Source organism: Bos grunniens, chromosome 3, assembly GCF_055505025.1.
Source record: "Bos grunniens cultivar Pamir isolate PY7600 chromosome 3, Bosgru_T2T1.0, whole genome shotgun sequence".
Taxonomy (NCBI): Eukaryota; Metazoa; Chordata; class Mammalia; order Artiodactyla; family Bovidae; genus Bos; species Bos grunniens.
In genome coordinates, this window is record NC_141167.1 from 38,619,419 (window position 1) to 38,763,597 (window position 144,179).

The following is a 144,179-nucleotide window of genomic DNA, read 5'->3' on the forward strand; positions in this document are numbered from 1 at the left end:
GCTACATTTACTTAGGATGACAGATGTAAATGTAGATAACTGTAGCAAAAATAATGTGGTAAGTTAATTAACCTATGTAAAGGATGCTCTAAGACCATAATGAAGAGGCACTTAGCTCAACCGGATGGAGGAAGAATGGGATAGTGTCTTAGCTTGTTTTCTTAGTCATGGGACCAAGCACATTAAAATATAACTACTTGCTTACCTTTCTAGAGTGCAAAGTCCCTGAAGTCAGGGGCTATGTCTGCTTTCCTTACTCCTTTATTCCTCATATTGTGCACTATGTATTTGTTTAATGAATGAATGCAATTCATTACTGTTGAGAAAAAATTTTGAGACACAGAGTGATGAAAGATGAGGCTGGGAGAAGTGCCAAGGCCATTCCTAGAGGCCTTGATACATTACCCTGTGCTGCTGTGCTTAGTTGCTCAGTTGTGTCTGACTTTTTGAGACCCCATGGACTGTAGACAGCCAGGCTCCTCTGTCCATGGGGATTCTCCAGGCAAGAATACTGGAGTAGGTTGCTACATCCTCCTGTTGATACACTATCAGTTCAGTTCAGTTCAATCAGTCAGTCATCTCCGACTCTTTGTGACCCCATGGACTGCAGCTCGCCAGGTTTCCTTGTCCATCACCAATTCCTGGAGGTTGCTCAAACTCATGTCCATTGAGTTGGTGATGCCATCCAACCATCTCACCCTCTGTCGTCCCCCTTCTCCTCCTGCCTTCATCTTTCCAGCATCAGGAACTTTTCCAGAGAGTCACTTCTTTGCATCAGATGGCCAAACTATTGGAGCTTCAGCTTCAGCATCAGTCCTTCCAATGATGTTTGACTCCTCAGTCATGTTCGATTTTTTGCAACCCCAGGGACTATACCCCACAGTAGTCTGCCTGTCGCCTCTGTCCATGAAATTGTCCAGGCAAGTATACTGGAGTGGGTAAACATTCCTTTCTCCAGGGGATCTTCTCGACTCATGGATTGAACCTGGGTCTACTGCATTGCAGAAAGATTCTTTACCATCTGAGCCACCAAGACTTAACTTGTTAATTTCTTCAAACAGAACACATTTCTCCTCTATCACCAAATCTGTTCCATTATCTACAGTCTTCTGTTGTTGTGGTTTGAGTTATGGTTCATATATTATTAAATTCATGCTTTTGAAGTATACAATTCAGTATTTTTTAAGTATATTCACAAAATTGTGTAACTGTCATCACTAATTTTAGAATATTTCATCACTGCTCCTCCCAAAGGAAATCCCATATCAGTAGGCATTTACCATCTTATTCTTCCCTCCTGGCAACCACTGCTTCAGTTCAGCCTATATGGATTTGCCTATTTTGGACACTTCATAGAAATGAAACTATACAATACATAGCCTTTTGTGTCTGGCTTCTTTAATATAGTATAATGTTTTTAAAGTTATTGTTTATTATAGTATAATATTTTCAAAGTTCATCTGTGTTGAAGTTTATATCAGTACTTCCTTCTCTTTTTTATGACTAAATACCATTCCATTGTAAGGATAGGTCACATTTCTTTATGTATTCAGCAATTGACAGACATTTGAACTGTTTCCACCCTTTGGCTGGTATGAATAATGCTGGTACAAATATTTGCATATAAGTTTTTGTGTTATATGATATATGTTCTCTTTCTCGAGTGTGTATGTACCTGGGAATGTTATTGCTGGGTTATGGGGTAATTCTACTTTCAACTTTTAGAGGAACTTATTTTCCAAAGCAGCTGCCCCATTTTATATCCCCACCAGTGATACATAAGAGTTCTGATTTTCCAAATGCTTGTCAACAGTTGCTATTATTTCATTCTTTTTCACAGCTGAGTATATACACCACATCTTCTTTATTCATTCTTCTGTCAGGGGACACTTAGGTTGCTTTCATGTCTTGGCTATTGTAAATACTGCTGCAGTGAATGTTGTCATCTGTGTATCTTTTTAAATTTTAGTTTTGATCCAGAATGGGATTGCTGGATCATAATGTAACTCGATTTTTACTTTTTTTTTAAAGAACCTGCAAACTGTCCGTCCGAGTGGCTGTACCAATTTACATTCCCACTAACAGTGTATGAGGGTTCCCTTTTCTATCCATCCTCTTCAGCATTTATTACTTGTAGATTTTTTTGATGATAGCCATTCTGACTGGTGTGAGGTGATACCTCATTGTAGTTTTGATTTTTATTTCTCTAATAATTAGCAATGTTGAGTGTCTTTTCCTATGCCTACTGGCCATCTGTATGCCTTGTTTGGAAAAATGTCTGTTTGGACATTTTGCCCATTTTTTTGATTGGGTTTTTTTGTTTGTTTCTTTTAGAATATTGAGCTGTAGGAGCTATTTGTAAACACTTTTTGTGGTTAGGGTTTGCATTTCTTTGATGCTAGTGATGTTGAACATTTCTTTGGAGAAATGTCAGTTCAAATTCTTTGCCCATTTTAGAGTTGGTTTGTCTCTTTATTTTTTAGTTCTTTATATACTCTGGAGATAAGTCTTTTATCAGCAACATAATATGCTTATTTTGTCACTTTCTTAATGAAAATAAAAAACTTTTGAAGCAAAATACATTTAATTTTGATAAAGTTAAATTTAAAATCTTTTTCTTTAATCATTTACGCTTCTGTTATTGTATCTGAGAAACTTTTGCCTAACTTACAATCATGAAGATTTACTCTTGGGCTTTCTTCTGACAAATGCATTGTTTTAGCTCTTACATTTAAGTCTATGATCTATTTTGAGTGGGTATTTGTGTAAGACATGAGGTACAGGTCTAAACTGATAGCTTTGCGTTTGGTCCCAGAACCACTGAAAGGGAATCCATGGTGGCTCAGGGGTAAAGAATCCACCAACAAAGTTGGAGGACTCACATTTCCCAATTTCAAAAGTTACTGAAAAGCTACAGCAGTCAAAGGCAGTGGTACTGGCATAAGGATATATGTATAGAATTGCAAGTCCAGAAATACACCCATATATTTATGGGCAATTGATACTTGACAAGGATGCCACCACAATTTACTGGGGAAATAATAATCCTTTTTTTAAAATGGTGATAGAAAAACTACATGCACACGCAGAAAAATGAAGTCATATCGTATACCAAAAAGAACTCCAAATGGATCAATCAAAGACCTAAGTGTAAGGGCTAACACTACAATGTTCTATCTTCCTATCTTGCCAAAAAATACTTTTATAGCAACAAATTAAAAAATTGTTTAAATTTTTGGTTTTATCTGACTGAACGTCATCAAAATAGGAAAGATGATTGAATTTAATTATTACTGTACATGTTTGTATATTTTCTCAATGGATTGGCAATGTCTGGATTAGTAAGAAAAAAAGATATGTATAACCCACAAATTATTGTTCAGTCACTAAGTTGTGTCTGACTCTTTGCGACCCCATGGACTGCAGCACACCAGGCTTCCCAGTCCTTCACTATCTCCCAGAGTTTGCTCAAACTCATGTCGATTGTGTCAGTGATGCCATTCAATCATCTCATCCTCTGTCACCCCTTCTCCTCCTGCATAAATTATTGCATGATATATTAGCTTGCTAGGACTGCCATAACAAAGTACAACAAAAATTGTGAATTAAACATTAGAAATTTATTGCCCCACAGTTCTTGAGGTCCATGATCAATGTGTTTGCAGGGCTACGCTCTTGATGATGGTTCTAGGAAAGGATCTGTTCCAGGTCTTTCTCCCAGCTTCCAGTAGTTCCTTGGCTTGTGACAATATAACTCAGTCTTCAAATGGTGTTCTCCCTGTGTTAGTGTCTCTGTCCAAATTTCCCCCTTTTAAAAGATCATCAGTCTTATTGGATTAGTGATCCACCCTACTTCAGTGTGACTTCAGCTTAATTAATTACATCTGCAAGGACTCTATTTTCAAGTAAGATCATATGATGAAGCAATGGGGGTCAGGACTTCAACAAATGACTTTCAGGAGGGACACAGTTCCATCAATAAGAGATTTTTTTTCATAAGTTAATATTCTTGCCTTCATTTCAGCAAAATAATTAGTAATACTCACCATCACCAATCATAAAAGAAAAAAAAAAAAAGACAAGGAACAGCAGGGTAAATAGTTTAAGATTGACTACTTTGAATAATTCCAGTGGGCTCTGGACTATAGACTTGGTCTCTAGTTGCCTGATACCCAGCCCTGGGATGATTTAGAGCAGGGGAGATACTAGTTTAGTGTGAGAGTTAGATAAAGAGATGGTTGAGGGTATAGACTCAGGATTGATTGGTTTGCACATTAAAGGCATGCTCAGTAGACAAATAGGTATTATCTGTAGGAATTAGCTAGCCTTTGGAGGAGTATTCTCTCCCTGGGTCTGTGAGGTCCCCAAGTGCCAGAGCATCAAAAATATAGAAAATAGGGCCTGGGCTCTGCACTCAAGCAAGGAGATTGTGGCATCAGCTGGTTCTAGGCGATTTGAGCTCCAGTCAGGATGATCAAGGTTGTTGGCAGTGACTGGGGAAGAAAGTCTGCATTAAATGCAATACTGATGACACCATTGGGGACCTTAAGAAGCTGATCACAGCTCAAACTGGCACCTGTTGGAAAAATATGGTATTGAAAAAATGGTACATGATTTTTAGAGACCATGTATCTCTGGGGGACTATGAAACCCATTATAGGATGAACCTGGAGCTTTATTACCAATAGAGGAGAATTCCTCTTCCCTGCCCTTCCCTCTTTTCCCACATTCCTCCCACTCCAACTAATATGAATGCTTGTTTTTGGAAACTCATGTTGATAAAAACTTAGAGAGTGAAAAAAAAAAAGAATACAGAAAAAAAAACAAAACATAGCTAATACAAGATTTGACCTGTAATGATTGGATGCCAAAGAGGCAAACACAGAATCTAATAAAATATAGTTAGAACAACTTCATCCCTACTGGGAAGCTATAATCAAAAAATGAAAAATATTAAGTGTTGTAATATGTGTTGGAAAAGATGCAGAGAAGTGGGAACCTTCACACATTGCTGATGGAATATAAAATAGTACAGTTGCTGTAAAAGAGTTCTGCAATTTATCAAAAAGTAAAACAGAGTTATCATATGATCTAGTAATTCCACTACCACATATACATTCAACATAATCAAAAATAGGGATGTAAACAGATACTTGTGTGCTAGTGTTCATTGCAGCATTAGTCATATATCCAAAGAGTGTATATAACCCAAGTGTCCATCAACAGATGAATGGGTTAAACAAGTGGCATATTCGTACAATAGAATATTATTCAGCCATAAAAGGGATATAGTACTTATAAATGCTACATCATAAATGAACCTTTAAAACTATAGGCTAAGAGAAAAAAGCCAGACAAAAAGACCATATGTTTATGATTCCATTTATATGAATTAACCAGAATTAGCAAATCCATAGAAAGAGAAAATATATTACTAGTTTCCAGGAACTAGTGGAAGGAGTAAAAGAGAATGACTGTTTAATCAATATGAGGTTTCTTTTAAAGGTGATAAAAGCATTTTAGGACAAGATAGTAGTGACAGTTGCCCAACATTGTGAATTTACTAAACGGCACTGAATTGTATAATTTGAAATGGTTGAAATGATGAATTTCATGTTATCTGTATTTTACAACAACAAACATCACACACACACAAAAAGCCCATCTTCTGTTAGGTACTTCAGGTTTGAATGTGACAGTGAGGACTTTCAGTTCAGTTCAGTCGCTCAGTCGTGTCCAACTCTTTGCGACCCCATGAATCACAGCACGCCAGACCTCCCTGTCCATAACCAACTCCCGGAGTTCACTTCGACTCACGGCCATCGAGTCAGTGATGCCATCCAGCCCTCTCATCCTCTGTCGTCCCCTTCTCCTCCTGCCCCCAATCCCTCCCAGTATCAGTCTTTTCCAATGAGTCAACCCTTCGCAGGAGGTGGCCAAAGTACTGGAGTTTCAGCTTTAGCATCATTCCTTCCAAAGAAATCCCAGGGCTCATCTCTTTCAGAATGGACTGGTTGGATCTCCTTGCAGTCCAAGGGACTCTCAAGAGTCTTCTCCAACACCACAGGTCAAAAGCATCAATTCTTCAGTGCTCAGCTTTCTTCACAGTCCAACATTTACATGCATATACAACCACTGGAAAAACCATAGCCTTGACTAGACCTTTGTTGGCAAAGTAATGTCTCTGCTTTTCAATATGCTATCTAGGTTGGTCATAACTTTCCTTCCAAGGAGTAAGCAGCTTTTAATTTCATGGCTGCAGTCACCATCTGCAGTGATTTTGGAGCCCCCCAAAAATAAAGTCTGACACTGTTTCCCCATCTATTTCCCATGAAGTGATGGGACCGGATGCCATGATCTTCGTTTTCTGAATGTTGAGCTTTAAGCCAACTTTTTCACTCTCCACTTCCACTTTCATCAAGAGGCTCTTTAGTTCCTCTTCACTTTCTGCCATAAGGGTAGTGTCATCTGCATATCTGAGGTTATTGATATTTCTCCCAGCAATCTTGATTCCAGCTTGTGCTTCTTCCAGCCCAGTGTTTCTCATGATGTACCTGCATATAAGTTAAATAAACAGGGTGACAATATACAGCCTTGACGTACTCCTTTTCCTATTTGGAACCAGTCTGTTGTTCCATGTCCAGTTCTAACTGTTACTTCCTGACCTGCATATAGGTTTCTCAAGAGGCAGGTCAGGTTGTCTGGTATTCCCATTTCTTTCAGAATCTCCCACAGTTTATTGTGATCCACACAGTCAAAGGCTTTGGCACAGTCAATAAAGCAGAAATAGATATTTTTCTGGAACTCTCTTGCTTTTTCGATGATCCAGCGGATGTTGGCAATTTGATCTCTGGTTCTTCTGCCTTTTCTAAAACCAGCTTGAACACCTGGAAGTTCACGATTCATGTATTGCTGAAGTCTGGCTTGGAGAATTTTGAGCATTACTTTACTGGCGTGTGAGAGGAGTGCAATTGTGTGGTAGTTTGAGCATTCTTTGTCATTGCCTTTCTTTGGGATTGGAATGAAAACGGACCTTTTCCAGTCCTGTGGCCACTGCTGAGTTTTCCAAATTTGCTAGCATATTGAGTGCAGCACTTTCACAGCATCATCTTTCAGGATTTGAAATAGCTCAACTGGAATTCCATCAATCCACTAGCTTTGTTTATGGTGATGCTTCTTAAGGCCCACTTGACTTCACATTCCAGGATGGCTGCCTCTAGGTGAGTGATCACACCATTGTGATTATAAAACTAGAGTAGACTCATTAAAAAACAGACTTTTGACATTCATCAGTAAAATTTGTGTACTTATTGAGTAAATAATAACCTTTAACTATCTACTGAGACTTAATAAACAAAATCCTTCCCAGCTTCTGTGTTTCTATAGACAAGTCAAAAAGAATTAATACAAAGAAGAATTCTCTTTTGGCTGTCTTTTTACTTTAAAATGTATAAATAGAAAGTTTTTCTAATTTTATTTCAAAGCTACAGTTTAGTGATATTAACATTTAATATTAATATTAACTTAATATTAATCTTAAATTAGTAGTCTTTTCTGAACATTCTTCCAATTCGAAGTTTGAGTCCTGGCTTTGGTTCAAGTGACAAACTGTCAGTATTGGACTCCTTCCTCTTCCTCTAACCTAACTGAATTCCTTGGTCTCCAAACACCCAAAATAGTTAATTTTCTATGAAAAGAAAGAGAGAGAGATTATTTTTATGATTTTATTTATCTATTTACTTACTTGGCTGTGCTTGGTCTTACATCAAGCAAGATCTTTGTTCTTTTTTTTTTTTTTTAAGATCTTTGTTCTTTAATTGTAGCATGTGGGATCTAGTTCCTTGACCAGAGATCAAACCCAGACCCCCTGCATTGGGAGCATGGAGTCTTAGCCACTGAACCATCGGGAAAGCCCCACTTCATTTATTTTTATTGTAGTAAAATACACATAAAATATACAATTTTAACCATTTTAAGTTACAGATCAGTAACACCAAGTACATTCATATTGCTGGGCAACCATCACCATGTCTCTAACACCATTCATTCAGAGTCAAAGTTCTGGTCCACAAACACTTCCCTGTAGGAGGTTCAGTACTTGAGAAAGAATTTGTAATAAACCAAACCTCCTAGGATGGGTAGCTCCAGAAAAAAAAAAAAAAAGAATCTTACAGAATCCATTCTATCTTGCAAAACTGAAACTATATCCTTTAAATAATGACTGTTCCTTTCTCTCTCCCAGTCACTGGCAATCAGCATTCTACTTTCTATCACTGTGAACGTGACTACTCTAGATAAGTCAGGTAAGTGAAATTCTACAGTACAGTTGACCCCTAAACAACATGGGTTTAAACTGAATGGGTCCACTTATTCTCAGATTTTTTTTTAAATAGTAAATACTACAGTGATATATACTCCAAGGTTGGTTGAATCTGTGGATGCAGAACTGTGGTTATATAGGGCTGGCTACAAGTTACATGTGCAAATTTTCAACTGCATGGGGATGGGTGCCCTAACTCCCTCATTGTTCAAAGGTCAATTGTATTTGTTTTGTTGTGATTGGCTGATTGGCTTATTTGACTCAGTACAAGGTCCTCAAGTTTCATCCATATTGTAGCATGTATCAGAATTTCCCACTTTTTAAAAAAGTAATAATGGTACATTATGTCTGTACACCACATTTTGCTTACCCATTCACCTGTTGATGGACCCTCGGCCTGCATCCACATTTTACCTGTTGTGAATAACGCTACCCTGACGAGAGTACACAAGAGGCACTGCTTTTTGTTAGAGAGAAAAGAGAAAAACTTTTTCCAGAAGTTTTCTTCCCTTCCGGCCTGGCAGATTTTCCCTCACATATTATTGCCTGAAATTCTCTCACATGTTCATGCTTAAACCAAGAGAAATAGGCCACAGTGTTTGCTTTAGAGTCTATATGTTAAGCAATTCACATTTTATGACTTGTAGGGCTTGGGTGGGGGTTATTTGTCTCCTGAAGCTCTTGGCTGTGAGGACTCTGAGTTCCACTATAAAAGAGAATGTGAGTGTAAGTCGGTGAATTACACTCTTGGCTGCCAAGACTAGTGAAGGCTACATAAACAAATTCGGGTGAATGGCAGATTCATATAGGATTTCTATTTTTAAACCTTGAGGCTGGTGAATACTACCTCAGGTTCCTGGCTGGTCATCATTTTTTCTTTAAAAAATTTTTTATTATTTATTTTTTATTTTTGGCTGTGCTCACTCTTCATTGCTGTACACGGGCTTTCTCTAGTCAGGAGGTACTCTTTGTTGCAGTACGTGGACTATGCCTTGCAGCGGCTTTTCTTGTTGCAGAGCAGGGCCTCTAGGTATGCAGGCTCAGTATTTTCAGTTTGAAGGCTCAGTAGTTGTGGTGCACAGGTTTAGCTGCCTAGCAGCACATGGGATACTCCCAGATCACAGACTGAACCCATGTTGGCAGGGGATTCTCAATCACTGGGTCACTAGGGAAGCCTGACCATCATTTTGTGTTTATTCTCACTTGTGCTTCCTTTCTTATTACCCAGTCTCCCACTACTTTGCTCCATTTGATCTTTCCATTCTTCCTCTGATGCTCTAATTTCCTATTCCCCAATTCTTCTCACTGAATTCTTTAAAAAAATTTTTTTTATTTATCTGGCTGACCTGGATTTTTGTTTCTGCGCACGAGCTTTCTCTCTAGTTGCGGCAAGTGGGGGCTACTCTCTAGTTTCGGTGTGCGGGCTTCTCACCATGGTGACTTCTCCTGCTGTAGAGCACAGGCTCTAGGCGCTGGGCTTCAGTAGATGTAGCTCACAGGCTCAGCTGCCCCTCGGCATGTGGAATCTTCCCAGATCGGGGATTGAATTCACGTCCCCTGTATTGGCAGGTAGACTCCCAATCACTGGACCACTGGGAAAGTCCAACCCATGGAATTCTTCCTTCACTTTCTGGTCTTAATAAATACTGACTCTTCTCTGAAGCTTCTGTCTCCCTGCAATTTTTTTGAATTTATGCTTTTTTTGTCTTTCTGATCTCATTTACTTATAAACACCAAGTCCAGGTATTTGACTCTCTCCTTATTTTTCAATGCTACATCTAAACCAGGAACCCTCTATTTTTATGTAAAACTCCTGTTCCTTTCAAAATTTCATGATATTTACTTATACTGTTCCCCACGTCCCTCATTTCAGTCACCTTTTGGCTTCCTGGTTACTAGCTCAGATCCCCACCCACCTGGTTCATAATCTGATCTATGCCCATGATTTCAACTCTCACCTAAAGCTAATGAGTCCCAAAGCTATGAAAGAAAGTGAAAGTGAAGTCACTCAGTCGTGTCCGACTCTTTGCAACCCGTGGACTGTAGCCCACCAAGCTCCTCCGTCCATGGGATTCTCCAGGCAAGAAGACTGGAGTGGGTTGCCATTTCCTTCTCCAGGGGATCTTCCCGACCCAGGGATCGAACCCAGGTCTCCCACATTGCAGGCAGATGCTTTAACCTCTGTGCCACCAGGGAAGTTCCTGTAGATATATAGCTATATCCCAAAGCTATATAGTCAGCTCAAATCTTTCTCTTAAGCTCAGTAGCTAATTGCCTCCTGGGCACCGCCCTCTGATGGTGCTTAAACATTCTTACTTAACAGGTAGAAAATTGAAAAAACAGAAACCTGGGAGTCTCCCTTGCTTTCTCCCCACCTTATCCCACCCTCCTCTGGGTTCCACTGTCCTAATATATCTGAGCAGTTTTGTTTTTTTTTTTAAATCTTCTCTTATTACTATGAAGGCAATGGCACCCCACTCCAGTACTCTTGCTTGGAAAATCCTATGGACGGAAGAGCCTGGTAGGCTACAATCCATGGGGTCGCTAAGAGTCGGACACGACTGAGCGACTTCACTTTCACTTTTCACTTTTCACTTTCATGCATTGGAGAAGGAAATGGCAGCCCACTCCAGTGTTCTTGCCTGGAGAATCCCAGGGACGGGGGAGCCTGGTGGGCTGCCGTCTATGGGGTCGCACAGAGTCGGACACGACTGAAGTGACTTAGCATAGCATAGCATCAGATCTCCCATTTTCTTAAAATCTGATTTATGAAAACAGTCTCCTAACTGTTCTTTCCATTCCAACCCATTCTCTATAATCCTGCAACCAGCAGTCAAAAATGCAATCTGTCATTCCCTAAATGGTTTCCTTTATAACCAGTTTAAAGTTCAAGATTGTTACCATAGTATACAAGTGCATGTGTGTGTGCTAAGTTGCTTCAGTTGTGCCTGACTCTTTCTGACCCTATGGTCAGAGTGGGTTGCCATGCCTGTTCCAGGGGAATCTTCCCAACCCAGGGATCAAACCTACATCTCCTGCATGGCAGGAGGATTCTTTACTGCTGAGCCACCAACGAAGCACAGAATATACAAGTCACACTTCCTAAAATTATGTGATTCAAAAAAAGACTTGAGTGCCTAGGCAGACTGCTTTGCCCCAGCAGTACTTATGTATTTGTTGAATGAAAATGAACATCTGGTCTAATTTTGACTCCTATGCAGTTTGCAATTGACTGAATGGGAGTCAGTTTAGAGGAGAGAATATTGCTGAGTGCTGCAGCTGTAAGAATCTCTTTTAAAAACCTAAAGTCTGTTACATAAATTATGTACTCTTTAGACTCTTTCCCACGTTCATTTATACAATTGATCATTGAAACTGCTTTAGAAATATGTGTATCAAATATTTAGCATATTTCAAAGCTTCCTTAATAACATCCCTAATAAGTGGATCTAATTATGTGTTTATTTACTACAAACACCTATGAATAGCAGATAACCTAATTATAGTTTATTATTACCTCTGAAGCATTCCAATGAAAATGTTTTCTCTCACAGAGTTCACATTGCTTTGGTGCATGAGTATAGAAAGCAGCAGATTGTTTTCCATGATAGTAGGTTTTAAATATTTACCTGCCTGTGCTGCATAATTTAGCACTAGGGAGTTGGATAGATGTCATGCCAAGGTTACAGAATATATTTCCCCTCTGTGACTTCTATGTGAAGTTGTAAAAGTGGAAAGTATTCTACTGTTTTACTAACCAATTAAAATTTGTTTTGTACAAGTAAATCCACAGAATACCAATGTTTGTGGTATACACAGTTTTATTTTGTATAATTACCATGTAGTTTAATGAAAGAATCAAAGCATTGTTTCTCACATCCTGTTATTGTATATTAAAAATAAAATTTATTTGCTCTTGTAATCTAAGACTTTATGAAAGTAACAAAAAATCATCCAGAAAGCTTGTTAAATGTATATTATCTGTCCTAAAAAATCAAAACAAAGTTCTGTATTTTAAAATGTGGATCCACCAGCTGTCTAATCAGACAAGAAAACAGTTCTTTTGTTCGCTCACTCTAATAAATGTTACATCTTACTATATTCTTTGTGTGATTGGTTATTTGGTTGCCCTACTGCATAACAGAAAATAAATAGTTGTGCAGTTACCTGTTTTTGTGAGAATAATAATAAAAATAATTCAAACCATTAAACACATAAAAAAATGAAAACGTTTCAAATCTAATTTTGAACTTTTCAACTCTGCATTCTGAAAGATTTTCTTTCCCATGTGGTTTCATAGTCCGCTAGTACAGACTGTTAATTTTTCACTTCTAGCTCTTACTGTAATTCCCTACGCAATTCAGAAGCATGTCTCGTAGCCCTTGTTCCAGCAAAATCTTACAGCATTACACTTCGCAATAATTTAGTATTTCTCTCAACACACCTTATGAAAGAGGATAAAAATTTCCATTTCATAAAAAGCCTTCGCAGACTGTTCTGTTTCAATTCTGGAAAATAAATATGGAAAATGAAAGCACACATTCCTTGATATTTTATAAGCATTTACCTATAGTCCCTTCAGAATACTTTCACAAAAAGAAAAGAAATACTTGTATTTTTTACCAAAGTGGAGCTCGGTAGAAAGGTCTACATTAATCTAAAGGATTTAGTCAGTCTTCAGAAACCGCTTTTGGGGTCTGCGGGTGTTTCGGGGAGAGTGAGAAATAAACGGCACAGTGCATCCTGGATCTTGTAGTTCCCGCGTTCGAGGAGAGGGCGTGGTGTTCACGGCACGCTGGGAGTTGAAGTCTGTTCAACAGGAACTCAAGGCAGGAATGATGTTTTGTCTGTCAGAGACACCGCTTATAGGTGGATACTTTCCCTTGGTTCTGTGCTTGCTATATTGGTGGCTTGGAGCGAAAAAAGGATGGATGAAGTAAATAGATCAGGGGCCTGTCGGTATGGCTATTGCACATTTTAGTTCAGTTCAGTTGCTCAGTCGTGTCCGACTCTTTGCGACCCCTTAGACTGCAGCACGCCAGGCCTCCCTGTCCATCACCAACTCCCTGAGTTTACTCAAACTCATGTCCATTGAGTCGGTGATGCCATCCCACCATCTCATCCTCTGTCGTCCCCTTCTTCTCCCGCCTTCAATCTTTCCCAGCATCAGGGTCTTGCCATTGGTCTGGCTATTGCTGCCGCCAATCAATAGGCTTTAATGCCCCGGAAGTGGCTGACCTACTAGGTTTGAAGGGGGTGGGGTGGGGCGTTTCTCTGACTACGGTGGCCGGGGAGCTCGAGGTGCCTGTGGCTGCGGCGCTGAGGTCGGAGAGTCGGCTTGTATGCGCGCTGCTTTTGGGGCGGCTGCTGCTGGAGCTGGAACATTTCCTGGTTGGTGGCTCCTGCACATCGTTTACACTTCTCCAGTTCTCTTTTTGGTGAGGGAGCGACTTGAGGTTCTTCTGACTCTGCTAGCCTCAGGAGAAGGTTGGGACTTAAGAGTCTCTGGTCCTCTCGAAAGATCGGGTTCCTTGAGGAAGAGGCAGGGGTTGTCTTGCCCTCACTGGAAACCCTGTGGCCAACCTTTTCGGCTCTCTGAGGGTTTTGGCGTCACCCTCATCTCTCCTTTCTGGTACCATTTTTCTGACTCTTTGCCCTTCCTGGGCTCCAGCGCTAACCCTAAGCCTTCCTGTGGGCAGCTGTTTCCCCTCCTCTAGAGGGTTTTCTTAGGTGTTTCAGGCACGATCTCTTTTCTCCTCAATTCTTGCATCTATTTAGCTCCTTCCCTATTTCTCTCTGATAAAAAAAAAAAAAAAAAAGAAGAAGAAGAAAAAAAAAAACCCAAATCAGATCCTCAAGATCTTAATCTTCTCATTCCTCACTCCTTTATCCCTTTTTAGGCCTTTGTTACTGCTTCAGACACTTAATACATTTGCCTGAATATCTTAATGCTTTTCCATCCAGACCTTAACAGTTTACTCACTCTATTTGGTTCCTACTCATCCTCAACCCTTCCACCTCCATCCACATCTCAGGGCTTTTTTAGGTTGGAGGTTCAAATACATCGTTATGATGACTGGTGAATACGAGAGACTGTCAACTATCAGCTAAACGTGACTCTATGGACTTTATACTTAAGATCTCTTTGGCTTACGTTTTCGGTTTGTTTTGATTATTTTCCCACAAGGGTTACTGCTACCCCATGGTTAGAGGAGAATACCTCCTTCCTAGAGCTCCTTGTATCTGAAATACTTAGATGGGATCTTTTTCTCTTTTCCTGCTCAAGACATATGTCCCCAGTGGAATTTTTGCGATGATTTTATGTCAATTAATAGCAGATAGACACAATTAATAGTAGATAGACACAATAGCTCTTTCCTCCTTTGTTGTTTATGATTGGTGATTAGATTGTGAGTCATTGAAAGTACCCAGAGGGATTGGAAAAGCTTTGAAAGGAAAAGTTTGTGTATATACCAATTTACAAAGTAATAAAGTGTCTTCCGTGAACAAGGGAGAGTTTCTAATTAGTTCAGTAATCTAATGCTGTGTTGAATTAATAATCTCACTGTAAAATTCTGGAAACTGTTTAAAGTTAAAAAGTAGCCAATATAAGAAATATTATAGGTTTGTAAAAAGAGTTTAAAACCCATTTTAACTGATCCTCTTTTTTTCCCTGTAAAATTGAATGCAAATATATTGAAGAGTTTATTTGTTGTGATTGTTTATCACATATTTCTATATATTTTGATAGAGCTGGTAAAACTGCTTTATATAATTTATTACTCACTAGTGTTTTGTAGACAGAAACTTTTGTACTTCTTGGCTTTCTGGGGACCATGTAACTTCAGTAACTGCAGCTTTCTTTTATTCTCAGTATTTTACTACTCTAATAATAAAGTTATTGTTCTTCTTTAGGAATCAAATATAATCTCTATGTGTCAGTAAAGTATAAATATTAATACTTGTACACTGTCTACTTGGTGGGGTTATTCCTAATTAATCAGAAATGGTTTCAACCATGCTTAAGATTGAGGGTGAATGTACATATAATATTTCAGAATTAATTCACTCATGAATTCTTTATTGAATAAATGATGAGGTTAGACATTGCTCAAACTTAATATTTTTCCTGAGATTTTATTCATTTAATAGGCATTTATTGAATGCTTCTTACTGTTTAACTGTTGTCACACTATCATCAAAACATTTACTGAGAGCATCTTCTTGTCCTCAGCTCTGTACTAGATGCTTTAAAGCATTATTGTATTGAATCATTATAACAACTCAGTGTGCTATTGAGTATTATTTACATTTAGCAGATGAAGAAACTGAAGTTCAAGGAGTTCAAGTCATTTAGTCCAGTTCCTTTTGACTCTTCCCTCTTATTACAGTTGCAAAGATTTGTTCTATACCCTGGAGTATGTTATTGTTGTTCAGTCGCCAAGTCAACTCTGCGACCACATGGCCTGCAACATGCCAGGCTTCCCCGTCCTTCACTGTCTCCTGGAGTTCACTCAAACTCATGTCCATCGAGTCGGTGATGCCATCCAACCATCTCATCCTCTGGTGTCCTCTTCTCCTTCTGTCTTCAATCTTTCCCAGCCTCAGGGTCTTTTCCAATGAGTCAGTTTTTTGCTTCAGGTGGCCAAAGTAATGGAGCTTTGGCTGTACTTTGCATTTAAGTTAAATAAGCAGGCTGACAGAATACAGCCTTGACATACTCCTTTCCCAATTTTGTTTCATGTCTGATTCTAACTGTTGCTTCTTGACTGCATACTAGAGAGCATTAATTCAGTAGATACTAAGCAGCTATTATGTACCAGATACCCTTCTAGGTGCTGGGAATATAACTGAACAAAAGAGACAAAAATCCCTTCTCTTAGGGAGCTTACACTCTATCAAAATGTATGACGTGTAAACCTTGCCTTCAGGAAACAGAAAATACAACCAATATGGGGGGCTTCCCTTGTGGCTCAAATGGTAAAGAAAATGCAACCAATATGCATTAGATTTCATCTGTTTTAAAATATTAAGGTTGAAAGATTAACTAGGGCATATTTCATGAAGATGAAATATGATTTAGAGCTAAAGTATTGAGTAGGAATTTGGTAGATAGAAATTGGGAGGAAAGTAGTTCCAGTTTGAGGCATAAAATGAGCAAAATTCTAAATTATAGGAAAGAGATTAGTGGAAAGTATAGATAGCTAGACTGGTATCTTCAGTTCTTTGCATATAGGTGCACAGCGTTGACTGAATTTGAAGCAAATATTTAAATGAATGAAGCTAGGGCAAGAACTCAGCAGGCAACGTGGAATTAGATAGGTGTCATGTCATCATTCTGGGATTTAAGGAAAGGAATTGATTTGATAGCTGTTGGTGAAAGAACCAGTAGGCCCTGTTAATTATTGAATACTGGCAGTAGCACAGTAGCCAATGGAAAAGGGAGGTTAGCCTACCAGGTTTGGACTGAGTGAGCCAGATTTACCTGTTTCATCAAATCATGAGGTTTTTTTCCCCCTTGTTTGTTTTATTCCAAGATGTGCCATTATTTTATGAACTGCTATGAAAGAAAAAAATTGCCAACTAAGCATACAGAGATTGTTGACTATAAGATGTATTCCGTTTCGGAGTTAAAGATGTAAAAATAAAAAAAATGAAATCACAATGTGTGATCTAGAAATGATGAAATAAGGTACTCCTTATAATTTTTCATGAACCTTATAACTACTTAATTTTTTTGACTATTTATAAATAAGTTTGTAATCTTTGACGTGCATTCAATCATTTAGCATTTATATATTTATTTACTAGGCAGTTTTCTAGGCCACGGTGATATGGTGATGAGTAAATAGCGTCTCTACCACACAAAATGTATGAGGGAAGGCAGACACAAATATTCCATCAAAAAAGGTAAAGGTGCAATTGTTTGTTAAGTTTTATGAAAAAAGCCTAGATGTTATACAGAAGAAAAACTGTTTTCAGAGAAGATAGTGTAGATGACAAGAGGCCATATAAAGACGATAATACCTTAGACAAAGTGATGGTGAAGGTAAATAAAACTGGAGGGATTTTAGAGATGTTTAGGTGTGGAATTTGGTGATTAATTGGGTATGAGAAATGAGGGAGAGAAAGGTGCCATTGGCCACCACTAGATTTTTTGGCTTGTGTAACTAGATGGATTGTGGTACAATTCATGAAACAGAAAACAGTGTAAGATGACTGGGTTTGGGGGGGACATGCTTTGTTTTCACTGTGGCATCGGTGTTAAAGGTTAATGTCTTAATTATTCTTTTTTTCCTTTAATGTCATTGTTTAAGTATATTTGAGGAATAGTGTACCTGAAATAAGTTTTTTCAGTATTATTTTTCTTGAGTGGGCAGGGAGGAAGTTCTAGATGAAGGCCTTTGGAAAAATATTGGAATTTGTTTTGAATTTTTATGTAACATATTCAACCATATATATGAATAGATAACTGAGTAATAAAGCTATATATCATCTTTATTTTCACTTGGGATTTGGCAATAAATTGAGCATCTGGTTAAATTCTAACTTCAGTTGGTGTATATATAAACATAATTGTGTTTTAGGGAATGCTTTTGGTTTTTTCTGAAATGACTCCTTTAGGTAATTTTTGGTAGATAGTCGATCAATACAGTTGGTTATTTAAAAGTTATATCTCATAGTAAAAAGCTGTAGAGAGTACAGAGCAAAAAGCTTGGGCTTGGAGTCAGGTTGCCTGGTTTCAAGGTGTGTTTTGCTATTTTGTAGCAGTATAATCTTGCAGCATTTAGCCTTTGTTAGTTTTTAAATCTATAAAATGAGTATAACAGTAATACCTGGCTTAAAGAGTTGTTGTGAAGATTAAATGAGGTGGGATGTGTGCATAGGTTAACAAAATTCCCAGTACAGAGTTTGTTTTATTATTGTTATGATTATCATTATAGTGATGTTGTGTCTGAGATCATCTGGATTTCTGTACAACATTTTAATTTTAGAGTTCCTTTTAACTTATAGATCTCAATTGGGTAAAAAATTTTGTTTGGTAGTCATATTTGGATTTGGGGAAAATATAAGAAAACTTTTGTTTATTTACAATTACTCATCCTAAATGAGTTAGCACATGTCATCTTTCCCAGAATTCTCACCAGAATCTGCCTGCCAATGCAGGGGACTCAGATTTGATCCCTGAGTTGGGAAGATCCCCTGGAGAAGGAAGTGGCAACCCACTCCAGTATTCTTGCCTGAAGAATCCCATGGACAGAGGAGCCTGGTGGGCTATGGTCCATGGGGTTGCAAAAGAGTTGAACATGACTTAGTGACTAAATAACAACAGCAACAGCTACAATTGGAAATTAATGATGGATTGGCTTGTAATTACTTATTATTTGTTAAAATTATTACTTTTATTTTTAGTCCAACCTTTCTGGACTTTTATTGGCTTTTAGGTCTTATGGATAGGGTGAAGAAGTAGTTAAATGCTATAAAATCTGATCAGCTGCTCAACGTCAGTTTAATTTCCATCCTTCTTTTTTCTCCCAACTTACTTTCTTTTGAAAGTTATAAACCTATAAAAAAAGTCGAAAGAGTAATACAATACCTATATATCCTTCACCTAGATTCACTTGTTGTTAGCATTATGGCTCGTTTGCTTTTTCTCTAGCATGTGTGCACGCACACACACACATACATGCACTTAGTCACTTTAGTCGTATCCAACTCTTTGTCACCCCATGGGCTATAGTCCACCAGGCTTCTCTGTCCATGGGTTTCTCCAGGTAAGAATACTGGAGCGGGTTGCCATTTCTTCCTCCAGGGGATCTTCTCAACCCAGGGATGGAACTCACATCTTTTACGTCTGCCAGCGTTGGCAGGTGAATTCTTTATCACTAGTGCCGCCTGGAAGCACACACATAAATGCACACTTTTCTTTTCTTGTTAAACCATTTGGAAGTAAAGTAGAAACATCATGACACTGTCTTCCTAAATATTTTGTCATGCATCTCCTAAGATCTAGGACATCCTCTTAACATAACTATAATGCTATTAGCATACCCAAATAATTTAATTTTTATTTGATAATATTACGTAATGTACAGGCCATATGAAAAAAATTCAAATTTACCCAAATGTTCCAGTAATTTCCCTTATAACTTTTCAGGAAAAAAATACTAAATTTAAGAGGAGATTATAAATTATACCTAGTTGTCACATCTCTCTGTTTTCTTTTATCTAGAACAATCCTCATCTTTTTCCTCCTGTCTTCCTTCCTTTTTCTTTTTTTGGTCTTTCAAGACTTTGACAGTTTTGAAAAGTCCAGGCCAGTTGTATGTAGAATGTCTCACAAGATGAATTGGATTGTTTCCTCACAGTTTCAGGCTATGTGTTTTTTCCCCCTAAGATTGTTATTATATGATAGTTATTGTAAACTTTTCGTTTGATTACATCAAGAGTAATATAATGATAATTTGTAAGTTATTGATGATGTTAAGGTTGACCACTTAGGTTAGACAGATTCCTACATTCTAAAGATAATCCTTTCTGTTTTGTATTTAATAATTAATCTCTGGACGTGTTACTTTATCATTGGATATTCTGTTTTCTATTAATTTTTTTCTATAACAGTGGTTTTAGTAACCATAGATGATCCTTTTCTGAATCAACCATGGCACTGGTGGTTTGCAAATAATGGTTTTCCAGTTCTCTCATTCTATCTACATATGTTGGTTGACTATCTCTCGAAAGAAGATATATTCCTTCTCCTTTTCTTTTTAGTTTCACTGTGTACCCAACAATTCCTTTTTAAAAACTTTATCCAGTGTGATGCTCTGTTACCAGTATTCTTTTAAACAATAATGACATTACTTAGTTTATTTATGGCTGTGTTGGGTCTTCACTGCTGCGCAGGCTTTTCTGGAGCTTGCCAAGTGGGCTTCTCATTGCAGTGGCTTCTCTTGTTGTGGAACATGGCCCTAGGGTACACAGGTTTCAGTAGTTGTAGCACGTGGGCTCAGTAATTGCAGCCCCTGGGCTCTAGAGTACAGGCTCAGTAGTTGTGGTGCACAGGCCTAGTTACTCGCAGCATGTTGAATCTTCCTGGATCAGGGACTGAACCCATGTCTCCTGCATTGGCAGGTGGTTTCTTACCACTGAGCCACCACGGAAGCCCGTGTTAGCATTATTCTCTTTTGATGATTGAGTTATCTCAAATTTGATTAGTCCCTTCAAAGTAGTTCCTATGACCTTTGTATATGTCCATATTGGTATTTGGGCACCTTCTTCCTTTTTTGTACAATAAATGTTGCAGGCTTACCTTATCTATTCTCTGCTTGAGGCTTGGAATCAACACTTTGACCACCCTTTTTTACCGCCAGCACCCTTGTTCATTTTAGTGGAAAATGGTACTTAGAAACCAAAATTGGGCATTGAAAAAACTCATTACTACTGGAGTATCGTTGCTTTTGGGCCCTTTAAATGGACACACACACACACACACATTTTAAAAGAAATCATGATTTTATAGGATACCTTCAAGTTCAAAACCACAGAGTTCAACTTTACCTTCCCTCAGTTTATATTTGTGTCTCCCTTTTCCTACAGGGAGAATTCTGATTCTCAGCCATATTAATATATTTACTCATTTATATTTACTCTGTCTTACACACAAATATGCCTGGAGGAGGGCATGGCAACCCTCTCCAGTATTCTTGCCCTGGAGAATTCCATTGACAGAGGACTCAGGCAGGCTACAGTCCATGGGGTCGCAAAGTCAGACATGACTGAGAGACTAAGCACGCACGAGTACACACACACACACACCACACACACACACACACACACACACGCTAGTTTTGGAATTACTATACTGATACTCCCTCCTACAACAGATTTACCAAGTAAAGATTTCTTTGCCAGTTTATGTCCTTGGAATATATCCCTCTAAAGATGTATAGTCAAAGTAGATGTTCAGAGTTATTTGAATTATTTTTTCTGTGATTATATTATCAATTTAAAATATAGTTAAGTTCCTACTAAACTACTTTTTAATAGATTTCCTGTAAAATTGGTTATCTGTAAAACTACTAAAGTAGACATAATAATTTAAAATGATATCATAATATATAGTAATAGGAAACTCTAGAATAGAGAATATGCAGTTTTTATCTTTATAAGGCTTTAAACTCATACTTTATTTTCAAACTGGTGTTATTTTTTTATTATTTAAAATTAAAAGTGTTGAGAAAAATGACATCAAACAATCCCAGTTGTAAGCCAGAACAATTGTGTTTGTGAACATTTTAAACAATGCTCTTCTTTTGACTGATAATACAATTCAAGCATTAATCTTTAACAATAGATATAATTGTTCAGGGTGCTTTAACTCACTCCTAAAAACTATGGCTAGTGTTTTCCTGTATTTACACCCAGAATAGAAAGATATTATATAAGTCCTTGTTCTTCATATTTAAAGAATGCCTTTTCATGTGTGAATATTCTCACTGGAAAGGGAAAAAATATTTCTCTTAATAATTGAGCATTTTATATTTCTAATGTGAGACATAATAGCCATATTCAGTCTTGCATTCTGATTAGTTATAAACATCTTGCTGATTAAAATGCCGGGTTAATGGGGACAGGAACTGGGTTTTGTGCTTATTGTATTTCCTATACACTAGAAGTGAGCACTGCAATACTGGATGAATGAATAAATATGATGCTTTGTGTTTATGTGATATGTAATTTCTAGTTTGAATAATATGGTTGCACCTTTTCCTTGACAAAAGTATCTAATGGAATGGGACTTAGAGGAGATCTTATCCAAATTTGTTTGTTACAAATCTCAAAATCACTGTGTCTCACACTGAATCCCCCATCTTTCTTTAGCTTTTTATCCCCGAGTTCCCCTTTTCTGTTAATAGTATCATTATCCTCTTAGACATCAGACCTGAAATCTTAGTCACTTTAGTCTCTCTCCTGTATGTGGGCATATAAATATTCATATACGATGTTGCTCATTCTGCCATCTCAGTTTCTTGCTTGTATCTCCTTATTCCTTATCCCCTTACCAGCACCCTGATTGAGGCACTCGTTACCACTCATATAACAATCCTCTGACTAACCGAAGGAATTAAGAATATTGAAAGTGAAAAGAGATGATGGGGTGGGGTGAGGAACAAGAAGTATGTCTTTTTTTTCTCTAAGATTTATTTTTGGCTGCACTGGGTGTTCGTTGCTGCTCAAGGGCTTTCTCTAGCTGTGGAGAGCTGGGGCTGCTCTCTAGCTGTGTTTCACCGGCCTCTCATTTGGTGGCTTGTCTCGTTGCGCAGCAGAGGATCCAGGTGCCCAGGTTTCAGTAGTTGTGGCATGCGGGCTCTAGAACGCATGCTCAGCAGTTGTGGTGCAGGGCTTAGTTGCCTCCCAGCATGTGGGATCTCCCCAGAGCAGGGCTCAAACCCATGTCCTCTGCATTGGCAGGCTGATTCTTAACCACTCGACCATGAGGGGAGCCCAGGAAGTTTGTCTTAAACTTTCTGATGGGCTGTCAAATGGAAGAGGGATTGATTTCAGAAAACACAACTAGGAACTGTTCATGGAAATTATCAGGACAGAGACTTTTGGTTTTATATGTCATTCAAACAAGTGTAGGTGTTTAGAATTGTTAGTGGAAATTATCAGGACAGAGACTTTTGGTTTTATATGTTATTCAAACAAGTGTAGGTGTTTAGAATTGTTGTTGTTGTTCAGTCACTAAGTTGTCTCGACTCCTTGTGACTCCATGAACTCCAGCACGCCAGGCTTCCCTGTCCTTCATTATCTTCTGGAGTTGACTAAACTCATGTCCATTGAGTCAGTAATGCCATCCAACCATGTCATCCTCTGTTGTCCCTTCTCCTCCTGTTCTCAATCATTCCCAGCATCAGGATTTTTTCCAGTGAATTGGCTCTTGGCTTCAGGTGGCCAAAGTATTGGAGCATCAGCTTGAGTATCAGCCATTCCAGTGAATGTTCAGGATTGATTTCCTTTAGGATTGATTTGTTTAATCTCCTTGCTGTCCAAGGAACTCATTATGTTAGTAGAGAATAGAGAATAGTTTAAAATATTATCAAACTTTTAAACTTATAGCTGTATATTCAGCTCAGTACAAAGCTCATTATATACTGAGTCCCCTGTCTTAGGAGTGTTCACTCAGAGACTGGTTGAATGCACTTGGCAAGGTTGTTCTAAAGGAAATTGTGCTGCTGTATGAGTGGATGAACCTGATTAGTGATTAATAAGTCCAAACCAGAGAGCAGATCAGATTCCTGGGAGAAGAGTGATTATTTTTTTTAACTTACACATTTTCTTTCACTGCTGCTGCTGCTGCTGCTAAGTCGTTTCAGTCATGTCCGACTCTGTGCGACCCCAGAGACGGCAGCCCACCAGGCTCCCCCGTCCCTGGGATTCTCCAGGCAAGAACACTGGAGTGGCTTGCCATTTCCTTCTCCAATGCATGAAAGTGAAAAGTGAAAGTGAAGTCGCTCTTTTGTGTCCGACTCTTAGCGACCCCATGGACTGCAGCCTACCAGGCTCCTCCGTCCATGGGATTTTCCAGGCAAGAGTACTGGATTGGGGGGTGCCATTGCCTTCTCCGACTGCTCCCACCCAAAAAGTGGAAGATAGAATTAGGAGAAGCTACTGGTAGATTGGAGTAGCTTTCTCAACTCACATCCATTGAGTCGGTGATGCCATCCAACCATTTCATCCTCTGTCATCCTCTTCTCCTCCTGCCTTCAATCCTCCCCAGCATCAGGTTCTTTTCTAAGGAGTTGGCTCTCCTGTATTCCAGGAAGATTTTTTACTGACTGAGCTGTGAGGGAAGCCCCTGTGCTTCACTGTCTCCCAAGAGTTTGCTTAAATTCATGGCCATCAAGTCAGTGATGCTACCTAACCATCTGATCCTCTGCCACCCCCTTCTCCTTTTGCCTTCAGTCTTTTCTAGCATCAGGGTCTTTTCCAATAAGTTGGTGCTTTGCATCAGGTGGTCAAAGTATTGGAGTTTCAGCTTCAGCATCAGTCCTTCCAATGAATATTCAGGATTAATTTCCTTTAGGATTGGTTTGATCTCCTTGCAGTTCAAGGGACTCTCAAGAGTCTTCTCTAACACCACAGTTAGAAAGCATCAATTCTTCAGCCCTCAACCTTCTTTATTGTCCAGCTCTCACATCCATACGTGATTACCAGGGAAACCGTAGCTTTGACTAGACGGACTTTTGTTGGCAAAGTAATGTCTGTGCTTTTGAATATGCTGTCTAGGTTTGTCATGGCATTTCTTCCAATGAGCAAGCGTCTTTTAATTTCATGGTTGCAGTCATCATCTGTAGTGATTTTGGAGCCCAAGAAAATAAAGTCTGTCACTGTTTCCACTTTATCCCTATCTATTTGCCATGAAGTGATGGGATGGGATGCCATGATCTTATTTTTTTGAATGTTGGGTTTTAAGTCAGCTTTTTCATTCTCTTTCACTTTCATCAAGAGGCTCTTTAGTTCCTCCTCACTTTCTGTCATAAAGGTGGTGTCATCTGCATATCTGAGGTTATTGATATTTCTCTTGGCAGTCTTGATTCCAGCTTGTGCTTCCATCCAGCCTGGCATTTCACATAATGTACTCTGCATGTAATTTAAGTAAGCAGCATGACAATATACAGCATTGACGTGCTCCTTTCCTAATTTTGAACCAGTCTGTTCCACGTCTGGTTCCAACTGTTGCCTCTTGAGTTGCATACAGGTTTCTTAGGAGGTAAGATGGTCTGGTATTCACATCTCTTGAAGAGTTTTCCACAGTTTGTTGTGATCTACACAGTCTTTAGTGAAGTCAATGATGTAGAAGTAGGTGTTTTTCTGGAATTCTCTTGCTTTTTCTCTCACCCACTGGATGTTGGCAATTTGATCTCTGGCTCCTCTGCCTTTTCTAAATCCAGCTTATACATCTGGAAGTTCTCGGTTCATATATTGTTGAAGCTTAGCTTGGAGGATTTTGAGCATTACTTGGTGACTCATGTGAAATGAGTGCAATTGTGCACTAGTTTGAACATTCTTTGGCATTGCCCTTCTTTGGGATGGGCTTCCCTTGTGGCTCAGCTGGTAAATAATTGCCTGTAATATAGGAGACCTGGGTTTGATCCCTGGGTTGGGAAGATCCCCAACTTGGGGAGAAGTTGGGGATCCCCAACCTTGGGAGAAGGTAAAGGCTACTCACTCCAGTATTCTGGTTTTGAAAATTGTATAGTCCATGGGGTCACAAAGAGTTGGACACAACTGAGTGACTTGCACTTTTACTTTCTTTGGGATTGGAATGGAAATGGACCTTTTGCTGTCCTGTGGCCACTGCTGAGTTTTCCAAATTTGCTAGTGTATTGAGTGTAGCACTTTCACAGCATCATCTTTTAGGATCTGAAATAGCTCAACTGGAATTCCATCACCTCCCCTAGCTTTTGTTCGTAGTGATGCTTCCTAAGGCCCACTTGACTTTGCATTCTAGGATGTCTTGCTCTAGGTGAGTGATCACACCATCCTGGTTATCTGGGTCATGAAGATCTTTTTTGTACAGTTCTTCTGTGTATTCTTGCCACTTCTTCTTAATATCTTCTGCTTCTGTTAGGTCCCTACCATTTCTGTCCTTTATTGTACCCATCTTTGCATGAAATATTCCCTTGGTATCTCTAGTTTCCTTAAAGAGATCTCTAGTCTTTCCCATTCTATTGTTTTCCTCTATTTCTCTGCATTGATCACTTAGGAAGGCTTTCTTATCTCTCCTTGCTATTCTTTGTAACTCTGCATTCAGATGTATATAACTTTCCTTTTTTTCCCTTGCCTTTTGCTTCTCTTCTTTTCTCAGCTATTTGTGAGGCCTCCTCAGACAACCATTTTGCCTTTTTGCATTTCTTTTTCTTGAGGATAGTTTTGATCACCACCTCCTGTACAATATTACGAACCTCCATCCATAGTTCTTCAGGCACTCTATCAGATCTAATCCCTTAAATCTATTTGTCACTTCCACTGTTTAATTGTAGGAGATTTGAGTCTCACCTGAATGGCCTAGTGGTTTTCCCTACTTTCTAGAATTTAAGTCTGAATTTTGCAATACAACTCATATGTGAGGGTAAATGTCTATTTAGTACCAAGTTTTTTTTTTCATTTCAAATTTAAGAGAACACATAAATAGTACATTTTATTTATATCATCATTACACAGTAGCTGTGCATTGATTTAGTGTCTTTAAATGGAGGATGCAATCCTGAAGAATTCTAAGAATGTTTGCAAGATGTATACTTGAGGGAAAACTACCAAATCAGCTTCTGGATATGCATGCGTGCTCAGTCACTAAGTCTCTTTGCAGGCCCATGGACTGTTGCCCATCAGGCTCCTCTGTCCATGGAATTTTCCAAGCAAGAATACTGGAGTGGGTTGCCACTTCCTCCTCCAGAGGATCTCCCCAACCCAGGGATCAAACCCACGTCTAATGTGTCTCCTAGGTTGGCAGGCGGATTGTTTACCACTGAGCCACCCGGGAAGCCGCTGAATATACATATCCTGCCCTTACTATGTTTCTTGTTCCTTTTCTCAATCTTTTTATCTCGTATTGCCATTTACATTGCTTAACCCTTAGCTCCGAAAGAGGACAATCCAAGTAAATATTGCTTGTACTCTCCCTTTCTTCATATTTGCTACTTAAAACCTTTCTAGGTTTAAAAGCTGAACATTTTTAGGCTGGTTTTAGTTCCGTGCATGAAGATAGAAGACTGGCAAGTATAGGAAAAGAGGGAGTAGAAGTGAGTGTAACAGTTGATGTTTCTGTAAACAAAGAACTGAGATGGAGATAAGAAATAACAACAGAGATGCAGGCCAACATATTGAGAGACATTCAAGGTCAAACAAGGGATTGATATTTGTTACTAAAAAAGGAAGCAGGTAGAAAAGGTTGTTGCTGCTGCTGCTGCTGCTGCTGCTGCTAAGTTGCTTCGGTCGTGTCCGACTCTGTGCGGCCCCATAGACAGAAGCCCACCAGGCTCCTCTGTCCCTGGGATTCTCCAGGCAAGAACACTGGAGTGGGTTGCCATTTCCTTCTCCAATGCATGAAAGTGAAAAGTGAAAGTGAAGTCGCTCAGTTGTGTCCGACTCTTCGAGACTCCATGGACTGCAGCCCACCAGGCTGTGCCGTCCCTGGGATTCTCCAGGCAAGAACACTGGAGTGGGTTGCCATTTCCTTCTCCAATGCATGAAAGTGAAAGCGAAAGGGAAGTCGCTCAGTCGTGTCTGATTCTTAGCGACCCCATGGATTGCGGACCACCAGGCTCCTCTGTCCATGGGACTCTCCAGGCAAGAGTACTGGAGTGGGGTGCCATTGCCTTCTCCTTGACTTACATACATGATGAAAAAATGACTATCAGTAAGTGAAGTGAACATCCATCATCTTGTATATACAAAACTAAAGAAATAGAACATTTTTTTTTTCTTGTGGTGGGAATTCTTATGATTTACTCTCTTAACAGCTGTCATATATAACACACAGCAGGGTTAATTATATTTATCATGTTGTTAATTCCATTCCTAGTACTTATTTATCTTATAACTGGAAGTTTGTACCTTTTAACGGCCTTCATCCAATTCCTTCCTTCCAGTTGAGACTTCTTCTAACGCACAGGGTGCAGGTTCAATCCCCAGTTGGGGAGGCAAGTTCCCATAGGTCTCGTATCTGCCCCCCTCCAAAAAAAAAAAATCCAAAACATAAAACAGAAGCAGTATTAACAACACAATTCAGTAAGGACTTAAAAATGGTCCACATCAAAAAAATCTTAAAGAAATATATATATTTCGGTAGACTGAATGGCTGTGAGCATTAATTTATTCTTTTTCCCCTTTCCAGGTCTCATCCCACTTTGTTTAAGGAAAAACAAAAATTATCAATTAACAAGGAATATCCTCCAAGTCATTTTATTTAGCCAAAGCTGCTCTAGGAAACTAGATTGAGGAAGTTAAGTTTTGCAAATGACTAAACAGCTGAATCTGATGTCTTTAGGAACCACAAGAATAATGCTGTTTATCTTAAAAAGGAAAAAGCACTTCATCTTAGTATTTTTATCTTTCTTATAGGCTGTTTAGCAATTTTGCAACAGAGTGTCTTCTCTGTAGATTTCTTAATTGAGCAGTTTCAGTTTTGTTAAGAGTTGAACATAGCCTGGACACATTTATAATTTGTGTATAGCCTGAACACATTTATAATTTGTGTATTAAGTTTTTCATTTGAGCAACTTATTTTTCAATAAATAATCTTGTTATTTTAAAAGAAGCTCAATGTAAATAATAAGAGAAGTACAAAAAAGGAAGAAATAACATTGCATAATATCAACATTTTTAAAATTAGTCTCACTGTTAATCATATCTTGTTATATAGAGCTTGTCCTAATGTTTAAAAAATGACCTCACATCTCTTAGAGTTTCCACTTTTAACATTATGGACTTCTAGACTTTTTTTTTTTTTTTTTTTTCGGAGAAGGCAATGGCAACCCACTCCAGTGCTCTTGCCTGGAAACTCCCATGGATGGAGGAGCCTGGTAGGCTGCAGTCCATGGGGTCGTGAAGAGTCAGACACGACTGAGCGACTTCACTTTCACTTTTCACTTTCATGCATTGGAGAAGGAAATGGCAACCCACTCCAGCGTTCTTGCCTGGAGAATCCCAGGGACGGAGGAGCCTGGTGGGCTACCGTCTGTGGGGTCACACAGAGTCGGACACGACTGAAGTGACTTAGCAGCAGCAGCAGACATTTTTTTATGCGTGTGTATTTGTGTGTGTGTAAATGTATGTACATACATAATACATGTGTAGGTAGATGTCTAAATTGTATTTATCCGGTTCTTTTTTTTCTTTCACTGCATGTCCTGGTGATATTTTAAAAAATTAATTAATAAACAATTTTTAGAGCAATTTTAGGTTTACAGCAAAACTGAACAGAAAGTATACAGAGTTTCTATATACCTCCTCCCCACAACACACGTGACTTCCCCACTTACAAAATCCTGCACCAAAGTGGTACATTTGGAACAATTGAAGAATCTTTGACATGTAATTATCACCTAGAGACCATAGTTTACATTAGGATTCACTTTTGGTGTTGTATATTCTGTGTTTGAAGAAGTGTATAATGATGTGTATAGACAATTACAGTATCATATAAAATAGTTTTTCTGCCCTAAAAATCCTCTATGTTCTGCCTACTCATTCTCTCCCTCTAACCCCCCAGCCCCTGGCAACCACTTCTTACTGTTTCCACAATTTTGCCTTTTCCAGAACACTATCTGGTTGGAATCATGTGGTATTTAGCTTTTTCAGATTGTCTTCTTTTACTTTACATTTAGTTTTCCTTGATATCATTTAATGGCTTGATAGCTCATTTCTTTGTAGTTCTGAATAATACTCCATTGTTTGTACTCTGGTTTATTTATCCATTCACTTACTGAAGGATATCTTGGTTGTCTCCAAGTTTTGGCAGTTATAAATAAAGCTGCTATAATATCTGTGGGCAAGATTTTGTGTGAGAATAAGTTTTCGTTTCATTTGGGTGTATACCAAGGAGCACAATTACTGGATCTTATGAGTATGTTTGGTTTTGTAAAAAAAAAAAAAAAAACAACTACCAAACCATCTTCCAAATTAGCTGCATTCCCACCAGCAGTAAATGAGAGTACCTGTCCTTACCAGCATTTAGTGTTGTCAGTGTTTTGGATTTTGGTAATTCAAATCACTGCAGATGGTGACTGCAGCCATGAAATTAAAAGACACCTACTCCTTGGAAGGAAAGTTATGACCAACCTAGATAGCATATTGAAAAGCAGAGACATTACTTTGCCAACAAAGGTCTGTCTAGTCAAGGCTATGGTTTTTCCTGTGGTCATGTATGGATGTGAGAGTTGGACTGTGAAGAAAGCTGAGCGCCGAAGAATTGATGCTTTTGAACTGTGGTGTTGGAGAAGACCCTTGAGAGTCCCTTGGACTGCAAGGAGATCCAACCAGTCCATTCTGAAGGAGATCAACCCTGGGATTTCTTTGGAAGAAATGATGCTAAAGCTGAAACTCCAGTACTTTGGCCACCTCATGCAAAGAGTTGACTCATTGGAAAAGACTCTGATGCTGGGAGGGATTGGGGGCAGGAGGAGAAGGGGACGACAGAGGATGAGATGGCTGGATGGCATCACTGACTCAATGAACATGAGTCTGAGTGAACTCTGGGAGTTGGTGATGGACAGGGAGGCCTGGCGTGCCGCGATTCATGGGGTCACAAAGAGTTGGACACGACTGAGCGACTGAACTGAACTGAACTGAATAACATACAAAATTATATTTGTCATGTTGTGCATTACATTTCTAGTACTTTTAAATGGAAGTTTATATCTTTTGACTGTCTTCATCTAATTTCTTCTCTCCTCACCCCTTGCCTCTGGTAAGCACAAATCTGATCTCTTTTCTTCGAGTTTGTTTTTGACATGTAATTGACTGACAACTTTTGTTCCTGTTTTACAACACAGTATAAGCAATATCATGTGATATTTGTCTTTGTCTGGTTTACTTCACTTCATATGATATTCTCTAGGTCCATCTATTTTGCTGCAGATGGTATTATTTCATTTTTTTTTTTTTTTTTACAGCTGAGTAATATTCTATTGTATATGTACCACATCTTTATCATTTATCTGTCAGTGGACATTTAGGTTGCTTCCATGTCTTCAGTTCAGTTCAGTTCAGTGTCTTGGCTATTGTAAATAGTGTTGCAATGAACATTGAACATCAGGTTGCATTTTGAATTGTGGTTTTGTCTGGTATATGTCCATGAGTGAGATTGCAGGATCATATGGTAGTTTTATCTTCAGTAAGTAGTGTTGAGAAAACTGGACAGCTGTTTGTAAAAGAATGAAATTAGAACATTCTCTTAACACCACACACAAAAATAAATTAAAAAATGGATTAAAGACCTAAGTGTGAGACTGGACACTATAAAACTCCTAGAGGAAAACAGAACACTCTTTGAAATTAATCACAGCACTGTCTTTTTGGATATGTCTTCTAGAGTGATGGAGGTGAAAAAAAAATAAATGGAATCTAATTAAACTTAAGAGCTTTTGCACAGTGATGGAAACCATAAACAAAACAAAAAGACAATGCACAGAGTGAGAGAAAATATTTCCAAATGACGTGACTGACAAAGGATTAACCTCTAAAATATGCAAAGCAGCTCATACAATTCAATATCAAAAACCCAAATACCACCACCAAAAAATGGGCAGAAGATCTAAATAGGCATTTCTCCAAAGAAGACATACAGATGGCCGATAGGCACATGAAAAGTGCTCAACATCGCTAATTATTAGAGAAATGCAATCAAAACTACAGTCAAGTATCACCCCACACTGGTCAGAATGGCCGTCATCCAAAAGTTTAAAAATAGTAAATTCTGGAGAGGGTGTAGACAGAAGGGAACTTGCCTACATTGTTGGTGGGAGTGTAAATTGGTATAGCCACTATGGAGAACAGTATAGTGGTTCCTTACATTCTCTTAAACATTTTTGATTTAGAAGATTCATGGTTAGTGGCTTTTTAAAGCTAAACTTTTAAAATTCTAAACATTACATATATTCTCTATAAGATTTGGAAAATCTGGGCAATAGTGATATAAAAATAATCAGTCACAGTTTGTTAGGGAAACTGTTGTCAGCATTTTAGTATATATTTTTTTAAACTTCCTCGCTTCCCCCTCAGATCCCAACCAGTAAGTATTATATGATACATAAAGTTTTAGGTTTTGTGTATTGTTTCTCCATTTTCACAGACTCTTCAGGGGCATTTAAAATGGATATATAGCCCATCATATAGATTCACTGTGTATAATTCACACATTTTATAAACTTTACTCCTACTTTTCCAAATTTTGTTAAATACACTTTTGGGAGGAAATTTTTTTCCTTTATTCTCGTTGTCAATTAAAGAATTCTAAATATAACAGGTAAAATACTGCTACTTTTCATTATCAGTTTGTGATTCCCTTAAACATTTTGAGGCCCAATTGTGTGTCAGGCACAATTTAAGGACACTTAAAAAGTTTACTGGCCAGTGTAAGAGTATAAGAAACAAATGATTATAACATGTGTGATGAGTACTGTGATAGAGGAAGACTTAGGACCCTAAGGAACTAAAAGAGGGACTTCTGTATTGGTTTGAGGTTGGGAGAAGGGTAGAAAATTTACTGATCTTACCAGAGGAGGAGAAACTTTTTTTTCTTTTTTTAAAAAAATTAATGTATTTATTTTAATTGAGGATAATTACTTTACTCTATTGTAATGATTTTTTGCCATACATAAGCATGAATTGGCCATAGGTGTACATGTATCCCCCTATCCTGAACCCTTGCTCCCAGCGCCCTCGCTGCACCATGCCTCTAGGTTGTCCTAGAGCACTGGCTTCGGGTGCCCTGCTTCATGCATCAAACTCACACTGGTCATCTGTTTTATATATGGTAATGTATATGTTTCAGTACTATTCTCTCAAATCTTCCCACCCTTTCCTTCTCCCACTGAGTCCAAAAGTGGTCTTTACGTCTGTGTCTCCTTTGCTGCCCTGCATGTAGGATTGTTGGTACCATCTTTCTAAATTCCATACATATGTGTTAATATACAGTATTTGTCTTTCTCTTTCTGACTTACTTCACTCTTATGGACCCTGGGTTCATCCACCTCATTAGAACTGACTCAAATGCATTCTTTTTTTTTATAGCTGAGTAATATTTTATTGTGTAGATGTACCAAAACTTCCTTATCCATTCATCTGCTGATGGACTTCCAGGTTGTTTCCATCTCCTAGCTATTGTAAATAGTGCTGCAGTGAACATTGGGGTACATGTGTCTCTTTCAATTCTGGTTTCCTTGGGGAATATGCCCAGCAGTGGGATTGCTGGGTTGTATGGCAATTTTATTCCCAGTTTTTTAAGGAATCTGAGGAGGAGAAACTTAAACGTACTCATGATATAAGGCTGTCAAAAAGTGAGGGTAAGCCGAAAGGCATTCTAGATGGAGGGAGTGGCACACGCAAAGGCAAGGAGGTATTAGCATGTCAAGTTTAGGAAGCTTTAATATTAATATTAAAAATGGCTTCTGTCTATGGTGCATGTGAGGGAGTGGCAAGAGAGAAAGCAGAGTAAGTGGGCAGATGTAATTTCATGAAGGGCTTTGAATATCATCCTTAAGGCTGGGGTGTCATCATGAGTGAGGCAGAATCGTTGACAAACATGTTTATAGCTCTGACTCTTCTATTTGTACATCAGCAATTCTCAACAGCTCTAGCCCAAACCTCACCTTTGCGTTCAGATCTATATATCCAACTGCCTTGATGGCCTCTTTAGAATGTCTAGAAAGTAAACTCCATGAAAGCAAGAATTTTACTCCTTTTGTCCTAAGCTGTATCTGCATTTCTTAGAACAGTGCCTGGCAATAAGTTACCCCGAGTGATTCAATTCAAAAGGGAACGATTCCTTACTATATCTCAGAGGCGTCTCGAGCTCCACATAAATCCAGGTCATGATCTTATCCCTCTAATCTGCCCTTCTCCTGATGTTGCTTGTTTAAGGGATTGGCACCATCTATTTAATTTCACAAGGTAGAAACCTGAGTGTATCTTTGACATATTTCTCTTTTTCACCTTTCACATTCATTTTATCACCAAGACCAAATGCATTTTTGACACATTTCTTCATGTGCCCATTTGTCTCCATCTCCACTGCTCTAGTCCAGGCTACCATCTTTCTCCTCACCCAATACAATAATAGTAAACTCTCACCCTTTACTTTTGTCCCTTTTCAATCTGTTTTCTCTGTGTTGGAGTACTAAAAAAAAAAAAATCTCACAAACCCACAGAATCGGATTCTGATATTCCTGTTTGCATCCTTTGCTCTTTGCATAAAGAACAAAATTCTTAACACAGGATGCAGGGCCCTGTGTGCTCTGGCCCATGTCTAACCCAATAGCCACACACATGTCACTTTTTTGGACTCTGCTCCTTAGTCACATTGACTTTTTAAATTCTTCTAGTGGACCATGCTTTCTTCTGCCACAATTATAATGTTTAATTAGTTACTTCTAATATATATTATAAAATGGAATATCTATTGTTAAAGAAGCAAATGTACCAATCCCGTTGAGTTGATATTTATAATTCTGCAAGGATAATGTTCTGTGTGGCATTCCTTTTCTTTTATAATTTTTTTTTTTGGTTGTACTGGATCTTCATTGCTGCATGCAGATTTTCTCTAGTTGTGGAGAGTGGGGGCTACTCTTTTTTGCAGTATGTGGACTTCTCACTGTGGTGATTTCTCTCGTTGTGGAGCATGGGCTCTAGGGTCTGCAGGCTTTAGTAACTGTGGCATGTGAACTCAGTGAATGCAGCTCCTGAGCTCCAGAGCACAGTAGTGCTTTAGCACAGTATGCCAAGTAGTTGTGGCATACGGGCTTGGTTGCTCCTTGGTATGTGGGATCTTCCCGGACCAGGGATCAAACCTGTGTCTTCTGCTTTCGCAGGCAGATTCTTTACCACTGAGTACTAGGGAAGCCCCTGCATTCTTTTCTTGAAAAGAAAACTGTCTGTGAGTTATTACAAATAAACTGGAGTATTTTCAGTAATAATTTGTTCCTCTTTCAGATTACATATAACATATCTCAATTTTACATCAAGTCATTTAAAAAACAAATTCCTATAAGCTACGTTTATTCTTGTTTTAGAGTAAGAAAGCATTGTCTGTTGTAAATTTAAGCCTTTCTATTTTTTTAAAAAAATGTGGCTGTAAGAAGGATATATAGGAAATATAGGAAATGCCTTAATTAAAAAAAAAATGATTAGGCTTTATGTGAAAGCAGTGACTTAATACCAGAGAAGGCAATAGCAAGCCACTCCAGTATTCTTGCCTGGAAAATCCCATGGAAGGAGGAGCCTGAGAGGCTGCAGTCCATGGGGTTGCTAAGCGTTGGACATGACTGAGCGACTTCACTTTCACCTTTCACTTTCATGCATTGGAGAAGGAAATGGCAACCCACTCTAGTGTTCTTGCCTGGAGAATCCCAGGGACGGGGAGCCTGGTGGGCTGCCATCTATGGGGTCGCACAGAGTTGGACACGACTGAAGTGACTTAGCAGCAGCAGCAGTGACTTAATACAAGTGGAAGTCTCCATTATGAATATAGTTATCATTTCTTATGATTTCAGATCACTGTGTCTAATTACAAAAGAAACAAATCTTGGATAGTCTCACCAAAACTGAGTTGTATTACTGTTACTGTTTTTAATTGTGTGTATCTGTGGGGAGTTATTGTTTGGATTCGTGTGATAACTTTTTAAAACATTCATTTATTATTATTTATTTTGGCTGTGCCTGGTCTTAGTTGTGGCATGCAGATCATAGATCTTCATTGTGGCATGCAAACTGTTGTTTGTGGCATGTGGAATCTAGTTCCCTGACCAGGGATTGCACCTGGGCCCCATGCATTGGGAGCACAGAGTCTTAGTCACTGGACCCCCAGGGAAGTCTCTTGTGTGATAATTTTTATTGTTGTATATTTAGTATTAAATATATTTTGTAATTTAAATATTTATAGAGTGTATTATATTTTATTCTGTAAAATGAAAAATTTGTTTGCTCATTTCCAGTTCAAATTGTATTTAATCGCTTAAGTAACTTTAGCAGGTATTATACCATAGAATATATACTCGTTACTTATTTTTCTTTAACTTTTTCTTTACGTCAGAGCAAAAGACTAAACTTACAGAAGAATGCAATCAAGTGATGGCTTTTTCTTTAGAATCTGAATATGGAGGCCACAGGAACAGATGATGTCGATAAGCTGAAAACTAAATTTATATCTGCTTGGAACAACATGAAATATAGTAAGTATCATGATTTGAAAATTATATAATCCAAAGAAATATTTGAAGATATGTATTATCTCCCTTATTCAGTCAGTAACAATTGCTGAGGTTTTCCTTGAATGAAATATTTCTGTAAGGAATAAAATATAATATATTCTCTATATATATCAGTTACAAACTATATAAGAATACTTCCTAAAGAAAGAGCCAAATATCCTCATAAATATTGCTTAGAAACTCAGGCATATCATGTGGCCCTTTAAAAAGGAAAATGCCAAAGCAGATATAATTTATTCAGGTAATGGATACTACCTCAGTTTTTCAGACTCAGTTTCAGGCAGCCTCATGTCTGAACCAGGAACCAAGCAAAATAGATGTTGAACACACAAAGCAGACCATTTAAAGTTCATACTCTGATACATAACTTTCTTCTAGGAGCACACTCAGACACTTAATTATAACTTAGTTATTCTTGGTTTGCATACAAATCTGGTAAGGATCATATGGTTGTTTTGAAGCATACTTCAGACTGGAAACAAACTGTCGATGAAGAATCTTTCAAAGGTGGAGAAATACTCAGAGAATTATTGTCAACAGGAAGAAGTTCATATCCATAAAATAGGAATGGAAAAATTTAATAAAACCCATAGGCAGTGCAAACTCAAGTAAAACACAGTTGGCTGTTGGCTCCTGATTCACTGGAAATCATGGCCAGCTAGCTATTTAGACAGTTAAAACTTGGTAATAACTTAACATTAATAGCTTAACATTGCATTTTGAAGATTATAGGCATTAATTTTTTGAAAATTTGAGATAAATCATTTGCTACTAAAATTCACCCTTTCAAAGTGTATAATTCAGTGGCCTTTTAGTATATTCACAGAAATGTACAACCATCCTGACTAACTCCAGAACATTTTTATCACACCTCAAAGTTGCCCTGTACCCATTAGCAGTATAAGAATACTCCCTATTCTTCCCCGTCTCTCTCCAATGCCTGACAGCCACCATGCTACTTTATGCCTCTATCAGTTCAGTTCAGTTCAGTCGCTCAGTCGTGTCCAACTCTTTGCGACCCCATGAATCGCAGCATACCAGGCCTCCCTATCCATCACCATCTCCCGTCCATCACCATCTCCCAGAGTTCACTCAAACTCAGGTCCATCGAGTCGGTGATGCCATCCGGCCATATCGTCCTCTGTCATCCCCTTTTCCTCCTGCCCCCAATTCCTCCCAGCATCAGAGTTTTTTTTCCAGTGAGTCAACTCTTTGTATGAGGTGGCCAAAGTACTGGAGTTTCTATAGATTTGCCTATTCTGGACTTTTCATATAAATGCTATCATGTAACTTGTGGTCTTTTGTTTTTGACTCCTTTCACTTAGCACAGTGTTTTCAAAGTTCATCCATGTTGTTGCATGTATGTATCAATACCTCATTCTCTTATATGGTTGAGTACTATTTCACTGTATGGATATATGCCATTTTCTTTACTCATTAGTTGATGGACATTTGGGTTATTTCTACTTCTTGGCTATATGAATAGTACTGCTGTGAATATTGTGCACAAGTTTTTGTGTAAACTTAGTTTCAGTTCTCTTGGGTATATACCTAGGAGTAAAATTACTGGATCATATATTAACTCTAAGTTTAACTTTTTAAGGAACTACCAAACTGTTTGGACCAGTATACATTCCTACAGCAATGTTGGAAGGTTTAAATTTCTCCATATCCTCAGCAGTACTTGTTAATGTCCATCTTTTTAATTAGATCCCCTTTAGCGAGTGTGAAATATCTCACTGTAAGTTTGATTTGCATTTCCCTGATGACTGTATGAAGGTAAGTGTCTTGTCATGTGTTCATTAGCCATTTGTATGTATTCTTTGAAGATATGTCCATTTAATTTTTTACACATCTTAAGATTGGGTTGTCTTTTTATTATTGGATTCTAAGTGTTCTTTATATATTCTAGATGAAAATCCCTCAGCAAAAATATGATTTGCAGATATTTTTTCTCATTCTTCAGTTGTCTTTTCACTTTCTTAATAATGTCCTCTGAAGCATAAAACTTTGATTTTGATGAGGTCCACTTTGCCTATTTTTTTCTTTGTTGCTTATGCTTTTGAAGCTGTATTTAAGAAATGTTGATTAAATCAAGATCATGAAGATTTACACCTATTTTTAAAGATATTTTTTCTTTTTAGCTTTTCTATTTAGGTCCTTGATCCATTTTGAGTTAATTTTTGTGTGTGATGTGAGGTAGAAGTTCCACTTCATTCTTTGTATGTGGCTTTCTAGTTGTCACAGCACCATTTGTTTAAAAGAATATTCTTTTCCCATTGAATGGTCTTGCCACCCTTATCTAGAATCAGTTGACCATAGATGTAAAGAGTTTATTTCTGGACACTCAATTCTATTCCATTAATCTGTATGTTTGTTCTTATGCCAATACAACATTCTCTTGATTAGTTTAGCTGTTTGTGAAATCTGAAACTGGAATGTATGGTTCCTTCAATTTTGTTCTTCTTTTCCAAGGTTGTTTTAACTGTTTTGGATCTCATGCATTTTCCCTATGAATTTTTGATCATCTTATCAATTCTGCAAGAAATTCAGCTAGGATTTTTATATAGATTTTAGTGAATCTGTAGATCAGAGTATTGACATATTAACAGAATATTTCCATATTAAGTTTTCCAATTCATAGACATGGGATGTCTTTACACTTATTTAGATTTTTAATTTCTTGCCATGACATTTTGTAGTGTTCTGTAAGTCTTACACTTCTTTTGTTAAAGTTATTCCTATTTTATTCTTTTCAATGCTATTTTATTTTTAATTTTTTTCCAATTTTTGGCCACACCTTGCAGCATGTGGGATCTTAGTTCCCTGAACAGGGATTGAATCCTCGCCCCTTGCTTTGGAAAGCAGAGTCATAACCACTGGACCACTGGAGAAGTCCTTCAATGCTATTTTAAAGTGAATTGTCTTCTTAATTTCTTTTCATATTCTTTGTTAGTATGCTGCTGCTGCTGCTAAGTTGCTTCTGTCGTGTCCGACTCTGTGCGACCCCATAGATGGCAGCCCACCAGGCCCTGCCGTCCCTGGGATTCTCCAGGCAAGAACACTGGAGTGGGTTGCCATTTCCTCCTCCAGTGCATGAAAGTGAAAAGTGAAAGTGAAGTCGCTCAGTTGTGTCCGACTCTTAGCGACCCCATGGACTGCAGCCTACCAGGCTCCTCCGTCCATGGGATTTTCCAGGCAAGAGTACTGGAGTGGGGTGCCATTGTTAGTATAGAGAAATACAATTTATTTTTTTGTGATTTGATCGAGTGTCTTGTAAACTTGATCTCCTTTATTAGTTCTAATAGGTTTTTGTGGATTCTAGAGGATTTTCTGTGTAAGCTCATGTCATCTGAAAATAGAGACTTACATTCTTTTCAGTCATTTAATCTGATGGATAGGTTATGTGATGAAGATTTCATTTATAAGGTCTGGAAATTATCATACTGGTACTAACACATTTTAGCAGTATCCTGCTGCTGCTACTGCTAAGTCGCTTCAGTCGTGTCGGACTCTGTGCGACCCCATAGACGGCAGCCCACCAGGCTCCCCCGTCCCTGGGATTCTCCAGCAAGAACACTGGAGTGGGTTGTCGTTTCATTCTCCAATGCATGAAAGTGAAAAGTGAAAGTGAAGTCGCTCAGTTGTGTCCAACTCTTCGCTACCCCATGGACTGCAGCCCACCAGGCTCCTCCATCCATGGGATTTTCCAGGCAAGAGTACTGGAGTGGGGTGCCAGAATCCCTAATCTCTGAAGAACAGAATGTTCAGGGTAACCACATGTTACCCTGAAGAAGGGTACCCTCCAGAAGGTACCTTCTGGAGAAGGACATGGCAACTCACCCCAGTATTCATGCTTGGGAAATCCCATGGACAGAGGACCCTGGCAGGCTACAGTCCATGGGGTCTCAAAGAGTTGGACATCACTTAGTGACTGAGCAGTCACATGTTCTAGATAGTTTTGAGTTATAGAATAGTATTTTGCTGCTAAGTCGCTTCAGTTGTGTCCAACTCTGTGTGACCTCATAGATGGCAGCCCACAAGGCTCCCCCGTCCCTGGGATTCTCCAGGCAAGAACACTGGAGTGGGTTGCCATTTCCTTCTCCAATGCATGACAGTGAAAAGTGAAAGTAAAGTTGCTCAGTGGCGTCCGACTCTTAGCTACCCCATGGACTGCAGCCTACCAGGCTTCTCTGTCCATAGGATTTTCCAGGCAAAAGTACTGGAGTGGGGTGCCATTGCCTTCTCTGATAGAATAGTATTTTACTTTGATTTTATTGATGAAAATTATTCTAAAATGTTTAATATGTATTCCTGGCTTAGAGTTTGTATTGTGTGGGTGGTTTGTGTGCATGCTAAGTCACTTCAGTCATGTCCAACTCTGTGATCCTGTGGACTATAGCCCACCAGCCTTCTCTGTCTGTGGGATTCTCCAGGCAAGAATACTGGAGTGGGTTGCCATGCTGTCCTCCAGGGGATCTTCCTGACCCAGGGATTGAACCTGTGTCTCGTAGGTCTCCTGCACTGGCATGTGGGTTCTTTACCATGTGTGGTTTAAGAAGTACTAAAACATTTTTTTGAATTTATTTGCTTTTAATTGAAGGATAGTTGCTTTACTGTATTATGTTGGTTTCTGCCATACATCACCATGAATCAGCCATAGGTGTCCCTTCCTTCTTGAACCTCTCTCCTACCTCCCTTCCCATCTCATCCCTCTAGGTTGTCACAGAGCACCTGCTTGAGCTCCCCAAGTCATACAGCAAATTCCCACTGGCTATCTGTTTCATGTATGGTAGTGTATGTGTTTCCATGCTACTCTCTCCATTCATCCCACCCTCTTCATTCCCACGCTGTGACTATTAGGCTGTTTTCTATGTCTGTGTCTCCATTGCTGCCCTAGATCTAATAGGTTCATTGGTACCATCTTTCTAGATACTGTATATATGTGTTAATATATGATATTTGTTTTTCTCTTTCTGACTTCCACCTGATTAGAACTGACTCACATGTATTCCTTTTTTGGCCAAATAATATTCCATTGTATATATGTACCATAGCTTCTTTGTCCATGCATCTGTCGTTGGAAAGGGCTTTCCTGGTGGCTCAGACAGTAAACTGTCTGCCTGTATTGAGGGAGACCCAGGTTTGATCCCTGGGTCAGGAAGATCCCCTGGAGAAGGAAATGGCAACCCACTCCAGTACTCTTGCCTAGAAAATCCCATAGATGGAGGAGCCTGGTAGGCTACAGTCCACGGGGTCACAAAGAGTCAGATATGACTGAGTGACTTTGCTTTACTTCGCTTCTGTTAGGGGATATCTAGGTTGCTTCCATGTCCTAGCTATTGTAAATAGTGCTGCAATGAACATGTGTAGATGGGGTTCAGTTCAGTTCAGTTCAGTTCAGTTGCCCAGCTGTGTCCGACTCTTTGCGACCCCAAATCGCAGCACGCCAGGCCTCCGTGTCCATCACCAACTCCTGGAGTTCACTCAAACTCATGTCCATCGAGTTGGTGATGCCATCCAGCCATCTCATCCTCTGTCGTCCCCTTCTCCTGCTCCCAGTCCCTCCCAGCATCAGAGTCTTTTCCAATGAGTCAACTCTTTGCATGAGGTGGCCAAAGTACTGGAGTTTCAGCTTTAGCGTCAGTCCTTCCAATGAACACCCAGACTAATCTCCTTTAGAATGGACTGGTTGGATCTCCTTGCAGTCCAAGGGACTCTCAAGAGTCTTCTCCAACACCACACTTCAAAAGCATCAATTCTTCTATGCTCAGCTTTCTTCACAGTCCAACTCTCACATCCATACATGACCACTGAGAAAATCATAGCCTTGACTAGACGGGCCTTTGTTGGCAAAGTAATGTCTCTGCTTTTTAATATGCTATCTAGGGTGGTCATAACTTTCCTTCCAAGGAGTAAGCGTCTTAATTTCATGGCTGCAGTCACCATCTACAGTGATTTTGGAGCCCCCCAAAATAAAGTCTGACACTGTTTCCACTGTTTCCCTATCTATTTCCCATGAAGTGATGGGACCAGATGCCATGATCTTAGTTTTCTGAATGTCGAGCTTTAAGCCAACTTTTTCACTCTCCTCTTTCACTTTCATCAAAAGGCTTTTTAGTTCCTCTTCACTTTCTGCCATATGGGTGGTGTCATCTACATATCTGAGGTTATCGATATTTCTCCCAGCAATCTTGATTCCAGCTTGTGCTTCTTCCAGCCCAGTGTTTCTCATGATGTACTCTGCATATAAGTTAAATAAGCAGGGTGACAATATACAGCCTTGACATACTCCTTTTCCTATTTGGAACCAGTCTGTTGTTCCATGTCCAGTTCTAACTGTTGCTTCCTGACCTGCATACAGATTTCTCAAGAGGCAGGTCAGGTGGTCTGGTATTCCCACCTTTTTCAGAATTTTCCACAGTTTTATTGTGATCCACACAGTCAAAGGCTTTGGCATAGTCAATAAAGCAGAAATAGATGTTTTTCTGGAACTCTCTTGCTTTTTGGATGATCCAGCGGATGTTGGCAATTTGATCTCTGGTTCCTCTGCCTTTTCTAAAACTAGCTTGGACATTTGGAATTTCACGGTTCACATATTGCTGAAGCCTGGCTTGAAGAATTTTGAGCATTACTTTACTAGCGTGTGAGATGGGGTACATGTGTCTTTTTCAGTTCTGGTTTCCTCCAGGCATATACCCAATAGTAGGATTATTGGGTCATATGGTAGTTTTAGTCCTAGTTTTTAAGGAGTCTCGTATTATCCTCCATAGTGGCTGTATTAATTTACATTCCTACCAACAATGCAAGAGGGTTCCCTTTTCTTCACACCCTCTCCAGCATTTATTGTTGATTTTTTGATGATGGCCATTCTGAACAGTGTGAGATGATACCTCATTGTAGTTTTGATTTGCATTTCTCTAATAATGAGCGATATTGAGCATTTTTTCATGTGCATATTAGCCATCTGTATGTCTTTGTAGAAATGTGTGTTTAGGTCTCTTCCCCACTTTTTGATTGGGTTGTTTGTTTCTCTGGTATTGAGTTGCACAAGCTGCTTGTATATTTTGGAAATTAATCTTTTGTCAGTTGTTTCATTTGCTATTGTTGTCTCCCATTCTGAGGATTAGCTTTTCAGCTTGTTTATAGCTTCCTTTGCTGTGCAAATGTTTTTATGTTTAATTAGGTCCCACTTGTTTATTTTTGTTTTAATTTCCATTCTACTCAAGGGAGGTGGGTCATAGAGGACCTTTCTGTGATTTGTGTCATACAGTGTTCTGCTTATGTTTTCCTCTAAGAGTTTTATAGTTTCTGGTCTTAAATTTAGGTCTTTCATCCATTTTGAGTTTATCTTTGTATATGGTATTAGGAAATGTTCTAATTTCATTTTTTTACATGTAACTGTCCAGTTTTCCCAGCACCACTTATTGAAGACCCTATCTTTTCTCCATTGTATATTCTTGCCTTCTTTGTCAAAGATAAGGTGCCCATAGGTGCAAGAGTTTATCTCTGGGCTTTTATCTTGTTCCATTGGTCTATATTTCTTTTTATTTTGTGCCAGTACCATACTGTCTTGATGACTGAAGCTTTGCTGTACGGTCTGAAGTTAGGAAGGTTGATTACTTGAACTTCATTCTTATTTCTCAAGATTGCTTTGGCTATTCGGGGTCTTTTGTATTTCCATATGAATTATGCCTTTTTTTTGGTTTTAGTTCTGTGAGAAATGCCATCAGTAATTTGATAGGGATTGTTTTTGGTAATATAGTCATTTTCACAATATTGATTCTTCGAACCCAGGAACATGAAATATCTCTTCATTGTTTATGTCATCTTAGATTTCTTTCATCAGTGTCTTATACTTTTCTGTATACAGCTCTTTTGTCTCCTTAGTTAGGTTTATTCCTAGGTATTTTATTCTTTTGGTTACAGTAGTAAATGGGATTGCTTCCTTAATTTCTCTTTCTGACTTTTCATTGTTAGTGTATAGAAAAACAAGTGATTTCTGGGTATTGATTTTGTTTCCTGTGACTTTACTGAATTCACTGATTAGCTCTAGCAATTTTCTGACACTATTTTAGGGTTTTCTGTGTGTAGTTCATGTTATCTGCAAACAGTGAGAGTTTTACTTCTTTTCCAGTCTGGATTACTTTTATTTCTTTCTCTTTTCTGATTGCTGTGGCTAGGATTTCCAAACCTATGTTGAATAATACTGGCAAGAGTGGGCACCCTTGTCTTATTTCTGATGTAGGTGAAATGCCTTTAGTTTTTCACCATTGAGATTAATGTGTGCTCTGGATTTATCATATATGGCCTTTATTGTGTTGAGGTAGATTCCTTTTGTGCCCATTTTTTTGAAAAATTTTTATCAAAATTATTTTGTGCTGAATTTTGTCAAAAGCTTTTTCTGCAAACATTGAGATTATCATATTATTTTTATCTTTCAGTTTGTTAATATGGTGTATCATATTGATTGATTTGTGTATATTGAAGAATCCTTGCATCCCTAGGATAAACCCGACTTGATCATGGTGTATGATCTTTTGAATGTGTTGTGTTGTATGATGTTTGAATATGTTGAGGATTTTTGCATCTATGTTCATCAGTGATATTGGCCTATAATTTTTTTTTGTGATGTCTTTATCTGGTTTTGGTATCAAGGTGATGGTAGCCTTGTAGAATGAGTTTGGAAGTGTTCCTTTCTCTGCAGTTTTTTTGAAGTTTGAGGAGGAAGGCATCAACTCTTTTCTGAATGTTTCATAGAATTCACCTGTGAAGCCATCTGGCCCTGGGCTTTTGTTTTTCGGCAGATTTTTTATCACAGTTTCGATTTCAGTGCTTGTGATTGGCTTGTTCATAATTTCTATTTCTTTGTGGTTCAGTCTTGGAAGGTTGAACTTGTCTAAGAATCTGTCCATTTCTTTCAGATTGTCCATTTCATTGACATAAAATTGCTTATAATAGGCTCCTATGAGCCTTATGTATTGTTGTGTTGTCTGTTGTAACCTCTCCTTTTTAATTTCTAATTTTGTTAATTTGATTCTTCTCCCTTTTTTTCTGGATAAGTTTGGCTAATGATTTGTCAATTTTATTTATCTTCTTGAATAAACAGCTTTTAGTTTCATTAATCTTTGTTATTGTTTTCTGCATTTATTTTTCATTTATTTCTTCTCTAATCTTTATAATTTCTTTCCTTCTACTAACTTTGGGGTTTTTTTGTTCTTTTTCCAGTGTCAAGTTAGGTTGTCTGTTCGGTGTTTTTCTTGTTTCTTGAAATTGGATTGTATTGCTATAAATTTCCCTCTTAGAACTGCTTTTGCTGCATCCCATAGGTTTTGAGTCACTGTGTTTTCATTGTCATTTGTTTCTAGGAATTTTTTGATTTCCCTTTTTATTTCTTCAGTGACTAGTTGATTATTTGGAAATGTGTTGTTTAATCTCCATGTGTTTGTGTTTTTAAGTTTTTTTTTTTTCTGTAATTTTTATCTAGGCATTGTGGTCAGAAAAGATGATTGATTTCAGTTTTCTTAAGTTTACTGAGACTTGATTTGTAACCCACGATGTGGTCTGTCTTGGAGAATGTGCACTTGAGAAGTACATATTGAGAAGAAAGTGCACTTGAGATGCACTTGAGAAAAAAGTGTATTTTTCTGCATTTGGATGGAATGTCCTGAAGATGTCAGTTAGGTTCATCTGGTTGAATGTGTCATTTTAAAGCTTGTGTTTCCTTATTAATTTTCTGTTTTGATGATCTGTCCATTGGTGTAAGTGAGGTGTTAAAGTCCCCTACTATTATTGTGTTACTGTAGTTTCCCCTTTTATGTTTGTCAGTGTTTGCCTTGTGTATTGAGGTGCTCTTATGTTGGGTGCATAAATATTTACAATTGTTATGTCTTCTTCTTGGATTGATCCCTTGATCATTATGTAGTGAAGAAGGACTGAAATTGATTGAGCACCCACTAGTATATTATAGCTTATGTACCTTATCAATTAAATCTCATATCTTTCTGAGTTAGAGATCTTTCTGAGATTTAAATCTCCTATCTTTTTAAGGTTTTCTTTTTTTGTAAATTAGAAAACTGACATTGACATGTTCAAGGTCACATATCTAGATAAGTCTTGAAACGTATTCAAGTCCAGCCTCCCTTGGCTCCCTATTCTTGCTGTTCTCTGGATACACTGAACATAATTTAGAATTATTTTTTTATCAATGTCAGTATTATGATATGAAGACAGAACTAGAAATGGCATAACACTTACATTTTAAAGGAGACTGGAGCTTACTTTCTTGAAACAATGTTTAATTTTTGCTTTCCTCCCCCCCTTATTTACATGACTTTATGAGGTATATAAACTTGATTTCCTTTTTAAAATATTAAATAATTCATCCTTCTTCTAAATCATCCTTCATGATTTCTGTTCCTCCAGAAAATTGTTATCATCTCTACTGTTTCTATGTTCTTTGACTTGTTTGCATCTTTTAAAGCTTTATTTGTGATTTTAAAATTGCTAACTTAATGGACTGTAGGTTTTGGGTTAACACTTTGTTTATGGTGACTCTCCTAAGACAGTCCTCAGTGAATCACGTTTTGTGTTGTCTTTTTTTCTCATTTGAATCTGGGCTGGACTGTGTCTTACGTCAACCAATAGAATGAGAAAGGAGGCTATGTCAATTCTAGGCCTAACTCTTAGGAGACGACTTCTACTCTCTTTGTGCATGATAACTTACTGCTTATGTAAAATGTAGATCATTGCAGAGCCTCAGACTTGGACTCAGATTCACTTTTCTTTCTTTTGGAAGGACTGGTGACTGGTAAGAGGGTGTAGGTTGAAGGTAAAGTGTAGGGATGGAGAAGTCCTCCTTAAAGGCTTTTTGTTTGTTTTTAAGGTTGTGTTTATGAAGTTCTTAGGACTTACTTTGGAAATATTGCCTTTTGGGGAGGGGGGAATTGTTACTGGGTTGGGGGTTAAAATCATTCTAGCATGGTACTAATAACACTCGTAAATTGGGAACAACAAAAACTGCATGTTTGAATTAGAAGAAGATTTAAATGGATTGAAATGGGCTGATATTGGGGAGGATAGTTTTGTCATGGAATAATATGAACCAAATAGTAAAGCCCACTTTGAGTATAGATGAAAATTAGTGGAAAAGATAGCTCTAAAGGTAATTTGTATCATATTGAGGAAAGTCTTTAGTATCACAGAGAAGTTCATTATAAATCTGTTAGGTTAATGAGTCATTGAAGTTGGTTTTTGAGCAGATGAGTAGATGAATTACCTAATCAAAGCTGAGCCACAGGGAGATTAATTTGGCAGGGATAAGTGGCATATGCTAGCATGGGGAAAGACTGATGACAAAGAAGCCATTTGGGGGAGTACTGCAAATTAGACTTTGGAGTAATCCAAAGTCTAATCAGTGTATTTGACTTTCCATTCTCTCTGTTTCAGTACCAAACTCGGATACTTGTATGATTTTTATTATAAATACATATTTTAATGTACTTGTTCTTTGTCCTTATTTGTATTACAGTCTTTAAGGAAGCACTTTCATAAAAGTCACTCATTTAAAATTTCTAACAACTCTGTTAAATATAAATGCTGGTCTGCTTAAGACTAGACCTAGTCTTGATTCCCAGTTTCAGATTCTGTTTCTATGTTCTTACATTTTAGGAGCTGCTTTTTAAGGCTACATTAGCACGTAGGAATTTCATATACTTGGGAATATTCAGGAATGTAATGGGCAAGTGCTTTTCTTAGGAAATTGAGAATATTAATGGCATCATAAAAAGCCAAAAGGGTAGTACCTTTTAGATATAGACAGTTTAGTAGGAAGAAAATTGAAAGTTAGAGTTTGCAGCTAAAAGTTGAGGATTGAGGATTTGGTTTGGGAGGTGGAAAATTGAGATGAAAATGTCTGAAAGCTTTGTATATCACTTTCAGAAATCCTTATTAAGCCGAAATGATGGGGTTAAAACAGATTTCCCTAGGAAACTTCAGAGATCTGCTTTTATCATAAGCACCAGTATACTCTGGGAGAAGGAAATGGCAACCCACAGTACTCTTGCCTGGAAGATCCCATGGACAGGGGAGCCTGGTAGGCTACAGTCCATGGGGTTACTAAGAGTCAGACACGACTGAGTGATTTCACTTTCACATTTCACTTTTATGCATTGGAGAAGGAAATGGCAACCCACTCCAGTATTCTCGCCTGAAGAATTCTAAGGACAGAGGAGCCTGGTGGGCTGCCGTCTACGGGGTCGCACAGAGTTGGACACGACTGGAGTGACTTAGCGGCAGCAGCAGCAGTATACTCTGTGATCTTATCCCTAAATTACTTAATTGGAATGTTCAAATATTTTTAACTTTTAAGTTATCTAAAATGGAAGGAAATACAATAAATTGATAATACTTATTGCCTTTTGGAAGATGGTTGGTGTCAAGGAAACTGGAGTAGAATTTTTAACTTTTAATTTTTATACTGTGAAAACATTATGATCTATTGGAAAATAAAACTAAAATTTCTGTTTTCTCTGTTAAGTAGATAGAATGTGGTTAAAATACTTAGCTTTATTTTAAAATATTTAATATAAGTGCCCTGTATTTTCAGTTCATTGTCAACATATTTTTGCTCCACTTATAAAAGATGTACATCTGTATTGAGAATTAGTGATTTGAAATGAAATAAAAGAAAACGCTGCTAAACTTTTAGTCTGAAATCCCTTAATTGCAAAACTGTCTTTCTCTTTGTCTCATTTAGGTTGGGTGTTGAAAACGAAGACATATTTTAGTAGAAATTCTCCTGTATTATTACTTGGAAAGTGTTACCATTTTAAATATGAAGGTAAGTGCTAAATTTGTAAACCATTTAAAAATCTTTGTAGAAACTCACTGTTTTGTTTTCATTATTTTATTTCTAGATTAATCTACATTTGACATATTTCTTTTGTTTTTCACTTCCAGTTATTTTTATGTATTTAAGTGGTAAAATACACATAACACAAAGTTTGCCATCTTTGCCATTTTTAAGTGTACAGTTCAGTGGTATTAAATACATTCATAATGTTGTGTTATTATCATTACCATTCATCTATAGAACTCTTCATCTTGTAACACTGAATTCGGTACCCATTAAACAGTAACTCCTCATTCCTCTCTTCCTTTCAGCCCCTGGCAATCTGCATTCTACTTTGTATGCATATGTTTTGGCATGTATCTTTTAAGAACCTGTATTTTATGTAACACATAAAATATGGATAGAAGGTTAACTATGCTAATTCCTAACACATAAAATATGTTACATAAAATACTGCCATGTGGTTTGAGTTTCTTGTAAATTCCTTGACATTAGAGTTCATACCATTGTACTCCATTTATTATATTCCCTCATAGTTTTGGACTTAGAGTATGAGTGTTAAATAAATATTATTTGAATTGATATCTTAATATTTTTTATCAAATTGTCTGATAATTTAAAAGTGTATGATAATAATTAAAAGTATACCTTCTAGTTAACCTAAAAATGGTAAGTTTTCCAGTTCGTAAGGATGCTCCAATTTCTGAAACTGTTTACTGTATTTGATGTTTCTGAAGTCTCACATATACTCATCCTTTCTGTTATTATTGTATATTTTCTTTTAATAATTTATACCCTTTATTGAGTGCCTGCTATGTGTCAAGCATCATGCTAAACTCTTTGAGAAATGTCTTTAATTCTCACAACAAGCCTACAAGGTATATTTAAGTAGGCTTAATAGTAATATAATATTCTGTTTATCACATTTGAAATATTTTAATGCTAATCTTTTCTTTCTTTGTATGTCATTAAGGACTCATAGGTTTTTAGGTTCTATACTGTGCATTGGTCAGTCTCCACCAGTAATCTTCTTATGGTACTCAAATTGTTAGCCAGTGGAAACTTCTTTCAGATTGGCTTATCTTTCAACAAATGCTAAGTAATTTTTGGAAATTTCCTATTTTCTTCTATAAGTAGGTGTGCCATGCCCACTTTATACTTTTCAGCCTCAGATATGAAATCAGCCATTCCCAATGAACTCTGGTTTCTCGTGTAGAAAAAGGTTTCATTGTGGAGATAACATTTCCCCAGGCCACTTGAGTGGACAGAGCCAGAGAAGATAAATATTTTTTTCCTTTTTTTTCTTATAGAGCCATCAGTGTATAATAGTTGTTTTCAATCTAGTTCTGATAGATCACATTCCCACTTAAATTCTTGATTTTTAATGATCTTTTTCTATTATGTAAATATTTTCTAATAGTTTTTTCATTTTGCTAAGGGTTTTAGTCAAATTACTTTAACCAGAGTCACTCATCTCTCATTATTTATTGACATTTATCTGGTAGATAGTTTGTTCAGTTGTTTTGATTCCCTTTCAGTTTGAAGGTGTTGGCAATCTGTTTCACAGATCTAAGTGCTTAGAAAATGGTGTCTTCCAATCACAATGGTTTTATTTTGCCTCCCTCTGAGTTATCTACAATGAATTAATTTATGATGATAAATAAGTATAAGATTCTTGTAAGGTTATAATCTTAATATGATTATATTACTTTATGCAAAGTCTGACCTGCTTTTTCAAGGTTTAAATTTATCTTGCTACCTTTCTTGAACTACAAACTTATATTATGCAATTTTTCTTTCCCAGAGTTTGATATCATGCTGTGCATTGTTAAGTCAATGTTCATGGTATGTAAATCCAAATGGTCCTTCCAATCGGTATTATTTTGATCAAATACCAAAATTTAATAAAAAATTAAGGTATCTCTAAGAGAAGCAGTTAAGGATTTTATCTTATTTTAAGAAAGCGTCATTTCCCCTTAGATACCATGCCCCAATCTGGCTAGGATTTTTTTAGATTTTCTCTTAGATGGTTCAGGACACGATGGGTCCAGAGACCATTAAGGAAAAAATGTATGTGTGGTTATCTCTAGCATACAAGTTCTTTCTTAGGGACCCAAAGGATTTAACAAGAATAATTGGAGATAAGGCTCTCTCCCTCCTAATTTTGTGGCTGAGGAACGCCTATAGACAATCATTCTAACCTATGGACAAAAAAAAAAAAAGTACATGGAAAAAAGGGGAAAAAAGTTTTTAAGAAGTAGAGAGGGTAGCACAGAGGCTAGAAAATAATAAAAGTTTTTTTCTGAGCTGAAGCCAGCCCAGGGTGGAGCTTTGCCTAGGGATCTCTTTATAGAACAGAAGAAAGGGCATGAAATTAACATATCAAAGGGTCTTCTTGGATATGGTCTTGGTTCTTGTGCTATCTCTGCTATTTTCATGGATCTCTCTTATTCCAGATATTGCCAAGATTATGCCTAAATGTTATGGAAATAAGATCCCACAGTGTGGAATTTTTTGAAACATGACTTTTTGCCATTTACTAAGAAAGGGTATGTAGGAAGAAATTAATTATTTAGAAGTACATTGCTCAGTTTGGACATTTTCCAGATCTTGTTCTGTTATTGATTTTTAATTCCATTGTGTTCAAAGAAAACACTTTTATGATTCTAATCTCTTTAAAGTTATTGAGACTTGCTTTATGGTCTAAATATGGTATAATGTTCTAAATATGGTAAATGTTCTTTGTGTGCTTGACAATAATGTGTATTCTATTACTGAAATGTTCTAAAAGGACAGTTAAGTCAAGTTGGTTGAGTTCAAATCTTTATTCTTGCACTGTCCTACTTGTTGAGAGGGATATTGAAATCTCAGACTGTAATTGTGGATTTGTCTATTTCTCCTTGCAGTTGTATTAGTTTTTGCTTCGTTGATTTTGAAGCTCTGTTATTGGATGCATAAACATTTAGAATTGTTTTGGTCTGTTAATGAATTGACCCCTTTATAATTATAAAACCCTTCTTTATCCCTGGTGATATTTTTTGGTCTGAAATATACTTGTCTAGCAGCAGCAGCATACTTGTCTTACATTAAGCTTTCTTTTGCTTAGGGTTATATGGTATATCTTTTTAAATATTCTAAAACATTTAATCTATTTGTCTTTATGTTTAAAGTTTGTTTCCTGTAGGAAGTGAATAGTTGAATCTTGCTTTTTTATCCAATCTGATAATCCCTGCCTTTTAATTAAGTTGTTTAGAATAGGCATACTTTGGAGATAATGTGGGTTTCGTTCCAGACCATTGCAATAAACCAAATATTGCCATAAAATAAGTTGCACAAATTTCTTGGTTTCCCAGTACACATAAAGGTTGTATTTACATAGTATAATAGTGTAGTAAGCATGCAATAGCATTATATCTAAAAAATAATATTGCTGTTTAGTTACTCAGTTATGTCCAACTCTTTGTGCCTCCAAAGACTGCAGCACGTCAGGCTTCCGTATCCTTTACTATCTCCCAGAGTTTGCTCAAACTCATATTCATTGAGTCAGTGATGCCATCCAACCATCTCATCCTCTTTCACTCCCTGTCTTCCTGCCCTCAATCTTTCCCAAGATCAGGGTGTTTTCTAATGAGGTGGCCAAAGTATTGGAACTTCAGCTTCAGCATCAGTCCTTTCAGTGGATATTCAGGATTGATTTCCTTTAGAACTGACTGGTTAGATCCGCTTACAGTCCAAGGGACTCTCAAGAGTCTTCTTCAACATCACAGTTAGAAAGCATCAATTCATCAGCCCTCAGCCTTCTTTATGGTCCAACTCTCACATCTGTACATGACTACTGGAAAAATCATAACTTTAACTATATAGACCTTTGTTGCCAAAGTGATGTGTCTGCTTTTAATACAGTCTAGGTTTGTCATAGCTTTTCTTAAGGAGCAAGTGTCTTTTGAATTTCATGGCTGCAATCACCAATGCAGTGATTTTGGAGCCCAACAACATAGAATCTGTCACTGTTTCCATTTTTCCCCCATCTATTTGCTATGAGGTGATGGGAACAGATACTATGATCTTTGCTTTTTTAAATGCTGAGTTTAAATGCTAAGCCAGCTTTTTCACTCTCTTCTTTCAGTTTCATCAAGAGGCTCTTTAGTTCCTCTTTGCTTTCTACCTTTGGTGTCATCTACATATCTGAGATTATTGATATTTCTTCTGAGAATCTTGATTCCAGCTTGAGCTTCATCCAGCTTGGCATTTTGCATGATGTACTCTGCATATAAATTAAGTAAGCAGAGTGACAGCTCCTTTCCCAATTTTGAACCAGTCCATTGTTCCATGTCTGGTTCTAACAGTTGCTTCTACATACCTTAATTAAAGATTACTTTATGGTTAAAAGGTGCTAATCATCATCTGACAATGCAGGGATGTCAACCAAGCTTCAGGTATAAAAAATTCACTATTTGCAAAGCACAATAAAGTGAAGAATAGTTAAACAAGATATGCCTGTGTTCACTTTTTATATGGTTATTGATAAAGTAAAGTTTGTCATCTCATTGTTTACTTTCTATTTGTTAAATCTGCTTTGTTCCCTTTTCTTCTTTTCTACCTTCTTTCAGAATATTTGACTATTTCTGGTTTCTATTTTATCTCTCTGCTGGCTGATTAGCTATAACTTTTTATTATGTTATTTTGCTGGTTACTTTAAGGTTTTGGTATACATCTTTAACTTATCACTGTCTACCTTCAAGTGGTATTATATCAACTTACATATAGCATAAGAACCTTGGAGTGGTGTATTGCACTTCCCTCCTCCTGGTCTTTATTATGCTATTAGTGCCATGTATTTTATTTTTTTGTGTCTTATACATGCCACAATACATTGTTATTGTTTTTGTTTCAACATTCAATATCTTTCAAGAGATTTAAGTGGTAAGAAAACTTACATATTTGCTCATGTAGTTATTTCTGGTATTTCTCATTCCTTTGTAGGAATCCATATTTCTGTCTGCTAAATTTCATTCTTTTTCTGCTTGAAGGACTTATTTTAACATTTCTTACAATGCAGGGGTGCTGGTGATGTATTCTTTCAGCTTTTGTATCTCTGAAAGAGTCTTGCTTTCATTTTCAAAAGGTATTTTTGCTGGGTATAGAATTTTGGGTTAATGACTTTTTTCTTTCTGTGGCTTTAAAGATATTGACTATTATGCAGAGTGAAGTAAGGCAGAAAGAAAAACACCAATACAGTATACTAACGCATATATATGGAATTTAGAAAGATGCTAGCAATAACCCTGTGTATGAGACAGCAAAAGAGACACTGATGTATAGAACAGTCTTATGGACTCTGTTGCAGAGGGAGAGGGTGGGAAGTTTTGGGAGAATGGCATTGAAACATGTATAATATCATGTATGAAACGAGTTGCCAGTCCAGGTTCGATGCACGATACTGGATGCTTGGGGCTAGTGCACTGGGATGACCCAGAGGGATGATATGGGGAGGGAGGAAGGAGGAGGGTTCAGGATGGGGAACACATGTACACCTGTGGCGGATTCATTTTGATATTTGGCAAAACTAATACAATTTGTAAAGTTTAAAAATAAAATAAAATTAAAAAAAAAAGAAAAAAAATAAATTATATGATATATAAAAAAAAAAGATATTGCCCTTTTATCTTCTTCAGTTCAGTTCAGTTCTGTTCAGTCGCTCAGTTGTGTCCAACTCTTTGCGACCCTGTGAATCACAGCATGCCAGTGGAAACAGTGTCAGACTTTATTTTTTGGGGCTCCAAAATCACTGCAGATGGTGATTGCGGCCGTGAAATTAAAAGACACTTATTCCTTGGAAGGAAAGTTATGACCACCCTAGGCAGCATATTAAAAAGCAGAGACATTACTTTGCCAACAAAGGTCCATCTAGTCAAGGCTGTGGTTTTTCCAGTGGTCATGTATGGATGTGAAAGTTGGACTGTGAAGAAGGCTGAGCACCGAAGAATTGATGCTTTTGAAGTGTGGTGTTGGAGAAGACTCTTGAGAGTCCCTTGGACTGCAAGGAGATCCAACCAGTCCATCCTAAAGGAGATCAGGCTTGGGTGTTGATTGGAAGGACTGATGCTGAAGCTGAAACTCCAATACTTTGGCCACCTCATGCGAAGAGTTGACTCATTGGAAAAGACTCTGATGCTGGGAGGGATTGGGGGCAGGAGGAGAAGGGGACGACAGAGGGTGAGATGGCTGGATGGTATCACCGACTCAATGGACATGAGTCTGAGTGGACTCCGGGAGTTGGTGATGGACAGGGAGGCCTGGCGTGCTGTGATTCATTTATCTTCTTGCTTGTTTTGTTTACTGTGAGAAACCTGATGTTATCCCTATTTTTCTTTGTACATAATGTCTTTTTTACTCTTGACTGCTTTTAAGATTTTTTTCTTTATCACTAGTTTGGAATAGTTTGACTATGATGTTGAAGTGGTGTTGTTTTCTTCATGATTGCTTGGGTTTTGGTGAATTTCTTGAAACTGTTGTCTCATAGCTTTCACCAGTTCTGAATTTTTTCAGCCATTTTGTCTTCAGATATTTTTTTCTATCCTCCCCTCTGTTCCCTCTCCTTCTGGATCTCCAGTTGGACATATATTAGCACGAATGAAATTGTGCCACATCTCACTGATATGCTTTTATTTTTTTAAAGAATTCTTTTTCTTCTCTGTGTTTTAATTTGTATAGTTCCTATTGCTTTGTTCTCAAGTTCACCAGTCTTTTGATCTTTTCCTCAGCAATAGCTGTCATAAATCCAAGTCAGTATATCTTTTATGTTGGACATTGTAGTTTGTATGTCTAAAATTCCAGTAAAAAGACTTGTTTCTACTTATCTTTTTGAACATATGTAATACTGTTGTGAGGTTTTCCAGGTGGTGCTAGTGGTAAAGAAACTGCCTGCCAGTGCAGGAGATGTAAGAGGCATAAGTTCAATCCTTGCCTGGAAAGATCCCCTGGAGGGGGGCATGGCAACGCACTCCAAGACTCTTGCAGCATGGCAGGCTGTATATAGTGAATCTCATGGACAGAGCAGCATGGCAGGGCTATAGTCTGTAGGATTGCAAAAAGTTAGACATGATGGAAATGACCTAGCACAGCACAGCACAATATTATAATATTAATAATTCTTTTAATGTTCTTGTTTGCTAATTCTAGCACTTTTGTAAGTTTGGGTTCAGTTTTGATTGACTGAGTATTCTCTTTTTGGCTTGTGTTTTCCTGCCTATTTGTATGCTCGACTGATTGCCAGACATTGTATTATTTACCTTTTTGGGTGCTGGATATTTTTGTATTCTGAGTATTGCATTGTATGAATATGCCACTTTATTAATCCATTTTACTTGTGGTGGAGATTTGGATAGTTTTCAGTTTTTGGCAATCAGTAAGAGCCCTCCTGTGAATATTTTTGTACATGTGCTTTAATGAACATGAATATGGATTTTCGTACAGTGTGTATACCTGGGGATGTAATTGCTGAGTCACAGGGTATTCATATGTTCAGTCTCAGTATATACTACCAGATAATTTTACAAACCAGTTGTGCTAATTTATATTTCTGCTAGATGCGTATGAGAATTCTGCTTGCTCTCAGCTCACCAGTACTTGGTATTTTTCATATTTATTAGAGAAACATTTTATCTTAATTTGCGTTTGTTTGATAACAGATGAAACTGAGCATATTTTCATAGATATTTTTCCATTTAAACATGTCTTCTATTAAATTGTCTCTCTAGATTGTCTTCATATATTTTGGGTATGAATCCATTTTTGAATATATCTACAGGAAATGTTGTCTCCTACTCCCTTAGTTACCTTTTCATCATTTATCTTTTGAGGAGCTCATAATTTTAAAGAGTTCATAATTTTAATATAATCTGGTTGACTTTTTTACTTTCTTAAATGGTTAGTAGTTTTTGGATTCTGTTTAATAAATTTTTGCTCACTTTAGGACATGATTTTCTCTCTCTAGTGTTTTAAGCTGTCATTTTGTGTGTGTATGTTTTCTCTCTGGTTGTTTTTAAGATCAGCTCTTTGTCTTTTGTGTGGGCTTCATTTTATTCTACTCAGAATTCATATATTTCTTAAAATCTGAGAAAATTTCAGTCACTTTTAATTATAGTTTTTCTCCATTTTTCCTGTTCTCCTGTACATCTTTGACAAGCTTTTCTGTTATTAGTTTTTTTTTTAATGTCTCTTAAATTCTTTGGTTTTTAGATATTAGTTATTTTGCCTCTCTGTGCTGTGTTCTAAGTAATTTCTTTAGTTTTTCTGGTTCCTTGATTATCTTCTGAGCTATGTGTAGTTTTCTATTTAATCTATACCAAATTTCTATTTTCTGTTATTATTATTATTTAATTTCTAGTAGTTCCTTTTGGTTTTCTTTTACATGTGCCTGGTCAATTTTAATAGTCTATTTTATGTTATTTGTCCAACTTTTTTTGTTGGTGAGAGGCAGACTTTCACTGAGCTCTCAATATTGCTAGCGATTCTCTTCTCTTTCCTCTATCAGCTTTCTTTCTCACTCTTTTAGTGGTTCTTTTAGGCATTCTCATTCTTCATAAAACTCTGCTCAGAAATCTGTTCCATCATGGGAAACAAAAGCAAAGCAAAACAAAATTTAAAAAACGTCCCTTCCTTTGATTCCATTTATCTTACATTCACCTGACAAATGTTTATTGTGCATCTCCTATGGACTGAACTCTGTTAGGCACTGAACATTCAGAGGTCCAGAAGATAAACACATTTCTTCCTCTCTGGTATACTTGAAATCTGGATGGAAAGCAGATGTAAATAAAAAAATATTCTTGGTATAATTAATACTGTAAAAAGGAAAGCCAGTCAAAGAGTGGAATAGAAGGAACAGTATTATAGTAGAAAGTGAACAGGACCACAAAGTTCATTTAGTACTAGGAGTTTTCCAATAATTAGAGTAAATATTAGAGGGAGACTAGATCTTAAAAGGATAAGGAATTAGTCACTTTGTCAAGGTAGGAAATTAGGAACTATGTGTTTGGCAAGCCACAGGATAAGGTGTGATAGTTATGTGTTATTGTATTCAATTTAAAACAAATTTAAATGTCTCCTAAAGTAGAAACTTTTGACATATTTATAGTGCCATATTCAGTTTCCAGGCATTTTAATTTTTATTTATAATTAGTTTCAAGGTTTAGTATTAAGAGAAATTCATTGATAAAAGAGGCTTGGCATGTATTCTTTTAATTATTAAAACTATATGCTACAATTTAGCTCCATTAAACTGAATATTATGAAGTTTGGGTGATTGTAATTTTTTCAGAATGAGCTTGAAGAGGGATACATGCAGAAAACATGAGGAATAAAAGCATGATAAAACTGCTTTAACATCTTGCAGAATGGCATTAAAAATTAAACTCCTTGGAGTTGAGAGTTATAGGCAGATTTATTTACCTATCCATCCATTCACCCAAACCAGCCAACATTTATTAGGATCTGTTTGTGCTAGGTACTGTATGCATGCAGAAGCTGAAAAGATGACTAAGACTTTCTCTCTGGAAAGATCAGGGAATGTTAGTTCATTCTGAGCACTGGTGTTTTATAAATTATTGGGCAAATAGTGACCATAGTTTTCACATAGAAATTGTATTCAGTTCAGTTCAGTTCAGTCACTCAGTTGTGTCTGACTCTTTGTGACCACATGAATCCCAGCACGCCAGGCATCCCTGTCCATCACCAACTCCTGGAGTTCACTCAGTCAGTGAGTTCACTCAGTTCCATCGAGTCAGTGATGCCATCCAGCCATCTCATCCTCTGTCGTCCGCTTCTCCTCCTGCCCCCAATCCCTCCCAGCATCAGAGTCCTTTCCAATGAGTCAACTCTTTGCATGAGGTGGCCAAAGTACTGGAGTTTCAGCTTTAGCATCATTCCTTCCAAAGAAATCTCAGGGCTGACCTCCTTCAGAATGGACTGGTTGGATCTCCTTGCAGTAGAGAGAATCAATTTGTAAAGGCTTTTAAAAATTACATATGTGAGTGGCAAGAATTAAAAAATATATTTTAACATGATTGGGTAATAACATACTTAATAATTTTATTTGTTGTTGTTGTTCAGTTGCTCAGTCATGTCTGACTCTTTGCTACCTGATGATGGACTGCAGCACTCCAGGCTTTCCCATCCTTTACTGTCACCTGAAGTTTACTCAGACTCATATCCATTGAGTTGATGATGCCATTAGCTTATTAGTTTTGGTTTTATAATTTGAGTATAAATGTTCCTAACAATAAATACATCTATATTTTATTTGAGCTAGTTATAATATGATATAGTTATCATATGATTATATACATTTTTTACATATTGGCAAATCATGATATTTTATTTGTAAATCTCATTTTAGAGAGTACTAATACCTGTATATTGAGCCAAGTGAGGCAAAAAGGAAACATTTTTATATTATCTCATTAGAGTTGATTGTATTTGGAATATAGAATGTTATTGTTAACAGAATTACTGATAATATCTTATATTAGTTAGTACCAAAGTGTACAAATCATTTCCGCATTCATTCTTATTTGATTTTCATAACAGCCTGAACAGAATGTAAGATTTATCTTCATTTAAATCTGAAGAAAGAATTGGATTGTGCCATACTCCATATGAACAGTAATAGGAATATATTACCATTACTGACATTTTTTTTGTATATATTTATATATTACTTTGTATATATTTTTTTATATTTTTATTTTGTAGATGAAAATGAACTCTTACCTGCAAGATCAGGGTGTACAATAGAAGATCATGTGATTGCAGGAAATGTAGAAGAATTTCGTAAAGATTTCATTTCAAGAATATGGCTTACCTACAGGGAAGAATTTCCTCAAATAGAAGGCTCAGCTTTGACAACAGACTGTGGTTGGGGGTGTACATTAAGAACTGGCCAGATGCTACTGGCTCAAGGACTCATACTACACTTTCTTGGTAGAGGTAAATCAGATTTTTGGTTTTGGGGGTTTTATTGCTGTTGTTTAAATTTGAAGTCCAGCTTGCAAACTGAATGAAATTCCCTGATGTTAACTTTCTTGACTCTCTGATGTCTTCTGAAGTTGTAACTTATTTAGCAAGTAACATAACATCTTTGTTGAATTGGGCCAGTATGACTTTAACTTTCATGATTCACCTTTCCAAAATACAGGTTGAATGTAAATATTATTCATGGCTACCACTATGAATTAAGTTCAAGTTTTAGTAGTCTTTGGATTTTTTTGTTTTTGTTATTATTTAGTTCTTTTCAATTGGACTCTCTGGATTATCTGCAGTTTGTAAATTCTGGCAGCAATGACTGAGCAGATAATTATTGTGCAGTTAATATTTTTACATTAAAATATTTTTATATTATTTAAATCTTAAGAAGTTTTATATTGGTTTTTTTATTTTTCACTCTACATATCATCAGTAATGCTTTAATATTATTTTTATTTTTATAAATATGGCTGCTACTGCTACTGCTACGTTGCGTCAGTCGTGTCCAACTCTGTGCGACCACATAGACGGCAGCCCACCCGGCACCCCTGTTCCTGGGATTCTCCAGGCAAGAACACTGGAGTGGGTTGCCATTTCCTTCTCCAGTGCTTGAAAGTGAAAAGTGAAAGTGAAGTCGCTCAGTCGTGTGGCTATAATCAGTTAAATTGATTGTTATTTTCTATTAATAAATAAAGTCATCATACTTTTAGACTCTAAAAAATGTCATTGATACCTAACTTACATATATCTATTTTTTCTGATGTGCCATCTTTCTTAACATTTCCACTAGTTTATTTTTACGTAATATGTACATTTGTAGGAAGATTTTAGTTTACCGTTTTAGGCTATCGTATCTGGTTGCTACTAAGTATCATTATATTTTTTTAGGTGTTAGATAATTTTTTACAATGCCCAGCAAATATTTAATAACCTTTCTGTAGGTATTATTGATGAGATCATTTAGAGAGAATATTTATTCCAGAATGGTGTAGATATTGCAAGGAAAGGAACTTTTCAGCTTTTCCTGGGATGATTCATTTGTAGTCTCCTGCAAACATGGACACAAATTGGAACACTTTTCACAGTCCTGACTTGGCCTCTGAACCTGTGACTCATTTGGCTAACTTAAAATTGCATGAATGTTTGGGGACTGTCTTATTATTAAAAAGAATGAGGTAGTGATATAGTTGATTTTGTGTGGGGGGATCTTTGATCTCTAATGACTTTATTAACTTCACTTACTAGAGAAGTGATATTATTCCCCAAAGAATAATTATATTATTTTGAAAGGAGTATATGAGGAAAAAAAAACCTTGAAAAGAAATATTAAACTTCCATGGTCAAACTTTTATTTTAATGTATAACCAAAACACATTTTCTGAAGGGAATCTCTCATGAATACTGTGAATGATATTCAATATATTTATTGTGCCTTTGGGTAGTCAAGATCTGGTGAGCAGTATTGGTAATGGAATGTAAAAGTCTTTATCCCATCTTAGTACTATAAAAAAAAAAGAAAAGAAAGGGAAACATATTGAATTGTCCATTTGTACCTAAGTTTACTATTTTTTTCTCTTTCATTTTGGTAATTTTTTCCTGATTATATGTAATATATTCCCATTTAAAAATTTTTAGAAACTACAGAAAAGTGTGGAGAATATTATTTCAACTCTAAAGAAAGCATCATTGATAAATTAGCATGTTTTCTCTGCTTGTACCTTTATTTTTTTAAGCACCTTTATTAATCTACATACTATAAATTCACTTATTTAAAGTGAACAATATTTCAGTGGTTTTTAGTATATTTACAAAATTTTACAATTATCCCCATAATCTAATTTTAGGACATTTTCATCTTCCCCCAAAGAAACCGCATGCTGATAATGCTGTGCTGTGCTTAGTCGCTTAATTGTGTCCAACTCTTTGCAACCCCATGGACTATAGCCTGCCAGGCTCCTCTGGATTTTTCCAGGCAGGGATACTGGAGTGGGTAGCCATTCCCTTCTCCAGGGGATCTTCCTGACCCAGGTATTGAACTGGGGTCTCCTGTATTGTAGGCAGATTCTTTACCAGCTGAGCTATATGCTATGCTATGCTAAGTAAGGGAAGCCCATATTAATAGTGGTCATTCCCAGTATTCCTCCTTCCCCATATACAACCGTTAATCTACTTTCTGACTTTATTATTTTAGTTTAGTAACTCATGTAACTTTAAATGCTGCATACTTATTTTAGTAGAATTGTTAAAGTCTAACTATTTAAAAGATCTGAATAATTTGCTTTGTAACTACTATAGCTTGGACCTGGCCAGATGCTTTGAACATTGAAAATTCAGACTCTGAATCATGGACTTCCAACACTGTAAAAAAATTTACTGCATCATTTGAAGCATCGCTTTCAGGGGAAAGAGAACTCAAAACCCCAACAATTTCTCTGAAGGAAAAAATCGAGAGATATTCTGATGATCGTGAGATGCAAAATGAAATTCATCACCGGAAAATCATCTCTTGGTTTGGTGATTCCCCCTTGGCTCTCTTTGGTTTACATCAGCTAATAGAATATGGAAAGAAGTCTGGGAAAAAAGCTGGAGATTGGTATGGACCGGCTGTTGTTGCTCACATTTTAAGGTAAAACTGTTTTAAAGTCTTCCATCTCATGACAGAGGTCCTCAGGCTCAGAGATACTGATTTTTGCAGTGCATATATCTTATTAGAACTTTTAAAATCTAACTGTATGAGAATATTTATAAAGGAACTTCCATTTGCTATTAGGGAAAAGATAAGACATATTGTGACTCCAGTCACATTTAATTTATCTACTGACAAAGTTTTCTTCTTTTGCTCATAGGTATGGATATCCAAGGTCTCTTTCTAACCAGGTTTTCACTAGACTACCTTATTGAAATGTTCTTAAAACTAACAACTCTTTCAACCTTGGAACATGCATGACATTATAGTTTTTTTTTTTTAAACAGTGTAACCTGGGGGCTATAATGTACTGATAGTGTAATGAAATGTCAAGAGCTAAAATTGATGTTTCCAGCATTTCTTTGCACACATCAAATTCTTGTGAATTGTAAATGTATGGGATTATTAATATAATTATATCATAGTAAAAGTAAAGGGTATGTGATATTCAGAGTACTTAGAAAAAAGTTGAAAGTCAAATTTCACTATACCTCAGGTTTATAGTGCCATTTACTACTGAAGTTTTAAAAAAATTATCTTATTTGTTATATTTCCCATTATTATTAACTGAACCATTAATAATATCATCAAATTACAGCATGTTATAGTAAATTTAGTCCATTTAGAATAATATACAAAATCCAAATTATTACAGTGTTTTTTTGCATATTAAAAGATTTATATTTTATAGGCCAAATGCTTGCAGTTGAAAAAATATTTGCCTAATGTTATTAAATGGATTATTAAGAATAATATCAAGTCCAGTTTAGTATGACATTTATAAAAACATAATCATAAAAGCATAGTTTCTGCTCTTTAAGATGTTACATTCTATATCCCCGGGGATCAGGGCACTTTTTCTGTAAAAGACTTGATAGTAAATAGTTGAGGCTTTTCAGGCTCTATAAGGTCTCTATTGCTCATTTTTCTCATTTAAAAAAATTTTTTTTGTTTTACAGTCTTTGAAAACTAAAAACCATATTTTAGCCTCAGGTTGTACAGAAACAGGCCTCAGCTCATGTTTGAACTGTGGGCCATAATTTTCCATCCCTCTTTTATACTAGCACATAAAAACATGCAAAATAAGGCATATTAAAGTAAAAACAAAAAAGATACAGTTAAATAAAAGTATCTATTTTTCTACAATTTGTGTAATTTACTTTTACAGATATTATGATTTTTTTTTTTCATATCTTGTGAACCATTGAGAGCATTATATTCACTTGGAAAAAATTTTCAATTTGCAGTTTTACTTACAGAATTCTAAGACTTGAAAGTAGGAAATTCATCTGTTCAGGTCCTATAGGTTTTTGAATGAAGGAAAAAAGTCATGCTATTGTTTAAAGAAAAGATAAAAAACTTCCTTAAATGTACTAGAGAACAATCATATTTTGCTAATCAGTAATGTAATGGGCTTCCCTCATAGCTCAGTTGGTAAAGAATCCACCTACAATGCAAGAGACCTGGGTTTGATCCCTGGATTGGAAAGATCCCCTGGAGAAGGGAAAGGCTGCCCACTCCAGTATTCTCCCTGGATTGGAAAGATCCCCTGGAGAAGGGAAAGGCTACCCACTCCAGTATTCTGATCTGGAGAATTCCTTGGACTATACAGTCCAGGGGGTCGCAAAAGTCGGACACGACTGAGCGACTTTCACTTTCATTTAATGTAAGTTAATATGAAGCAAACCTTGAAGCGTATTGTAATAGCACTTTTTAGAAAGCATTTAATATAGCCAGGGGAGTTTGAGAGAAATTCTTTTGGGAGGACTGGGTAGGGTTCATGCCTTTATACCCAAGAATTTAAAATTTTAAACTTATGTTTTTATGTTCTTTGAGTAATTTAGAGTAATATTCTACTTTGAAAAAATTGACGTGATTTTTTAAAAATACCATTCAGGTAATAGTTTTGAAAGCAGGCACTAAAGGTTAAATAGGAAAGTCTAGAAAATGTTGGCTTTCTTTTTCTTTAAATGAAATCTTTAGTTATTAACTGGAAATGTTAGGATTTTAAAGGATAATCCTTATTATTTTCTTAGAAAAGCAGTTGAAGAAGCAAGACACCCAGACTTAAAAGGAATCACTATTTATGTTGCACAAGATTGTACAGGTGAGGAATCTATTATATGATTTTACTTTTCATCCACTTATTTGGTTAGACCTTTTTAAAAATTTAGGTATAATATATAGCATTACATTAGTTTCAGATGTACAGCATAATTTGTATTTATATATACAAATTTGTATGTTGCATTGGTTTCAGATGTACAACAGTATTTGTATATATTGTGAAATGATCACAATAAGTCTAGTTAGCATCCATCACCATCCATTCTGTCCATTCCGTTCTCATTGTCCAGTTGTGTCTGACTCTTTGCGATCCCAGGGACTGCAGCTTGCCAGGCCTATCTGTCCCTTACCATCTCCTGGAGTTTGCCCAAGTTCATGTTCATTGCATCGGTGATGCCGTCCAGTCATCTCATTCTCTGATGCACCATACATAGTTAAAAATTTTTTTGTGTGTGATGAAAACTTTTAAATATACGATATAATATTATTAACTATAGTCCCCTTCCTGTACATTACATCCTTGTAATTTGTCTTATAGCTAGGAGTTGTACCTTTTAACCCCCTTCACTCTTTTTGTCCCCCCACTCTACCTCTGCCAACCATCAGTCTGTTCTCTGTATCTACGAGCTTGGTGTTTTATGCATTTTGTTTTGCTTTTTAAGAGTCTTCATATAAGTGAGATGATACAGTATTTGTGTTTCTCAGTCTGACTTATTATACTTAGTATAATGCTCTCAGAATCTATCCATGTTGTCACAAATGGCAAGATTTCATTCTTTTTTATGGCTAAATAATATTCTTATATATTTATAAACACATATACACACACCACATTTTCTTTATTCATTATTGATGGACACTTAGGTGGTTTCCATATCTTGGCTATTGTAAATAATGCTGCAGAAAACAAGGGGATGCATTTATCTTTTTGACATAGTGGTTTTGTTTTCTTCAGATAAATACCTAGAAGTAGAATTGTTAGATCATATTGTAGTTCTATTTTTATTTTTTTTAAGAACCACTATAGTGTTTTCCATAGTGGCCATGTTAATTTACATTCTCACCAGCAGTGCGCAAGGGTTCCTTTTGCTCCACATCCTCAACATTTGTTGTTTTTTGTCTTTTTTGATAATAACCGTTCTAACAGGTGCGAGATGGTATCTCATTGTGGTTTGATTTGCATTCTCAGATGGTTAGTGATGTTGAGCACTTTTTCATGTATGTGTTGGCCATTTATATGGCTTCTTTGGAAAAGTGTCTCTTCAGGTCTTCTGCTCATTTTAAAATTGGATTACTTGTTTTTTTTGATGCTGAATTGTATGAGTCTCTTTATATATTTTATATACAAATATTTTTGTATATTTTGTATATTAACCCCTTATCATATATGTGATTGCAAATATTTTCTTGTATTCAGTAAGTTATCCTTTGATTTTGTTGACATTTTCTTTGACTGTAACAGAAGCTTTTCAGTTTGATGTATTGCCATTGTTTATTTTTGCTTTTGTTGCCTTATGATGCCCAGTTAAAAACATTATCACCAAAAGCAATATCAAGGAGCTTTCTGCCTGTTTTCTTCTAGGAGTTTATGGTTTCAGGTCTTACGTTCAAATCTTTGATGATCCATTTTGATTTAATTTTTGTGTGTGGTATAAGATGGTGGTCCAGTTTTATTCTTTTGCATGTGGCTGTACAGTTGTCTCAACACCATTTATAATTAGATTTTTCAAAAGTATTTAGCTTGTCCCAATTATACTGTAAATGATTATGAAGGTGGGGACCATGTTTTCACATTTTTGTTCCAACATGGCACCCTGTGTAGGCACTCATTAAATATTTCTTGATTGAATATATACTATGACTTATAAGTTGCAATATTAAAATAAATTCTTGAGGGAAATTTCAGTATTTAAAATGACTACTTAAAAAAAGATAGGTGGGAAAATTTAACATAAGTATATACTTGGTCTGCATGTCTGCCAAGTACCTCCTCATTGGTGGATTTGTTTCAAGGGAGGAAAATTCTCAGTTTGACTTGTCTCTTACTAGTCCATCAGTAAATCATCTGATCATGATGCAGGTATTGTCCTGAATGTAGCTTTGTTTTATTGTTTTGGGTCTTCTGTTTAATGACCAGTATTTATAGTAATTTTGAAACTCTGTTGGGGATAAAATAGAACCTTAATTTCCTGATAAAATAAAGTGCCTTCAAAATAAGCCACCTCATATTGTTTATTTTTTACAGAAATGCTTTCAACAGGACAAAGTATGTTAATGTTGGGGAAAGTTAAGTTATACTTTAATTATGTTTAATATAATGGTGTTTATAAGAGGTTTGAGAGTACCTTGGTAACTGACTAGTGCTGATAGTGTGGAAATAATGGTTGGCAAATACACATGCATTTGTTTGGGCTTTTGTTAAGGTTAATTGGATTTTTAAGAAAGACTGATAAGCCATGATTATAACCATATGAACATGAAAGTTTTAAGTTTTCAGACAAGTGCATGAATTTTCCAGATACTATATTTGTTTTTCAGGTAGGAAATCTTACAAAATAAAATATACTGTGTTAAGAGTTCTAATTAAGCCAAAGGATGTACGTAAACAATTAGTCATTAAATAATTTATGAATTTGCTTTTTGCATTTTGGTTGATATCAATCAGCTTTGGTCTTTAGTGTCACATACTGTTAATTAAAGAACACAAAGCTACTCAATATCTAGGTGGTTTGTGTAATTTGAAGTAGATATTTAAAATTCTGAACACTGATATTTAAAATTATAAAGGGAGAATTTATATTACTGTAGTGCATTTTGATAGATTGTGAGGTTAGAAATTAGGTGAAGCCAGAGTCAATTAATAATTAATTCCCCGCCATTCCGCCATCTTCGTTAGTGCTTTTTTTTATTGGTGTTTTTAGAAGATCCACTTTCTGTTGTTTTCTCTTCCTCTCATTCTGTATTCTTTTCCTTTGTAATTACATATTTTTCCATGGCTTTAAATAGTTAGGACTAGGATCTATATACTAGGACTTTAACACTGCACTTCTAGTGCTGCTGCTGCTGCTAAGTCGCTTCAATTGTGTCCAACTCTGTGCGACTCCATAGACGGCAGCCCACCGTCCCTGGGATTCTCCAGGCAAGAACACTGGAGTAGGTTGCCATTTCCTTCTCCAATGCATGAAAGTGAAAAGTGAAAGGGAAGTCGCTCAGTCGTGTCTGACTCTTAGCTACCCCATGGACTGCAGCCTACCAGGCTCCTCCATCCATGGGATTCTCCAGGCAAGAGTACTGCAGTGGGGTGCCATTGCTACTTGTGTTAATATGAGGTAACTTGTATTTTCTGCCATCCTTAACTATTTCCATGTAGATGTTCTACAAGCACTTCAAATTCAGCACATTTAAAATTAAACCTATCATTTCTCTCTGTACACGGCTCCTTTCTTGCTTTCTATTTTCTGTTCACTCATAGTATCATGTCCACATGCATGCTTACTTATTCTTGACTCTTTTCTTATTGCTAATATCTAGTTAGTCAACCAAGGCTTAACAAATTATACTTAAAAACAAACATGGTTCTGAAATCTGTCTCTTCTTCACTCATTGATACAGATCAGACCCTTATCTCTAACTAGGACTTGAACATGATTTCCCTATCTTTCTTTTCTATTTCTCATTCATTTTGTCAAAGAAATTGATCATGTTCCTTAATTTGAAAACCTATGACTGTCTGTTAACTCCAGTCTCAAGTTATTGTAGCATTTAAAATACAGCACATGAAGTCCTTTACCAATTGTTTTGACCTACATTTCCAGCATCGCCTGTCAACTGTCTTGCATGCTAGTACACCAAAGTACCATCAACCTGCACACCATTTCTTGGATATACTATCATTACCTTTCTTCCATGTCTTTGTTGATACTATTGCCTCTGCTTAAAATGCCCCTTATTATTAAAATGCTTTGTATTAACTTTTACTCATTCTTTAAGAACATGCTGTGAAGCCTTTTCCAGCTCCTATCAGGTAGAACTAGTTTTTTATTCTGTGTTCTGTAACATTGTGGAAATACTTATATTAAATATTGCACTTGTAATTCACTTTTAATAATACCTTGTGCTTATCTGTAAGTCCTTGTAGATCAGTGTTGGGGGAAAGTACCAGAACTGTTTGGTTGGGAATCACTACTGTAGTAAGCCTCTGTTATGGAATTGGACTGTTTTATAGCCCTTCCATTGTGTTGAAAGTGGAGGAAAAATACCAAAACATTGAGGCAGACACTGTGAATTAAGGATATTATTTGCTTTTATATTTCCCTGGCATAGAAAGCTTCAATAAATAGTTGGCCCTCAATAAATGTGTGTTGAATGAAATAGAACAGTAAGAAGAAATTGAAGAGTAAGAAGCACTTGATAAGGAAGAAATTGTTGTATATGTCAGGGGAATATTATTACTTTGTCTTTTTGCAACAATATTTGTTTCTGAAGGAAGTAGTCCTTTGGAAAAACCCATTTGATTGGAGTATGTATTAGTTCAGAAAAGTCAAAGATAGAAATGGTCATGTGTGTACTGTCTCAGAAAAGTGAGAGAATTTAGAGATTTATAACCAGAAGTTTTACTGAGTAGCTTGGCAAAAGTAAGATGAATTGAAACATGGAAAGAACTGTTTTTCCATTTCTGTAGCTTTGGTGTAGACTGACCATGGGAGGTGCACAGTTCCTGAGTACATATTTGGATTTACTCAGTCTCGTGGCTTTACAGTACCATCTGTCTGTCAGTTCCCAAATTTTTAGCTCCATCTCAGACCTGTCCGCAGATAGAGACTTTTTATGTCCTTAACTGCCAACTTATCATCCCTGCTTGCATGTCTAGTAGATATCTCAAGTTTAGCATGTCTAAAACTGAATTCCCGTTTCTCCTTCCTGTATTTTCCCTTCCTACAGTCTTCTCTGTCTTTGTAAATGGCAGCTCGCCTACTCTGTTTGCTTATATCAAAACCACGCCAAGCATCTATGACTCCTTTTTCCTCTCGTATATTATTTTTAATGTATCACTTTTCACCACCTCCTCATGAGCATCTTGTGACCATTCTGCATCTTGACAATTATTGCCTTTGTTCAGGCCACCATCATCTGTTGCTGGATTCTTGCGGTGCCTTCCTAACTTCTTTGTGTTTCAGCCCTTGCCCTCTGCAGTCCTGTGTTAATAAACACAGGAACCACACTGATAAAATATAAATCCAGATCAGGACATTTGTTTCCTAAAAAAACTCTTCAGTGGCTTCTCATCTTACTTAAAGTAAAAACTGAAGTCTTTATAATGGCTTTTAAATTTCCTACCATCTGTCTTTGTTCTCTCTCAATTTGTAACCTTATCTCCTAACCTCATTATCTACTATTGTACCCTTACTCACAGTCCCTCCAGAGGCACTGGCCTCTTGGTCCTGGAACAAGCTGTCCATGCGTCTGTCCTAAGACATTTGCACTTGCTCATCTTTCTGTCTGGAATCTCTTCCCCCAGGTATCTGCACTTCTTGGTTTATTACTTTCTTTAAGTCTTGAGTTCCCTACCAGCTTATTTTAAATTGTGCTCCATTTCAACATTTCCTATCTATCTTTCTTCCCCTCTGTTTTCCTTCAGAGCAGCTATCACCATCTGTCTTATATTTTACTCATTTATTGTCTACTTCTCTGTGTTAGAGGATATGCTCTATGAGGTCAGGGGTTTTTCTCCATTTTGCTCACTGCTGAAGACTCAGTGCCATATAATAGTTATTTGATAAATACCTATTGAATGCATAAAGGATGTGGGTAATTTTTAACTCATTGAGACCTTGTTAATGATGTTAGAAATTGCATGACTGGCCATTGTTGGGAGAAAAATTAGGGTACAAGTGTTTCTGAGAATTATTTTTATAAAATTTAATATGTATTAATTGTATTTTTTCTCAGTTTACAGTTCTGATGTAATTGATAAACAGTGCACTTCCATGGCCTCTGATAATACAAATGACAAAGCTGTTATTATTCTAGTTCCTGTTAGACTTGGTGGAGAAAGAACCAATGCCGACTATTTAGATTTTGTAAAGGTATGAAATAAGAACTAAAAATTTTTTGAAGGCAATGCTAGCTAACATGAAAAATACAGAAGGTTTGCAGTCTTTTTTCTATGAAATGGAATGATTTTATAGTTGTAGATTGATGATTTTATAGTTGTAGGTTGTAAAATTTGGCATTATAGATTTTAAATTTCAGTATTACAAGATCAGTGTGATTTGAAGAGTAAGGTGTTCAATGACAAAATAAAAAGCCTTTTAGTCTTTGCAGCTAATCAAGGGGATACAGTGCAGCAATAATCATAATCTGAAATAAGTCTATAGTTCCCATTATTCTTATGTGTGATTTTTAAATGTATGTACCTTTATTTATTCATAAACCCACATTAAACTATATCTAGGTAACTATTTTAAAAATTACTGCTGCATTATCTTCTACTTTGTTTCATGTGCTATCGTAAGGTCCATAAGTAGGAAGAATACTTATTTATGTAGACAGAGATGATGAAGATAATGTTGGGGAGGTTCCAATTTTGTTTTCCTTATATTAACCAGTTACAAATCTGTTCTATTTCAGGATACATAATTTTTTTTTTTTTCAAAAGAACCTAATTAGGTTATCTTGTCACAAAACTTTACCTTTTGAAATAGTCTGTTTGAAAGTTAGTATTTATATTATTTGCATAGTTTTAATAAAATCAAGGCCAGAGATGGAATTCCTCTTTGAATGGACTGTCATGGCATATACTCATCTTGAAATAAAGTTTAGATTTGTACCTCACGTGAAACACAATAATAGTCCCATACTGTGATCCCAGTGTATACAGGTGGAACATGTATCCTCACTCTAGATTGTACTGATTCTAAAAATCTAGAGCAGTTCATTTCAATATATGGTATATGCAAGTCTTCTAGCTGATATCTTGGCTTTTCCTAATAGTTAATAAAAATTTGCAGGCTACTTGTTACTAATAATAGCAGTGTGTGCATGCTGAGTTGCTTCTGTCGTGTCTGACTCTTTGCAACCCTGTGGACTGTAGTGCACCAGGCTTCTCTATCTATGGAATTCTCCAGGCAAGAATACTGGAGTGGGTTGCCATGCCCTTCTCCAGGGGATCTTCCTGACCCAGCAGTGGAACCCATAATCTCTTATGGTCTCCTGCATTGGCAAGTGGGTTCTTTACCATTGGCGCTACTGTAACCAATAACTTATGAATCCACTAGATAAAAGTGGGGCTTTGATTTCTAACATGTGGACTCTTCAGTAGAATTTTGGGTGCAATATGAGAAGTTATAAACCATTTCATGGGGGCTTTGAGATTTCTGGCATGCTGTTATGTCTCTGTTGTAACCAAATCTAAAATGGATTGCCTGCCTTCTCTACTACCATGAGAAGATCAGAAACTGAGGCAATTTTGGAATCAACTTGCTAAAACCCCATTTCTGGTGAAAAGGGCTGCAGATGGCTTCATCTGGCTGAGGGCTTCGCTGTTTGGTGGCATTGAGAACAGTTATCAGATGGCAGGGCTGTGTAATCCTCTTGAGTGATTCACTGGAGTCTGCATTGTAGTGAAATAAACCACGGTTAGCTGTTAAAGTGATCCTTAGTACCTAGCATATAGGAGTTGCTCGACAGGTATTTGTATAACACTTGTAATACAGATTTATCTCATTTTGCCCTCACACTAGCTGGGAACTCAACTGCCTTTATTAAAAAAAACAGAAGTGACAAAAGTTAAGTGATATGTTCAACTTCAGATAATAAAACTATTGACAGAGACCTGACCTTTTTTCATATGTTCCCGTAGAATCTGGACTTCCTAAAATGTAACATTTCTTTGAGCTCCTACTAATTTAATTTATGCTACAGTCCACTTTTAGAATAGTATTAATAACTATTAATATGTTTAAGATTTTTGATTATCAGGTAAAAATGTCTAAAATGGCTGAGTGAAGTAGGTGTTATGTTAGGTGTGGTGCTTGGTCACAGGATGGCTGGGTCAAAGGCCATAATGAGATCATGTAGAGAGCTATTCATTTAGGAGTGAAAAAAATAGTGTGTCTAATAGACCTAAAAGAAAAGTAATCGTCCTCTTCTTCCTCTTTGGTTTCTGCTCACTTTTCTTCTGTTTCCTCCTCCTCCACTTCTACCCCCACCTCCCCACGCACTCCCTCTCCCTCTTCTCCTCTCTCTGTGCTTCTTCCTCCTCCTTTGTCAGCGTTGTATTTTTTCCTGCCAAACTACTGTACATTATACTCTCTAAAATTCACCATTCAATTCTATTATCTAAATTTATTAACCAAGGTAATTCCATGGTGTTTCGGAGATGGTACCATTGCCTGCTACATTCTGTGAGGAGAAAAATTTGGTGTGGTGCTTTATCAGTCCCTACCACAAGAAGTTTACTTATTTATTTATTTTTAAAAGGACCTGGAATGAGGAAAATCCAATATGTTCTCTTTCTTCAGCAAGACAAATTAGGACTTTCCTTCTTTGACTGATTACTTCAGTCTTATTTATTGCTTCATGGATACAGCTCAATCAATGCTCACCACTAGATAACTGTGAAAAAGCTTTTTTAGGAACTGAAAAGTGTTTCAAGTTTCCAGATACAGCTTCTTATGTGTAATGACATTTTAGCTCCTAATCTGCTTCTAAGTGTTTATTGCTAAATCTGCTCTATTTTGTTGAAAAGGAAATATAGATGTCAAGAACCAAAGTCTTTCTTCCATTACCCAAAATCACTCTTTTTTCTGATAGTCTGTGATGATTCCTGCTATGCGTTTTTTTCTTTTTTCTCTCGATTTTGAGGGACTTAGAACTTTTACTTTCTCCTGGGTCTCTGTATCAGAAACATTGTATTTCAGCTGATCAGATTGCCTCAGGTTGAAGGCACTCTCTAATTGTGTTAAAGATCTTTATTTTGGGGGAACACAGTAGAATAATAGTACTGTAAATAGAATGATAATAACATAGAATAATAATAACTATTATTATCAAGATTTTTGGTATAATTGCATCTTAATTAATTTTTGTTGTTGTTATTTAGTCACTCAATTGTGTCCGGTCCATCTCTTTTGTGACCCCATGGACTGTAGCCCACCAGATTCCTCTGTCTTTGGGATTTTCCAGGCAAGAATACTGGAGTGGGTTGTCATTTTCTTCTCCAGGGGATCTTCTGGACCCAAGGATTGAACCTACGTCTCCTGCATTGGCAGGCAGATTGCTTACCACTGAGCCACCTGGGAAGCCCCAATTGATTTTTCTGTTTAATTTTTTCAGTTGCAGTTCTCCTTACCCCACAAAAAACACCTCTATGATATTTTCACAAAGTATACAGAGTTTGCAGCCATTAAACCTTGTAATATAGATCTATAGTTATTGATAGGAAAATGTTTAAGAGATCATGAATGATAAATGTTACAGTGGCATTTGTTATATAATGCCATGCATATATAATTGTATTTATAAATCTATATGTGAATATATGGAATATAGACAGATGTCAAGAAGGTATTCCCCTAAGTGTGGTTAATGATGAAATCTGAGTGTTGGTGTTTTGAGAAATTTTTGCTTTTTGATATATTTTCTTTGTGTGTTTTTCAGTAAACCACATTACTATTTTTAAGAAAATCATTAAGTTTAAACAAAACTGTTTTGTTTACTTGTTAAAAGGAAAAAGCATTTGATCACACAGTCTATTTTTGTGTCTTCTAGATTTTGAAACATCCTCTCATTTAAGAGAAGGGAAGTTTATTGTTTAATACTTTGGGGGGTTTATAGCATAAACTTTATCATTATTAGTGTTTTCTACCATAATATATGCTAAAATTAATATAGAAGCTATTGACAGTTTCTACATTAATAGAATATGGATATTAATTGATTTCCACTGGGCATATTTTTAAATGACTCTACTCCATGGACATGATTTTTTTTTTAAAGTGTAGAATTATTTAGGCCAGAATTATTCTCTGTTGGTCCAGTAGTTAAGAATCTGCCTTGCAATGCAGGTCACGCAGGTTTGATCCCTAAACAGGGAACTAAGGGGGCTTCGGCTTCCCTGGTGGCTCAGCAGTAAAGAATCCTCCTGCAATGCAGGAGATGGGGTTTGATCCCTGGGTTGGGAAGATCCCCTGGAGAAGGCAACTCACTCCAGGATTCTTGCCTGGGAGATATCATGGACAGAGGAGCCTGGTGGGCTGCAGTCCATTGGGTTGCAAAGAGTCCCACATGACTTAGTGACTAAACAACAGGGGAACTAAGATCCTACATGCCTTGGGGCAACTAAGCCCACACAGCACGATTGAGCTGGTGGGATGCAACAAAAGGTCCCCTGCGCTGCAAGTGAGACTCCACACAGCCAAAATAATAAATGAATTAATTAATTTTAAAAAAGAATTGTTTGACCCACCTTAAGCAGCTGCTTAGGGAACTTACTAAATGATTTATTGAGGTATCATTGATATTTATGATTAGTAAACTGACTTTAAATACAAAAATAATTATTCTTTTCCTTGGATTAGATTGTTTTTATTAGTCTGATTTTATTCCAAATGAAGTAGCACAAAATTTTCATCAAGTGAACGCCACTGATTAAAAATGATTTTTAGTTTGTCGTTTTAAGACAAGTTTCAGTGAAAGCAAGAACAATGTCTAATAATTATTTCTAGCATTTCAAAAAGTGTGATGAAAATATTACATTGATCACAGCAAAGGTGCACCACCTAACTGACAGGCCATGTGTTTTGACTTTGGCAGAAATGTTTATTGCCTTTCCATAGTTATGTTGTTTATAACTGGCACGTAGTAATTGTTTAATGTTGTTAAATGGAAGATAGTTTGGTAGACAGAAGGGTTTCAGAACATGGGGGAAAATGTAATAAAAATAAAACTGATGGTGAAAAATTTGCGGACTACTACTAGTAATACAAATTTAGTTGTTTTGAATAATTATCGTTTGTCTCTTGACCCTAAATCTGAATTAATTTATTTTGGCAGGGAATTTTAAGCCTTGAATATTGTGTGGGTATTATCGGTGGCAAACCTAAACAGTCATATTACTTTGCTGGATTTCAAGGTTAGTGGTTTAGTAAAGTATATTTCTTCTTTGTTTTCTTTTAAAAGTCAGAAAGTTAACATAGGATCATCCAGAAACAGGATGAGTAACGGAGCAAAATGAGTACCTTATAAATTCATCAGTCCTGCCATAGCCATTCATTTGTCATTTGGTCCATAGTATAATTGGATTCTGTAAAATGTATATTTAATTTCTGTTATTGCATAAACAAGGCATAATTTATTGATTTTTACTAAACTTTAGGAGACATTGCTGCCATATTCTGACAGTTGCTATTTACATATTTACCTTATACCAGTTTTAGTGGTGCTAGTTGATGATAAAATGACAAGCAATATGTTCTTCCTGTCAGGATAAAGTAGTGCAATGCATTTTTCATATGCAAACTGTAGAATATAATTGTGTGTTTGTGAAAGTAATTTTATCACCAAAAATTAAATGACAGTCTCATCACTTTATAAAAATTCTGCTTATACAAGCATATTTGATTATGCAAAAGTTAATCTGTCCTGTGCAAACCTATGTTTCAGTCAATGAATATCAGTCTGGCAAGCTGTTACTCCCAGATTTTTTTCAGCTATTCTACATAGAAATTGGATTGTAAGCAGTGTAATAATAAGGTGTTTTTTGAATTACTTGTCTTCTGTTTTGTCCTTGCAGATGACAGTTTGATTTACATGGATCCTCATTACTGCCAATCTTTTGTAGATGTCAGCATAAAGGATTTCCCTCTTGAGGTACTGTGGATAAAGAGCTGGCACTGCTTTCTTACCATATGAAGCAAACTCTTAATTATTCAGAGATATGCTAAGCAGCTATGCTTTTATGGTATTCCAAGTTAATAATAAATATTTTACTAATTTACAAGTCCATAATACATACAGTGGTCAAAGGTTAGATAATTTTTGTTGCTGAATTTTAATTTATAATACACTGTCTTCATTTATCTTTGTCTCTAACTTGTTAGATATCCTAGCCCTACCAAAATAAACGATCAAGCTTCCAAGTAATTTTGTACATATACAGCTGAACAGTACTGAAGAATTTAAAATGTTAGACATGTTTAAAGAAAGAAAGGGGGAAAAAAGAAAAAGAAGACAATGGAGTTGGGTTAGAATGACAAAATGATTGAAGGGGAATGTGACATTATTTTGCTCTAAGTATGTAATTAAGACAAGTTTCAGTGACAACAAGAGCAATGTCTAATAATTGTTTCTAGCATTTCAGTAATTCTTAGCCTCTAGTTAAGTTTCCATGAATTTTAGTTGGGTTTCTAATATTTATTTTAGCTTTGATTTCTTAAAGTCTTCTTTTCCTTCCTGTTTTTTTTTTTTTTTAAATATGGAATGCTTCACGAATTTGCGTGTCATCCTTGCGCAGGGGCCATGCTAATCTTCTCTGTATCGTTCCAATTTTAGTATATGTGCTGCCGAAGCGAGCACTTTTCCTTCCTGTTGATCATTTTCTGAGCCAGCATTTACAAAATTTTTAAATTGGATTTACAATGTTTTGTTAGTTTCAGCTGTACAGCAAAATGAATCAATTATAGAATCCCAGGGACGGGGAAGCCTGGTGGGCCACCGTCTATGGGGTCGCACAGAGTCGTACACGACTGAAGCAACTTAGCAGCAGCAGCAGCATACTTGTATAGGATTATATTTCAGAAAATTTTGAGAGTGCATAAATGAGAAATGTAACTGTTACATGGTATCAGTTCTTATTTTCCCAGTTGATGCTTTTAGAGACTTTTAAAGTCATCTTAATCACTTGAGTGGCACATGGATCACTAATTCTCCAGGGCTTGACAAGTTGGAAATGTGATTTAGTATTTTGTTTTAGTAATAGCTTGTTAGCTAATATTAATACCTAATTATGAAGATGGATAAAGCACAAGATTAAAATCTGGTACTAAGTGATACATTATAAAACAGCCTAGCATTTTTTGTAGACTATTACCTCAACTAAAGTACGAGCCAGAGAACAGCTTTGCTTTCTACTTTCTTCCTTCACTATACTTTGCATATAAACTTTAATAAGTATTTCCGGTTGACTGATTAATACTGTGGGAGGAACTCTAGAATTGTGCTATGTGAACCACACTGTAAATCTGTTTCTGCTGCGTTGTGATCTTGTGGCACTGATTCCTGTGTCTTCAGTGACACATGATTTCCCATGTGTCAAATTGACTCCTTAAAAAAAAATAAATACTTGAGATTTAGATGGAAACTTGTTCATAGTGTTCTAAGCATTATCTAAAATAGGCAAATTAAAAGATTATTAGGTCGGCTGTTTTGACCAGTAGAAAGAGATTATTCATCTGATATTTTGAGAGACTCTACAAAGATGCCAGGTCAGTGAATATCCATGTTATCCACACTGTTATTAACGAATGCCTACACAATCAATATTGGGAAGGTTGTAGCTCACTGGGGGAGAAGGCAATGGCAACCCACTCCTGTACTCTTGCCTGGAGAATCCCATGGACGCAGGAGCCTGGTGGGCTGCTGTCTATGGGGTCGCACAGAGTCAGACACGGCTGAAGCGACTTAGCAGCAGCAGCAGCTTATTGGGAGAATGTTGCAACACTTCACAGGCGAGTCAATAGAAGCTTGAAGTGGGTGGTAGTGGGAATGGAAAATAATTTCATTTTAAGAGACTTTGTAAGTAAAATTTGGTGAAATTAGATAACTTCTGAAAAGCACAGAAGCATTTATTTTTTATATATTGAGATGCCAGAAAGTGAATTTAAGATGAGATTTAGCAGTGAGGCCATGTTAAACTGTGGGTTCTCATTGTTAGTAGTTAGGACAGGGCAGAGTTTCAATTGTTTGGATGAGAGGACTAGTGGATATACATTATCTTATACACATTTATAATGTATATGTGTATGTATGCAGGCATGTATCTGTGTGTGTGTGCATATATTTAAGGTAAGATTTCTTAAAACCAGAAACTATTGCTTCATGCTATTTCTGATATACTTTCAGAGTGACTTGATTCTATCTCTTTACAAATACTGAGAATATTTTATTATTAAGGTATTGTTGTACTGTTCGTTGTTTAGTCGCCAAGTCATGTCTGACTCTTTTGTGACCTAGGCTCCTCTGTCTATGTCCCAGGCAAGAATACTGGAGTGGCTTGCCATTTCCTTCTCCAAATATTGTGTTACCTTAATATTAACATTCTACTAATAATATTAAAAAAAACCCTTATTACAGAAATGTTAGTCTCTTCTGATTGCTAGGCCCCCAATTCCAAGTTTCAGGTTTTAGGAGGTGTATACAGTGGTGATTATTTTAATATATCCTTGTAAATTCAAAGCTTAGTGGCACTAAAGCTATTAGAATGATGTAATGTGATTATGTTGATAGATAAGTGAATTTCTCAGTGAAAGATGTACCCTTTATGAATTACACATGTGAACTGCAGTAAGTAGGAGGTGCTTTTTAGTAAGGACGTATTCTCTAATTAATTATATTAGGAAGTTTTATCTAAATCACCAAAATAACAGAGCTACATCTAAAATTATTTGTTTCAGTATTATTTGTATGTTTAGGTAGTAGAACCCACTCTTCGATATAATAAGTCTGGAAGAGTGCCTACCATTTGGTAGGTGCCTAATAACTATTTTTTGAGGCAATGAATAAATATTGTACCAGAAAAATGAAATAAATGGGAATTGACTCACTCCGGCCAGTTTTTTCAAAAACGTAAGTGCAGAAGTGTATCTAGTGATACTTGCTAAAATGTGCTTCAGTAGAAGCTGCTACTCTTACCAAATCATCAGAATTTTAAAAACTAAAAAAGAAATCTAAGTGCATGCTGCTGCTGCTGCTAAGTCGCTTCAGTCGTGTCCGACTCTGTGCGACCCCATAGACGGCAGCCCACCAGGCTCCGCCGTCCCTGGGATTCTCCAGGCAAGAACACTGGAGTGGGTTGCCATTTCCTTCTCCACTGCATGAAAGTGAAAAGTGAAAGTGAAGTCGCTCAGTCGTGTCCAACTCTTAATAACCCCATGGACTGCAGCCTACTAGGCTACTCCGTCCATGGGATTTTCCGGGCAAGAGTACTGGAGTGGGGTGCCATTGCCTTTTCCTCTAAATGCATAGCGCAGAGAATTATCACAGAGTGAACAGAGCTGTGTAATGCCACTTGGGAAAAATACCATAAAGTCTAAGTTGTTCTACAATAAACAGAATTGATTTTGAATTATAAATTAATCTTGGTTTGATTAATCTTGGTTCAGAATATTCTTGGGTGAACAAACAACATGATTTAAATGGTATAAAATGCCTCTCTGTAATATGAGTCCTAGTACTCATGTAGGAACACCAGATAGCAATTTGCAGTTTTCAATCATCAGAGATTTATATTTGTGTTTTTGTGAATAATTTTAAAAGTTTTCTATAGATATGAAAAGAACTATGCTTAACTAGTGTTTGTCATTATTATCTATGGTGATGGAGACAATACAATGAAATAGCACTAAGCCTATATTGGTTTAGTCTTAATGATTCTTAATGAAAACTTTAATCAATGCTTTAATATAATTTAGGGCATCCATATAGACAAGTTAAGAAAATGCTTTGTTGGACCATGCAGACTTTTGACTCTTCTTTCTTATCCCCAAGTAGTAAAAGCTAAACAAGCATTTCTTATTACTGGCTTTTGGAAAGAGGAGTAAATGACTATTGTTAGATAGCTTAACATGACCTAGAACTGTCTGAGCCTTAAATAGTAATACTCCTGTATATTGTTAACTACCAAATTTACCTAGCTCTTCTATACCTTTCCAGATCTGTTTTTTAATATCTTTTTATAAACAAAATCGGTAAAACAATGTTAGAAAAGTCCAGCTAAGGCAGTACTCATATTGATTAGAGAGATGGACGTTCCAGTTTGGCTGGGTTGAGTCTTACTGTACAGTAAGTGTTAGCTAAGGGTTTCATAGTAGTCATAGTTTTAAAAACACATTTGTTTGGTTATTTACTAGCATGATGTTGGATTTGAAGCTAATACATGACTGAACTATTGATAAGGGGAAAAGAATAGTTTGAATGTATTCGTTTTGCTTAACCACTGGTGATAATATGGAATATTAATTGGATCACAGGATATATGTAGGGGGAGAGAAAAGAGTGGTTTTGATTGATCTACCATGAACGTAAATACGAAAGTCTATATTTTTCTGCCTTTTTATAGATAATTCCAAGTTTAAATCCCTTAGTTTTAGGCATTAAATGTAGGGAAATTTTAAGTTTATGGATTTATATCCAGCCTAGATTATTTCTTGAGCAGCTTATTCTTTAATTAAAAAATATAAAATGAAGAATTTCTCACACCTGTCTCCCATCTGCCAAGTTTTCTCCCTTTTCTCTAAATTTGTTAATTTTTGTATATCCTATGCAAATATGAATATATATTTTATGGCCCTCCTTTTTAACATAAACATCTTTTTCCTTATACATACAAGAAAAAGATTTGGTAGCATCAGTGATTTTTAAGGACAAGTATCTGAGCATTTATGCAGTTAAAAAATGTTTTAAACCAAGTACTAGAGTGTCGTGGTGAAGAAAAAAGATTGGAATGATTAGCTTTATATTCTACGCTTTTCCTACTTTTGCATTCTCTAAAGATAACCAGATTCTACTAATAGCCACAGCCTGCTAGCAAAAGTAGAGTCTAGAGCAGTATTTTTGGCCCATTTGCACCTTTAACAGTGTGACCACTGGAGAAGAGGGAACTAAGGGAAGAGCGCAGGGACCATAGTAGAACAATGTTCACCTTATCCTGTGTGGGACTAAACAAGAACTGAGGTAAAGCTCAGTAGAAGAGTGGGTTAGGACAGTGTGCAGTTATGTGCTGATTGTGTCAATTGCTAAAACTCTCACGTTGACCTCTTCATATCATCATGGAACATTTTCATAAACCTGCATATTTGTTTACAAAGTCTTGGTTTTTTTATTCCAAGGTTTATAAATATTTTAAAAATCTCTAACTGAACAGACTTAATTGCACTTCCATAGAAATAGCTAACTCGATTCTAAACATTGTACTAGTTTATTCATGTCTTTTTCAGAGATACATTTTTTTCCCTTCTGCAAGTGTTAGAAATGCACCCTGCTTTTGACACACTTCTTTTCTTTTGCAGAATGGCCCTAATGTGTAAGGTGGAGATTTGGTAAACTGAATATACACAATGTTGGCTCTTATGTTTTACAGCTTTGGAGACTGGGAGGGATCATCTGCATAGGATATACTAAAACACCATTTGAAAGCATGTTTATAGTTTGAAGAATAGCTATATAGCAAATTTTAAATGAAGTGATATTTTTGTATATAAAGTACATTAAATAAAACTAAATTAATCCTAAAGAACTTTTAAAATTACAGACATTCCACTGCCCTTCTCCCAAAAAGATGTCATTTCGAAAAATGGATCCTAGCTGTACAATAGGATTTTACTGTCGAAATGTTCAGGACTTCAAACGAGCTTCTGAAGAAATCACTAAGGTACTTTTATTTTAAATATTACAATAATATTTGTAAATGATCTAATTTTTATTATAGATAGCCTATCAGAAGATAAAAATCCATAATTTATAATATGGTTATAAAATTTCCCCTTGAATGTTAATATTATTAGGAATATTGTGAACCAGAAAATACAACTATTTGAGGATTCCTAGCCTTTGAGGGTGATGAAACTTTTTGACCAGTTGAAAGTATTGACTGATCCACTAGGTGGCACTGTTGAAATAAAAATCTCTGCAAACTGTAGCCATGTGCAAGCAATTAGGTTATATTTTATTTGAAGATTTTAAAAGGGCAATACCTTAGGGGGTAGAAAAAAATTAATGAAGTATTTGATCAAGCCAAATTGTGCATTATTTCTTGTTAGTCCAAGTGCTTCTTTGATTTTTTTTTAAAGAGAAATGGTATTTTTGGATTTCTCAGAACTGCTTTATCAAATGAGCTGTGTTGTTACCTTCCAATAAGCTTGTTTAATCTGATCTATTCTACTTATAGGGTCTCTGAAATAGGTTTATTTGACTCCTCTTATTACCTTAAACTTCTGCATTTTTCTGGCCATTGAGTACTGCTAAAATATTTATAGAGCCTTAAGGTCTGTGTATATTTAGTAGTTTGGAAAGATTACTTATTTAGGAAGTAAGCATAATTGGATGGCTCTCTTTATTAGTATCAATAGTTACAGATTATCATTTATGGTAAGTAAAACCAGTACTAGAATCATTTTTAGGAATTCTTAACTTGAGCTCAGTTATAATAGTATGCCTTATAACTGCTTTATTTCCAGTTAATTTTATTCAGGAAAATGGACATACTGGGTTAAAATTTCATTTTTGTAATGTAAAAATAGAATGAAAAAGTTAAACAAAAAGTTTCATTTGAGTTAGGTTTAGTTTACTTGACTTGCCATGTAAAAGGAAATTTAACAGAAATATGACAGAAAAATGAATGAGAAGAGGAGAAAATGAGATATGTGAGAACATTTTCTTATTCCTCATTTCTCACAGTTGTCGTCTTTTCACTCTCCTTTTCAACCCGAAGGGCCAAGTGAACATAAGGAAATATGTTTTATCCATTTTCTCTTTTTTATTACTTGAAATTAGTATATACATTTGTATATTTCATTTTGACAATGCTCTGTCTTTATAAGGTGTTATGTACGTACTAATATACAGATGCAGATGATGCTGTAATATAGATTGATGTTGATGAACATTTTTCCATTAAAAAGTCCCATTTCTATTTCTGTTAGTTTATTTTCTATCTAGGTTGAAATAAGTATATTTAGAACAGTGAAGTACTTACCTCTGGAATAGAAAACAGCCCAAATTACTATTATCAAATTGAAAAACAATTATATTCATAAATGAGTTGCATGTTGATATTTTCTGATTAAAAACATAGTTTTTTGGGTTTTATACTAATAATTATAGTTTTTATGCTGGAAAACTACTTCAGAGTTATTGCACTTAATGTATCCTAGTGATATGCAATGTTAAAGCAAAGAGAAAACATGCTGAAATATTATGGAAGTATTGAGAATTTTGCTAGACTCTTAACTTTGGTTTAATTATACTGTTGTTCTTAAGTTCATAGCATTTTGTAGCAATATCAGAAGTTCACTTTGTCAATTAATAGCTCAGTCATTTACTTTTGCTTGGAAGATTGTAAGTTAAGCAGCTTTCTTTCTTAACAGCTGAATTTGGCATTTTTAAACTGTAATTTTTTTTCTTTGAAAATTAAAACTTCTTAAAATATTTGTTTCTATATAGGATATGTTTTCAGTTTTCTCATTTTGAAAATGAGGCCAGATAATCTAGATTCTCATGTTTAATTTGTAATGCTACAGGAATGAATATTCTAATGCTTTTACCACATGAATTTTAAATGTTAATAAAACTTGTTAAATTAATTCAGTGTTTACCAGAGCTCAGTCCAGCAAGTATCTGAATAACTATCATGTTGAAATCATAAAATGACCAAGCCATAATCCCTGCTTTTGCCCTCAAGTGGCATTTATAGTTCAGGAGGCAGAATAAGAGAAGATATGCATTACATTGAATGTGATAAGCATTCATACAGAAATAGAAATAAATTGATAGGGGAAGGAAGAAGGTTAAAATGAGAGAGATGTCACATCCAAGTCAAAGTTCTTTATTGTGATGGTGATATTTAATATGGGCCTTAAAGTATAGGCTTAATTTCTATTGGCTCAGGGAGAAGGGAGTGTGCTTCAAGCAGAGGAAATAACAAAAGGAAAGGTACCAGAAAAGAAAAATATAGTTTCTTTAGAAAATGGCAGATAGTCCAATTTGTTAGGGGCCATGGATACATGTAGGGCAGGGCTTCTATCTTCTAACGGCCTGAATCAGAAGTCTTAGAGATTTGGCCTGGGACCTTTCATTTCTAACAAACCTCCCAAGTAACCTTGTACATCAAATTTGAGAACCACTGATGCACAACCCAAGGTGTAATACTTGATGTTTTTAGGTGACAGCAGGACAAATACTCTAATACTTATATATATGTGTATTCATAATAGAAAAGTATAGCTGGCTTGTTAAACGTGATTTCCTCCTTATCATTGACCTGTACAAGGCTATTTGAGTCAAAATTCTGAAAAGAGGCACTTCCTTGGTGGTCTAGTGGCTAAGACTCTGCACGCTCGCATTGCAGGGGGCCTGAGTTCAATGTCTGGTTGGAGAACTAGATCCCACATGCCACACCTAAGACTAAGCGCAGCCAAATTAATTAATTAATTAAAAAAATAAAATTCTGAAAAGAAAAATGTTCATTAATTGTAATAGAGATGACATATATAGTGAAAATAAGGAAACACTATAGTAAATAGTAAAGGATGAGGCTAGAAAAGGAGGTTGGAATAATAATGTAGAGAGTTTTGAATGCCAGGCTGGAGAAGTTTGTACTTTTACAATATGTTGACATTATTAGACTAGTTTTTAAAAATGTGAAGCATACAGAAATATAGAGGATAGCATAATAAATACCCATGGGCTATCATTAAGCTTATGGAAAAATAAAGCCCTCATATATTATTGAAGTGTATTACCCTTCCCCAATGTTATTCCCTTATTTCCTTCCAAGTGGCAGCCACTATCCTAAATTAGTGTAAATTAGTATACTTGATATATCCATAAACAAAATACACTGTTTTCTATGTTCTTAAACTTGTCATTAATTATACATTTATATAAAAATATATATATCCTTTTGCAACTTACTTTTTCATTTGACTGACTTGGAGATTTTATCTGTTCATGTTGGTCTAGCTGATTCATTTAAACTGCAAAAGAGTAATACTTTTTACAAATCTGTCACTTCAGTCACTCAGTTGTCTGATTCTTTGCAACCCCATGGACTGCAACACCCCAGGCTTCCCTGTCTATCACCAACTCCCGGAACTTGCTCAAACTCATGTCCATCGAGTCGGTGATACCATCCAACCATCTCATCCTCTGTTGTCCCCTTCTCCTCCTGACTTCAGTCTTTCCCAGCATCAGGGGTCTTTTCCAATGAGTCAGTTTTTTGCGTCAGGTGGCCAAAGTATTGGAGTTCCAGCTTCAGGATCAGTCCTTCCAATGAATATTCAGGTCTGATTTCCTCTAGAATGGACTGGTTGGATCTCCTTGCAGTCCAAGGGACTCTCAAGAGTCTTCTCCAAAGCCACAGTTCAAAAGCATCAATTCTTCGGCACTCGGCTTTCTTTACAATCCAACTCTCACATCCATACATTCTGTTGCTGCTGCTGCTAAGTCGCTTCAGTCGTGTGCGACTCTGTGCGATCCCATAGACGGCAGCCCACCAGGCTCCGCCGTCCCTGAGATTCTCCAGGCAAGAACACTGGAGTGGGTTCCATTTCCTTCTCCAGTGCATGAAAGTGAAAAGTGAAGTTGCTCAGTCGTATCCGACTCTTAGTGACCCCATGGACTGCAGCCTACCAGGCACCTCCATCCATGGGATTTGCCAGGCGAGAGTACTGGATTGGGTTGCCATAACCTTCTCCACATCCATACATGACTACTGGAAAAATCATAGCTTTGACTAGATGGACCTTTGTTGAAAAAGTGATGTCTCTGCTTTTTAATATGCTTTCTAGGTTGGTCATAGCATTTCTTCTAAGGAGCAAGCATCTTTTAATTTCATGGCTGCAGTCACCATCTGCAGTGATTTTGGAGCCCAAAAAATTAAAGTCTGTCACTGTTTCCATTGTTTACCCATATATTTGCCATGAAGTGATGGGACCAGATGCCATGGTCTTTGTTTTTTGAATATTGAGTTTTAAGCCAACTTTTTCACTCCCCTCTTTCACTTTCATCAAGAGGCTCTTAGTTTTTCTTTGCTTTCTGCCATAGGGTGATGTCATCTATGTATCTGAGGTTATTGATATTTCTCCTGGCAATCTCGATTCCAGCTTGTACTTCATCCAGGCTGGCATTTCACATGATGTACTCTGCATATAAGTTAAATAAACTGGGTGACAATAGATAGCCTTGACGAACTCCTTTTCCAATTTGGAACCAGTCTGTTGTTCCATATCTAGTTCTAACTGTTGCTTGCTGACCTGCATACAGATTTCTCAGGAGGCAGGTCAGGTGGTCTGGTATTCCTATCTCTTTAAGAATTTTCCATTTTGTTATGATCCACACAGTCAAAGGCTTTGGCATAGTCAATAAAGCAGAAGTAGATGTTTTTCTAGAACTCTCTTGCTTTTCCTGTGATCCAACGGATGTTAGCAATTTGATCTCTGGTTCCTCTGCTTTTTCTAAATCCAGCTTGAATATCTGGAAGTTCACGGTTCAGGTACTGTTGAAGCCTGGCTTAGAATTTTGAGCATTACTCAGAATTACATTTTACAATATAATACATAAAAAAAAAATTTTTAATTTTTGAAGTATAGTTGATTTACACTTAGGTTAATTTCTGCTGTATAGTTATAAATATATATTCTCAGTTATATGTTCATTTTCATGTTATTTTCTATTGTTTTATCATGATATATTGAATATAGTTTCCTATGCTATTCAATAGGACCTTGTTGCTTCAGATCAGATCAGATCAGTTGCTCAGTTGTGTCCAACTCTTTGCGACCCCATGAATCGCAGCATGCCAGGCCTCCCTGTCCATCACCAACTCCCGGAGTTCACCCAGACTCACATCCATTGAGTCAGTGATGCCATCCAGTCATCTCTTCCTCTGTCGTCCCCTTCTCCTCTTGCCCCCAGTCCCTCCCAGCATCAGAGTCTTTTCCAATGAGTCAGCTCTTCACATGAGGTGGCCAAAGTACTGGAGTTTCAGCTTTAGCATCATTCCTTCCAAAGAAATCCCAGGGCTGATCTCCTTCAGAATGGACTGGTTGGATCTCCTTGCAGTCCAAGGGACTCTCAAGAGTCTTCTTCAACACCACACTTCAAAAGCATCAATTCTTCGGCACTCAGCCTTCTTCACAGTTGCTTATCTATTTATTTAAGTATAGATGTTGAACGTCTTTTCATGTGCCTATTGGCCATCTGTATGTCTTTAAAGAAGTAACTATTTAGGTCTCTTTCCCATTTTTTGATTGGGTGGTTTTTTTTTTTAATACGGAGTTATATGAGCTGTATGTATATTTTAGATATTAATCCGTTGTCAGTTGCATCATTTGCAAATATTTTCTCCCATTCTGTAGGTTGTCTTTTCTTTTTCTTGATGGTTTCCTTTGATGTGCAAAAGTTTGTAAATTTGTTTAGGTCCCATTTGTTTATTTTTGCTTTGCTTTCTTTTTCCTTGGGAAACTGATCTAAGAAAATACTACTATGATTTATGTCCAAGAAGGTTTTGCCTGTATTTTCTTCCAGGATTTTATGTTTTCATGTTTTATATTTAAGTCTTTAAGACATTTTGAGTTTATTTTGTATATGGTATGAGGGAATATTCTAATTTCATTGATTTATATGAGGCTGTCCAGCTTTCCCAACACTACCTGCTGAAGAGACCATCTTTTCCCCATTCTTGCTTCCTTTGTTGTAGATTAATTGATTGTAGCTGTGTGGATTTATTTCTGGGTTCTTGCTTCTGTTTCATTCATCTATATGTCTGTGTTTTTTCTTCCCCCACGTACCATGCTGTTCTGATTACTGTAGCTTTTCAGTATTGTCTGAGTTCTGGGAGAATTTGTCTCCAGCTCTGTTCTTTTCCCTGAGGATTGCTTTTACAGGGGTCTCTTGTTGTTCCATATAAATGTTAGGATTATTTGTTATAGTTCTGTGGTAAATGTCTTGGGTAATTTGTTAAGGATTACATTAAGTTTGTCAATTCCTTTGGGTAGTATGCTGATTTTAACAATATTAATTCTTCGAATCCAAGAGCATGAGATCAGTTTATTCTTTGTATTTATGAATCTGTTTCTGTTTTGTCTGTTCATTTGTTTAGTTTTATAGATTCCACATATAAGTGAAATCATGCAGATACTGGTTTTCTCTGACTGACTTATTTCACTTAGTATAATACCCTCTAGGTGCATGTTGTCTCAAATGGCAAGATTTGATTCTTTTTTTTGTGACTGAGTAGTATTCAACTGTGTGTGTGTGTGTGTAAAACATCTACTTTATTCAGTCATCTATCAGTGGACATCTAGGTTGCCTTCATATCTTGGCTATTGTAAATAGTGCTGTGATGAATATAGGGGTACCTATATCTTTTTAAATTAGTGTTTTCTTTTTCTTTGAGTAAATAACTTAATTAGAATTGCTGGATTGTGTAGCAGTTTGAGTTTTAGTTTTTTGAGGAACTTCATAACTTTTTCATACTGCCTGCAGCAATTTACATTCCCATCATTAGAGCATGTGCTTTTCTCCACATCCTCACTAGCACTTATTTTTTTCCTTTTGGTAACAGCCATTCTGATAGGTATGAAGTAGTAGCTCGTTACGGTTTGCTTTGCATTTCCCCAGTGATTAGAGAAGTTAAGTATCTTTTCATGTGCTTGTTGGGCATCTGTGTGTTACCGTTGGGAAAATGTATATTCTCATCTTCTGCTCGTTTTCTAATCAGGTTGTCTGTATTTTGATATTGAGTTATATGAGTCTTTTTTATATAATTTGGATTTTAACCCCTTATCAGGCATGTAATTTGTAAATATTTTCTCCCATTTAGTAGATTGTCTTTTAATTTTTTTGATGGTTTCCTTTGCTGTGCAGAAGCTTTTTAGTTTGTTATAGTTCCACTTTTTAAATTTTTGCTTTTGTTGCTTTGGGGTGTTAAAGTTTAAAAAATCATCACCAAGACTAATGTCAAGGAGCTTACTACCTGTTTTTTTCTAGATGTTTATGGTTTCATTTAAGTCTTTCATCCATTTTCAGTTTATATTTGCATATGGTGTGAGAAAGTAGTCTGATTCTTTTACATGTGGCTGTCCAGTATTCTCAATACCATTTATTGAAGAGGACTTTTTTCTGCCATTGTGTATTGTTGTTTCCTTTGTCTTAGATTAATGAGGCATATGAATGTGAGTTTATTTCTGGGCTCTTTATTCTGTTCCATTGATCTGTTTTTGTGCCAGTACCATACTGGTTTGATTACTATAGCTTTGTAGTATAGTTTGAAATAAGGGAGCTTGAAACTTCCAGCTTTGTTCTTCATTCTCAAGACTCTCTCTGGATATTTGGGGTCTTTTGTGATTTCATACAAATTTTAGAATTATTTGTTTCCTTTATGCAAAAAATGCCATGGTATTTTGATAGAGATTACATTGACTGCAGATTGCTTTCAGTAGTAATTTAATAATATTGAGTCTTCCAGTTCAGTTGTCTTCTTTAATTTCTTTTGTCATGTTTTCAGAGTACAGGTCTTTCACCTTCTTGGTTAAATTTATTCCTAGGTATATTGTTCTTTTTGGTGCAGTTGTAAATGAGATTTTCTTCATTTCTCTTTTTGATAGTTTATTATTAGTGTACAAAAATGCAAAAAAAAAGAAAAGAAAACTGGAAAAATGCAAATATTTGGAGGCTAAACAGTGTGCTACTAAACAATCAAGAAGTCAGTGAAGATATCAAAGAGAAAGTTTTTTTAAGAACCTTGAGACAAATAAAAATGATAACACAACTTTCCAGAATCTGTAAACACAGCAAAAGCAGTTCTAAGAGGGAAGTTCATAGTTATAGAGGCCTTCCTCAAGAAATAAGAAAAATCTCAAATAAAAAAATCTAATTTTATATTTTAGGGAACTAGGAAAAAAAGAACTAACAAAACCCAAAGTAGTAGAATGTAGGAAATAAATAAGGATGAGAGCAGAAATAAATGAAAGAGATTTTAAAAGCAATAGAAAAAAGATTAATGAAACTAAATGTTGGTTCTTTGAAATGATAAACAAAATTGACAACGTGCAGCCAGACTCATCAAGAAAAGAGAACCCAAATAAATAAAATTGGAAATGAAGAGGAAAAATTGCAATCAATACCATAGTAATACAAAAGAGCATAAGAGGATACTATGAACAATAATCTGTCAACAAATTGGACAACCTAAAGGAAATGGATAAATTTCTATAAACATACAATCTTCTAAGACCAAATCACAAAGAAATAGAAAATCTGAATAGATCAATTGCTAGTAATGAAGTTGAATCATTAATTTAAAAAAAAAAAGCACTCCCAGCAAAATCTAGTTCCAGCTGGCTTAACAGATGAATTCTACCAAACATTTAGAGAAGCATTAATTCCTGTCCCTCTCAAATTATTCCAAAAAATTGAAGAGAAAGGAACATTGGCTAGCATTAACCTAATACCAAATCCAGACAAAGACACTACAAAAAGAGAAAGGGGTGCGTATCAGTATCCCTGATGAACTCCTCAAATAAAACATAGACAGCAAGCACTTGCTGTTAGTCTTAGCAATGTTTTTTTAAAATATATCTCCTCAGGCAAGGGCAACAGAAACAAAAATAAACAAATGAGACTACATTAAACTAAAAAGTTAATGCACAGCAAAATCATCAGCGAAATGAAAAGGCAACCTATGGAATGGGAGAAAATATTTGCAAATGATATATCTGATAAGTGGTTGATATCTAAATATTTAAAGAACTCATACAACTAAACAGCAAACAAAACAAAACAAAAAACTCTATTTAAAAATGGACAGGAGACCTGAATAAACGTTTTTCTAAAGAAGACATACGGATGGCTAACAAACATATGAAAAGATGCTTAACATCACAAATTATCAGGGAAATGCAAAATCACAATAATTTACCATCTTATACACACACACACTAGATGGTTAAAATTACAAAGACAATAACAAGGGTTGGTGAAGATGTGGAGAAAAGGAAACTGTCATGCATTGGTGATGGTAATATAAAGTAGGACAGCTGCTATGAGAAATAGCATGAAGATTCCTCAAAAAACTAAAAATAGAACCACAATACAATCCAGCAATACCACTTCTGGATATTTATCTGAACAAAATGTAAACCCTAATTTGAGAAGATATATGTTGACTTACAATATTATGTTAGTTTCAGGTATATAGTGTATTCAGTTTTCTTCTTGTAATTGATTTCTTGTTTTATACTATTGTTGGTTGTGGTTGAAAATGATGTTTGGTATGATTTTAATCTTCTTAAATTTATTGAGACTTGTTTTCTGACCTAACGTGTGATCTATCTTATAGAATGGTCCATGTGCGTTTGAAAAGAATGAGTGTTCTGCTGTTTCTGACTGGAATGTCCTGTATATATTTATATTGAGTCCATCTGGTCTAATGTGCCATTTAAGGCTGATGTTTCTTGATTGATTTTTCTGTCTGGATGATCCGTCCTTTGATATAAGTGGAGAATAAAAGTCCCCTACTATTGTTGTATTGCTGTGTATTTCTTCCTTTATTTACGTTAATATTTGCTTATATATTTTGGTGCTCCTATGTTGGATGCATGGGCTTCCCAGGTGGCTCATTGGTAAGGAATCCACCTGCCAATGCAGGAGACTCAGAAATGGGTTCAATCCCTGGTTTGAGAAGATCCCTGGAGGGGGAAATGGCAACCCACTCCCGTATTCTTGCCTGGATAATCCCATGGACAGAGAAGCCTGGTGGGCTACTGTCCATGGGGTCACAAAGTGTCACACGACTGTGCGACTGAGTGTGCACACACCATGGTGGTGCTTAAATGTTTACAAAATGTTGTATCCTCTTATAGGATTGAACCTTTTATTGTTATAATACCCTTCTTTGCGTTTTGTTAATAGTTTTTGTTTTAAAGTTTAATTTGTCTAAGTATTGCTGCTGCTGCTGCTGCTGCTGCTAAGTCACATCAGTCGTGTCCGACTCTGTGCGACCCCAGAGATGGCAGCCCACCATGCTCCCCCGTCCCTGGGATTCTCCAGGCAAGAACACTGGAGTGGGTTGCCATTTCCTTCTCCAGTGCATGAAAGTGAAAAGTGAAAGTGAAGTCGCTCAGTCGAGTCCGACTCTTAGCGACCCCATGGACTACAGCCTACCAGGCTCCTCCGTCCATGGGATTTTCCAGGCAAGAGTACTGGAGTGGGGTGCTATTGCCTTAGCCTAGCTTTTTTGTTTCCGTTTTCATGGTATATCTTTTTCCATCTCTTCACTTCAATCAGTGTCTTTAGGTTTGAAGTGAGTGTCTTGTAGGTGGCATATGTATTTGCATTCCTTTCTCACTTTCTTTTGTATATTTACTTTTTTTCCTTTGTGCTTACTGTGAGATTCACATATAACATTCTCTGTACATAGAAATCTCTTTTAAGTTGATAGTAACTTAATTTTGAACACATTCATTTTGACTCCATGTTTGATATTTTTGCTGACATATTTTACATCTTTTTATTTTATGTATCCCTTGACTAATTATTACATTTTCAAAGTTTTTGTACTGCTTTTGTCTTTTACCATTTGTACTTTATAAATGACTGATTTACTACCTTTATCATTTATTTACCTTTTCCACTGAGATTTTTACATTTATATGCTTTCTTATTAATTAGTGCTTTTCTTTTTAACCTAGAGCAGTCCCTTTAGCATTTTTGGTAGCATTTTAGTGGTGATAAACTTTTTAGCTTTATTTATTTGTAAAACTCTTAATCTGTCCTTCAATTTTGAACGCTAAGTTTGCTGGGTAGAGAATTCTTGGTTGGCAGTTTTTTCCTCTATGCACTTTGAATATGTCGTACCACTCCTTTCTTGGCCTGTGAAGTTTCTGCTGAAAATCTGCTCATAGCATTATCGGCTTTCCCTGGTACAAAATAAGTTGCTGTTCTCTTTCTGCTTTTAAGATTCTCTTTTTATCCTTAACTTTTACCATTATAATGTGGCTGGTATGTTTTCCTTTGGGTCCATCTTATTTGGAATTCTCTGGGCTTCTTAGACCTGGGTATCTGTGTCCTTTCCCCAATTATGGAAATTTTCAGACATTATTCAAATAACTTTTTGGTCCTTTCTCTCTGTCTTCTCCTTCTGAGATCACTATAATCGAAACAGTATTCTGCTTGATATTGTCCTGTCTTCTTTTATTTTTTCATATTGCCGCTCTGTCTGGATGTTTTCCATTGCTTTGTCTTCTGGATTCGTGTTTCTATTTTAAAGCCATTCTGCTCTTGAACCCCTCTAGTGTATTTTTCAGTTGTTCCAACTTCTGTTTGGTACTTTCTTATATTTTCTGTCTTTTTTTGAAATTCTCATTTTGCTCATCCATTTTTCTCCTGAGATCATAGGATCTTCATGATCATTGTTTTGAACTCTTTATCAGATGGGTTGCTTATCTCTGTTTAATTAAGGTTTTGGGGGAGGGATTTGCTTTGTTCTTTGGTTTGGAACATATTCCTGTGTCTCCTCCTTTTGCCTGTTTGTCTGTATGTATGAGCTACAATGGCTGCTTCTGTCTTAAGAAGTGATCTTATATAGGAGCTGTACCATGTGGCTCAGAAATGCACTCTCCCCTGGTCACCAGTGTCAGGTACTCTATGGGAGTCCTTTGTGTGGGCTGTGTGCCTACCAGCTGTGAAAGGACTGAGGCTGCTGTGTGGGGAGGGTTGGGCTCAGGGCCCTTGCCTGGTCTGATTGTGACTTGGCCATTGTGCAGGGAGGACAGAACTTAAATTGCTTACCTACCCCAATTGTGGCTCAATGTCTGCATGGTGTAGGTAAGGATTAGTTAAAGTTTTGTATTTGTGAGGGGTGGGTGGAGTTCAAGGCACTTGCCTGGCCCTTTTGTGGGTCAACTGCTGCGTGGCCATGGTAGGGCTGAGGGGTTTGCCTAGCCATCTTGTGCCTTGACTGCTGTGCACCAGGGCAGGACTCAGGGTGCTCACCCATCCTGGCTCTTTTTGGAGTATCTCCTGGTTTATTCTTGATATACCTGTGTTGTTGAGAGCCTACTGAGACCTGTCAGTGTTTCAAGGGGAGGAACCTCATTTAACACCTAATTTCAGGCTGATGGGGTGCTAAACCCTCAGTCAGCAGCTTTTAAAATATGCAGCTAAATGCAGTTTTGGGTCTGGATCTTGTTCTGATATGTGGGGCCATGCTTAGTAAATCTTTAATCCAGTTTTCTGTTGATGGGCAGGGGTGTGTTCCCTCCCTATTGTTTGAGCTGAGGCCAAACTATAAAGTGAGAAAGTGAAAAGTGAAGTCACTCAGTCGTGTCCAACTCTTTGCAATCCCATGGACTGTAGTCTACCAGGCTTCTCTGTCCATGGGATTTTCCAAGCAAGAGTACTGGAGTGGGTTGCCATTTCCTTCTCCAGGGGATCTTCCTGACCCAGGGATCAAACCCAAGTCTCCTGCATTGCAGGCAGATGCTTTAACCTCTGAGCCACCAGGGGCCAAACTATAGTGGAGGTAATGAAGATAATGGCAACCTCCTTCAAGAGGTCCCATGCATGCAGTGCTGCACTCAGTGCCCCCCACCCTTCAGCAGTCCACCACCGACCCATGCCTCTGCTGGAGACTCCTGGACACTCACAGGCAAGTCTGGGTCAGTCTCTTGTGGGGACACTGCTTCTTTCTCCTGGATCAATCTCTCCCATCAGGAAGCTTCCATAAGCCTCTTATCCTTATCCATCAGAGGGCAGACAGAATGAAAACCACAATCAAAGAAAACTAACCCTACATTGATCACATGGACCACAGCCTTGTCTAACTCAGTGAAACTAAGCCATGCCGTGTAGGGCCACCCAAGACAGACGGATCATGGTGGAGAGTTCTGACAAAACGAGGTCCACTGGAAAAGGGAATGGCAAACCACTTCAGTATTCTTGCCTTGAGAACCCCATGAACAGTTTGAAAAGGCAAAAAGATAAGACACTGAAAGATGAACTCCCCAGGTCAGTAGGTGCCCCATATGCCACTGGAGATCAGTGGAGAAACAACTCCAGAAAGAATGAAGAGATGGAGCCAAAGCAAAAACACCCAGTTATAGTTGTGACTGGTGATGGAAGTCCAATGCTATAAAGAGCAATATTGCATAGGAACCTAGAATGTTAGGTCCATGAATCAAAGCAAACTGGAAGTGGTCAAACAGGAGATGGCAGGAGTGAACATTGACATTTTAGGAATCAGTGAACTAAAATGGACTGAAATGGGTGAATTTAACTCAGATGACTGTTATATCTACTACTATGGGCAATAATCGCTTAGAAGAAATGGAGGAGCCATCATTGTCAACAAAATAGTCCAAAATGCAGTTCTTGGATGCAGTCTCAAAAACAACAGAATATCTGTTCATTCAATATCATTCAATATCATTCAATATCACAGTAATCCAAGTCTATGCCCTGACCAGTAATGCTGAAGAAGCTGAAGTTGAATGGATCTGTGAAGACCTACAAGACCTTCTAGAACTAACACCCCCAAAAGATGTCCTTTTCATTATAGGGGACTGGAATGCAAAAGGAGGAAGTCAATCATTCAATATCATTCAATATCATTCAATATCACAGTAATCCAAGTCTATGCCCTGACCAGTAATGCTGAAGAAGCTGAAGTTGAATGGATCTGTGAAGACCTACAAGACCTTCTAGAACTAACACCCCCAAAAGATGTCCTTTTCATTATAGGGGACTGGAATGCAAAAGGAGGAAGTCAAGAGATACCTGGAGTAACAGGCAAATTTGGCCTTGAGGTACAAAGTGAAGCAGGTCAAAGGCTAACAGAGTTTTGCCAAAAGAACACAGTGGTCATAGCAAACACCCTCTTCCAACAACACAAGAAAGACTCTACACATGGACATCACCAGGTGGTTGATACCGAAATCAGATTGATTATATTCTTTACAGCCAAAGATGGGGAATCTCTATACAGTCAGCAAAAACAAGACCAGGAGCTGACTGTGGCTCAGATCATGAACTCCTTATTGCCAAATTCAGACTTAAATTGAAGAAAGTGGGGAAAACCACTAGATCATTCAGGTATGACCTAAATCAAGTCCGTTACGATTATATAGTGGAAGTGACACATAGATTCAAGGGTTTAGTCTGGTAGAGTGCCTAAAGAACTATGGATGGAGGTTCATGACATTGTATAGGAGGCAGTGATCAAGACCATCCCCAAGAAAAAGAAATGCAAAAAAGCAAAATGGTTGTCTGAGGAGGCCTTGCAAATAACTGAGAAAAGAAGAGAAGCTAAAGGCAAAGGAGAAGAGGATGAATGCCTCTTTGAATGTAGAGTTCCAATGAATAGCAAGGAGAGACAAGAAAGCCTTCCTCAGTGATCAATGCAAAGAAATGGAGGAAACACTAGAATAGGAACAAATAGAGATCTCTTCAAGAAAATTAGAGGTACCAGGGAAGCACTTCATGCAAAGATGGGCTCAATGAAGGACAGAAATGGTATGGACTAACAGAAGCAGAAGATATTAAGAAGAGGTGGCAAGAATACACAGAAGGATTATCCAAAAAAGATCCTCATGACCCAGATAACCATGATGATGTGATCACTCACCTAGAGTCAGACATCCTGGAATATGAATTCAAGTGGGCCTTAGAAAGCATCACTATGAACAAAGCTAGTGGAGGTGATGGAATTCCAGTTGATCTATTTCAAATCCTGAAAGATGATGCTGTGAAAGTGCTGCACTCAGTATGGCAGCAAATTTGGAAAACTCAGCAATGTCTCCAGAACTGGAAAAGGTCAGTTTTCTTTCCAATCCCAAAGAAAGGCAATGCCAAAGAATGTTCAAACTACTGCACAATTGCACTCATCTTACATGCTAGCAAAGTAATGCTCAAAATCCTCCAAGCCAGGCTTCAACAATACATGAACCATGAACTTCCAGATGTTCAAGCTGAATTTAGAAAAGGCAGAGGAGCCAGAAATCAAATTGCCAACATCCATTGGATCATTGAAAAAGCAAGAGACTTTCAGAAAAACATCTACTTCTGCTTTATTGATTATGCCAAAGCCTTTGACTATGTGGATCACAACAAACTGTGAAAAAATTTTTAAAGAGATGGAAATGCTAGACCACCTGATCTGCCTTCTGAGAAATCTGTATGCTGGTTAAGAAGCAACAGTTAGAACTGGATATGGAACAACAGACTGGTTCCAAATTGGGAAAGGAGTACGTCAAGCCTGTATACTGTCACCCTGCTTATTTAATTTATATGCAGAGTACATCATGAGAAATGCCAGCCCAGAAGAAGCACAAGCTGGAATCAAGATTCAGGGAATCAATGTCAGTAACCTCAGATGCACAGATGACAACGACCTTTATGGCAGAAAGCAAAGAAGTAAAGAGCCTCTGGATGAAAGTGAAGGAGGAAAGTGAAAAAGTTGGCTTAAAACTTAACATTCAGAAAACTAAGATCATGGCATCCGGTCCCATCACTTCATGGCAAATAGATGGGGAAACAATGGAAACAGTGACAGACTTTATTCTTTTAGGCTCCAAAATCACTGCAGATGGTGACTGCAGCCATGAAATTAGAAGACGCTTGCTCCTTGGAAGAAAAGTTATGGCCAACCTAGACAGCATATTAAAAAGCAGAGACATCATGTTGCCAACAAAGGTCAAAGCTATGGTTTTTCCAGTGATCATGCATGGATGTGAGAGTCAGACTATAAAGATAGTGAGCGCCGAAGAATTGATGCTTTTGAACTGTGGCTTTGGAGAAGACTCTTGAGAGTCCCTTGGACTGCAAGGAGATCCAACCAGTCAATCCTAAAGGAAATCAGTCCTGAATATTCATTGGAAGGACTGATGCTGAAGCTGATACTCCAGTACTTGGGCCACCTGGTGCGAAGAGCTGACTCATTTGAAAAGACCCTGATGCTGGGAAAGATTGAAGGCAGGAGGAGAAGGGGACGACAGAGAATGAGATGGTTGGATGGCATCACTGACTTGATGGACATGTATTTGAGCAAGCTCCAGGAGTTGGTGATGGACAGGGAAGCCTTGTGTGCTGCAGTCCATGGGGTTGCAAAGAGTCCATCATAACTGAGCGACTGAACTGATGCAGTTTTGTAGGGCCATAGTCAGTAACTGCTGGACTCCAGACCAGGAGGTTTGATGGTGTCCCCTGGATGACAGTTACAAAAAGTGGGGCTCTAGACAGTGTCTAAGCTCCATCCTGGGGAGTCTTGCTGAACTGTAGTGAGGCTACAGGAGTGCTCAGGGATGGTGTCTCCCTGCCTAATTGCCCTGGGAGTGCCTCCTTTGCCTGTATATTTGAGGGTTACTAAAGCCTGTCCCTTGGGATGAAACTCTAGTTAAGTAAATAGGCCTTTTTATAGGAAGACAGGGTAGTGTTTCAGTCTCCTCTCTGTGTAGTACTCTGGTGGTGGTGGCCTGTGAAGAAATGTGTGTGTGTGTGTTAGTTGCTCAGTCGTGTCCGACTCTTTGCGACTCCATGAACGGGAGCCCACGAGGCTCCTCTGTCCATGGAATTCTCCAGGCAAGAATACTAGAGTGGATTTCCATTCCCTTCTCCAGAGGATCTTCTTGACCCAGGGATCGAACCCTGGTCTCCTGCATTGCAAGCAGATTCTTTACCATTTGAGCTACAGGGAAGTGTCTAGTAATATTTATTTCCTTGAAGCCTGTTTTTGTGTTTTATTGTTATATAATTTAACCCTATACATATTTTAAATTCCACAAGGTGTTATTTTTTAAATAGTCAGTGTTATCCTTTGTGATGCCCTTCAATCTTTCCTGTATTACTTTACTTCCCTCTGGGATCATTTTAACTTCTTTCTGAACAATTCCTTTACTGTTTCTTTTGTGCTATTTGCTGGTGATAAATTCACTCAGTTCTTGTTTAATACATTCTATTTTGTCTTTATTAAAAATTGGAATAATTGCATCCTTATAGAAAAGTTGTAAATATAATACAAATAATTTTTTTCTGAGCTGTTTGAGAGTAAGTTACCGACATGATGCCCCATACTCTTGAATAATTGTGCAGTTCCTACATTCTCTTATCTGACTACTGTGAAAATGTAAGTGTTCATCACTCAATCGTATCTGACTCTTTCTGACCCCATTGACTGTAGCCACCGGGCTCCTCTGTCCATGGAATTCTCCAGGCAAAAATACTGGAGTAGGCTATTTCCTTCTCCATGGGATCTTCCTGACCTAGGGATTGAACCCAGGTCTCCTGCTTTGCAGGCAGATTCTTTACTGACTGAGCCACCGACCAAACAATATCAGCAACAACATAATGTTGTTCATTAATCACATGGTATACTATGATTACATTTCTTTTTTCTCTAAATTTTATTTTCTTGGAGTAAATACTACCTCTCCCCTTTTTATTTCCTTTGCACATACTGAGTTGTTGTTTGTGGTTCTTTAGTCACTAAGTCATGACCGACTCTTTGTGACCCCATGGGCTGTAGCCCACCAGGCTCCTCTGTCCATGGGATTTCCCAGGCAAGAATTCTGAAGTGGGTTGTCATTTCCTTCTCCAGGGGATATTCCTGGTCCAGGATTGAACCCATGTCTCTGGCATTGTAGATGAATTTTTTTTACCACTGAGCCACCTGGGAATCCCGTACTGACTGATATTTCTTTTAATTTTTTACTCGTATCTGTCAAGTACCTAGCAGCAAATTTTTCATGAATATAAATGTAAGAAAATACATCATTTTCTTCTTTCCTTCTTTTTTCTGGAGACTTTTCTCTCTCAGTTTTCTCTTGGCTGCAGTCTTCTTTCTTCTCTAGACTTGATGCAGAATTGTCTGTTTGGAACTCCCTAATGCTGCCTTTCTGCGTTGGATCCCCTATCTTCTGAATCTTTATTTAGTTTAATCCCTTGTTTTGCTGAAGCATGGGCTTCCCTCATAGCTCAGTTGATAAAGAATCCGCCTGCAATGCAGGAGACCTCGGTTTGATTCCTGGGTTGGGAAGATCCGCTAGAGAAGGAATAGGCTACCCACTCCAGTATTCTTGGGCTTCCCTTGTGGCTCAGCTGTTAAAGAATCCGCCTGCAATGTGGGAGACCTGGGTTCAATCCCTGGGTTGGGAAGATTCCCTGGAGAAGGGAAAGGCTACCCAGTCCAGAATTCTGGCCTGGAGAATTCCATGGACTATACAGTCCATGGGGTCACAAAGAGTCAGACACGAATGGGTGACTTTCACTTTCATTTTGCTGAAGCACAGTTTCTAGTATGAAAGCATACTTTCAAAGAAAAGTATGAGTAGATGATAAAGTTTTTGAATTCTTACACGTCTGACCATCTTTATCTTTTCATTTATTGATATTATATAGAATTCTAGAATGGAATAATCCCCTGCCTCCTGTCCCACCAAACGTTAGAAACATTGCTCTGCTCCCGTCTAGCGTCTAATGTTGCTGTTGAGAAGCTTAATGTCACTGTGGATTATTTTCCTCTGAATGTAAACATTTTTTTCTTTCTGAAAGTTTTCAGATTTGAATCCTGACTCCACCATCTCATGACTGTATACCTCTGGCCTCACTGGTTAACCTCTCTGTGCATCAGTGTTCTCATGGAATGAAAATAACAATAGCTACCTCTCTCAGTAGCATCATTATGAAAATTAAATGATTACTAGATTAGTACTCTGTAGGTACTATATAATGTGTTAGCTATTACTAATTATCCCTAGTATTCTAAAACTTCATTATGTGTCCTGGTTTATTCCTTTTCCTTGAGTCTTGTTTCCGTCCAGTCTGAGAAGAAAAAATTTTTAAATAGATATAGCATTATTTCCTATCTTTTGTTTTCTTCATTCTTTCTTTCTGGAATTTTTATTATATGGTTGTTGGATCCTCTGAATTGTCCTCTGATTTTCCTGTATTTTTTTTCCTTTTATTTTCCTTGTCTTTATCTTTTTGTATTAGGAGATTTTCTCCATCTTTTAATGCTTTTGTTTTTAAATTTCAATCATGATATTTACATTTCTGGGAGTTATTTATGTTTTTCTATTACTCATTCTTCATGGGATTCTTTCATTTTTTAATGGGTGTATTATCTTCTCTTCTCCCCCAAGGAAATTAATTATAGTAATTTTGAAATTTTCCTCCATTTCCTTTGCTTTTTATGTTCCCTTCCTGTTGGATCCTTTTTGTTTGGTTGGTTTTCTATTTTTTGTTTTAATCTTCCAATTTTCCATTTGATGCTTTCCTCCAAATGACTGGTGATCTTCTGTGTCTGTTTATACTTGAAAGTGGGGCACTAAAGAGCTGAGTAGATGTTCCCTGTGTTTGAGTATGGCTTTTTAGCTGGTGACCTTCATACTAAGGTGATCAGGTGATGAGCCTTACTTTTTACTAGGTGACCCCCAAGTGTTATTAAGTGGTAATCTTTTCTCTGGGGTTGTTTTATTTTTTTTCAGAGAAAAAAATCTACCATCTCTCTGTAGAATGTATGTTGCCTCTCTGTGCTCCTAGAGCAGGAAGTGAAGAATGCTGAGGTCCCTATGGTTTAGTATTTTAGACTGTCACTTAATCCCTCAACTTTTATATTCATCACTCAGATGGGTATATTAGAGTACATGTATTTATTTAATTTTTCTAATATAAGTCTTTATTTTCTTGTATGTAGATGGTTAGTTCCTGGTGGCTCAGATGGTAAAGAATCTGCCTGCAGTGCAGGAGACCTGGGTTTGATCCCTGGATTGGGAAGATCCCCTGGAGGAGGACATGGCAACCCACTCCAGTATTCTTGCCTTGGGAATCCCCGTGGATAGAGGAGCCTGGCAGGCTGCAGTTCATGGGGTTGCAAAGTGTCAGACACGACTGAGTGACTGAACACAGTAAGGGCTAAAAGTTCAACTACAGGGATTTAAGATTGAGTAGTGAGGGAACAGAATGGAATTATCATCACATGTACATTTAACTTACTTCGGTTCAATGGTACGTATTTGTGCATGTGTACTTCTTATTTCATATTGTGCATTGCTGTATACCACACTGTATTGTACACTTATACATGTTACTAAACATGGTTGTATACACAGAATTATGCACAACACCCTTTAAATAATTAAAAGACTTTTTGAAGGTAATTTTTTTACTACATTTGATTTTCACATTAAGACCTGACTTTAGAACCTACCCCCTACATAATATGTACCTCCATCGTGGCCAGCATGGACCACATAGGTACAGACTGCTGTGCGCTGGGTCTGATTTGACATGTGTGGTGGCAGAGACTTGCAGAAAAGGTTCTGGGGCTAGGGAGAAGGAGTCCTCTGGTTCTCTTTCTGTTCTTACTTTACAACTGCTAGCTTTATGATGGAAGAAATTACTTGATTTTTGTCCTCCAGGTTTTTCCTTTGTAAATTCTGAAACCCATTAATTTAGCACATAGGAAAAATTATATAAAATATTTGACCTCTTAAAAAGACATTTATGATTTGCCTTTTCGACAATCAAGCCTCTTCAGTGTATCTTTAGCTGTCTTATTAAACTAGAACAGAAGACTTGCCTGTTCTAAAGATACTGTTGAGTAAACTACTGAACTGCTTTAGAAATATAGCTATGGGAAGTAAATCCAGTTAGAGCTTAAATTAAAAAAAACAAACGAACAAACTTGGTTTTCTTCTCACTGTATAAGAAATACATATTAGAAATTTTGGAAGATAAAAGTATAAAAAAAATCACCATTAAGTCTTTCATTCAGAGATAACTGTTAATATTTTGTTGTATTTTCTTCAAACTTCTTAAAGTACGTGTTTAAAATTATTTTAACAAAACTGAGATTAAATTTTATATCTAGTGTTATCTGCTGTTTTTCCTTTACCATTATATAATAGTTATTTCTCTAAGTTATTAAATAACTTTCATTATCTTTATTTTGTATATTATCTCAATTGATATAATACCCCAAGTCATATAGGTAACCTAATGTGGAATTTTTTTGGTGTAGATTTTATATTATCCATTATGGAGGGACCTTAATGTTTTGACAGTGCCTCCTATTTTGTAGTATAAAAAAGAAAACTAAACTTTTCCCTTCTGATAGATGTTTAAATCAATGATTATTCTTTTAAAAAATCTGAAAAATTTTTGATATGGTACTTAGAACTTTGAAAGGCTTGTTGATAAGGCAGTGTCTCAGTAATTCATTTTCAGTTTATCTCTTTTTGCTGTTATGTCATCTTGGAAAAGCAGTTTAAATCCTTTGGGTCTCAATTTTCCCATTTATAAAATGAGAATAAGCTAGATAATTTAAATCTCCATTGGCATTTTTATTTTTATTTGTCCTAAATTTACTTCTTCCTATCATATCATGTTTATATTTGTCAGTTTATCACTTAACATTGCTCAACTCAACTGTGTGTGTGTGTGTATGTAAAAATGCGTGTGTGTGTGTCTGTGTATATATAGAGAGAATCACACAGTATATAGTGTATATAGTAATTTTCTCCTGTCTGGGTGTACCACAGTTTATCCACTCATCTATTGAAGGACATCTTTGTTGGGTTTCCAAGTTTTGGCAATTATGGATAAAGCCACCAAAAACATTGTGTGCAAGTTTTTTTTATGGTATAAGATTTAAACTTATCTAAATAAACCAAATTTTCATTTACACACTTTTTTCCATTTATTTTTCATCTTCTAGTCTTTAAAAATGTTTAAACCTAGAAAAGTTAGAAAATATAATTCTCAAAGCCTGAATCAATAAATATGTATGCTGCTGCTGCTGCTGCTAAGTCGCTTCAGTCGTGTCCGACTCTGTGCGACCCCACAGACGGCAGCCTACCAGGCTCCCCCGTCCCTGGGATTCTCCAGGCAATGAGGCCTTATAAAATTTGATTAATTTTAGGATGCTATCAGTTTTATACCATAATTTATGTGTCACTGAAGAACAAAGAAAACAACCCATGATAAGGAAAAAGGGACCCAATTAAAAAGCTAAGGACACTGCAAGTCTACAACTTAGGTAAATATAAAATTAAAAGGGAAATAAACTTTCCCACAGAAAAGGACAGAAAAGCTTCCACTTCTCAACCTTGGCACTGAGTCGAGGGAGTTAAAAAGAACTTCCCTGAGAATTTGAATTGTAAGCCAGTACTGATTCAGGTTTTCAGCCTGAATTCATGCTGCGGTATTGTACAAAACCGGAGAAGGCAATGGCACCCCACCCCAGTAATCTTGCCTGAAAAATCCCATGGACGGAGGAGCCTGGTAGGCTGTAGTCCATGGGATTGCTAAGAGTCAGGCACAACTGAGTGACTTCACTTTCACTTTTCACTTTCATGCACTGGAGAAGGAAATGGCAACCCACTCCAGTGTTCTTGCCTGGAGAATCCCAGGGATGGGAAGCCTGGTGGGCTGCCGTCTATGGGGTCACACAGAGTCGGACATGACTGAGCGACTTCACTTTCACTTTTTACTGTCAGGCATTGGAGAAGGAAATGGCAACCCACTCCAGTGTTCTTGCCTAGAGAATCCCAGGGACAGAGGAGCCTGGTGGGCTGCTGTCTATGGCATCGCACAGAGTCAGACACGACTGAAGCGACTTAGCAGCAGCAGCAATGAGGCCTTACATTGCAAGTGGGTTTGCAAAAGTAGGTGCATTTTATAATTAAAGGACTGGGAGTTCCTTTCTAACATTTTGCCTTGGGGCACAGATTTGAATTTTAGTTAATGTACAACTAATAAACCTAAATGACTTAATTCTTGATTTTGAAAGAAACGATGAAGAGATGATAATGTTAGCTCTGTTATGTTGAATTAAAAATGATGCAATGATACCTGCCTATTAGATACTGGACTTTTACAAGTGACATTAAATGAATATAAAATGATAACAATTTTGGCTTGTATTCCAACCATTGGCTGGAGGTGAAAGATGCCAGCTCCCTCTGTCTCTTTTTCATTTCCACATTTTTGCCCTTCTCTCTCCCATTTTTTTAGAATATAAATTAAATTTGAGAATAAAAAGTAGGATCACAATATGAATTTATAGGATCAGGTTTTCATCACATCTGGCTTTTTAAGTACTTGATTGTTTTTAAATGGTTCATTTTCAGTGTTAGAAAATGTATTTCATATTAACTGTCTGATTGAAATATTTTAAATTTAACATTGTATCATATCCTAGGGCTACCTATTTATTTTAGCCTTGTTTCAAGAGAATCTGTAAATGTAATATATAAGAATTTGATGAGCCTTCATTTGAATATCAACATTTGAGAGAATTTAGTTTTTGCTCCTAAAATTATCCTTAAACAAGTTATATTTAATTGATTGTGATTAATGATGTATAAATACTATTGATATTTTTTCAGCATTCTTTGTAACTCACATAAATTTTTCAGAATCTTTCTTATAAGCCCTGATTACCAATAGAAATGTTTATTTCTATAAAAACATTCTTCACTCAAAAATTTTTATTCACTTCAAAATTTAAATTGTTTTAATTTTTAAGTAGACTGTTTAACAGAAAGACTTAAATGGTTTAGAATGAGTTAATTGACTTGTCAGTGAATCCCAAATTAACAGAGGTTATATAAAGGTTGTTGGTGTTCCCACAAAATTCCAGGTATTACTTATTTTATTTCCATATTATATAACATAACTTTAGAAGGTAATATGTAAAGTGTGGATTATTGCAGTATATACAAACACTGTTTTTGTATTGACTAGATTATTACAGAAATATATTTTTTAAAATGGAAGTCTTTGAAAAGACCAAACTTATTATTTTGGTCTTTTAAATAAAACTTGTTTATTTTAAAAAATAACTTTTCATTGCTTTTTGTCATCCTAACTTTTCTCTGAGGTAAGGAGATTGGATATCTTTTGCCCACTTTTATAAATGAGGTATGGGGAGGGAGGTGGGAGGGGGGTTCAGGATGGGGAACATGTGTACACCCGTGGCGGATTCATGTTGATGTATGGCAAAACCAATACAATATTGTAAAGTAATTAGCCTCCAATTAAAATAAATAAATTTATGTTTTTTAGAAAAAGAAAAAAAAGAAAAAATGAATACCTAAAAAAAAATAGATGAGGTAGAGTGATTTGTCAAAAGTCACATCAAAGTAAGTTGTAGAATTGAGATTAGAGTGGATATTTTTTACTTAGTTTTTTTTTTTTTTTGCATTATGGTACTAAACAGTCATTCACAGTATTTTGCCATAATCAGTGATACCGTTTTGTTTCACTGTCTATTACAGGAGATAAATCTTAACTCACTAGTAACTCTTCAAACAATGTGACCAGAAGACTTTACTTTGGGGGGCTTGGGGTAGGAATGATAATATACTTAATTTTTGATGGTCTAATCCTAATGAGGAAGTAGGTATTTAGCTGGAAATAAACCGTACAGTAAGTACTGGTCAACTTTTGTCTTTTAGCCAGAACAGTAAAGCAGTAGCACTGGGTAAATGTCACTGGGAGAAGCTAACAGGAGAAGTTCAGGGCTAGAACTTTAGATTTCATCATGTGGTCCTGCTGTGCGCTATTGCATCCAATAAGGGATTCTTCTGTACTTTCTGTTACAGATGCTGAAAATTTCTTCTAAGGAGAAATATCCCTTATTTACTTTTGTAAATGGTCATTCCAGAGACTATGATTTTACATCTACTACAACCAACGAAGAAGACCTTTTCTCAGAGGATGAAAAGAAAAGAATAAAAAGATTTAGCACAGAAGAGTTTGTCTTGCTGTAAAGAATAGCACATTTGTGCTTGATGAGAAGAAATCCTTTGAAGGTGGAAAAATGAAGAGAAACAAGTACATTCAAAACTGGTTTATTTTCACCAGTATCTTAATTTTATATGTTCTTTTAAACAAAAGAGCATTTGAAAATATACACATTTTAAAGATATTTTTCTGAAAGAGAAATGATTTACTGAATCCTGATTTCTAATAAATATTAAGTGATTCTGACCACATTCCTATTTCCCTGAAGTTCTGCTAATGATAAATCTACCTTAACTGCAAATCTTCTAGTCTTCCAATTCTTCCACTGGGGTCCACTATTCTCCTGGAGGTTTTCCGGTATTGGGCCCCCCAAATGGCATCACCCAATAGTTTCAAAAGCTTCAGTTTATACTAATCACCAGAAGACCAGAGAAAGAATCTTAAGTGCTGCCTAAGCCCCCTGATATTAATGCAACCAAAGGACATTTTTGGATATATCTTGATATATTAAATAGTAATTTTTAGCTGTGATATGATACAATTATATGAGAATTTTGAGTTAAGGTAATACTTAACAGTATGATTCTATAACGGTTTTTTATTTTGCCTGCTGTTAGCCTTCTCTGAGGAATAAAGGTAAAGTATTGGTTTCCCCACAGATTTAAAGGTTATATTACTAATAACAACTACATCTAATCAAAGCAGATAAAGGCAAAATTGTTTGTTTCCTATCTCAAAAATGAAATTTATGGAAACTTGACTTATTATACAGTTTTGAAATCTAAAGATAAGTACCAAGAAAGCTATCATTAGATGTTCTTCTATGTGATTTTTGCTATTTGTATAAATCAGTGTGGTGGTGTTTAGAACTGAGACCATCTATAAGGTAAATCTGCCTTAAGTGTATTATGTATTATTAAAGACAAATTTGTAATAATAAAAATATGAGTTACTATTGAGTCAGGTTTACAAAGTAAGTACTTTAATAAAGATATAAGAACATAAAATACCTTTGTTTTGGTTTTAATGGGATTATTTTAATCCTTTCACTTGAAAAATCATTGTCTCAAATGAATCCTGTTTATTTATAATGAAGGCAAATATTGTTGCTTTGAAAGCAAAATATTAACTTATTTTATGAAGCTTCCATGTTTTAGTGTGAAAAAGTGACTCATAAAGACATAAAATTCTGTATCATTTAAACTCATTGATTTTTTTTTTTCTCCGTCAGGAAGCCTGTTTGTTAGGTTTAGAGTTGCATGCAAAACAGAAACAGAGAGTGGGCAGATAGATTGCTTTGGTATGCCCGATGAGAGAGATCAGGTTTGGCATTTCCCAGTGAAGATAGTTACTGAATTGAAAAAACTATCAGAAATCTAAAATTTTCCTTTATCCTAGATGAAATCTGGACAAGTTAAGTCTAGTACTGATTTTCCTAGTATGCAAAAGTAGTATAGGTACAAGAAGCCAGTGGTACACCCGGTTTTATACAATGCAGCTTTATACACGATTTTTTACACTCTAGTTCCTTCATCTAAAGTATTACAGTTGGTTATTCCTACATACCTGCAGTAGTCACAGGATTCTACCAATATAACAAACACATCAGATGAGAGCACCGTATCTACAAATGAATCAGAACTGATTGTAAGTGTCCTCTTACAATAACTATATACAAGCTTAGAATTAGAGAATAGCATTCTGTTATTGTCACAGCATATTTGGGGATCATTTTTAAGTAGGAATTGGAATGAGACAAAATTGCACCTGGACAAAGTTGAGGTGAGAGGAGGCAGAAACTTCTTTTCCATTGAATATATATTGAGGATACTCAGAATATTGCAGAGACAAGACAGATCTTAAAACACAATCATTCCCACATCTGAGAGTAAATGGTTAGGATCAGCAATTATCAGAATAATAAATGCATAAAAAGCATTCAACCAATATGCATGAATGAATGCATGTGTTCTTGGCAGTTGAGAGATAGACTGATGGATATATCTTACTTATTAATAATAGAGAAATCAGCTACAGCCAAGGACCAGCCAGAAGTTGTGCTAATCTTTTATAGGAAAGGCAGCAACAAGACTACATTATTAGAATAGATGTTTCAGACTTTGAACACAAATTTCATTTCAAGTTCTGACAGCCAGTAAACTCAGTCAATAAAGCTATTGGATGATCTCTTTCAGCCTGGAATAAAAGGAAAGTAAAAAAGGACAAAATTCTAAGATGGGTGTTCTGTTAGAATTATGATAGAAGGATCCTCCATTTGGACCTCAATATTAAGATACTAGATTTTACCATTAACATTTCAGAAATGAATTTTTAAAATATTTGATGTGACTTTTTGGTGGTGAAGGTTTCTTTACTCTCTTCTTCATAAAATTTGACACTTTGAATCCCTTTTTGTCAGTGTATTAACTGGCAACAGGCAATCTTGAGAGTCATCATTTGTTGAATGACTGAATGGAAAGATCCTTTATAGTGTAAGTCTATCCAAAAGAATTTCCCTGAGGTATCCATTTTTCTGTTTTTACATTAAACCAACCCCATTAAATTTGTATTAGTGAGAAGACAGTTTCAGAGAATTAAAAGTTAGGTCACTTTTCTATTCTGTTAACCTGTGTGCTTAGTCGCTTCAGTCGTGTCCAACTCTTTGGGACCCCATGGGCTGTAGCCTGCCAGGCTCTTCTGTCCATGGGGATTCTCCAGGCAAGAATCCTGGAGTGGATTGCCATACCCTCCTTCAGGAGAACTTCCAGACCCAGGAATTGAACCCAGGTCTTCTGCCTTGCAGGCAGATTCTTTAACAGCTGAGCCACCAAGGAAGCCCAAGAGTACTGGAGTGGGTAGCCTATCCCTTCTCCAGGAGAACTTCCAGACCCAGGAATCGAACTGGAGTCCCCTGCATTGCAGGCGGATTCTTTACCAGCTGAGCTACCAGGGAAGCCTGTTAACCTGAGGATGTAGCATTGTCCAAGGACAAACATATCTAAAATATATATATGTCAATTTCCTCTTATTTTTAGAAGAGTGGAGACAAAAGAGTAAAAATAACTTATCTGTATAGTCTGTCTAATTTTAAGTCAAAAATCTCTATTTTTTAGAGATCTCTAGTTACTTTTTATTATTCCATGCCAGAAAGTGCTGTATTTCTGGTAAAATCATACTAATTCAGTCTTTTTTTCTTTTCCTTTTATTTTCATGGTTTATCACAGTTCACTTTCAGTAGCTTGCATTGTACATCTGTGTCTTGACTATTTTCATACACCGTCATAAAAACACTGAAGGATTTTTTCCAAAAGCGGGAGACAGGAGGAAGAACAGATAATGAAAAAATGCTTTGAAAATATTAAATCACTATATGAACTTCTATTGAAATAGAGACAAGGAGGATACTGAGAATTTAAAATAATAGTGAAATAGAAGCAAGATATCCAGAATATATTGATAGAGGTAATTTCTTAGAAAGGATGATGAATTATTATTTTCTATAAAAAAGCAGAGCAATGTCTTTCAAAAAATTTTAGGAGAATAAATACTTAGCCTGTGATATTTATTATAGCCTCAGTATTGTCAATTAACCATACTTTAATAGTACTATATTGTTCAGCATTTAAACTGAATATCTTGAGGTACCAAATTGAAAAGTTCAAACATCAAACCAGGAAAAACTGGAAACATCCTGGAGATCAAACCCAGTCAATCCTAAAGGAAATCAACCCTGAATAGTCATTGAAAGGACTGATGCTGAAGCTGAAGCCCCAATACTTTGGCCACCTGATGTGAAGAGCCATCTCATTGGAGAAAACCCTGATGCTGGGGAAGATTGAAAGCAGGAAGAGAAGGGGACAACAGAGGATGAGATGGTTGGATGGCATCACCAACTCAATGGACGTGTTTGGGCAAACTCTGGGAAATAGTGAAGAACTGGGAAGCCTGGCATGCCGCAGTCCTTGGAGGTCACAGAGTCAGACATGACTGAGTGACTGAACAACAACAAGTTGATTCTAAAATGTAAATTTTTTATTATTTTATAGTTTGAATCTTAGGTCAGTTTAGAAATCTTTAGCATTTTTGTGTGATTTTCATGATTCTACAAAAGTCTTCCTCATTGTCTATAAACTCTGGAAAATATATTTAGAATCAGTATTGTAGACACATTTTTGAATTAGCATTTTCCTCTCTTTCTTTCTTACAGTCCTCCTCAACTTTACTGGGGGCAAGCAATGGCCCAAAACATTCACAACTACTATAAAATTTCACTTATCCTCTCACAGTAAGAAAACTTTGCTAAAAGTGGAGAATACCGATTTGTGTTAGGTAGAAAAATTATTGTGCCACCCTCTAACCAATTCCTCCAGAAATTGAGAAGCTTAGTCTTCCCCTATTTTAAGTCAATAGTCATTAGATACTGGTGTCATTCAAGAATGAATCACAAAAAATTCTACAGAGAATTATCTTTCATTTAAGTTATTAAAAAATATAAATATAGTACATATTTATATTTTATACTCAGATTATATAATAAGAATTGGGAATTCATGGGTTTTAAAAGAAGTAATAAGCAAGAAAGGTAAACAAAGGAAAATAAGTCCAATAGTAGTCTGATAATAGAAAGGATGAATTACTGATGGCAAGTTAGCGTGTCTAGGCAAATACACCATACCAGACTGATACAGATAAAAAGTATGAAATAAAAAGGCTTGAAGGCTGGTGCTGGGATGATTTAAAATTTGGTGTAGACATTGGAAGAAAATAAATACTGATCCCAAAGGGTAGATATGTGGCTTCCATGTTGCACAACTAATGAATGGCACTTCTGGAATTGTACAGCGTGGCATTCTTGTAGGTAACATCTACATGCATGCCTGCATGCTCAGTCGTGTCCAACTCTTGGCAACTCTGTGGACTGTAGCCTGCCAGACTCCTCTGTCCATGGGATTATCCCAGCAAGAATACTGGAGTGGATTGCTATTTCCTACTCCAGGGGATCTTCCTGACCCAGGGATCAAACCTGTGTCTTCTGTGGCTCCTACATTGACAAGTGGATTCTTTACCACTGAGCCACCCGGGAAGCTCTAATATCTACATACTACTTGCTAATTTACTCAGCACTGTTTTGATCTATTACGTTGTATTAAATTGAACCTAAAATGGGGAATTAGACCTGGGATTAAAGAGACAATTAAGCAGTCCTGAGACTTGGATGATCTCATAATGGCAAAAGTCAGGAGAGTCCACAGTTAGGACTCTCATTAGTTATCAAAGTTTTAATGGAGAGATACCTGGGTCAGGAAGATCCTCTAGGGAAGGGAATGGCAACACACTCCAATATTCTTGCCAGGACAATCCCATGGACAGAGGAGCCTGGTGGGCTACAGTCCATGGGGTCACAAAGAGTTGGATACGACTGGGCAACTGAGCACACGTGCAGGCACACATCAATTATTTCCAAGAAACTTTAAGTAGATGTCATAGGAAAAAAATCCACCTACACTTCTGGTACCTCAACGTCACTTGTCTATATTCTCTTCTTCTTTGTGTTTAATAAGTTGAATTTTGATACTTATTTTTAAAATTTAACTGCATTCTATTTGATGGAGAGAGCCACCAGTCTTTCAACTTTTTATTTGTGCAGTGACGTCGTTTCTCTGACTTTTTTTTGTAGTCCTACCTGTGTCTTGTGACTATTTCCTAAACCTGACCCACTGACTTAGCAACTAAACAACAGCAATGATCATTTATATATTAATTATATGAAATTTGACACCTACATTTCTTAACATGTGCACGTTCATTTTTGTATTTTCCTGTCATGTTTACAAAATAAGGGGAAATGGAATGTTAAACTAATATTGTGTAAGCTTCTACACAAAGATCATGCTATTAACTGGCACACAGCATCAGCTCAGAGCTCATAGTGCTTCTTTGTCAGCTGATGTTCCAAAGTCTAACTTTTATATTTAAGGTCATTTAGGAGACAAGAGCAGGTGTTTCAAAAGTAAGACTTTACATATTCACTTAATACTACTAGTTTGTAAAAAATTATGAATCCTTATATTTAGGGAAAAACAGATACTTAGTCTCTCTGTTGAGCTCCAGTGGTACACCGTGGAGATGGCACTAAAGAACTGGTTAAACTAGAGTCAGACTGGCTCTCCTCAAATTGAGACTTTAGCACTTACTAGCTACATGTGTGTGTGCTAAGTTGCTTCAGTTGTGTCTGACCTTTTGCAGCCCTGTGGACTGTAGCCCGCCAGGCTCTTCTAGTATCCAGGCAAGAATACTGGAGTGGGTTGCCATGCCCTTTTCCAGGGGATCTTCCTGACCCAGGGATCGAACCTGTGTCTCTTGCATCTTTTGTATTGACAAGTGGGTTCTTTGCCCCGAGCGCCACCTGGGAAGCCCTACTAGCTACATGGCCTTGAGCAAATAATTTAATCTCATCTATAAAATATGAATAATAGTAACTATCACATTGGGCTATTGTGAGGATTAAGTGGAGAGGAAACATGCAAAAACACATAGTGAGTACTCAGTAAGTGTTAACCTTTAAAACTATTGTCAAGATTTCATTCATCTCTGTCTTAAGATTTGGAAAGAGTATGCTTAAAGAGAGTATGCTTAAAGAGAGTATGCTTTTTTTAAAACTGGCATTGAAGACCAAGAGTTAGAAAAGAAAAAAAAAAAAAAAACAACCTAAAACTTCTTAATTCCATTCCAGTATTGAGTGTCAGGCTCTGCAGAACACCTTGAGGTAATAAAAGTGACGTTGCTTCTGTCAGGAAGCTTAGAAATTTACCTAAGCGTAGGGGAAATACACACAAAAAAATGGCCACACTTTGTAGAGGAAGAGAAGACTTAAAATAGAAATTCTCTAACATAGAATTGTATTTTGTTTCATAAGAGCGCTCACAACTGGTTATGGAAATTAGGAACATCTTCATGGAAGAGGCAGCATTTGAGATGAGCCCTAAAAGTCTGATATATAGGCAGGGACGAAGTAAGTATTGGGGCTAATAAGGAAACAGCACAAATCCCTTGGGGCACATTTGAGGTACATGTGGCCAGTTTTGGTTGTTCTACTAACTAGGGAGCACTAGTGGCATTTAGTAAGGGGATAATGATGATAAACATTCTGCAATGATGTGGATAGAAGAATAAGTGATAAGAATGAAACATGTCAAAGCTATATTACTGAAGGTCTTGAGGGTCATGCTGAAATTTACATGTAAGTAGGTAGATGCCTCCGAGTAGGAATGGCAACCCACGCCAGTATTCTTGCCTGGAAAATTCCATGGACAGAGGGCTTGATGGGCTTCAGTCCATGGGGTCGCAAAGAGTGGGACAAACTGAGCATGTGTGAGTGAGGTAGATGCCTGGGAGAGAGCCACAGGGGGAAGGATGCTATGATGGAGGGAAAAAACGGGCATAGAAGTCAGAAGAACTGGGGGTTTAGCTCTAACACTTTAAAATATGAAGATTTAAAATTGGAATATGATTTCTCAAGCCCTACCCTTCGAGACTGTTCTACTTTGATTAATTCTATAGTCTATGGATGAAATTAGTAAATTTAAATGGGGCTGAGGAAAGGTCAGTCATTTAATGTAGAGGTTCTTAACCTGATGAACCCATGAGTAGAATTCAAGGGTCTGTGAACTTGGATGTGAAAAAAAATTACATCTTTATTTTCCCTATCATCTAACTAAAACAGCATTTTCTTCCACATTCTTCCAGAATGTAGGCAAAAATATATAGTAATATCAGCAGTACCCAGGACATTGTCACTAATAGAAATCATACATTCTTTCATGATCATTGTTGATATGGTTATCTTGAAATATTTATACTGCTCTGAAATTACAGTTAGGACTTGCTGCTAGGACTTATTAATGTATTGATGAAGACACAAATCAATTATTTTATATCACAAATTTTAAAATATTTTAATAATTATTCCCCTGATAACTATGTAAGTTTCATTTCTGTTTAAAAATATTTTATTGAGAATGGGTCCATAGACTTTACCAGACTCCCAAAGGATTTAAAGTGAGGAAGTGGAACAAACAGAAAGATAGAAGATTGTGTGGATCGTAGGCAAGGCTTGAAAAATGGAGCATTTTGGTGTTGAAGTAAATGGATGCACATCAGGAGGAGCGGGGTGAGAGATAAAGATAGAGCAGCACCTGGAGGCAGGAATGCAAAGTCAACCCCATTCCAGTGGGAGATATTCAGATGGAAGGAGGAGTTTCTGTTCATTTCAGTTCAGTCGCTCAGTCGAGTCCGACTCTTTGCGACCCCATGAATTGCAGCACGCCAGGCCTCCCTGTCCATCACCAGCTCCTGGAGTCTATCCAAACCCATGTCCATCGAGTCGGTGATGCCATCCAAACATCTCATCCTTATGGTCCCCTTCTCCTCCTACCCTCAATCTTTCCCAGCATCACAGTCTTTTCCAGTGAGTCAGCTCTTTGCATCAGGTGGCCAAAGTATTGGAGTTTCAGCTTCAACATCAGTCCTTCCAATGAACACTGAAGACTGATCTCCTTTAGGATGGACTGGTTGGATCTCCTTGCAGTCCAAGGGACTCTCAAGAGTCTTCTCCAACACCACAGTTCAAAAGCATCAATTCTTCTGCTTTCAGCTTTCTTCACAGTCCAACTCTCACATCCATACATGACCACTGGAAAAACCATAGCCTTGACTAGATGGACCTTTGTTGACAAAGTGATGTCTCTGCTTTTTAATATGCTGTCTAGGCTGGTCATAACTTTCCTTCCAAGAAGCAAGCATCTTTTAATTTCATGGCTGCAATCAAAATCTGCAGTGATTTTGGAGCCCCCCAAAATAAATCCAGCCACTCTTTCCACTATTTCCCCATCTATTTTCCATGCGGTGATGGGACTGGATGCCATGATCTTAGTTTTCTGAATGTTGAGCTTTAAGCCAACTTTTTCACTCTGTTGGTTGAATTTAAATGAGAATTTAGTATTGCCAATTGATGCTTTCGAACTGTGGAGAAAGCATCCACAGTTGTGGAGAAGACTCTTGAGAGTCCCTTGGACAGCAAGGAGATCAAACCAGTCAATCCTAAAGGAAATTAACTCTGAATGTTCAATGAAGGACTGATGCTGAAGCTCCAATACTTTGGCCACCTGAAATGAAGAGATGACTCATTGTAAAAGACTCTGATGCTGGAAAAGACTGAAGGCAAAAGGAGAAGAGAGCGGCAGAGGATGAGATGTTTGGATGGCATCACCAACTCAGTGAACAGGAACTTGAGCACACTCCGAGAGGGTGAAAGACAGGGAAGCCTAGTGTGCAGCAGTTGGTGGAGTGGAAAAGAGTCAGACACAACTTCGTGACTGAACAACAAGTATTGCCAAAGAAAAATTTGAGTCAATTTGAAGAGAAGACTCAATGGACATGAACTTGAGCAAGCTCCAGGAGTTGGTGAAGGACAGGGAAGCCTGGCATGCTGCAGTCCAAGGGGTCGCAAAGAGTCGGATATGACTGAGGGACTGAACTGAACTGAAGAAAAAAATTAATGAATGCAATGATGATAACAATGGCAACAGCTGCCATTTATTGGGTACTTTACTAAGTATTTTATTAAAATGTATTATTTCCTTAAATCTACACAAAAATCCTGGGAAGTTAATTATTCTTATTACCATCATTTTACAGATGAAGAAACTGATGTGTCAGATATGGTAGCTTGCCAAGTTAGCACAGCTGATAATTTGCAGGGCTGGGGTTTAAACCTCTCGTGATTCCAAAGGCTTTCTAGTTTTCCCTGGAAGGTAGGTAGGTAGTGGCTCAAAAGAACCTAGAAGTGGATGCTAGTGAAAATGGCCCAGAGAATGAAGGACAGCTGAGCTGGATGGGAATAAAAGTAGGGCTGCCCGTGGAAGAGAAGCCTTTGACCTAACATAGCAGCATTGTGGAAAACTGGGATTAAAGACATGATCAGTTTGAGGAGGTTGAGTAAGAGAAGAGATGACACGCGACAGATTGGCTTACATTTTACTGGCTTTGCGAATCAGATTCCTGTTGTTTCAGAAACTGCTAAATAGATGGGAAGTTTACGTAAGATGCTCCTTTTCTCTCTTCCCTTCACATAGTACATCCTGCTCACCCTGAGGTGAAGAGTCTGATCTTAGTAGCCTTATGAAGCGAGCCTTCTCTTCTTTGCCTGGCCTTCAGACCCCAATTTTCCAGAGACCACAATTGAGAAAGACCTTTTGTTACTATACAATAGAGGGAAAACTCCCAGTGGTAGAAAGCAGACTGAGGACTTTGCAAAATATAGCAAGTTCATGTCTGCTAATATGTTAAGTTATTTGGCCTCCCTAGTTTAAGCAGTGATTTGTTGTTTTCATGCTAATACAAATTCTTGTATTAATAGGAGCATGGCCCTGGGTTTCTTCATCCGCCTGGGAAAAAATTACTTGTTTGATGGTAAACAAAGAACAGAAGAATTGATTCACTGTCCTCATTTTAAAAAAAGATGGTATGAAGCAATAGTGGAATAATTTTAATTGTAACCCTCTAACACATGCAATCAGTAAGATCATTTGTGTTCTGTTTTTAGGAAATGGAGTATTAAAGAGTACATAGTGCATTAGAAATGCAAAACATGACCGCATGTTCTCAGGATTTTGTCAGTGTTACATGAAAGAGCACTTGTATTGGGATGCTCAGCTCTGAGGGTATTCTCTGTTCAGTGTGTATTTACAGAGATGTATGAATATTTGATTAATGAGTCATGGTCTCTGGAGAAATTTAATAACTGTATTGCTGTACAAAGCCAGGCCCTTAACTGTTAACACAGCTGCCAATAGTGTCATTGACACTGCAACCCTTTCTGAATCTAATATATTCTGTGGAGTAAATTCCTTGGTCAAAAAAAGATCTCTGAGAGACATTATTCAGTTATCTGTTTTGAACTTTACTCAATTTACAGGCTCTGATTTGTAAAGATTTTTCCAGTGAAAACAAGCAGTGATATGGAAACTTTAAAATGACCTATTTTAAATGGTTACTTTTCCCAGAAATTAGTTAAAAAATCATTGATAAACAAAAAGCAATTGATAATTCTCTTCAAGATCATCTGTCAGGAATTTAGCAGTAATGTTGTCTTGCTTATCATACAAGAAATATCTACGAGAAGTAGAAACATGAGATACATTTATGATGTAGATATAGATCTCAGATCTATTTGCATGCCATAATCTACATTCATTATTAAACATAATTTAATGCTTTTTCAGGAATTATGGAAGACTAATTTATCCCTTCTTCATCTATTTTTCTGTTTTTAATATCTGTGGAGAAATCAATTCTAACTTTCAAAGTTAGGTAGGTATTTTACTATTGTTACCTCATTTAACTGCTTGGGTAACAGGGAGAAATGTCAAAAAAAGATAAATTTAGTGCAGAAGCTTTTGCTGGAAGCTGTAACTGCAGGTGAGAATTATCCATGCTATGCAGAATTTCCTGCAACACTTCTCCTTAGGGCCACAATGCATTATAGCAGACGTATAATGAAGCTGCTATAAAATCTCTGGTAATTAAGGGGGATTTGACAGTAATTGCAACAGTGAATCAACTTAATTATTACCTGCTTCAAAGAGAGCTAACCTGATGTTATAATCTAACCTTTTCTACTTTTAAAATGGGAGATTACACAAGTATATGTAGCATTTAAGAATTAAATCTGTTGAGATAGAATTGCATTAATATACTTCTAATATACATTTTATGCACATGTACACATCAGCCTCTCAAGGAGAACTAGAATTAGGCTCTCTGTCATCCTCTGAAGTTATCTGGTATGCTCTGAAAATTGAACCAAATCCACACCTCTGATTCAAGTCTGCTTCTCCTCAAGCCCAGACAGATTTACCTTGATTATGCTTTACCTGACTTCCCCAATATAAAGGATGTTTTCTTAATATTAACATGTAAAGAAAAGAAACACCATTATTATTATTACTGTTTGCATTTAGATGACTAACTCTTAGAATCTCAAATCTCATCAAGAGCTACAAGTAAGCTGGTATGAAAGTGAAGATGTAGAATCATCTGAAAACTCTTACATAACTTGGTATATTCAACCCTGGGTACAAAGAACAAGACACCCGAATCTCAACCCAAGTTCTGTCACTGGTAAAACTTCTTGTAAACTATATTCTCCTGTTTCCTGTGGACTGCTGTCTTCTTTCTCACAGGAGTGGGGATGGAGAAAGATGAAAGAAGTCAGTGCGATTTTTCAAGTTCATGTCATATACCATGTACTATTAAGGACTTAGAACAATTAATACCTGGTTCCGTGATTATGATTTGACCCCCCTCCCCCACATACACTGGCAAACTGCCCCTCTCTTTTCTGCTTTTAAGCCATGTCTTCATCAGCTTTAGCTTTACCTCTAGCCATATGAATTCTCTATAATTATAGAACTTCAGGAGTGTTGTTTGGGAGCGTGAATCTTTTTGTATGGTTTTGTGTTTGCCTTATATGGAGACCCAATGATAGGCTGACTCATTTCATAAGAAACGATCCATGAGGCATAGATTTGGTACAGTTTGGGATGGAACAGTCTTACCTCCACTCTGTTTGCCAATGAACCAGAATTGATTCTCCATCTCAGGCAGCAGGTCTGCTGGGCAGGCTTTGATCATTGATCTCATAAGATTCTTCTGGTATGTTGCAAATTCAGCCCGGATTCCCTGAAGGAAGATTGAGAACATGTGTTATATACCTTGTTTTCTAATGTTGCTTCATACCACTAACCAGATTCCCAATATAGGAACCAAATATGTATGGCTAATAATGAATAACTTATTAGGAAAATTAAGCAAAATGAGTTTTAATTTCAATTTGGTTACTAATTTGGGAAAAATTGTCTAGAACTTCTTTTCCCTTTATTCTTTTACCAGACTGAATTTCAGTTATTCCACGGGATTTCCTAAAACCCAATCCACTTGTTTGTCTGTTGGAAAACTTTTACCAAAGTGGAAGCTCACCTAAGGAGTGGCCTTTGTAAAGGTAGTTAGTACAACTTTCTAGGATTCATGTTGATATATGGCAAAACCAATACAATATTGTAAAGTAAAATAATAGTAATAATAAATAAATGATAAAAAAAGTACCTATTTTGTGATCAGGTATTCTCCTGTTTCATGTGAGCCATGGTTGTCTTTAGTTCATGCTCATAACTTTTAATTTGCCAGGGATCAGTGATTTATGTAGGGTTTATCCCTCTGAGTTTTATCTTTTAGATGATTCATTCCTTGTTAGTAATGAGCAGAGGAGGTCAAAGGACATGAAACTCAAATTAAATGATGTCTATTTGATAAAAAATGTAACAAGCCATGGAAAGAAGTTGGAATCATTGGTCAGATAAATAATCTTTGACTTACACATCTTGTCTATACACTTGATATAGAAAGGTAAACAAAGACAAATCTCTGCTCTCATGGAACTCATATTTAGTTGTAACTTCCATTTACTAAGTGCTTGCTATTCTAGGCACTTTATTTGCATTATCTCATTTTTATGCCAAAGACAGAAATCTACACTTTATAGGGAAGAAACTTGAGACTCAGAGAGATTAGTCAGATTGCCCAAGGCTACCCAGCTGGAAAATGATTCATTCAGGATTCCACCCCAGATCTATTTGATTCCATAAATGGTTGAAACTGCTCAATTTGGGGATTGTGTATGGAATTAATGAACCATATTTTTCTTTTCCTAGATATAAGTGAAAACTAACTTTATCATATTTACCAGGCCAAATATTTACCATATTTTACTATAATAATGTAATAGCCCTAAGCTTTTATTTTTGCTTGTTTTTTACATATAGACACATATGACACATTAATACCTGTTTCTGACAAAACCCAGAAGTTAGCAAGGTTTCATGAAGATACCTGAAATACAACAGAATTTTCAGTGTTAACATTTTCACTATCAGATATAACATAAGCACCAGTAAATTTTGAAGCTATTGTTGTTGTTGTTTAGTTGCTAAGTTGTGTCTGACTCTTTTTGACCTCATGAACTATAGCCCATCAGGCTCCTCTATCCGTGGGATTTCCCAGGCAAGAATACTGGAGTGGGTTGCCATTTCCTTCTCCAGGGGATCTTCTCAACCTAGGGATCAAACCTGCATCTCCTGCATTGCAGGAAGATTCTTTTACCACTGAGCCAACTGGGAAGAACTTTGAAGCTGTTACCTTCCATGAAAAAGCTATTTCCTTCTCTCAGTTCCTCTCAGATCTTTCCCATAAGCTAAACATGTACTAAGTTCTTTTGAACTTTATGAAGAATGGGTATCCTGCATGGTAAAGACAAATTATCTTACTTCTTTGTTCTTATAGAATGATGGAGTGAAAAAAATTAGGATTATGCTTTCTGAGAGAAAGTTAGTTATACAATCATCTCAATTATTCAAGGATAGAATATTAGATTAAGAATATATTCATTCCTGCCTTGGGCAATAGAGAAGGATTTTTTTAGTTGACAATAACAACAAGTTTGCAATAAGGGATTATGAGTGATCTGGCATGACCTAAAAAATGACTTTGAAAGGTGGCCAAGTTTTAGGAAATTTAAAGATTATCTAGTCCACTGTCTTGATTTTACAGATGAGGAAACTGAGGCCCCCAAAGATAAAATTACTTGCCCAAGTTACACAGCTACACAGGACAGAGCTCTAATTAGAATCCAGTTTTTTCTTTTAGCTGAGAGATAATTCGTTTTAGAGTTAATGTTAGACAATTTGAATATAAAGAGCAGAACATCTACTGATGTCATTTTAAAAGTCTACTCTTATTTAAGTAAATTGGATTGTTCAATTGACTTTCAAAACTAGAGTCTGGAAAAGAGATGGAGTTCTTCTTACAGAAGTTGCCTTTCCTCTGGTGTCCGGCTTGAGTGTTGATGTAGACTTGGGATAGTGAGTGAGTGAAACCATGAAGAGAGAAAATAGAAAACTATTTTCCCTGGTGGTCCAGTGGCTAAGACTCTGTGCTCCCAATGCAGAGGGCGCTGGTTTGATCCCTGATCAGGGAACTAGATCCCACATACCACAATTAAAGATCCCACATGCTGCAATGAAGATCTTAGATCCCATGTGCCACAACCAAGACCTGGAGCAGCCAAATAAATAAATATTTTAAAGAATTTCTCTTAAAAAAAAGCCTAATAGCAGAGGGAATCAATCTGAGCTCCTTGAAAAATTCTACCCCTTCCTCCCAATTCATATCTTGGCTTTTTGTGTTATTGTTATTGAGTCACTTCTGCAAGAGGCATAGGAATACAGGTGATAACTACCAGTTGCCATAACTTCAAAAGGAGGGTAAGATATGAGAAAAAAATGAATGGAGATCTTTAATGTAAAATCTGTTTCAGTTATCTATTGCCATATAACATATCACCTGAATATATCATGCCTTAACGTAAGAATGATGTCATTCCTGATGTTTCTGCAGGTGGATTGAGCTCAGTTACAAGGTTCTTCTGCTCCTCATGGTGAAGCTGCAGTCAGCTATGTCTTGGACTAGGATATCCAAAATGGTCTCTTATTTCTAAGATCACTCTCAAGTTATCTCTTGTCATTCTAACCTGAACTTTTTAGTGCCTGGCAACACTTAAGAGAGCACAAATGTGGTAGCTTCTGGGCCTTCTCAAAGCTCATACCAGAGTCTTGCAAGAGTCACTTCTGCTAAGTTCTATTGAGCAAAAGCAACTCAAAAGACCAGCTCAGATTTACAGCTAGAGGAAAAACATTCCATTTACTGAGGAGAAAAATGGCAAAGAATTTTGTGACCACCTTTAATCCATTATAATCTTGTGTCTAGATCTCAGTTTTTGTTTCTCAATCAATCTTATATCTTAACTTGTTTTACCACCTTAATGTCCATATCAAACACTCAACAAGTGCCAGTATTTCCTTAGCTCAGGCAATAATCTGCCTCTTTCCTCGGTTTCCCCCAAAGACAAAGAAATTCACAGACACACACGACTTAGGAAAATGCTAGGATTATGATGTGAAAGCCTAGATTTCAGAGATTACAAAAAGATTCCTAATGATCTGCATGAGAATGGAAGTGAATTTTCCAGCCCCCTGTACTCTCTAGGGGTATAAAAACAAGCCCTCAAATCCTAGGAAAGTTAAGTTTTGGAATGAAAAGAAATATGAACATGTAAGAGTGAGCCAGAGAGAGAATTTTGGCTGGGAATTTAGATGTGTAATTTGGTTCAGCAAGAAGACCCAATCCATTTTCCCTTTGGCTGCTGCATTGTGATTTCTCTAATAGAGTCTGAATTTAGAGAATCATCTCTTCTGACCAGGTACTCCTCTGCCAGAACAATGGAAAGTGCCAAACTACCACGGTGGTGATGGCCAACTTGACATAGAGACATTGGAAAAATAGGAATAAGGGATCAGCTTTGATTTCCCTAAACTTTATTTTAAAAAAATACTTACAAAGGCACTACACACAAGCACTCAGTCTGCTTTTCTGCTGAAAAGGCAGTGATTGCACTGCCAGCAGGACCCTCTTAGTGAAGCATGTAGACAATGGTGGGAATGAGTGTTATGGAGTGGATTATACTGCAAAGACAGCAATGTGATTTTGAATCCTCTTTTCCCTGAAGGTACCAGCAGAATCACCAAGAGGCCGCCTCTTCCCCTCAAATGAGATACAGCAGTTTATCATGTCAGATTACGCTACGGAGGGTTAAAGCCTACAGGGCTTCTGGCTGTCAGGAACAGGATTTCACATTGGGGCCCCTCGGGCCATATGGAGGAAGACTAAGAAATTCATTCTCCTTTTCTCATTGTCTAGCATCTTGTCTCCTTTTCCCATCCCAGTCTCCTCTTGACCAACCTTATAGCCCAAGTTCAAATCATGTCTTTGAAATAAGCATTGTAAGATTTTCCTCTTATCCATCAAGAGAAGGTTCCCAATCATGTCTGAATAAATTTAGTAAAAAGAAATATAAAGGAATGGGTTTTTATCTTAATTTATAAATTTTCATAAGCTTCCACAAACTTAGGAAACTGTCTTTTAACATTTGGAACAATTCTGTGAAAAGAATTTCAAATTATTTCTGCCTAATAAAAAATAATCTATAGAGGCAGCATCATGAGAGAAAAATATACATATGGAATTCTTTTGTAAGCTACTATATTAAGATTCCCTTCACCGCTCCTATTGGAGTTCATCACCACCTATTTCAGATTTTGCTCATAGTAATTATTTCATTGTAAAAATCTTTTGTATCTATTTTCTGAATTGCTATGTTGTCTATAAATATTTAGTGATAACTCGTGATTGGGTTGTATTTACCCCTGTAGTTATGTATTACAAATGAAAAGGCAGCATCTGCTGAGATTAAAAGTGGCCGCATTTTCACTGGAGCTTAATTAAATGCCAAAATTTATCTACATTAACAACAAAGTAGTGAAATTTATTGATCAATTCACATGATATAAGTTGACAAATGGCTTAAGCAATTTCCATAATTTTCTACACGTGTTAAAATTTGTAATGAAAAAGAACACTATATTAACATTAAATGAGAAATGAAAGGGAGGTTTTGTACTGGGGCCAGTGCCCTGGAGCAGTGTACTTTGTTTTCCGGGCCCTGTCCAGGCTTGCTGTTTGAGCTGTGTACAGATGGGTCTCTGACAGTCCTACAGCTGTTCTCCTAATTGTCCATTAAGTGTTCTATTGATTCTCTGATTCAAAGTACATGTCTTTCAGCTCAAGCTATCGTGTGAAGTGGCAGACACATTCCTTGTAGAATGACAGAGCTGCTTAAAACCTAAAAATGTGGTCTGCCAGTTTCAATTGAGGATCCTGCTTTCAAAGGAGAAGGCTTGGTTAAAGGCCCTTTGTAATAGCTGGTTAGGTTTTATTTTCTAAACTTTTAGCATCAATAAATTAAAGCAGCAGCAGTACGAAGAGTTTTAATTCCTGGTTAAGCATGTACAGATTGCACCTGGCTGATTCAGGATAGTGTGAGGCGATTGGGATTGGTAATAGAAGATCAGCCTTCTTAAACTGTATGTAGATTTTTTCCCCCTTGCGCACCTGACATGCGCAAAGTCATTTTCATTTGACTTGCAAGTTCACTTTTAGCATTTTTTAAAAAATTGAGATCATCTGCAATTCTAGATTATGCCAGTCAGAAGCCTGTTTAAAATCACCTTTCTTTAATCTGGAAAGTGAAAGATAAGATGCGTATCTGTTGCGAGGACCATAAATCTTCAGAGAAACAAATAACCATAGATAAAACTGTAAAAGTTATTTAGTTCTTCACTGGAAGAGGTTTATTAATCTAAAATTTCCAGTCCACTGTGTCATGATTTGGTTAGCACTCTGTATCTCATTTTGTGCAATGGTACCTCAAGCAAAGAGCTGATCGCTTCAGAGTTTGAACATGATCAGTTGTGTAGTTAAGTGCAAGGACTAAAACAAATGCCCCTCTCCCAGAAAAGTTCCAAACTCTAGTTTAGTTTGCCCCCAATACTATTCACTTTCTTTTCTTAATGAGATGATACTTTCTAATGCTTTTACCACTTCGGTTTAGCTGTTAATTGCTTTCTAATATAATATTTCAATAGGAAGCAGTCTTATTACCTAGTAATCTTCCCGTATAAATGAAATGAACAAATAATGTTTGTGGCCTCCTGTGTATCAATTTAATTAAGAGCAATCCTAATGGCTCTAATTACAATTGAAGTTCTCTAGTGTGATTTTAGGTATTAAGTCTTGAGATTCATCTAGATTTTTAAAGGGGAAAAAGACTGTCATACACACTTATTTAAATATGTTTAATGTATTAAATATACATGTTTAAATGTGTAAAAAGGAAAAATATACATTAAGAAAAATCACTTTAAAGGAATGATTAATTAAAAACTGCTCTGTTTCTCACCGTTAGCTGTTCATTCTTTTTTTTTTTTTTTTTTAATGTCTCCTTTGCATCCTTTTGAAAAATACTCTTCTTTTCCTCTCATTATTGTTGGTAAGGGAGCATGGCCACTAAACTAGTGTTCACCTTGTCAAAAGCAAGTGATTTGTATCCTGATGCTCTGTCTGAAGGTGGACTCTTTGCTCTGACCCTCCCAGACCATAAGCCTCCACACTGTAGTATCTTAAGTAGGGAGTGAGTGACCCACAGTAAAACTGCTGAAACAAGGACAGAATTTATGTACTTAAAATGTTTTTCTAGTGTAATGTGTTTGGGATTTGGAAGCATTAGGAGTTGCATAGTCTATTTGCTTTTAAAAATATTTATTATGAAATTACCGAAAATAGGTAAATGAGTGGAATATAGGGTACATGTTCCAGAATCAAATCTGAATTTAAGCATTTGTATTTTTTTCAGAATATGGAAACTTCAAGCAAAATGTCCTTTTACCAAAGGATGATAAATCCCCCATATATGCTTTTTCTTGGGAAACAAGTGAAAAATCTATTTCTAACATAGTAATACAATATATATTGATACCTGCAAAACATTATGTGAATCTAGTTAGACACCAGCACTTTCAATTACACTGTTAGCCAGTTTTTAAAAAAGATTTTTAGAAGCTTTCAACGGTAGACTTTTGTCTTGTTGAATGAACTTCAGCTACACTAAATTTTAAGTAAATTTGTGATGACTGAGCAATATACATTGGCTGAGCTAGAATCCAATAACCCACAGGACAAATTAATTTTCAACAAAAAGGGCAGAAACCTCAAGTGCCATGAGTATATGGAGTCTCATTCTATCTCTCTGGAGCCATTTTTGCAAATCACTACAGCTATTCATAATCTAAATCAGTCTCCTTTAGCAGCAGAAAGATCTTTTTTCATGACAAAACAGAAGATGACATTCATTAGTGCCTAACTTGCATAAGCTACCTTAAATTTATTGGTGCTCTTCTACTTATCTGAGTAAGAATTCCTTTGTCTACAGCTATAGGAAAATTCCAGTTGTACTACTTAAAAAATAAATTGTCACTTTTATCAGAACTTTTGGCAGTTTACTTTATTTTAGAAGTAAAACTGGTGGTTAAGGTTTTAAGACTTCCAATGGGCGTTGTTTCAATCATATTTAATAGGTGCCTAGGATAGTAACAGGATTATGTATCAGCTTCTCGGCTGCAAAAAAAAAAAAAAAAAAAGACGCCACATTTTCATCCATGCACTGCTGGAGAGGTGTATGGGGGAACCAACCTTTGTGGTGGTGGATATGGCTAAATACATCATCTTTCCTGCCAGTTATGGACACACGTAAAACCAACCAACCTGTTTGCTCATGTATTCAAGGGCTATGTGTGATTTTAAAAGGGTCAAAATGCTTATAAAATATTATTTTGAAAGGTTCCATAAACTGTTCTAAGCCTTTTTACCTAAGAAAAAGCCCAATCAAGGGGAAGCTTAGTCTTATATTCACAATCTTCTGATTAGAACCCTTTTTTTGCTGTTCAAATTTCCCTTTCAGTTTATAAGAACCAGGCTTGGATCTGTGTGGAAAAATTATGTGGTAGCTATATCATTAGGACCTTTTTTTTTTTTTTTGCTTTTTGTCCACTCTTGCCTCCATCCATGCTGGTTAAAAAGACATAATGAAAAATTGAGTATACTTAAATTTTGCAATGACAGTTTTTGTTTTCTCCTAAAAATGAGATGTTTGGCCTGGTGAGACAGTGAGGAGAATTATCCAGCAAGAGTTATTTTGGCAGGGCAAAATGGCACCTTGGTGCTTCTATGTAGAGCAGGAAAACATGGGAATGTGCCTTGATTGAAGCTGGCTTGGCTATGGGTTTATGGTGTGTAAGATTGTGTCTACACAGCATCTCTAATGCCTGAATTCACATCTCTGTCTGTTGCTAGTCATCATTTAACTCAGATGGTGACATTGCAGCAAGACTTGGCTATGACCTGCAATGAAGGGAGAACTGAATATTACTCCAAGTCGTGAGGTCCATCAGTTGGAAGATGTCTTCTACTTTGATTACAACAACAACAACAACAAAAACCAGTTATTGTAACTGGGAATTGTGGGAAATTTGGGATTTAAGGGAGATGAGAAAAGGGCGCTCAGGGATAATTTCTAATTACATATTTGCATGAGGTTTTCAGAGGCTCTTTGTTGTCTTGGTTTTCCTCCTCCTTCACTGCTCCTTCTAAAGTTCCTCCTCCTCCTCTTTAATCTGTAAGTGTTGGGGTGCCCTAGAACTTAGTCCTTCGTGTTTTTTTCTTCTCTCCTTGATGATTTCCTCCATGTTTGTGACTCTAAATAATTATATGGTGGCTATTCCCAAATATATAACTCCAGCTTGAGCCTCTCCCCTTAACAAGTTGCCTTACATCTCCAGCTGCATATCTAGTGGGCATCTCAAATGTATCAGTAATATACACTTGATCTGATCTGATCTCTCCTTCCCATCCCCAGGGTCCCCCCATCTCTGACCAAACAAGCTGTGTCCTTCACAGTCTTCTGTCTCAATAAAGAGCAGTTCTAGCTACTTACTTGCTCAGGCCAAAACCCAGAAAGTTGTCCTTTACTCCTCTCTTTCTCTTTCTCATGCCTTGTGTCAATTCCATCAACAAATCCTGCCATCTCCAGGGTTGGGAAGATCCCCTGGAGAAGAGAATGGCTGCCCACTCCAGTATTCTTGCCTGGAGAATTCCATGGACAGAGGAGCTGGGCAGGCTACAGTCCATGGGGTCGCAAAGAGTTGGACACGACTGAGCAAATTTCACATGCATATAAACTTGTTGCCAGTATCTTCTCTGACCACCTCATTGAAGACTGACACCCTCCTATCCCCACATCCACATCAAGCGCTTCCTATTTCTGTTCTCTGTTCTTTCTCCACAGCACTTATCATTAGCTGTCATTCTATATATTTTATTTGTCTGTCTATTGTGTCTTTCCTTATAGAATGTAAATTCCTAGAGAGCATGTTTTGTTTACCGTTGGATTCCTAGTGCCTAGAACAGTGCCTCTAACATATTAGACCTCAATAGATACTTGTTGAATGAGTGAACAAAGTGCTTAGAGTGGTTCCTAGCACATAACGAGCGCTCAATACATATTAACTATTATTTTAAAACTTGTCATGGTGCATAGTATATGATAACTATAAGCAAGGAAGCTACTTATACATATTAATGATTCTAAAACTCTGAACAATAATGCTCTTTTATTATTTCCCTTTAGTGTTAAAATATCCCTTTTGAAAATCCCAGTGCTTAACATCATGCTTTGTATACCCTCGGTAAATGTTTAATAAAATGAGTGGTTCAGCTTCGAATTGAGAATATCCTCTTTAGAAGGCCAAGACTAGAAATTCAGTGTTCTTTGGGACCAGTTTCCTAATTAAATCATTTCAAGACAAAAGCAATAAGGATACCAGAAATTTACAGGTTAGAATTTCCCCTTCTTTCATTCTAAGACTTTGTTCTTAGCCCTGGGTCCTTTTCATTTAATTTAAAATTACAGGGCAATTTCAATAGTTTCACTTTGTTTTTCACTGTAGAACTTGGTGTCCATGTGCATGATAATATCATAGCAAATGATAGACATGTTCATGAAGATCCCTTTGCCATGTCAGTTCAACATATACAGAGATTTGCTTACTGTGCTAAGTTTTAGGGATTTGTAGATGAATATTACTTGGTTCTGCCTTTGAGGAACCCAAGAACAATGGAGAAGACAAACACATAAATAATTATATTTCAATACAGTGTAATAAATGCTGTAAGAGAACCATATGAGAGGGATAGAGGTAGCAAATAGGAAGGGGTGATTAACTTCGGGAGATGGTGAGAGTTGGAGAGAAGATTGAAAGAAGGCTTCTTAATAGTTGTGCCTAAGCAAAGCTCTTATGTACAAAAAATGTAAACATGAATTATTATAGTGAGTGAGGTGGGGGCTGGAGCGGAAGGAGGCATTTCAGAGAGAGGGAACATCATGCAAAGGCACAAAGATGTGTAACAGCCTTAGGTACCAGAAAATCACAAGTAGTTTGGCATCACTGAAGCACAAGGGATGTGTGTGTGTGTGTGTGTGTGTGTGTGTGGTGTGTAGGGGGTGCTGCCATGTGTGAGAAGTCACAGAACATGAGGCTGCAGGGCCTTCCATGCAACATTAAGAGCTCCCATGTGGTCAGTGGGGGGCTATTCAAAACAGAAGCCAAGTTCTAAAAACTACTCTCCTTGCTCTACAGATGGTGTACTGAAGAAGATAAGAGTGGAAGGAAGGAGGCTACATTGAAAAAGCCCTAGGGTAAGATGATGATGGCCTGAACTAAAGCAGTGTTACTGGGGAATGGAGAAGAAGAAAGGGCTTTTGAGACTTAGGAAAAACAAATTTGATTGATTGCACTTAGGGGACGTAAGGATGAAAAATATCTATTTGCTTCATAAAAATACATTTCTTATCCCCAGATTCTAAATATTTTTATTTTATTTTTAATTGAAGTATATTTGATTTACAATGTTGTTTCAATCTCTGCTGTATAGCAAAGTGACCCAGTTATACACATCTATGCTGCTATGCTAAGTTGCTTCAGTCGTGTTCGACTCTGTGCGACCCCATAGATGGCAGCCCACCAGGCTCCCCCGTCCCTGGGATTCTCCAGGCAAGAACACTGGAGTGGGATGCCATTTCCTTCTCCAATGCATGAAAGTGAAAAGTGAAAGGGAAGTCACTCAGTCACGTCTGACTCTTAGCGACCCCATGGACTGCAGCCTACCAGGCTCCTCCATCCATGGGATTTTCCAGGCAAGAGTACTGGAGTGGGGTGCCATTGCCTTCTCCAATACACATCTATACATTCTATTTTATATTCTTTTCCAGTATGGTTTATCACAGGATGTTGAGTATAGTTCCCTGTGCTATACAGTAGAACCTCATTGCTTATTCATTCTATATATAATAGTTTGCATCTACCAACCCCAAGCTCTCAGTCCGTCCATCTCACTTCCCCCATTGCCCCTGGCAACCACAAATCTGTTCTCTATGTCTGTGAGTCTGTTCCCGGTTTTATAGATAGGTTCATTGGTGCCATATTTTAGATTCCACATATAAGTGATATCATGTGGTATTTGCCTTTCTTTTTCTGATTTACTTAATATGATAATGTCTAGTTATATCCATGTTGCTGCAAATGGCATTATTTTGTACTTTTTCATGGCTGAGTAGTATTCCATTATATATATATATATATATATATATATATATATATATATATATAAACACACACACATATACCACAACTTCTTTATCTACTCCTCTGTCAATGGACATTTAGATTGTTTTCATCTCTTGGCTATTGTGAATACTGCTGCAATGCACATGGAGGTGCATGTATCTTTTTGAATTATAGTTTTGTTTAGGTATAGTCCCAGATGTGGGATTGCTGGACTCAGATTCTAAATAAGCTAGAGCCTCATCATTTGCTGAGAAGGTGCATTCTGAGAATGAAGCTATGGCAGGTCTCTGCACCCCACAGGTCCATGGAAGAGCTGGGTTCCTCTGGAGTTTCATATCCAGAACTGAATGGTAGGTTTCCAAGGCTGAGAACCCTAACCTGGTCTCTAAAACGACAGTCTAAGAGGTCATTTAGTTGAAGCTTCTACTTAATGCAAGAACAATTTCTTGCATTAAGGATTCTGGACACAAGATCATCCAGCCTCAGTTTGAAATCCACTTTTAGAGATGAGGATTTTGCCACTCCTTAAGGCAGCACTTTTTATCTTTGAACAGTTCTATTAGAAAGTTCTGTTTATACTGAGCCAAGAGTGTGTTAGTTGCTCAGTCGTGTCCGACTCTTTGTGACCCCATGGACGGTAGCTCACCAGGCTCCTCTGTCCATGGAATTCTCCAGGCAAGAATACTGGAATGGATTGCCATTTCCTTCTCCAGGGTAGCTTCCTAACCCAGGGATGAAACCTGGGTCTTCTGCATTGCAGGCAGATTCTTTTTACTGTTTGAGTCACCAACTGGTCCTCTAATCTTTGGGTCTGATTATATCTCATAATGCCACACAAGTGTGTTTCTTTTTCAAGAAGAAGTCTTACTCAGAAATTAAAGATGACTTTAATTTCTTTGTGGGACATGGTTTCTGGACTCATTATATCTTGTTTGTGTGCCTGGAAACAAGTATGAACTATTGGTGTTCCTATCAGAAGCAGCACCAACAAGCTGTCATCATTCAGTGGGCCTACTCCTACAATGTGGAGGGCCAACTGTACTATACTATTATATATGAGGGATTTGAACATGTACAGATTATAGTATCTGTGAGGGTTTCTGAAGTCAATCCCCTGCATATACCAAGGGACTACTACACTATCCATAAGAGCCCGGTGGTCTGGACATGTATTTTCATTATGTAGCCTGAGGTTCACAGGTGTTGTAGCAGCCAACTCATTAGCACCTGCTGAGTTTCTGGCCACCCAAACCCCCAAGGTAAGTCTTTCTTACCCTGTCAGTCCTATTCAGTTCAACTGATTTTTTAAAAAATATCTCTTTTTATTTATTTGTCTGTGCTTAGTTGCAGCACACAGGATCTTTGTTGAACTTTGCATGTGAACTCTTAGTTGCAGCATGTGGGATCTAGTTCCCTGACCAGGGATTGAACCCAGGCTCCCTACATTGGGAGTGCAAAGTCTTAGCCACTGGACCACCAGGGAAGTCCCAGTTCAACTGATTTTGAGAATTTATATGCAGGACTTTTGAGAATACATTCCTGTGAAATTTCTCCTTCTTGGGTTTGTAGCCCCAGACTTTGTCTGCGATGGAAGTTTACTGGTTCAAGACTCAAGACGATCATGTTAACCATGCTTTTAGTTTGACAAGTGTTCCTGGAGGCAAATCTCTAACTCCATCCCCTCCTCACCTTCAAGGGTTTATATTCCTTTCTTGTCTTGACCTTTTCCTGATTCCAGAGCAGCTCTGCAACTTTAATGGATGGTTTGTTCTGCTGCAGCAGCTGATGAGACCCCACCTGTTGCCCCTGAGCCTCTGTTGCTGCGCCACTACCCTGCTGTCACTCCTGGTGAGAATAGCCGACTTGGGTGTGTCTTCGGAGTTTGTCACTCCCCAGTGCACTGCTCACCTCCACATTGTTGGTGACACTGTTATCATTCCTTTTGCTTCTAGTCATCCTAGTCCTTCCCCTGCTCCAGCAGGCCCTGCACTCAGACTGGGAAACCCCCAAGGATCACACTTCTTACATGTCACAGAGGAGGGCATACTTTGGGTACATGTGTGTACATGTTCTAATATCCCATCTGTGTTACAGACCTTATTTATTTTGCCCTACATTTGTGTTCTTTTACAGACTCTCTAACTCACCCCTTTGGCCACCTGATGCAAAGAACTGACTCATTTGAAAAGACCCTGATGCTGAGAAAGATTGAAGGCGGGAGGAGAAGGGGACGACAGAGGATGAGATGGTTGGATGGCATCACTGACTCAATGGACATGAGTTTGAATAAACTCTGGGGGTTGATGATGGACAGGGAGGGCTGGCGTGCTGCAGTCCATGGGGTCACAAAGAGTTGGACACGAATGAGTGACTGAACTGGGCTAACTCACCCCAGGATTCTTTCCAGGCTGAGACAGAAGACAATACAGGTAGAGAGCAACAGTCACCAGCTCTGATGAGGGCTTGACATAGAATTGGAGCTCAGTGCCCAGAGCATATCACCCCAAACTGTCACTTGCCCCCAGTCCTCCACCAGCGCCTCTACCTCTAGCTACAGAAAATGAATTCTGCACACGCCTCCTCGGTTCTCCCCTTTCAAAGCCCTGCATGAGGAGCTGAAGAACAACCTTTGTTGCCTAGAGTTAGGCCAAGAGTCTGTCCTGGAAGTGAAGACCAGCTCTAACCTCTATAGTCTTTTTGGAGTTTTGCCTCTTCACACAGGTGGGGTTTGCCCTGGTGGCTCTCATTGGCCAAATTCTGAGGCAAATTCCCAGAATTACTACTCCCTTTTGTGAGACTTCTCCCATGTCTTTTATTGAATATGTATGCTTCATTGGACCTAAGGAACTTGCATTTGGAGGTTTGGCCCTGTCTGTAGAACCTTTTATACCTCAGCAGTTGTGACTTAACCTCCTTTAGCATAGCCTCCCCTCTCTACAAAATGAGGAAGATAATACCCTTTATTCCCTCAAAGGATTTCTTAAGGACCAGATGGAACACTTTATGTATTTTACAAGTTTTAAGGAACTGTGCAGGTATTATTATTACCCTAGAATTGTCCACGGTCCAAACTAGCTGTAAGGGTCTAACTCAGGCTGCTGGAAAATATGTTACCAGTGGGAGGGAAGGGGGTTTCCCTGGTAGCTCAGACTGTAAAGCGTCTGCCTGCAATGCGGGAGACCTGGGTTCTAACCCTGGGTCGGGAAGATCTCCTGGAGAAGAAAATGGCAACCTACTCCAGTACTCTTGCCTGGAAAATTCCATGGATGGAGGAGCCTGATAGGCTACAGTCCATGGGATTGCAAAGAGTCGGACACAACTGAGCAATTTCACTGGCACTGGAGGAAAGGGGCTTCCCAGGGGACACTAGTGGTAAGGAATATGCTTGCCAATGCAGGAGACATAAGAGATGTGGGTTCAGTCCCTGGGTCAGGAAGATCCCCTGGAGAAGGACACAACAACTCACTCCAGTATGCTTGCTTGGGGAATCCATGGACAGAGGAGACTGTCTGGCTACGGTCCACAGTGTCTCAAAGAGTCGGACATGACTGAAGCGACTTAGCAATGGGAGGAAGGCAGCTAGTCCCTTGGGAGCTACAAAACTGTCACAGGATCAGAATCTTCAAATTTTAGAGTAAATGGGGTCTCACAGATCACTTGGTCCAACCCCCTCACTTTGCTGATGAAAAATCATGAGAGGAGCAGGGGACTTGCCTTGAGGTTTGTTTGGGTCAGAGGATCCACAGAGAAATAATCCTCAAAGCTGGAGAAGGTGAGAGGTCAGCCAGCTATCCAGAAATGAGTTCAGTCTTTCCCCAGGTCAGGGACACTATCCATCTTTCTACCAAGTTTTTTTTTTTTTACCTCTTCCCTTATCTTTGAGAGCAATGTCAGGCTTCCTGTGTCTCAAAGGTTCCTCAAAGTCCCACCCGTGTCCATTTAGTGATTGACTTTCCCAAGAAAGCATAACCATGTTGTTGTTTGTCTCTCAGTCGCTCTGCTGTGCAGGGAATGAGGGTTCCAGTCTTGATCAGCTGGGGACTCCAGTACCCAGCCTCTGATATATCGTGCAGGGACTGCAGGGCATCTGAGTTGTAACAAGAACAAGATGAGCTTGTGGCCTCGGGCTTCTAACCTGCTCCTCAACCCACACTTCAAAGAAAGTTATTACACAAGAGTTAGACTAAATCAAACCAAACTGCAGTGTTTGCGTACTGTGGCCCATTTTCAGATCTCACTGTGTCTCATGGCTACTCCCTCAGAAACCCAGTTGGGAGCAGAACAAAATGACCCAATGATAATTTAGTTTGTAGGTCTTTAAAAATGAACCCCACTGATTTATTTTGAAATTTCAGTTAAGCACGATGTCAAGAAAATCTCTCTGGCTATTTATCATCTTTTTTCCTTTTGCATACTCTGAATAGGCAGAATAAAATTAGAAACTGGCTATTCACATGCTTCCAGTTTTTGTTGTAGGCAGGTGTTGTTACTAGAATATCAGAATGTTAGGATGTTCGGATGATCATTTTCTGCCAAAAGAACACTCATCATAGCAAGAAAGCTGTTTACTAGGCCATTTACTTTCTTTATTAACGACTGTATACAAGCACTAGAGGAAAAGGTACAACAGATAATCTACAGATATATGTTTCACTTTGGTTAGATCACCTACTCCCATTTTTCCAAATCACCTCAACCTGAAAGCATGAAAAATTGCATTTTTCTTTTGTAGCTTTGAACCGTGGATATAAGATCTGTAAGTTTTTTGAATCATCAAAGAACTAAAGGTTATATTCATTGTTGTCTAGAGTTGAGCATGTTCTGTGGGATGCTACAGAAAACTTTGTATGGTTCATGTGGCAACTTTAACTTAATCTAGTCATTGAACCATTAAAACCCATCCTCTAGCCATTCCCCATGCATTGGTTGTGCACAACAGGGAAGATTTTAGACAATTCTTTAGTTCCAACCATGAGTCATGGCAGTATCTCAGGATCGTGGCAGGTTGGGGCTGGGAGAGATGGCCCAAGTTGATGAAGAAGGAAACCAAGACCGCAAAGACAGGTAATTTACCCAAGGCCGCACAGCCAGTCACTCAGAGCCGTGGCTAGGATTCAGCTCGGGCACTTTCTGCTTCTGCCCCATACGTGGCACCTCTTTTATTAGATCAAGGATGACAGACCGGAAAACCAAAATCAAAGATTTTTACATGAGCAGAGACAAAAGCGAACTTTGTAATCACAAATCCAAGGCCAATACGCAGGGGGGAAAAAAAAAAGTCAGACCAAGCATCCAGCCCAAAAGGTGAAATGAGAGGCTGCAAAGCCCAGGGAAAAGTTATGACCTGGGTCTGAAAACAAGAGGAGACCAGGGACTGTTTTGGCTTCTGTGGCCTGGACACATCTATGGTGTAGGAATGGAATAGTCTCATGGTTCCCTGCCCATCTTTCTATTTACTGCTCCAATACTTGTGTATTATCCTTAGATTTCAAGTTGCTTTGCTTTGGAAAAGTTAGACCAAGATGCTGCAATCAAGACCCCCCCCCTCCACCCTGGTCAGTACCTGCCCATTTCCAGAAGGGCTTGCCACCACTTATCTTCTGAGCAAGAACATGAGTCAGTCCATTATCCAGTCTTTACTCAAACTCAGCCCCAGATACAAAGAGGGTCACACAGTCACTGGCCTCAGGAAGATCATAATCTGTTTCAGAGGTTTCAGGGGTTAATAGCACCTTGGAATTATCTGCAAACTTTCATGTATTTTTTTACTTAAAAATTACCTTATTATCCTCTTTTTGTCACAATACCATCTGTAGGTTTAACTTTACTAAGAAAATATTTTTTATATTTCAGAGAGCCAGTAAATAGGTGTACATTCTGGACTATGCTCTAAACATTATAGGTACTGTCTATTTTTATATTTATGGAAAATATATAAATGTTTCTGGTGTTCCATGTCCCATTATTTATTTTTCTGCAGGGCTCACAGTGCTTGCTCCACCCCTTCTTCTCCCACATACCCCACTATGTCCTCTTTGTTTACTCTTACTGTTGCACTCTGCTCCTTGGAGAAAATTGAGGCTCTTCCACATTAGGCACAAAATATTCAGTTCAGTTCAGTTCAGTTGCTTAATCATGTCCAACTCTTTGCGACCCCATGAAACGCAGCACGCCAGGCCTCCCTGACCATCACCAATTCCCAGACTCCACCCAAACCCATGTCCACTAAGTCAGTGATGCCATCCAACTATCTCATCCTCTGTCATCCCCATCTCCTCCTGCCCTCAATCTGGCCCAGCATCAGGATCCTTTCAAATGAGTCAGCTCTTTGCATCAGGTGGCCAAAGTATTGGAGTTTCAGCTTCAGCATCAGTCCTTCCAATGAATACCGAGGACTGATCTCCTTTAGGATGGACTGGTTGGATCTCCTTGCAGTTCAAGGGACTCTCAAGAGTCTTCTCCAACACCACAGTTCAAAAGCATCAATGCTTCAGCATTCAGCTTTCTTTATAATCCAACTCTCACATGTATACATGACCATTGGAAAAACCATAGCCTTGACTAGACGGACCTTTGTTGACAAAGTAATGTCTCTGACTTTTAACATGCTGTCTAGGTTGGTCATAACTTTCCTTCCAAGGAGTAAGCATCTTTTAAATCATCTGCAGTGATTTTTGAGCCCCAAAAGTAAAGTCAGCCACTGTTTCCCCATCTATTTGCCATGAAGTGATATTCAAAAGCAGAGACATTACTTTGCCAACAAAGCTCTGTCTAGTCAAGGTTATGGTTTTTCCAGTGGTCATGTATGGATGTGAGAGTTGGACTGTGAAGAAGGCTGAGCACCAAAGAATTGATGCTTTTGAACTGTGGTTTTGGAGAAGACCCTTGAGAGTCCCTTGGACCACAAGGAGATCCAACCAGTCCATGCTAAAGGAGATCAGTTCTGGGATTTCTTTGGAAGGAATGATTCTAAAGCTGAAACTCCAGTACTTTGGCCACCTCATGTGAAGAGTTGACTCATTGGAAAAGACCCTGATTCTGGGAGGGATTGGGGGCAGGAGGAGAAGGGGACGACAGAGGATGAGATGGCTGGATGGCATCACCAACATGATGGATGTGAGTTTGAGTGAACTCCGGGAGTTGGTGATGGACAGGGAGGCCTGGCATGCTGCGATTCATGGGGTTGCAAAGAGTCCGACACAACTGAGCAACTGAACTGAACTGAACTGAACTGATGGGACCAGATGCCATGATCTTCGTCTTCTGAATGTTGAGCTTTAAGCCAACTTTTTCACTCTCCACTTTCACTTTCATCAAGAGGCTCTTTAGTTCTTCTTCACTTTCTGCCATTAGGGTGGTGTCATCTGCATATCTGAGGTTATTGATATTTCTCCCGGCAATCTTGATTCCAGCTTGTGCTTCTTCCAGCCCAGCGTTTCTTATGATGTACTCTGCATATAAGTTAAATAAGCAGGGTGACAGTATATAGCCTTGATGTACTCCTTTTCCTATTTGGAACCAGTCTGTTGTTCCATGTCCAGTTCTGACTGTTGCTTTCTGACCTGCATACAGGTTTCTCAAGAGGCAAGTCAGGTGGTCTGGTATTCCCATCTCATTCAGAATTTCCCACAGTTTATTGTGATCCACACAGTCAAAGGCTTTGGTGTAGTCAATAAAGAAGAAATAGATGTTTTTCTGGAACTCTCTTGCTTTTTCGATGATCCAGCGATGTTGGCAATTTGATCTCTGGTTCCTCTACCTTTTCTAAAACCAGCTTAAACATCTGGAAGTTCAGAGTTCATGTATTGCTGAAGCCTGGCTTGGAGAATTTTGAGCATTACTTTACTAGCATGCGAGATGAGTGCAATTGTGCGGTAGTTTGAGCATTCTTTTTGGCCAAAAAGTTAGTTTGGATTTTCCATATCATCTTATGGAAAAACCTGAACAAACTTTTTGGCCAACCCAATATTGCTATTCTTCTGTCTTGGATGAAGGGTTTATCTCTTTTACTCTAAACTGATCTCTAGCTGTACTCTAAATTCTATCTATATTTCCTCCCTACTTCAATAATTGTGTTGCTTTCTCTTTATTCCCTTTCTATTCCATATATATGTGAATATCTTTGAGGGAAGAGTCAAAGAAATATCTGATTATCAGAGGGTTCTATGACTCAGTTTAATTGGTCCAGTTGGAGAGACAAGACTAGTTTACAGAATCAGCAAAATAAAAACAGTACATGAGACCTTTGTGAGATCAGGGTGGGCAACATGAGAAGCTTCCAGAATGAGGTGGGGTTTGTAGGTGTGTCTTGAAGGGTACAGGATTCCTGGATAAGTAGAAAGAAAAGGGAAAGTGTGCCTGACTGGGAGAACACAGTGGATTGGAAACTAAAATTTATTCAAAAGAACACATATCTATCCGGTACCTAACTGCATAAGGTCTCAGTTAATCTTCCCAACAAAACAGTGAGGTGAGGATTATTTCCATGTTACAGGTGAAAGCAGATTTAGGGAGGCTAGGTGCCTTGTATGCAATTGGGAGATTGGCAAAGCCACATTAAGATCCCCAGTCACTTAGTCTTGGGTATGAATTGTATAGTGTGGGGAATATAGTCAGTAATTACACTGTATCTTTACATGGAAAGGGATGGTAACTAGATTGTGGTGATCATTTTGAAATGTATAGAAATACTGCATCACTATGTTATGTAAGATGAACTAAAACAGTGTTGTAGGTCGACTATACTTCACAAACAAACAAACACACATAGAAAAAGAGATCAGATTTGTGGTTCCCAGAGGCAGAGTATGGGGGTAGGAGAATGGGATGCAGTCAGTCAAGATGTACAAACTTCCAGATAAGCAAGGACTAGGAAGGTAATGTACAGTGGGATAAATAAAATTAGCACTGCTGTATGCTGTATACAAAAGTTGTTAAGAGAGTAAATTCCTTGTCACACGGAACAAAATTATTTTTCTGTTTCTTTAATTTTGCATCTTTATGAGATTATAGATGTTCACCAAATGTCTGGTAATCATTTCATGATGTGTGTAAGTAAAATTATGCTGCATGCCTTAAAACTTACACACTGCTGTATGTCAGTTATATCTCAACATAAGTGGTAGCAGAAAAACAAAACCCAGGCCTTTGACCTCAAAACCTTCTTGCTGAGGGTAGGGCTCATGTAGTTACAGTAGAACTAAATGCTGCTGGGCTAGGATTATTACTAATCTTTATTGAGCATTTACTATAGGCTTCCCTTGTGGCTCAGCTGGTAAAGAGTCCACCTGCAATGCGGGAGACCTGGGTTCAATCCCTGGATTGGAAAGAGCCCCTGGAGAAGGGAATGGCTACCAACTCCAGTATTCTGGCCTAAAGAATTCCATGGACTGTATAGTCCATGGGGTTGAAAAGAGTCAGACACGAATGGGTGACTTTCACTTCACTTCACTTCATGTGCCAGTCAGGATGCAAGCTATTAAACTTATTTAATCCTCAAAAGGAAGAGAGTCAGACACAACTGAGCGACTTCACTTCACTTCAATCCTCAAAATAACCCTCTGGCAGAATATTGTTACTGTCCTCATTTTTCAGTTTGGGAACCTCAGGTTATAAGTAGTTTGTCAAGGGGAATTCCCTGCTGGTGCAAAGGTTAGGACTCCTTGTTCTCACTGCCAAGGACCTGGGTTCAATCCCTGGCTGGCGAACTGAGATCTCTAAGATCTCACAAGCTGTGTGTGTGGCCAAAAAAAGAGAAAAAAGCAACAGCTTGTCGCAGTTCACACAGATAATGGGTGCCTGAATTGGAGTGATTTGAAATTCAAACCTAGTCTGTTTAATTCCAGAGCTAAATTCTTGAAAAATGCTAGAAGATGAACATTTGTGACTGCTCACAGCGTGCCAGGCACTGTGCCTGCATTTTATACATATCATCTCATTCAATTCCACAGACGCCCTGTGAAGGACATATAATACTGTTTCCTATATTGTACAGATGGGCTTCCTGGGTGCCACAGTGGTAAAGAATCCGCCTGCTGATGCAGAAGATCCAAGACACGCAGCTTTGATTTCTCGGTTGGGAAGATTCCCTGGAGTAGGGAATGGCAACCTGCTCCAGCATTCTTGCCTAGAAAATTCCACGGACAGAGGAGCCTGGTGGACTAAAGCCCCATGGAGTCGAAAAGAGGCAGACATGACTGAGCGCATACACGCGCGCACACACACACACACACACATTGTATGGATGATAAGCAGAGTCACAGGTGAACTAAAACTCAGGTAAGGCTAAGTAACAAGTTCAAGGTCATGGTTTGGCAGGTCTGAAATCTAAACCTAGAGTTCTGGCTCTGAAACCTGGGCTCAGAACTCCTGTGGCAGAGTTTGCCCAAACCAGAAATTCAGGGAGTGGAGGATTCAAGACACTTCTCTTCACTATGCCCTCTCCTCCCACTGTATTTCTTATCTTCTCTTTGGTGATCATTTTTTCAGGCCACTTATTACTTCTGATTAGGAGTAGTGGCTCTCTTATTACTTCAGATTCTCATATACATTGGACCCAAATCACTATTAAAAGAAAGCTTGGGATAAATGTTTTTCTGTAATGTTATAAATGGAGGTAATGTGATTAAGATCTCATTTATTCATTGATCCTACTGAGGGCTGCTCAGGGTACAGGAAATATAAAGACACAAAGAAAAGGTCCTTCTCTTCAAGGACTGCATAGTCTTTTAAACAGGATGAACACCAGGCACATGTACCAGTAACTGAAATGCAGTGTGATAACTGAAATGTGGTATGAAAGAGGTAGGGACGAGTAACATCAGAACACGAGGAAGGAACACCAAACTCAGGATGGGATGTTGGTCGGAGTTGGGGAAGGTATCCCAGAGCCAGTGATGCTTCAATACACTGTTTTTGAGCTCAGATTTTCTTTCATGTTTTCTTTATGTATGGTATTTTGAAGCTGTTAGTTCAAGATGGTAAATATAATGTCACTTAACTGTATTTTCTCTCTTTTACATACACACAGACACACACATGCAAGGCTCTCTCTTACACTAATTTTTCTAGCTAATTGCACCATATCTTTCTTTCTTAATTGAAGCATAGTTGATTTAAAATGTTGTGTTAGTTTCTGGTGTATATCGGAGTGATTCAGTTATCAGTTCAGTTCAGTTCAATTCAGTCGCTCAGTCGTGTCTGACTCTTTGCGACCCCATGAACCGCAGCACGCCAGGCCTCCCTGCCCATCACCAACTCCCAGAGTTCACTCAAACTCATGTCCATCAAGTCGGTGATGCCATCCAGCCATCTCATCCTCTGTCGTCCCCTTCTCCTCCTGCCCCAAATCCCTCCCAGCATAAGGGTCTTTTCCAATGAGTCAACTCTTCGCATGAGGTGGCCAAAGTACTGGAGTTTCACCTTTAGCATAATTCCTTCCAAAGAACACCCAGAACTGATCTCCTTTAGGATGGAGTGGTTGGATCTCTTTGCAGTCCAAGGGACTCTCAAGAGTCTTCTCCAACACCACAGTTCAAAAGCATCAATTCTTTGGCGCTCAGCTTTCTTCACAGTCCAACTCTCACATCCATACATGACCACTGGAAAAACCATAGCCTTGATTAGACAGACCTTTGTTGACAAAGTAATGTCTCTGTTTTTCAATATGCTGCCTAGGCTGGTCATAACTTTCCTTCCAAGGAGTAAGCGTCTTTTAATTTCATGGCTGCAGTCACCATCTGCAGCAATCTTGGAGCCCAGAAAAATAAAGTCAGCCACTATTTCCACTGTTTCCCCATCTATTTCCCATGAAGTGATGGGACCAGATGCCATGATCTTAGTTTTCTGAATGTTGAGCTTTAAGCCAACTTTTTCACTCTCCTCTTTCACTTTCATCAAGAGGCTCCTTAGTTCCTCTTCACTTTCTGCCATAAGGGTGGTGTCATCTGCATATCTGAGGTTATTGATATTTCTCCCGGCAGTCTTGATTCCAGCTTGTGCTTTTTCCAGCCCAGTGTTTCTCATGATGTACTCTTGTATATACAAATATATACATACATATATATATTCTTTGTCATATTCTTTTCCATTATCGTTTATCACATGATATTGAATATAGTTCCCTATGCTAACAATAGGACCTCATTGTTGATCTATTTTATGTATAGTAGTTTGTATCTGCTAATCCCAAACTCTTAATTAATCCCTTCCCCATCACGCTTTGCTCTTTGGTAAACATATATTTGTTTTCTATGTA

General features: G+C 37.3%; 1 protein-coding gene and 1 non-coding gene across 15 annotated transcripts; one reads left to right on the forward strand and one right to left on the reverse strand.

Annotated features, from left to right (window-relative positions):
* Positions 1-13,596: 13,596 nt before the first annotated feature.
* On the forward strand, positions 13,597-108,685 carry ATG4C (autophagy related 4C cysteine peptidase). Of its 14 annotated transcripts, none has more exons than XM_086390316.1 (12): positions 13,597-13,758; positions 36,135-36,273; positions 49,070-49,153; positions 51,622-51,714; positions 59,921-60,154; positions 62,486-62,816; positions 64,913-64,983; positions 70,893-71,029; positions 75,999-76,077; positions 76,738-76,814; positions 82,471-82,590; positions 107,537-108,685. In XM_086390316.1, exons 4-12 carry the CDS (start codon positions 51,687-51,689, stop codon positions 107,702-107,704), a joined length of 1,245 nt encoding a protein of 414 aa, XP_086246442.1. In that variant the 5' UTR covers positions 13,597-13,758; positions 36,135-36,273; positions 49,070-49,153; positions 51,622-51,686; the 3' UTR covers positions 107,705-108,685. The 14 variants fall into 14 exon arrangements, 10 of the variants coding, with proteins under 10 accessions (XP_086246442.1, XP_086246443.1, XP_086246439.1 ...); XM_086390317.1 differs by having other exon boundaries at positions 13,597-13,711; XM_086390313.1 differs by lacking the exon at positions 51,622-51,714 and having other exon boundaries at positions 13,597-13,807.
* On the reverse strand, positions 77,413-77,519 carry LOC147375510 (U6 spliceosomal RNA). Its single transcript, XR_015161764.1, has one exon. It is a non-coding gene; the product is annotated as a U6 spliceosomal RNA (small nuclear RNA).
* Positions 108,686-144,179: the final 35,494 nt, after the last annotated feature.

What these genes read in the sequence shown, in the direction of transcription:
- ATG4C (XM_086390313.1), top strand. Translation starts at nt 36,198, where the DNA reads ATGGAGGCCACAGGAACAGATGATGTCGATAAGCTGAAAACTAAATTT. An exon ending in ACTATTTAGATTTTGTAAAG is followed by an intron (nt 71,030 to 75,998) that starts GTATGAAATAAG and finishes TTATTTTGGCAG; the next exon opens with GGAATTTTAAGCCTTGAATA. An exon ending in TAAAGGATTTCCCTCTTGAG is followed by an intron (nt 76,815 to 82,470) that starts GTACTGTGGATA and finishes TTAAAATTACAG; the next exon opens with ACATTCCACTGCCCTTCTCC.